Consider the following 118532-nt stretch of genomic DNA (forward strand, 5'->3'; position numbering starts at 1 on the left):
AATACAAATTCTGTGTTAACTATAACGTTGCTTGGTGGATTTGCTTAGACTTTGATTCAAAATGCCTTTCTTTGTGTTTCTCTCTGGTCTAAAGAGAATTATGTAACATTTGGGTCCAAACAGCGCCACCAAGAGGCCAAAACTAGAGGCCAGGATGGCAAACACCTCCACTGCATCGGCATATTTACCTGGAGAGTTGACATAAGCAGGGACAAAGGCCACCCACACAGCACAGAAGATCAGCATGCTGAACGTGATGAACTTGGCCTCATTGAAATTATCAGGGAGATTCCTGGCCAGAAATGCTAACATAAAACTCAACAAAGCTAAAAAGCATATGTAGCCAAGTAAAACAATAAACCAAGCTGTTGAACCGACCACACATTCATAAATGATTTTGTCATTATAATAGTCAGTGTTTTTGTGAGGAGCAGGTGATGCAGTCATCAACCAAATGATGCAGATGACAGCTTGAATGCACGTCAGAGTAAAAACAGTCCCTCTCTGTTGTAATATACCAAACCATTTGAGAATAGCGCCACCTCCTGGTTTGGAGGCCTTGAACACAGCCAGCACCACCATGGTTTTCACCAGAATACAAGAGACACACAGAACAAAGCTGATCCCAAATGCTGCATGTCGCAGCTGGCATGTCCACAGTCTGGGACGTCCGATGAACAGTAGTGAGCACAAGAAACACAGTTTGAGAGACACCAGGAGCAGGAAGCTCATTTCTGAATTATTGGCTTTGACCAGTGGTGTGCTGCGGTGATATGTGAAGATGCCAAACACAACAGCACAAATAAATGCTCCCAGCAGTGAGGCTGTGGTCAGGCAGATCCCCAGAGGCTCATGGTAGGACAGGAACTCTGTTTTCTTAGGAACACACTGGTCACGAGCAGGACTGGACCAGAAGTCCTCTGGACACACATGGCACTCCATGGAGTCTATCAAAGAAACATGAAGATGTAATCATGAATTCATCCCTTGTGTGAAAACTCATGATTCACTGATGTACGATGGAGCCCCTGTGGTCCCCTAAAATAAAAATAAAAACTTAATATGTTGTTTGCAAGATAATTTAACTATGACATGCAAACAAGAATCTATCTGTGTGAGCAAGGTAAAATTTTATGTAAACAAGGTACTATCTCGGCGAACAAGATAATTATCCTGTGGGAACACAATAGACTATTATCAGGCTGATACGTAGTACTTCCGCATTCAGTGATCTTTGTGCACGCCTACTTCCGGTGAATTGTCACTCTGGTGATTGAACTTATGATGGACGAACCGAAGTTGTTTACATAGACTACATCCCTTATAATTTTACCGAAAATATCCTTTTCCGACTTACATCATATCATTGATCAACATTCAATCACAGCCCGCTCCAAAGTGGACAACGAATACAGTTTATTTATTTTTTTTATTTCACCTACGACTATGAAGGTGAGTGGCTACTAGCTAACATAATTTTACAGTTGCCGTTCCGACATACCATCACTCTGATATTGACGCGTTATTGTCAGAGTAGCGGCATTTCCATTTTTTATCAAATGTCCCTGCACTCAGACATTTCTTTTTCGGTTGGTCGGAGTGGCGTAATCCTATTGTTGAAGGCGCACCACTGTGCGTAAAGGTCCTGGTACTGCAAGTGCAGCCGAGCAGCGTGGCTACAAGGGACAGATGCGTAAGAATTTTGAACTTTTATGAATGAAGAGGTTACGGGGCGTTACCTGACACTGCAGGTGGAAACGCGCGGTGACGCGCATTTGGCTCAAGGCGCAATGATACGGCCAAGCAGAGAAACTACGAAAAACTAAATTGTGTGACAGTTTGGACATTTTTGTAAATGGACAGGAGCAGGAGATATTCATTACCTGTTGCCAAAGACTAAGGGGCACGAGAATGCGCTGTGAAGCTCAGCGTGTGGCGAGAGAGAAGCGGTGCCTGGCTCGCAGTCGGATAGAGGCACTAAAGAGATCAATGATTTAGGAATCTGGATATTTTCATGAATAAGGGCTAAAAGATTAGAATTATACCTGGTCATAGAGGACAGAGCGCCTTACACAGGGACCCAGAAATGTGTCGGTCCCTTATAAATTCATAAAAGTTTATAAAGAGGCGGCTGCAGCGCTCATTCTCCTCGTGCGCGCACTTAAAGTCGCGGACTTTTATGCACTCGTTAACCTGGCACCTCCACCGCGCTCTCACCTGCAGGAGGTCAGGAGTATATGGCCCCCTCTCGTGCCAACAGAGCAGCGTGCGTAAAGCTCTGCGCGCTCTAATGGCACAGAGCTTTACGCCAAACACCCTCCAATATGGGATGGCGGTTCTCTCTCTCTTTCTCTCTCTCGTTCAAGATTAGTCCTGGTTTAGTCCTGGTTCATCGGTGTCGTAATGGGGGCATGTTGGGGTGGAGGGTTGTTGAAATGACGGTATGACAGAGTGGGGGTCTGTCGGAGTGACGGTATGTAGGGATGGGGTTGCCTATGCTTTAGAACAGGTAGGTTATCTTATGCTAATGTCACTGTATGGATATAAGGCGTTTACCCAACATACCCAACAAAAGCAAGAGTATTAATTTTTAAATGAGGCTAAGTAAATTCACCCATGTCATTTGCATTCTGAGAGGAAGAATGTTTGCCTCTCAATTTCAGCCAGCTAACGTCGGCATACGTCTCTTTTGCTAGCACATAAAGGAGAAAAAAGTCAGTTTCAACCAGGCTTTCAGTGGACTTCAATGGACTTCACAATGCTATGAGAAAATAAAAAAGACAGAGCGAGAACACCTGTTTGAAGCAGACTTTTTTGCTCCTTTTTGTGTCTATGTTACATTTGTCCTGCTCCCGCTGTGGGCTTTAACTGGTCCCAATAACTTCTTTTGCCCATTATAAAGCTATTACAAAGTATTTACAAAGAATATGCATTGATCGTGTTGATTAATTTATAATTTGAAAAGAGCAGTGATATCTAGCTGTTGTTTGAGCTATTGTTGTTGTTGCGCCGGAAGTGGAAGTGCACAAACTAGACAAACCCCGCCCACAAAACCTGGAAGCGTGATAATGGCCTATTTTTTTTCCTTCACTTTTTTAGGGGACACTATACTATGGGCTTTGCGTGTTTCAGAATGCTTTTCTCATAAGTTGTAAAATTTTTGCCATTGTTAAGGTTCTCTGACCTGAGGAGTTGCTGAAGGTGCCCTCAGAACAGACGATACAGTCAAAGCAGCACATAGGCTGACCTCTCTGTCTGGCCATGCGGGTTCCTGAAGGACAGCTCTCGCTGCACAATGACTGAGGAGGCTTTGTACAAATGTTGACTTAATCATGGATAAAACATTGAATGACTTTGAGAAATCAAATTTTACCTGTTTGTTTTCAAAGTTCCAAAATATTTTATTTTCATGAATTCTGTAAGCTTCCTCAGCAGATGACTTTTTTACCTCGCCAATATTCTGAATATAGATTTCACCATTGGGCAACCATTTCCAGTTCATGATGTCATAGATTGGCAAGACATTACCATTTTCATCAAAAGAGACTTGATCACCAAAAGAAGTGGAAAAGTTGACTTTTTGCAAATAATGGACCAGCTTCAAAGAGAGAGAGAGAGAGAGAGAAATCTAATACATTTGTAGTTATGCTAATGTTACTCAGTCATGATTGCCACACCTGCCATGGCTCCAGCGTGTGCAAAGTGGCACAGCTATTCCCAGGGAAAGGCCCTCTCCCTGGTTCACAGCGCAGCAGCTGATCCAAAGCATGAGCTAAAGCATACACAGCTTTATACACATTATACTCTGGTCTGAGGTTGGACACATCTAGGAACTCAGTGTCTATGTTCTGGAGATCTTCATGTCCAGTGCAAAAAGCTCCTCCAGCTTCTGTCCACTCTGCAGGAGCTGGGGCAAACCTACACTCAAATGTGTGCTCCCAAAACTGATTAACCTGAAAACAATTATTAAAATGAATATTTTGTATATTTTGTATTAAAACAAATATGGCTCACTGCTGGACAGAAATATTACATTTTACCATATTATGTCTATTTGAATATGCTTCAGGTTTAATGTTTGACAAAAAATCCTTTAGTCCTGGTATTTCTCCTCTGCGGATGGCAATGCCTATTGTTCCAGCAAGATATGGTATGAGACTAGGAGTTTGCAACACTGATGCTGTTGTCCATGTTTCACTGGCCATCCACTGTAGACCAACCACATTCTGCCTCACTACCTACAAACAATACATTATGTATTACACAGGGTGCATATATTTTTTGCTGTTTTATTTGTAATATTTTATGATATAAACTGTTTGAGCAGACCTCTTCCAAAAGGTTAATCATGTGGATCTCATGTGCAAATGCAATGACAACCCGAGCAGTTGATGTTTTTATTACATGCACAATTCTCTTCAGTTCCTCTGGATTACTGTCCCAGGGCAGAGTTTCAGTGTAAGCCAAACAGCCTCCTCCAACCTCTGGCAAGTCTGACTGAAAAGACTGGGCCACATGCAGCCCGTAGTCATCGTCACTGACCAGAAGGCCCACCCAAGTCCAGCCAAAATGTTTCAAAATCTGAATCATGCTATGCACCTAATAAACCATTACAATGCAATGAATATTATTTGTAATATGGATATATGTTAATAAAACAACAAATGTATCCAGACTTACTTGAAAAGCATCAGATGGGATTGTCCGAAAGAAAGATGGGAACTTTTGACGGTTACTGAGACAGGAGCATGTGGCAAAGTAACTCACCTGTGAATTAAAAGATACATAGTTAATGGGGGTATAATTTAGATTCATTCTTTTTTAATTCAATTATGTTTTAACTCAATATAAGGCAGTATTCACATTACAGGAGTTTACAAAACTTTCAAAATCAAATAAATCATGAACTTTAATTCTACTTATACAATATTAAGTGCACAATGTTAGTTTATTTCTGACAGGAGACAAAACCATTAACAACACTATAATATAAAAGCAAACTTACAATAGGCATTCTGTATAGGCCAAATACATCAGAGATTGCAATAGAAAATGTTGAGTAGTGATCACCGACGATTGCTATAACAGGGGGAGGTGCTGTGCAGTTTTCCTGAAGTACATACTGTTGCTTCTGGCCACCAGCTGCTGCCAGCGCACTGCTCAAACCAATCACCAGAGCCCCGCAGTTGTCAAACAGACTGTATCCCAAAGTGAGGTTAGGAAGCAGATCAGATCTTCTGTTGATTTCATCTACAGTAAAAGCCATGGTCGAAGCATGCCTAAAACCTAAAATGTCAAAACTAAAAAATAAATAAATAAAAAATCATTATCTGTCTAGTAGAGTGCGGCGATAAATAGATTAAATAGATTTTTTTTAGCAAACAGACATAAAACATGTGTGAAAATAACACACTATGAATCAATGGAATACACACACAAAAAAAAACTCCTTCTGTTTAAAATTGTAGACTTACCCGAGGCAGACAGGTGGCTGTGGTTCTGAGGTAAAGGATCTGTTAGGAAACATAGCGGTGTAGTGCACCTCAAACAGTCCACCAAGAACCACATCTCCTGCCTGGTGCAAACTATTGAGAATAAACTCTTTCCTCAGCTGACATGTAGAGAGAGATGTAACCATGTCCAAATACAGAAATGAGCACAAGATTAGGTGTAAAATAACACAAGACATTTCTATAGTTGGCTAATAGACTAATAGCATAGCATGCCCTGATGTCATTCAAATAACACTGTTGGTGTGTTGCTGCTTATCTATATACAGTATCAGGGTGTGTCATGCTTTATCCCATGGGCAAGGAAGCAAAGTCTTCTGCATAGCAATTATGTCAAGACTATTATTATTATTATTTGTTAGGACAAGAAAGAAAAAAAAAAGAAAAAAACTACAGGCAAAAAGTCCCAATAGGGTATATATAATCAGCACACATGGGCACACATGTAGTATTTAGTTATTTATTTACATGTAGTATTTTTGTATTTTATTTATGAATAAAATATATTCATCTGATATATGATATGATGATACATATATATATATATATATATATATATATATATATATATATATATATATATATATATTATGAGATAAGCAGAATTATCATAGTATTCTACATGGATGACATTTACGCTAAGAGTTCGACTCACTGATCCACACACAAGGATCTACAGTACAGACATTGGGATGTCATTCGGCTTGAGAAATGTAGCAGGATGGTGACAAAGAGAGGGAAGGTAGTCCACACAGAGGGGGTGTCACTCCCAGAGGGAACAATAGCAGACGTTGAGGACAGTTACAAGTACCTTGGTATCCCACAAGCAAGTGGCAACCTTGAAGAGGCAACAAGGAAAGCGGCTACGGCCAAATACCTGCAAAGAGTGAGGCAAGTCTGAGAAGCCAGCTCAATGGCAAGAACAAGGTGCAGGCAATCAACAGCTACGCCCTGCCAGTGATCAGATACCCTGCAGGGATTGTAAGCTGGCCAAAGGAGGAGATACAGACCACAGATGTTAAGACACGAAAGCTCCTGACCATGCATGGAGGGTTCCATCCCAAATCCAGCACCCTGAGACTGTACGCAGGCCGGAAGGAAGGGGGCCGAGGACTAGTGAGTGTGGGAACCACTGTCCAGGATGAAACATCCAAGCTCCTTGAGTACATCAAGGACAAGGCCCCGGCAATGAGGTGCAGAGAATGTCTCAGACAGTGGGGTCCAGAGGAAGAGGTGCTGGAGGGACCATCATGGCAGGACAACCCCTACATGGGGCGTACCACTGGAACATAACTGAGTGGCTGATATCAAGAAATCCTACCAATGGCTTGAGAGGGCTGGTCTGAAGGACAGCACAGAGGCACTGATCCTGCTGCTCAGGAGCAGGCCCTGGCACTCGAGCAAGAGGCCAGATCTACCACACCAGCAGACATTGTAGACTTGCAAAGAGGCTCCTGAGACAGTCCAGCACATAACTGCGGGGTGTAAGATGCTGGCAGGGAAAGCTACATGAGCGACATAACCAAGTGGCGGGCATAGTGTACAGAAACATCTGGCAGAGTACGGGCTGGAAACCCAGGATCAAGGTGGGAAACACCTCAAAGGTTGTGGAGAATGACAGCCAAGATCCTGACTTCCAGATACAGATGACAAATGGTGATGGCAACCAACCAGAATTGGTGATAAGAAACAGAGCAGAGCCGTGGTGGTGACATCGCAATACCAAGCGATGGTAATATCAGGAAAAAAGGAACACGAGAAGCTGAGAAATACCAGGGGCTCAAGGAAGAGCTGGAGAAGCCTGGAAAGTAAATCAGTGGTGCCTGTGGTGATCGGACACTGGGGCTGTAACCCCCAAACTGAAGAGTGGCACAACAGATACAAAAACAACAGACATTCAGTCCAGAAAAGTGCAGTACTGGAACAGCAAAGATACTGCGCAGAACAAGCAGAGGACCCGAGCTCAATGAGGGTGAGAGAGACCTACCACCGTGGAAGGTGAGAAACACATTTTTTTTTTTTTTTTTTATATTAGAGAAGAGCAGTATTTCATTATTCTACAAACATTTTTAATTAGTTATATGCTTTTGTATTGGACCGGTTCATTATTCCTTTCTTTGTGTTCCTCTCTGGTCTCAGTAATATTATGTAACATTTAGGTCCAAACAGCGCCACCAAGAGGCCAAAACTAGAGGCCAGGATGGCAAACACCTCCACTGCATCTGCGTATTTACCTGGAGAGTTGACATAAGCAGGGACAAAGGCCACCCACACAGCACAGAAGATCAGCATGCTGAACGTGATGAACTTGGCCTCATTGAAATTATCAGGGAGATTCCTGGCCAGAAATGCTAACATAAAACTCAACAAAGCCAATAAACCAATGTAACCCAGAAGAACAGCAAACCCCATAGTTGAGCCAACTACACATTCATAAATGATTTTGTCATTATGATATTTGATGTTTTTATGAGGTGCTGGTGAGGCAGATACAAGCCATGCAACGCAGATGACGGCTTGAACCGATGTAAGAGCAAATACAGTCCCCCTCTGCTGTAATGCACCAAACCACTTCAAGGTGGTCCCACCTCCTGGTTTGGAGGCCTTGAACACAGCCAGCACCACCATGGTTTTCACCAGAATACAAGAGACACACAGAACAAAGCTGATCCCAAATGCTGCATGTCGCAACTGGCATGTCCACAGTCTGGGACGTCCGATGAACAGCAGTGAGCACAAGAAACACAGTTTGAGAGACACCAGGAGCAGGAAGCTCATTTCTGAATTATTGGCTTTGACCAGTGGTGTGCTGCGGTGATATGTGAAGATGCCAAACACAATGGCACAAATAAATGCTCCCAGCAGTGAGGCTGTGGTCAGGCAGATCCCCAGAGGCTCATGGTAGGACAGGAACTCTGTTTTCTTAGGAACACACTGGTCACGAGCAGGACTGGACCAGAAGTCCTCTGGACACACATGGCACTCCATGGAGTCTATCAAAGAAACATGAAGATGTAATCATGAATTTATCACTTATGTCAACATGACCAACATGTTTTTTTTCTTCACCTTTTTAGGGAACACTGGGGGCTCTGTATGTTTCATTATGCTTTTCTCATAAATTGTAAAATATTTGGTTCTCTGACCTGAGAAGTTGCTGAAGGTGCCCTCAGAACAGGCGATACAATCAAAGCAGCACACAGGCTGACCTCTCTGTCTGGCCATGCGGGTTCCTGGAGGACAGCTCTCACTGCACAATGACTGAGGAGACTGAAACAATATATTTTAATCTCAGTGCATTTAAAAATGAACTCCAAATGTTTAAGAACACCAACCAACCTTTGCGAACTGCATATTCCACAAGATCTTATGCTCATAGAGTATAATCCTCTCTTCTTGGAGGGCTGATTTCTTGAATTCACCCACCTTTACAACTTTTGTTTGTCCATTTGGGAGCCATTGCCAGTTCATAATGTCATATATGGGCAAAGCATCCCCATTCTCATCAAATGATACCTCATCTCCAAATTGTGTTCTAAAGTGAACCCTTTCCAGATAATACAGGAGCTGCAGAACAGAAGTACATTTTATTAAAATTATTTTAAAATGGCAATTTGAACAAAAAAAAATTATAAATAAAAATTGTTGTAACGTGTAATTGTGTTTACTACACAGGAAAAGCATAACTTCTGATGGCACACACCTGCCATGGCTCCAGTGTGTGCAGAGTGGCACAACTGGTCCCAGGGAAAGGCCCTCTCCCTGGTTCACAGTGCAACAAGTCGTCCAGAGCATGAACCAGAGCATACACAGCTTTGTAAATATTATACTCTGGTCTGAGGTTGGATACATCCAGAAACTCAGTGTCTATGTTCTGGAGATCTTCATGTCCATTACACAAAGCTCCTCCAGCTTCAGTCCACCCTGCAGGAGCTGGGGGAAACCTACACTCAAATGTGTGCTCCCAAAACTGGTGTACCTTTAAGCAACCGATATGTATGTGGATTATTTGCTCACACATTTATAGAAATAATATAGACTTTACCATGTCCTTTTTTATATAATTTTCTTTTGGATTTATGCTTAGTAGAAAGCGTTGGAATCCTGGCATCTCGCCTCGCCGGATTGCAATGCCCAATGTTCCAGACAAATATGGCATGAATTCATGAGTTTGAAGTCCCTCAACGCATGTCCAAGCTTCACTGGAAATCCACTGCAAGCCTCTAACATGCTGCTTAACCACCTGTGCAATGCATTTAAGAACAAAGCACTATTTAACAGCAGCTACAGAAGAAAACATCTATAATTTATTTAGTCTAACCTCTGTCATGAGTTGAATCATATGCATCTGATGGGCAAAGACAATGACGACTTTGGCAGATGAGCTTTTGATCACATCAACTATTTTACTATAAATGTCCCGATCATAACCCCAGGGCAGGATCTCAGTGTAAGCCAGGCATCCTTCACCTGTCTGGGCAAAGTCTGTCTGGAAAGATCTGGCAACATGGAGGCCATAATCATCATCACTGACCAGAAGTCCTACCCATGTCCAGGAAAAATGTTTCAGTATCTGGATTACTGCATGGACCTAAATGAGAAATAATATATAAATATAAATAAATGGTGCAAAATTGACCCAATTTATTTTCCTATTCTAATATTGTACATTTGCATCAAATGTTGATGAATAAATTATGAGTTATGATTAATAGGAAAATAGTATATTTTCTGTAAAAGGTGTACACATTTTAATGCTTCCCTTTCAGTTCTATACTCATTACCTCTATGCAGTTGCAACTTAAATACCTGAAAGACATCGCTTGGAATTGTCCGGAAAAAGGAAGGAAACATTTGGCGGTCACTCAAACAAGAGCATGTGGCAAAATAACTTACCTAAAGTGAAAAAATGAATAAATGCACACAGACAATCTAGCAAACAGCACAATTTTACAATCAATACATTAGTTCCAATGACTTACGATTGGCAATTGAAATAACCCCAGAACATTTGATATTGCAATAGAAAATGTGGAGAAGGGATCACCCACAATACCAATGACAGGAGGAATCCCTGTGCAGTTTTTCTGTAGCACAAAGCTTTCTGTCTGGGCACTGGCCATTGACAGAGCTGCACTGAAGCCAATACCCAGTGTGGCACAGTTATCATACAGACTGTAGCCAAGGGTCAAGTTTGGAAGGAGCTCACTGCTGTTGTTTATCTCTTCAACAGCAAAAGCCATTGTCATAGCATGTCGAAAGCCTAAAGGGTCAAAGCTGAAAACAAACAGATTTAAAAGAAAAAAAAATTCTGACAATATGGATTTGTTTGTTGTAAAGAAATCAGGTGACAGTCTTACCCACTGCAGCCCGGCTCTTGTGGCTCTGAAGTAAATATCCACTCAGGAAATAGCGAGCTGTAGTGTACCTCAAAAAGCCCTCCTAAAATCACATCTCCAGCCTTGTGTAAGCTGTTAAGATCAAACCTCCTCCATAATTTACAAGAAGGGGAGAACTTAGTTGATTCAGATAAATATAGCACAAAGAATAATAGAATGCCTAGAATTTGTAATAACAAATACATTCTAAGAGGAGGCATCATTCTGATCCTCATCACCCCCCACACTGTAAGAGAGAATGTGCTTTTATAGACACATCTTCAAATATGTTCTGATGGTATTAAGTTTCCACCCACCAGGGCACTGGCAGCACCAAAAGGGATATGATGTACACTTTAAATGCAGTGCTCCATTATATTTTTAACTAAGTAACTTTAAATGAAAGAGTAAAATGTGACAACAGTGACTGAAAAATGTCTTATTTGAGAAGTAATCAAGTACTAGCTGTATTTTTAGAAAGTAAAAGAAAATTATTTACAACTAAATTATGCAGATGTTTAGTTCATTTATTTGACAAATAAAAAATGCATTTTGATTCAGCAAAAAATATAACCCAGTTCAGAGATTTAAATTTTTTTTTTTTATATATTTTGGGCCATTACTGCAGATTGCTTAAACAACATTTGAAAGAAACCACTAGCAGAGATGGTTTAGTTTTAATGCTGCTCTAGTATACTTATACTATTCATCCATCCATTCATCCACTTTCATCTGCTTAACCGAGGGTGGGTCATGGGGGCAACAGCACTGGAAAGGACTCTTAGTCTTCCCTCACCTCTGACTCAAGCTCTTCCAGGGGTACCCCGAGGTGTTTCCTCTGGGGTGTCCTGGGTTAAAACACCCTCTCAGGGTGGCACCCAAGAAGCATCTGGAACAGATGCCTGTGTAGCATCCCGGTTGAAATGACGGTCTCATAGACTGATGGTTCACAACTTTTATTTTTGGGCCTTGTTTGTGAACACACCGTAAGAGCTACAAAAAAGGGAAATAAAAAACAATTAGCTCTTACAGTGTACCTTTTACTCCTTTTAACCATTTATGACAACCTGACAATTACTGTTTACCAACAACAAATCTTATAAAACCTGAACCTTGCTATTAATCTATATTGAACAAAAACATACACATTAAAATTGTCAAACTGTGCGTAACATTGCTTAGGCGAAGCGCACTGGCGCCATCTAGTGGATTAAATTATAACAGAATTGTAACGGCTCAACGTATTCCTTACTAACCTTGTTCCCACATCAACCAGGTGCTAAGCTTGGATAGACCATATATTAACTTAAAATACAGTTTCAGTAACTTTTAGATTAAATAAACAAAATTTTCCGTTGTGCTCATAGTCAGTTAACCGCACAGACTGTTAGCCGGGAGGTAAACATCCGCTCTCACGTGGCCGCTTCCGGTTGTACAGCGGCCTTTCAAATAAAAGCATGGAACAAACGTATTACAATACTTACAAACAAAAGTAGCAGAAGTACAGAAAATACATGAGATCATTTACAGCCTGAGCCACCTCGGTTGACAGCTGTACCCCTCTCTTCAACAAGACATGTGGCCAAAGGTCAGATGATACCTCCAGTTGAGGGGTGTCCTGGTACCATGTGCACTGATGGACATCCTTGTGCTTGAACATGAGGTGTGCTATGGACAAACAGTGACAAACACAGAAGTTCATCAACTGAACATCAATTTCAAGGAGGCCGTTCTTCCCGATCACTCCTCTCCAGGTGTTGTTGTCATTGGCCACGTGAGAATTGAAGTCCCCCTGTAAAACAACAGAGTCCCTGGTTGGTCCAAGGGAGTCCAAGAAGAGCGGGTACTTTGTACACTGGTGTAGGTTGACACAACAGTGACAGGCCTGTCCCTGTTTCGAAGGCACAAGGACTCTCCTCTTGTTCACTGGGGTGAACTCCAACACATGGCTGCTGAGCTGTGGGGCAAGCCCACCCCAGCCAGCTCCCTCTCCCTGTGGGCAACATCAGAGAAATGGAGTGTCCAACCCCTCTCAAGAAGGTGTGTTGCTGAGCCCAAGCTGTGCATAGAGGTGAGGCCATCTACATCTAGCCTGTACCTTTCAACCTCCCACACCAGCTCAGACTCTTTCCTTCACTGCTTGGTGACATTCCATGTCCCTAGGGCCAGTTTCTGCACCAGACTTCAGATCCTCCACACAGGTGGGGGGTTCATGGGAGGATGGCCCCATGCTCCTTTGGACTCTGCTGGGCTAAGCCCCATGGAGGAAGGTCCAGCCATGAAACGCTCGCCACCCCAGCACTCATCCCAGGTGTGGCTCCAGACAGGGGCCCCAGTGACACCAGTTCATGAAGCAAACATTTTACTTTTGTTTTACAATGGAAGATAATAACATTCATGTTCACATCAAGTTGTATTAATAGAAAAAGAACAAAAAGTAATATGCACTATAGTAATATGCATCTATTTTTTACTTTTGCCCAAAAAGAAGTGTGAAGAAGAAAACCTATTTAATCCTATAAATATATACTATATATATATATATATATATATATATATATATATATATATATATATATATATATATACATACTATAAAGTATGCTGGTGTCATCTGAACTGTTTTGATCCCAAAACAGAACCTTGGGTTACGCCACAAGCAATATCATGATGTTTAGCTGGATATTGTCCAACTTGAACATATCACACTATTCCCAGCTATTTCTCTAATACTGTATTGTTTGAGATTTGTAGTGATTGATATTGATTGATTTTTGGTGATTGATATATTGATAGTTACTGATAGTATCAAAGGAAAAATACTGGCAGCACATTATTTATGATGTAATACATTTGGGATTTCCTCCAAAAAGTGGTTCTTTTTGGCCTAAAATTGTATTGACCATTGATGCTTGTGAAGAAACTTTTCTAGATGTGAGCTTTTCACCAATTTTTGCAACTGGGGCAGAAGGGAAATTGGTCTGCAATTTGAAAAACACAGTTTATTGTCACTTTATACACAGGTACGACTTTTGCAGTTTTCTTTTTATTTGGGAAGCGACCTGATTGAAAACATAAGTTGCAGTTATGGATTTAAGAACATACACAGTTTTATGTGATCATGTATTGATTCCTCGACCCATAACTGCCTTCTTTGTGTTCCTCTCTGGTCTCAGTAATATTATGTAACATTTAGGTCCAAACAGCGCCCCCAAGAGACCAAAACTAGAGGCCAGGATGGCAAACACCTCCACTGCATCTGCGTATTTACCTGGAGAGTTGACATAAGCAGGGACAAAGGCCACCCACACAGCACAGAAGATCAGCATGCTGAACGTGATGAACTTGGCCTCATTGAAATTATCAGGGAGATTCCTGGCCAGAAATGCTAACATAAAACTCAACAAAGCCAATAAACCAATGTAACCCAGAAGAACAGCAAACCCCATAGTTGAGCCAACTACACATTCATAAATGATTTTGTCATTATGATATTTGATGTTTTTATGAGGTGCTGGTGAGGCAGATACAAGCCATGCAACGCAGATGACGGCTTGAACCGATGTAAGAGCAAATACAGTCCCCCTCTGCTGTAATGCACCAAACCACTTCAAGGTGGTCCCACCTCCTGGTTTGGAGGCCTTGAACACAGCCAGCACCACCATGGTTTTCACCAGAATACAAGAGACACACAGAACAAAGCTGATCCCAAATGCTGCATGTCTCAGCTGGCATGTCCACAGTCTGGGACGTCCGATGAACAGCAGTGAGCACAAGAAACACAGTTTGAGAGACACCAGGAGCAGGAAGCTCATTTCTGAATTATTGGCTTTGACCAGTGGTGTGCTGCGGTGATATGTGAAGATGCCAAACACAACAGCACAAATAAATGCTCCCAGCAATGAGGCTGTGGTCAGGCAGATCCCCAGAGGCTCATGGTAGGACAGGAACTCTGTTTTCTTAGGAACACACTGGTCACGAGCAGGACTGGACCAGAAGTCCTCTGGACACACATGACACTCTATGGAGTCTAGGGGAATACATACTATTATTAATATTTTGCTTCCACTGAAATATTTTCTAGCTTCTGTTTAAGTGTGCGTTCTTTTTCTTCATATAAATAAAATAGACAAAAAGATCTCATAAAAATGCTGACACTGAAAACTAATAACACACATTTCATACCTGTGGTGTTGCTGATCTTTCCATCAGAGCATGGGATGCAATCAAAACAACAGACAGGTTTTCCTTTCTTTTGGGCCATGCGAGTGCCTGGAGGACAGCTCACACTGCACACAGACACTGTTGGCTATATAAAACATTTTTGTGTAAATGTTTAATGTAACGTTTGTGTAAATGTGCTCATTAAACATTTGATCACGAGTATTCCAGTTACCCCTTTGGACTGAAAGTTCCAGAAGATTTTGTCCTCATCAAGTGTCATTTCTTCTCCCTTGAAGTCATATTTTTTAAACACACCAACATTTTGAACTGTTATTTTTCCATCTGGGATCACCATCCAGTTCATAATGTCATATGCAGGTAAAGCATCTCCATTCTCATCAAAAGATACTTGATCCCCAAAGATGTGGTGAAATTTATTTTTTCCAAGTAATACATGAGCTGAAAAACACACTCACAAACACAAATTATCTAGCTTGATCAATTTTAAACTATATTTCTGTAGCAAAATCACATACTTGCCATGGCTCCAGTGTGTGCAGAGTGGCACAGCTGTTTCCAGAGAAAGGCCCTCTCCCTGGTTCACAGCGCAGCAGCTGATCTAGAGCATGAGCTAAAGCATACACAGCCTTATACACATTATACTCTGGTCTGAGGTTGGACACATCCAGGAACTCGGTGTCTATGTTCTGGAGATCTTCATGTCCAGTGCACAAAGCTCCTCCAGCTTTTGTCCACTCTGCAGGAGCTGGGGCAAATTTACATTCAAATGTGTGCTCCCAAAACTGGATCATCTACAAAACACATCAGCACGTTCATATGTATGTGTATATATATATATATATATATATATATATATATATATATATATATATATATATATATATATATATATATATATATATATATATATATAATGAGCATACCATGTTATTTCCAGTGGGATCATCAAAAAAATTTGGCTGCAGTTTTGACAAATATTCTCTTAGTCCTGGTATTTCACCTCTGCGGATAGCAATCCCCAGTGTCCCCCCCAAATATGGCATAAGTTGTGGTATTTGTAACACAGTAGCTGTTGTCCAGGCTTCACTGGCAATCCACTGCAAACCTGTCACATCCTGTACCACCACCTGGCCAGAAAATGTTTATCACAGTGAAAAATGTCTATAGGGCTTTATAAAATAAAACACAGGGAACAGTGAGGCTAGAATGTTACAAAAGCTATATTGTTTAGATAATAATAGTATGGAACTGTATTTTTATTGTAAATCTATGTAAACATTATGATAAAAATTAATATAGTTTAGCATACAAAAACTCTCAGATAGTTTATTGCCATTATCAAACCTCTTTCATGAGTTGGATCATGTGGATCTGGTGTGCAAACACAATAACCACACGTGCAGTGGATTTCTTCATAATATTCACAATCCGACTCAGCTCTGCTTGGTCTTCCCCCCACGGTAAGACTTCTGTGTAGGCTAGGCAGCCTCCATCAGCTTGAGCTAAGTCTGATGGAAATGATCTGGCCACATGTAGACCATAATCGTCATCACTGACCAGAAGTCCAGCCCATCGCCACCCAAAACGCTTTAAAATCTGAATCATTGCTCGAACCTGCACAAAACAGACCCCACTGAGAATGTTAATAGGACAATGTGGCCAAAATATCTTTTCATAATTTCTTAATTTATTAACCTGAAATGCATCACTGGGGATTGTTCTAAAAAATGATGGAAACTTTTGACGATTGCTTAAACAGGAACAGGTGGCAAAATAGCTGACCTGCAGACATCAAATATGAATTGTAATGAACATAATTACTAAATCAATTCAGATACCCAGTCAATACTCACTAGAGGCAACCTAAATAACCCTATGACATCTGATGTAGCAATAGAAAATGTAGAGAAGGAATCACCCACAATGCCAAGTACAGATTGTGTCCCGGTACAATCATCTCTGAGCAGAAACCTATCCTCCTGCCCACTGGCCATTGACAGAGCCGCACTGAATCCAATGACAAGTGTGGCACAGTTATCATACAGACTGTAGCCAAGAGTTACGTTGGGAAGCAATTCTGAATTTTGGTTGACTTCTTCAACTGCAAAAGCCATAGTCATTGCATGTCGGAACCCTGGAGGGTCAAAGCTTGAGAAAAGAACAACAACAAAGTAAAGTTAGTAATTGCTTTGAATACACCTCAAATGCAAAAAGAACAAAGCCTAAAGCAGTGATGTTCAGACAAACCTTATGTTTCATTGAAAAAAATACTGTTCAGAACTATATACAACATTGCTACAAGCACTACAAGAACATTTTAACTCACCCTTGGCACATGAATTGTTGTGGCTCAGAGGTAAATGTCAGCTCAGGGAAGACTGAAGTATAGTGGATCTCAAATAATCCGCCTAGAAGCACATCGCCAGACTTATGCACACCATTGAGGTGAAACTCCCTTCTTAACTCACATGATGGAGAACAGTGAGAAGTGACACAGAAGCAGGACAACATAATAGTCAGTTTAATATACAAACAATATGCCCTCATTACTCCTCCTCCAAGGGCTCGTAATGCCTTTAAGCATCATTTACGCTTATATTTATATTCTCCATTATGCCACCTCCAGCTGGATGTCTTTGTCACAGTTTGTGGGCAGGACATGTGGATACTGGCATCCAGGGAACTATTCATTTTCACTGTGTTTAGTTTCAATACAAGTTAGACATTATCTAAAAGAACCAACAAAAGCTTATATTTCAGGTAGCAAACAAATCTGTCATAAAACTGTGAACATCCACAGTGCTGGTAGGACGTACACTGCAATGTAACTGTAATTAGTAATAACACTGTAATTACCTAAATTTTGCTAGGATATATTAAAGCTACCATCTATACTGGTACACCCGCCAGTGTTGTATTCTTCCATATTACCATTAGATGCTAAGTACGGTAGCTCTAGTCTGATAGTGTGCCAGCTTGGCCTGATAAAAGATGACCAGAGACCACAGGTGAGCCTGAACAATGGACAGGTTAGGGGGAGGGGAGACAAGACTTCACATCAACCATCTACTGGTAGTAATAATAATAATAATAACTTTGTTAGTGGCGAGGGCCAATAATAATAAAAACTTATGGATTGTAGCTTTAAAGGACAATAATTAAACAACATTTTTCATCAAGTGGATTTGCAAAAGCATAGTATTGGTACACAATAATTAAACAGTAAAAATAATTTAATCTTAACTGTAATTATATATTAATTACAAAATTGTACTCCCAGACGTACAGTTTTAGACTATATACCCACACAATAATGAATTCATAATTAAATTATAAATACACTAAAATTAATGCTTAATTACACCACAATGCACACATAATTACACAATAATCAGACTGTAAGTGGGATACTTATACACACACACACACATATATATATATATATATATATATATATATATATATATTATATATATTATATATATATATATATATATATATATATATATATATATATATATATATAAATGTGTTTCTCACCTTCCATGGTGGTAGGTCTCACCCTCATTCAGCTCGGGTCCTCTACCAGAGGCCTGGGAGCTTGAGAGTTCTGCGCAGTATCTTTGCTGTTCCCAGTACTGCACTTTTCTGGACTGAGATGTCCATTGTTTTTCCCGGTATCTGTTGTAGCCACTCTTCCAGTTTGGGGGTTACAGCCCCGAGTGCTCCGATCACCACAGGCACCACTGATGCCTTTACTCTCCAGGCTCTCTCCAGCTCTTCCTTGAGCCCCTGGTATTTCTCTAGCTTCTCATGTTCCTTTTTCCTGATATTACCATCGCTTGGTATTGCGATGTCCACCACCACGGCTCTGCTCTGTTCTTATCCACCACCACTATGTCTGGTTGGTTCGCCATCACCATTCTGTCAGTCTGTATCTGGAAGTCCCACAGGATCTTGGCTCGGTCATTCTTCACAACCTTTGGAGGTGTTTCCCACCTTGATCCTGGGGTTTCCAGCCCGTACTCTGTACAGATGTTTCTGTACACTATGCCCGCCACTTGGTTATGTCGCTCCATGTATGCTTTCCCTGCCAGCATCTTACACCCTGCAGTTATGTGCTGGACTGTCTCAGGAGCCTCTTTGCACAGTCTACACCGTGGGTCTTGTCTGGTGTGGTAGATCTGGGCCTCTATTGCTCGAGTGCCCAGGGCCTGCTCCTGTGCTGTTCTTCAGACCAGCCCTCTCAAGCCATTGGTAGGATTTCTTGATATCAGCCACTTCAGTTATGCTCCGGTGGTACGCCCCATGTAGGGGTTTGTCCTGCCATGATGGTCCCTCCAGCACCTCTTCTTCTGGACCCCACTGTCTGAGACATTCTCTGAGCACCTCATCTGCCGGGGCCTTGTCCTTGATGTACTCAAGGAGCTTGGATGTTTCATCCTGGACAGTGGTTCCCACACTCACTAGTCCTCGGCCCCCTTCCTTCCGGCCTGCGTACAGTCTCAGGGTGCTGGATTTGGGATGGAACCCTCCATGCATGGTCAGGAGCTTTCGTGTCTTAACATCTGTGGTCTGTATCTCCTCCTTTGGCCAGCTTACAATCCCTGCAGGGTATCTGATCACTGGCAGGGCGTAGCTGTTGATTGCCTGCACCTTGTTCTTGCCATTGAGCTGGCTTCTAAGGACTTGCCTCACTCTTTTGCAGGTATTTGGCCGTAGCCGCTTTCCTTGTTGCCTCTTCGAGGTTGCCATTTGCTTGTGGGATACCAAGGTACTTGTAACTGTCCTCAACGTCTGCTATTGTTCCCTCTGGGAGTGACACCCCCTCTGTGTGGACTACCTTCCCTCTCTTTGTCACCATCCTGCTACATTTCTCAAGCCCGAATGACATCCCAATGTCTGTACTGTAGATCCTTGTGGTGTGGATCAGTGAGTCGATGTCTCGCTCACTCTTAGCGTACAGCTTGATGTCATCCATGTAGAGGAGGTGACTGATGGTGGCCCCGTTTCTGAGTCGGTATCCATAGCCAGTGCGGTCGATTATTTGGCTGAGGGGGTTCAGGCCTATGCAGAACAGTAGTGGGGACAGTGAGTCTCCTTGGTATATGCCACATTTGATGGACACATGTGCAAGTGGCTTCCCCTTGGCTTCAAGGGTGGTTTTCCACAACCGCATCGAGTTCGCAATGAACGCCCTTAGAGTCCTGTTGATATTGTACAGCTTCAAGCACTCAGTGATCCATGTGTGTGGCATTGAGTCATAGGCTTTCTTGTAATCAATCCAGGCAGTGCACAGGTTGGTCTTACGGGTTCTGCAGTCGCGGGCGACTGTTCGGTCAACCAGGAGTTGGTGTTTGGCTCCCCTGGTATTTTTGCCGATACCCTTCTGTGCTGCACTCATGTATTGATTCATGTGCCCACTTATCTTAGCCGCAATGATGCCTGACATGAGCTTCCATGTTGTGGAGAGACAGGTTATTGGCCGATAGTTGGATGGGACTGCACCCTTTGAGGGATCCTTTAGGATCAGGATCGTACGCCCTTGGGTTAACCATTCAGGGTGAGTCCCATCCCTTAGCAGCTGGTTCATTTGTGCTGCCAGGCGCTCGTGGAGGGCAGTGAGCTTCTTTAGCCAGTACGCATGGATCATGTCAGGGCCCGGTGCGGTCCAGTTTTTCATACCTGAGACTCTTCCCTGGATGTCTGCCACTGTGATGGTGACTGGATTCTGTTCAGGGAGGTTGCTGTGGTCTTCTCTCAGATCCACCAGCCACTGTGCATCGGTGTTATGTGATGCCTCCCTTTCCCATATGCCTTTCCAGTACCTCTCTCAGTCTCCAGCCTTGGTGGGTATGCTCTGGTGTTATTACCCTGCCACTGAGCGTACACTTTCGCCGGTTGTGTTGCGAACAGCCGGTTTATTCGTCTGGCCTCGTTATCTCGTGTGTACCTCTTTAGGCGGCTGGCCAAGGCTTGGAGCCTTTGTTTGGCAGTTTCGAGTGCTTCAGGTATGGGCAACTGGTTGTACCTCTTGGGCACTTGCTTTTTCATTGCACCTTTCTGGGCCTCTGACAGTTGGCTCACTTCTCTCCACACCTCCTTGATTTTAGCCTCTAACCATCTTTGCCATGGTGGGTATTGTATCGCATGGCTCCCATGGTTGCTCTTATAGCCCAACACATCTAGGATCACTGCTGCTGAAGTGTATATCAGCTCATTGGTTTCAGTGATTGTTGTGGTAGGGATCACTGTCAGTGCTGCATTCACATCGTCTAGGAGACTTTCAGATGGTACTTCACTTAGCCTCTGTAACTGGCATCGGGGTTGCCTTGTGTTCATTCGGGCCATGATCTTATCTTTCAGGTCAGTCGCTGCCTCGCTCAGCGTGATACTTATTGGGATTTCGTACCCAATCTCTGGTTGGGGAGTTGATGTCAACTCCCCTCTGACCTGGCACACTGGTTCCCCCTTGCCGTGGCATTTGTGTTGTACCTCATCAATCTCTAGTTGTGATAGCAGTTGCCGTTTTTTGGATGTTGGAACCACTGAGCTACTAGTTGTTTGGCCGTTAGCTTGGACTGTGGGTATCGTAATAACCATTTCTCCCACATCCTGTTCATGTAACCCCTCTGCCTAGGGTTACTGTAGTAGTAGCATTCCAACAGAGCCTTGTTCTCACATCTCGCCCATTTCCGCCGTGTTCCAGTAGCCCATTTTTCATCAAGGTGCCCTGGTTCCCCAGCACCTGATGCAGACCTTGTTTGGCCGGGCGACGTCTGAGCCGGCATGTCATACGTTTCTTTCTCTCTCATCATTGTATGAGGTGGGCAGTAGCACGAAGGGTCTTGCCCAAGGACCCACACTGGTTAGCTCATTGCCCCCCCTCTGACGGTGAAAGTCCAGTGACTTCCCAATTGAGCTAACCAGCTGCTATATATATATATATATATATATATATATATATATATATATATATATATATATATATATATATATATATATATATATATATATCGACTCACTGATCCACACCACAAGGATCTACAGTACAGACATTGGGATGTCATTCGGGCTTGAGAAATGTAGCAGGATGGTGACAAAGAGAGGGAAGGTAGTCCACACAGAGGGGGTGTCACTCCCAGAGGGAACAATAGCAGATGTTGAGGACAGTTACAAGTACCTTGGTATCCCACAAGCAAATGGCAACCTTGAAGAGGCAACAAGGAAAGCGGCTACAGCCAAATACCTGCAAAGAGTGAGGCAAGTCCTTAGAAGCCAGCTCAATGGCAAGAACAAGGTGCAGGCAATCAACAGCTACGCCCTGCCAGTGATCAGATACCCTGCAGGGATTGTGAAGCTGGCCAAAGGAGGAGATACAGACCACAGATGTTAAGATACGAAAGCTCCTGACCATGCATGGAGGGTTCCATCCCAAATCCAGCACCCTGAGACTGTACGCAGGCCGGAAGGAATGGGGGCCGAGGACTAGTGAGTGTGGGAACCACTGTCCAGGATGAAACATCCAAGCTCCTTGAGTACATCAAGGACAAGGCCCCGGCAGATGAGGTGCTCAGAGAATGTCTCAGACAGTGGGGTCCAGAGGAAGAGGTGCTGGAGGGACCATCATGGCAGGACAAACTCCTACATGGGGCGTACCACCGGAACATAACTGAAGTGGCTGATATCAAGAAATCCTACCAATGGGTTGAGAGGGCTGGTCTGAAGGACAGCACAGAGGCACTGATCCTGGCTGCTCAGGAGCAGGCCCTGGGCACTCGAGCAATAGAGGCCCAGATCTACCACACCAGACAAGACCCACGGTGTAGACTGTGCAAAGAGGCTCCTGAGACAGTCCAGCACATAACTGCAGGGTGTAAGATGCTGGCAGGGAAAGCATACATGGAGCGACATAACCAAGTGGCGGGCATAGTGTACAGAAACATCTGTGCAGAATACGGGCTGGAAACCCCAGGATCAAGGTGGGAAACACCTCCAAAGGTTGTGGAGAATGACCGAGCCAAGATCCTGTGGGACTTCCAGATACAGACTGACAGAATGGTGATGGCGAACCAACCAGACATAGTGGTGGGGGATAAGAAACACAGCAGAGCCGTGGTGGTGGACATCGCAATACCAAGCGATGGTAATATCAGGAAAAAGGAACACGAGAAGCTAGAGAAATACCAGGGGCTCAAGGAAGAGCTGGAGAGAGCCTGGAGAGTAAAGGCATCAGTGGTGCCTGTGGTGATCGGACACTCGGGGCTGTAACCCCCAAACTGGAAGAGTGGCTACAACAGATACCGGGAAAAACAATGGACATCTCAGTCCAGAAAAGTGCAGTACTGGGAACAGCAAAGATACTGCGCAGAACTCTCAAGCTCCCAGGCCTCTGGTAGAGGACCCGAGCTGAATGAGGGTGAGAGAGACCTACCACCGGTGGAAGGTGAGAAACACATCTATATATATATATATATATATATATATATATATATATATATATATATATATATATATATATATATATATATATATACAACAAAAAAAAGTACATTGATTTGATAATGAGTGAGTGACAAACTGTGAGATGCAGTCGGTCAGAGGGGTGTGTTTTCATATACCCTATATAAACACAGGTATTCCCATATGCAGCACATTCTGCCAATATGAGCCTCAGTGTTATTGTCCTGAGTCTGACTCTATTTCTTTTTGATGTGCCTTCACCTCTCTCTCTAAATGTTAACACCACAGATCAGGAAGCATCAGTCGTATGCCAGGCTAAGGGCTCAGCACGAGCCCCTGCATTTTCCATGGAGGGGGACTACATCATTGGAGGAGTTTTTTCTATTCACTACTACATGCAGACTTTCATTCACAACTACACAAGCAAGCCTGAGCCACTGCGGTGCACAGGAAGGTGACTTTACCCTCTGCTGCTTTTAACTGATTAGATTATGTGCAAGACAGATAGGGTGTATGATGTTTGTTGTTATCACAAAAGGATACCTCACAAAATATTCAATATTGATAATAATACAAATACATTAAAGTAGTAATTAGTAGTGGCCCACACAAGACATCAAATGAAATTAAAATATTAATGAAGAAATGTGAAAAATGTAATATAATTGCAATTTTACAAACTGTTAAAACTTGCATGTATGTTATTTATCTGACTAGACCATTCTGTGATTGTGTACAGTGTTGACTCCCGTGAGCTGCGTTTCGCCCGAGCCATGATCTTTGCCATCGAGGAAATCAACAACAGTTCTGTCCTGTTGCCTGGGGTTACTGTGGGTTACCAAATCCACGACTCCTGTGCATCTGTCCCTGTAGCTGTACAGGCGGCTTTTCAGCTTGTCAACGGACATGCCCCAGAATACCACCCAGACCAGCGATGCTCCCAGTCCGGGATGGTGATGGGCATTGTGGGGGAATCTGGCTCCACACCATCTATCAGCATGTCCCGAGTCGTAGGGCCATTCAACATACCCCAAGTATGTGTTTACAGTATCTCCCACACATAATAATATCTGAAATGTATAAGGTACTTGTAAATGTGCATAAGCAAGACTTGAGAATTTGCGCTAGCTGTATATGTGTCGCATCAACTGCATGCTGTTATGGGAATCTTCTCCCTGTGACTATGTATGACTGCATTATCCTTGTTAAATAAACACAGAAATAAAATAAATGCAGTTTTAACATCTCATGATCTATATTTCTCAGTAAAAGCATGCATGAATATTTTGATTTTCAAGAATTTCAAAGTTCTGCTTTCAATTCAAGAGGAGATATTCCTATATTTTTGCATTTTAATTGTATTTTTAGCATAAAATTGTCTATCTATATTCTATTTTTTATTTGACTGTCATGAGTGTATATCAGGATACTGAATATGTGCAGCGATGTATATAAATGCTATAAAAATAAACTTGAAGTTGACCAGTAGTCGTCATACCATAATCATGTATCAGTCACATTAGTGTGGCCTTTGTTAAATATTTACAATAGACATAAAACATAAATTAATGTAATTTCATCGTTCCATGAGTTGCTAAAACTAAAAATATGTTTTTGGCATTTTAATTATCATTTCTATTCACATTTCTATTCATGATATTTGATTTTGTGTAACAGTAAAATCCTTTAGTTCAACTCAAAGACATCAGATTTTATTAAACATGATTCTATTTTCCAGGTGAGTCACTTTGCTACATGTGCATGCCTGTCTGACAAAGAGCAGTATCCCAGCTTCTTCCGAACAATTCCCAGTGACAAGTTTCAGGCTGACGCTTTGGTGCGACTAGTCAAACAGTTTGGATGGACTTGGATTGGCACTGTCTACTCAGACTCGGACTATGGGAATAATGGCATGGCATCATTCCTGTCAGCAGCAAGCGGGGAGGGCATCTGTGTGGAATACTCTGAGGCATTCTATAGGACATACTCACTCAGCAGGATTCAGAGAGTGGCACAGGCCATACGCAGGTATCAGGCAATGACTAAAATAAATGAATTCATGAGCAATCCTATGTTAAATTTATTTTGACCTTTTAATAATCTGGGATATTTTGGAATTCAATCATAGTTTTAATCACAATTTAAATGGTGGTGGAAATGATCTTAAAAATGTAAATAAATAAAGTAACCACTGCCAAATTGACAAGTACTGCATATCATGTCAGGAAATCCCTGACATGATGAAACATTCTCTATAATGACATGTCATTTAACTCTATTCTACTCATATATTTCCTCTTTCTGTTATTTGCAACATTTTGAGGACTTTTTCTGATTCAAAAGATACAATATTTAGTTTTAAATTGGTATCCGCTGTATCAACGGCCCTAATTTCTCCACATTGTGAAACCCATGGATTACTTCTTTCAACATGTATTATTTTTACTGTTTAAAATGAAATAAGTCTACTGTTGTCCTAGGTCCACAGCGACAGTAATTGTAGCATTTGCGGCCTCTGGAGACATGCGTATTCTGTTGGAGGAGCTGTGCCAGGAGCCTGTTCCGTACCGACAGTGGGTGGGCAGTGAGGCCTGGGTAACAGACCCTGACCTGCTCCGCTTCAGCTCTTGTGTGAGGGCTCTGGGGCTGGGCATCCAACAGTCTGTGATCCCTGGGCTGAAGGAGTTCTTATCAGACCTGCCCTTCTCCACAGTGAGGGACTCTCCACTACTGAGCAAATTCTGGGAGGAGGCGTTCAAGTGCAGTATGCCCACAAGTGAGAACATTCAGCTTGTCCTTATGTAAAGAAGTTCAGAACATTTGTGTCAATGTTGATAGTGAGAAAATTACTACATTAGAACAATGGACTCATATAAAAGTATAACTCAATCTTTGTTATAAGCCATAACACAAATACTTTATATTTCATATTTTATGTTATCCCCAAAACATATTTATGTGTTTAGTCAATTAGAGGAAAAAAAAAAAAATCATTATTTATTTTAAAAAAGTTCTAGTGAAAAATATACACACTTGTACCAGTCAGTGCTTCAAGGATTTTTTTTGTTTTCAAGTTCAAGTATAAGTAATCAATCACCAACTAATCAACTAACCCTAACCCTAACTGAGTACTGGCTTGAAGTCATTTTTAAGGTGAAGGAATGGTTTGAGAGAGTTGTGAAGGACTATCTGAAATCCTAAATAGAATTTGTGGATTAAAGTACAGTGATGGGATTCAAATGCAAACTCAATACTAAACAGCATTGAGAATAAGGTCGACAGGGAACAATAAAGCAGCTAAAAAGTAGGGCTATTTAATCATCTCCTCAACTTAAAACAGTATAATTTTTTGTTCCTCATACACCAGTAGTTTAAGAATTCAGAAAAACACTGTCCAGATGACACATTTGATAGTGTAGTAAAATGTATTGTATTTTAGATGTTGGTCCAGATGATCCAGTGTGTGACGGGAGGGAAGACTTAGTGAATCTCCAGAGCCCATACTTGGACACTTCCCAGCTGCGCATCACTAACATGGTCTACAAGGCTGTGTATGCAATAGCACATGCCATTCACAACGCTCTTTGTCTAGGACAGAATACTACCAATCAGTGCAGCCACTTCATTCCACTGCAGTCTGCACAGGTCCGTCATGTACTAACTTCAATATGTATCTTAAGTTTAATTAATCTTTTTTGTTCTCATCAAGCACATTTTCTTGTCCTTTTCCAGGTACTTGCTCAGTTAAAGAAAGTAAATTTCACTCAGAATGGATACAGTGTGTCCTTTGATGCCAATGGAGACCCCGTGGCCACATATGAGCTGGTGAACTGGCAAACAACTGACCAGGGTACTTTTCAGCTCAAGACAGTGGGGCACTTTGATGCCTCTCAACCAAAGGGACAGGAGTTCAGGATACACACGGTTTTACAATGGATGCAAGGGAGCACAGAGGCAAGTAATGCAAACATCAAAGTAAAAGAGCTTGTTAGGTAGATAATTGAATACGTTTTAGGAAAGTGGAGGGAACATACTTATAAATATGGCTGAAAAGCAAAGATGAACAGCAAAATGTACTTTCAGTAACTGTGACTGAACAGGACCTGTGACACTGGGAAACTGGTGATAATGAATTTATATTGTACTCTGAATCAGTGTTTAATAAATATTTTTTCTGGGGACCCATATTTTAAAATCTTTGTGACCCAAGTCAATAGATAATATTTGTAAATCACAAAATAAAGGTTTGACCATTATTGGACATTAATGAGGATATTTTATTGTTGACTGACTGATCGTGTCTCTCTGAACAATTAGTATTACTCAAGTTTTAAACAATGAAAAACAGTCACTGAACCAGCAATAAAAGGGATCCATAAGTCGCCCATTTGGACATTAAATGTAGTCCATTTCTTTTTCTTTTCAACATTCAAATGAACCAGCAATATTGGAACAAAAATAGTCCATAAAATAATTACAAAAAGATTAGAAATTATACAAAACATGTCTTAACATTTCAACATTTCTAATGAGATAGGTGGGCCTGTCTGTTTTTTATAGCGCTTTCCAGTCCAGGGTGCAGGAGGAGAGTGCAACACGCAGATCAGGCGACCCCAAAAACACACAACCCAGTCTTTGGGAAACAATGCTCTAAATACTAAATTGTTCTTTTATAATTTTATATGTTTTCCTGCAGGTACCAATGTCAGTTTGCAGTCAGAGTTGTGTCCCAGGAACCCATAAAGTTCACCAAAAAGGCAAACCTATCTGTTGCTATGACTGCATTGCATGTCCTGAAGGTGAAATAAGCAACATTACAGGTAATAGCACTACTTTAATTCATTTGAAATAAATATTGTGGATATTATAAATCAATATTTCTGTTTTAGATTCACCTAATTGCTACAACTGTCCTGAGGAGTTCTGGCCAAATCCTAAAAGAGATTCCTGTTTACCTAAATCAGTGGAGTTTTTGTCATTTAATGAAAACCTAGGCATCATCCTGGTTGTGTTCTCAGTGGGCGGGGCTTGTTTGGCTATTCTCACAGCGGCAGTGTTCTTCAGACATAGAAACACCCCAATAGTCAAAGCCAACAACTCCGAATTAAGTTTCTGTCTGCTTCTCTCACTCACTCTATGCTTTCTATGTTCACTTACATTTATTGGGGCTCCTTCTGAGTGGTCCTGCATGCTGCGCCACACTGCATTCGGCATCACTTTCGTCCTCTGTATCTCTTGTGTTCTGGGGAAGACTATAGTGGTGCTCATGGCCTTCAGAGCCACACTTCCAGGCAGTAATGTCATGAAATGGTTTGGGCCTCTTCAGCAACGAATGACAGTTGTTTCATTCACACTGATACAAGTTTTGATTTGTATAATTTGGTTAGTTGTGAATCCGCCTTTTCCCATAAAGAATTTATCCACATTCAAAGACAGGATCATATTAGAATGTGCATTAGGTTCTCCAATTGGTTTCTGGGCAATTCTTGGATACATAGGTCTGTTAGCTTTATTGTGTTTTGTGTTGGCGTTCTTGGCTCGTAAACTTCCTGATAACTTTAATGAGGCCAAGTTCATCACCTTCAGCATGTTGATCTTCTGTGCAGTCTGGATCACTTTTATCCCAGCTTATGTCAGCTCTCCAGGAAAGTTTACTGTTGCTGTGGAAATATTTGCTATTCTCGCTTCAAGTTTTGGATTGTTTTTTTGTCTTTTTCTCCCTAGATGTTATATTATATTATTCAGGCCAGAGAAGAACACCAAGAAGCATTTAATGAGCAAATAGTTACCCATATGCACAAAATGTAAATAACTTGTCAGTAAATTCTACAATAAAGTTTTTAAGACAGAACTAATTTTGTGTAATGTGTAACAATGTGTAATATGACTGCATATTAAAACCAATAATACATTTTTAAAACTTTATTTATTTTCAGATTATTCCATTTACATCTCACAATCCGGTTAATTGTATTCAAATCTGACAAGTATTAAATACACTGAGAAATATTACGCTTATTAATAATAATTAAATCCTTGCATACTAAGAATGCACTTGATGTTGATTGGTTAATTTAGTCACGAGGAGTAATGATGAATGACATGAACATTACTAAAGCTACGCCTCAGACAGACCACATCCTCACATATAGTAGGTCTTATGGCGGCAGTAGTGTGCAGTAGGCTATTTCTGTCTTTTATTTTTTTAATGCAGTTTTCGTTGTTTTTGCAGATCCCATTGTCCGGTGATTATAAGTTTGAAGCTGTTAACAGATACTGTGAGGCAGTTTTTGACAGTGAGCTATTAGCGCTACAGTCAGAAGGACATGTCATAATCGGAGGACTGTTCCCTTTGCATTATTTGGCTCCGGAGCCAGAGGAGAGCTATAGCAGCAAACCACAACTCAGAGTATGCAGTGGGTGTGTGGACTTTAAATACTTGTATTAGTGTAGGTATAGGCTTGGTTGCTTATTAAATCTAAAATCATAATTTAAAAAGTGAAATTAGTTTATTGTATGTTTTTATATATTACTTTGTGAAACTTTAACATCATTTTAATCCGTTAATACTTTAATGTTTTACACTGTTCATTTTAGACGTTCCTCGTAGATAATTGTTTCACAGCCATCAACGTGGTAAACTTGAAATCCTTGTGTCACAACGTTAATGAACTGTCTCATAACTGAATAGCTTTGATAAATAATTACATTTGAGATATATAAATGTTTGACAAAATATTCTGTACACAGTGTTTTTTTTATTTTTTTTTATTACTTATTAACATTGTGCACTCTTGAGCATTTCTGTATGGAAGAAGTGTAGCCTATATATATTATTTTGCATCAGTTAAATCATATGCTATTTATAAACTTGCATTGTTGTCAAGTTTTGTTTTCCAACTTCTTTTTTAACAGATGATACGCATTATTCAGCTTTGATTTCAGGGCCTTCCGGTGGATGATGACCATGGTGTTTGCAGTGGAGGAAATCAACAGAGACTCTAGTTTGCTTCCTGGGGTTAAACTGGGTTATCGAGTTATGGACAGCTGTGACCAAGTCCACTCCAGCCTGCAGGCAGTTCTCTCCTTACTCTCACAAACAGATGAAAAAACTGCTGAAAATGAAAAAGTCAACCAATACGTTTCTGGTGTGGAGGAAAGGTCTCAGTCTAGCTGTTTGGCTGGTGCACCTGTCTCTGCAGTGATCGGATTGGCCTCCTCTTCTCCCACTAGAGCTGTGGCACACACTGTGGGACCCTTTAGCATCCCCCTGGTAAAAGCACAAAGACTCCACTGTGATTACATGTTTACCCTTAAGACTGGAGGCAAAAATGTAAAAGAAATTCACATCTTTTGGCTTTAACATCTCGACTGTCTTACACTGCAATCATGCTCTTGGTTTTTTGACAATAAATGCGATACGGTCACACAATATTTATCAAAAATACTGAAGTGGTCCCAAAACTTAAAGGGCCCATACTGCGCTATATTCTGACCTATGTTATGGTGTTGTTTCTTCTTCAGAAACCCAGAGTTGTGTTTTGTTTTATACACACTTTTAACACACAAATCCTGCATATTGAGTTCTTCTCTCAAATAGAAAACACAACAACATTCTAAAATGGCTCACAATGAGTTTTGCATAATAAAGGACCATTAAATATTATAACTGTTACCTTACTTTGTGTCTTAACATATTTTTATCACCTTTTGACTTTTACAGAATATGACTGATATCTCTCTGTTTTAAACATAGGTGAGTTACTTTGCCACATGCACATGTCTTACCAACAAAAAACTCTATCCATCATTTCTGCGCACAGTGCCCAGTGACCTCTTCCAAGTCAGAGGTCTGGTACAGCTTGTCACCTTCTTCGGCTGGAATTGGATCGGCACAATTGGAACCACTGTAAGGCGTTTCCTGTACCATTTTTGTATACTATGAACTAAATAATAATTTGTGTATTTCTGTAGGATGACTACAGTCATTATGGCATTCAGGCATTCTCACAGGAGTTTAGTAAGCGTGGGGGATGCATAGCTTTTCATGTCACCATCCCGAAATCTCCCTCCATAGAGGAGGTTTGGAGTATGGCAGACCAGCTACAAAGCTCCACAGCACGAGTCGTGGTGGTGTTTGCAACTGAAGGTCAGCTGGTGGCGCTATTCTCAGAGGTAAATCAAAGACTACTGCATTTATATTAGTTTATTTTTTATATTACACCAAGTTGACTCTTGTGAGCTTTAAGATATGTTATAATGTTGTTACTACCCCAAAAACATACCTGGAGATGTGTTTTGTTTCATTCATACATGTTCGAGTAATCCTTTATTATAGTCTGCATCTCTAAACCTTCCTAAACCTTGTAATGTCATGAAGTGGTAGTTTTCAAGCTAAGAGCTATCTTTTACCTTTTCTTCAGTGGAGTTTGGCAATTTTGAAATCATCCAAATGAGTGGAGTTGCATGTTGTAAGGTTAACACAACAGAGCACTTTCTGTACCACGTGACATTACAGTTGTTTCATTTGCGAAGAACTTGTGTGTTAAACATGTGTGAATGAAATAAAACACAACTCCAAGTATGTTTTTGATGAGAAAACAAATAAGATAGATTAAATGTTAAACTTTAATCGACTATTTGCAGTTGTCTCAGAGGAACGTGACAGGGATTCAGTGGGTGGCCAGTGAAGCGTGGGTAACAGCTAGTCTGCTCACATCACCAGAATTCCAGAGTCTACTGCAGGGAACTGTGGGCTTCTCTTTTCCTGGTGTGTACATCCCAAGATTAAAAGAGTTTCTACAAAGTGTGCGGCCCTCTTCACAACCTGGGATGGAGTTAGTTAATGTGTTCTGGGAAGAGCTATTTGATTGTAAGCTAAACTATGGCACTAATGATGAGAGTGTTGTTCCTGTAAAGAGGAAGTGCTCAGGTTTTGAGGATCTTAACAGCACTGTGGTTAGTGGTTACACAGATGTCTCTCAAGTCAGAATCTCTTATAACGTTTACAAAGCCACCTATGCCATCAGCCACGCGCTGCATCAGCTCTTCAAATGTGATCCACAAAAACAAACCTGTGAACTCAGAACATTTACTTCTACAGAGGTATGTCAAAGCTTGGATAAAATGAAGAATACAAAAGTCACAAGGGCAGTTAAATTTATTTATTTGTTTCATGAATAGTTACTACAACATCTTAAGGATGTGAACTTCACCGATCAGTTTGGGGAGAAAGTATATTTTGATTCCAATGGAGAGCCTGTTCCACTGTATGACATTATCAACTGGCAGAAGGGCAGAGAGGAGGAAATAAGGTAAACATGACAATGAAGTTAAACAACTGATAATTGATTAAATCATGAGTATCAAATGTATGTACTGCAAAGATTCATTAAAGTGGGAACTTATGACGGTTCCGCTCCTCTGGGACAACAGCTGCAGATGGAACAGAGGAATATAATGTGGACCACAGGACTGAGACAGGTAAGACCCTTTGATCATTTAAAATATGAAACTAAAGGTCAAAGGTACCACATAAAGCAAAGCTAAACATTTTGTTTGGTGTATTTGTACAGGTGCCCTTGTCCCAGTGCAGTGTGCCTTGCCCCCCTGGCACCAGGAAGGCAACTCGTATGGGACAACCGCCATGTTGCTTTGACTGTCTGCCCTGTGCTGATGGAGAGATCAGCAACCAGTCAGGTAAGATGTATCTGGATGTTATTTAAACATTTTGGGTTTTAAAGCACATATTTTTTAATGGGGTTTGTGTTTTTAGGATCAACTGAATGCACCAAATGTCCTCAGTACTACTGGTCTAATGAGGACAAAGTCAAATGCGTTGCTGGTGTGGAGGAGTTCCTGTCTTACACTGACACTATGGGCATCATCCTGGTCACTTTGACATTATTGGGCGTGTCCCTCACTGCTGTCATCACCACTGTCTTCCACTGTTTCCGCTCCACACCCATTGTCAAGGCCAACAACTCCGAGATCAGCTTCTTACTTCTTGCGTCACTCAAGCTGTGTTTCCTGTGTTCTCTGGTGTTCATTGGTCAGCCATCGGTGTGGACATGTCGTCTGAGACAAGCAGCATTTGGGGTCAGCTTTGTCCTCTGCCTCTCCTGCCTCCTGGTTAAGACCATTGTGGTCTTATTGGCCTTTAGAACAAGCAAACCCCACTCCAAAACTCTCAAACTGTTCGGGCCCATCCAGCAGAGGGTTCTCATTCTGTGTACCACTGTTCCACAGGTAAGAACCATCATTTGATTTTCTGCACTATTGATAAAACGCTGTCCCTCTTTCTTCTTCTTTAGGTTTGTCTGTGCACTGGGTGGCTTGTAGCAGCCCCTCCTTTTCCATTCAGAAATCCAGATTACCAAACTACAACGGGAAAGGTAAATATAGTCATTGACTACAACCCTTAGCCTGATACTTGGACTCAGAGTCAGGACCATACGTTTGACTAGCACTTGCACTACCAAAACTTGTTCAGCTAAACCATACTCCCATCCTATTACTACTATTACTTGTCATCACTACTACTGTCACACTGACTACTGGTACTTAATACTACCATCATTGTTACTACCAGTATTACCAGTACTAATAATAGACATCTGTCTCTAGTACAAGTGAGACTGACTTGGTATTTTGTTCAACTGAATGATGAGTATGTACTAAAATGTACACTGTAGGTGTGAACAGACTTTGAGTTTAGACACTTTATATGTAATTTGCTGGTTCAGTAGTATATGCTTGTCATGCTTTTTAAATCTGTTTTCCAGATTGTTTTAGAGTGCAAAGAACCCTGGCCACCTGGATTCTACTTAGTTTTGGGCTACATTGGACTTCTGGCTTTTCTATGTCTCCTGCTGGCATTCCTTGGAAGGAAATTGCCAGACACCTTTAATGAGGCTAAACTAATCTCCTTCAGTATGCTCATCTTCTGGGCTGTGTGGATCTGCTTTATCCCAGCTTACGTCAGTTCCCCAGGGAAATTTACAGTAGCAGTAGAGATTTTTGCCATTTTAGCTTCAAGTTTTGGGTTGCTGGTTTGCATATTTATGCCTAAATGTTATATAATTTTATTCCAGCCTGAAAGAAATGTCAAGAAAGCGATGACTGTAAAATATGTAAAATAAATTCTTATTTGTGTATTCAAACACTTAAGATGAGGACAGCAACAATGTAAATGATTATGGAATAAAAAGTGCCCTCTGTCTTTGGCGCATACCACCGCTATTTCTGTATTATTTCTATTTCTATTCGAATATTTCTTTATTCTAAGGAATGCTGTCACGAAGGTTTAAAACTAATGAATGGATTACTTGTAGAGGGATTGATTTAATGAATTAGATTAAGTAGGCATCTTAAACTAAGAATGCAGTTTTGGGGCATTATCCATTGAGTAACTAAGATGGTTATACCTACAATTGTAGCAATGAAAGTTAACCAACCAATGTCCAATTAATGTATTCATCTGAAGTGGTAAATTATGGAACCATGTCACTGACTTGTAGAAAATTTATTGATCAAGCAATAAAACAGACAACATTAAAACAACATGAAATATTGAAATGAGACCAAATGGAAGGATCTTTTGCTTTTTAATGTGGGTATGAGAAGGTCAGCTCTGGAGAAGTCAAGCTGAATGTGATGGTCTGCATAGTCTAGATGGTCCAGGTTCTGAGAGTTCTGAGAGTTTGGTAAATTTGAACAAAATGAAAACTAAAGCACAAACAAGAGAGAAAGTAGTCAAATGTGGGATTTGTCACTTCCTGTCTTTTCCAATCAGATGCTGTTTAGTATTCTTCTCTGGTTTCAGCAATATAATGTAACACTTTGGCACAAACAAACAGAACAATAGGCCTAAACTTGAAGCCAGGATTGCAAAAGATTCCACTGCATCAGCATAGTTCCCCGGAGAACTGATGTACGCTGGGATGAATGCTAGCCACACTGCACAGAAGATCAAGATGCTGAATGTGATGAACTTGGCTTCATTAAAATTCCCTGGTAATTTCCTAGCAAGGAAAGCCAACAGGAAGCAAAGACCGGCCTGCAGACCAATATATCCTAACACGCACCAAAAGGCCAGATTGGAACCATTGTTACATTCAAGTATTATCTTTGATTTTTCATATTCCATGTTTCTGAATGGATGAGGGGGTGCATCAATGAGCCAGGCTACACAAATCACCACCTGGACTAAAGTGGAGATAAATATAATGACTCTTTGCTGTTTGGGCCCTAACCATTTCATTAAATTATTGCCTGGTTTTGTAGCAGTAAAGGCAGCTAGCACCACCAGGGTTTTCCCAAGAATACACGAGATACATAAAGAAAATGTAATGCTAAAGGCTGTGTGGCGCAGCATGCAGGACCAGGCTGTGGGCTCACCAATGAAAATCAAGAACAGAGGAAACATAGAGTGAGGGAGAGGAGAATGAAGAAGCTCAGCTCAGAGTTGTTCATTCGGACAATTGGAGTGTTTCTGTGGTAGAAGAAGATGATGAGGACTGCGATTGTGAGACATGCGCCCACTACAGAGATGACTGTCAGCACTATGCCCACTGTGTCATAGGCCAAAAACTCCACCTCTTTAGGAATGCAGGCTGTTCTATCTGGGTTGGACCAGAAGTCATCAGGGCATTCTCTGCATTCTATTGAATCTAAAGAAAAATCATAGACAGTGATGAATAAACAAGCAGTCTGTGGATTGAAGATCTGAGTGGTAAAGAAAGTATCAGAGTTGTTCAACAGACTCTACACTTTCTCAAGTTATTTTTAATATTAGTGATATTCTATTCTATTCATTAATTTGGCTTTTGTTTTCATTTAGTTTCAATGACGATCTGAGGACTTGTAAAATGTTTTTCTCATTTCACTCCCCACCTGTCTCATTGCTAATTTTGCCGCTGTCACATGGTACACAGTCAAAGCAGCAAACAAGTTCCCCACGACGGACAGCTTTCCTGGATCCTGGAGAACAGCTGTCACTGCACACAGATACTGGCACCTACAGTGAACAACATTCACACTAGAAATGCTGCAATTATGAATTTGTTTGTCTGTCTATGGTTCAGTTTGTATGAGACAAGAGCTATTGGTAAATCAGTTTGTGCACTCAAAGCACATTAAAAATGCACAAATCATGCACACACAAACAAACACTGAATTAAATTGCACATGATCAAACCAATTTGAAGGAGCACAAATTGAACTCTTTACAAATTTCAGATACAAATTACACAAATTATGGATGACATTATGGATACTTTTTGCATCAGTATTTGGCCTATATCAGTGACTGTTTAATGCTGATATTCCTACATTTAGGCCAGCTGACCCATATCCGGATTTGACCTTTTTTTACTTGACTTACCTCCACCTGGACCTATAGAACTTCAACAGCTGACATCTGAAGAAGGTAAAAACACAGCTTGAGCTGCTGCTTGCCTTGCTCTGATGACCAGCCCACACAATCCTGTCCTCCTTGATGACCAGCTCCTGTCCTGCAGCTTTGGTCCCATCAAACAGGCCAACTTGGACAAACTCTATATTTCCACTGGTGCCTCTCTGCCAGTTGATGATGTCATAGTAGGGTACGGAGTCACCCTTTAGGTCAAAGTTCACCTTTTCTCCATTGATAGTAAATTCTACTTCCTGAAGATATTGCTGAAACTTACAGAGAAATATTAGCAACAATTTAAACTATTTTATTTTGTGACACAGTATTTATTTATTGTAGATTTGTTGTGTATTTATTTTGGGGAAGGCACACAGCAATGTATATGCACCATATGCTTACCCAATTGAGATCTAGCACTAGTAAGTGTCTTTATAAGGCAACACCTATCTTTAATCATAACATTTTTATCAAGATGATTTGTCTCAGATAAACATATGTACCTGCCAGGGATGAACATTGTTGTTCTGAACACAGGAGTTGTTTTCAAAAGGCCCTGCTCCGGGTTGACAGAGAAACAGGTTGTGTAGAGAATGGGCGACTGCATACACAGCCTTGTACACATTGTATGCCACTCGAGGACTTGATGTGTTCATGTACGCTGCATGCCTCTCCAGCAACACCTCATCTCCTGAGCAGGGAGGCAGGTTTGTGTCAGAGGAAAAGATAGGAGCACAGCTGTACAAAGCATCCCACAGCTCGTGCACCAGTGGATTACTGGGGTAAACATATGGGGTTACTTTTTGTAAAAAGTCACTGAGTCCTGGGATGTAGCCTGTTCTGATCCCAAAGCCAATGGTGCCTCCCAGGTAAGGATAGTAGATGCTCCCTGAGAAGACAGATGCTGTGACCCAGGCCTCGCTGGCCACCCACTGGATCCCAGTGATGTTCTGCTCCATGTAGTCCCTTAGGAAGGGTGTCATCTCCCCCTCTGCTGAAAATACTACCACAACTTTGGCCCGAGAAGTGCGCATCACCTTTTAACAGGAAAGATGTAAATACTGTTGCATCAATCCACTGAAAATAATACAATACACAAATATACACTGAACTATAAATACTATTTAAAAAAATAATTAAGTATTTATCATCATTTTTTCATATGAGTCAAAATTAATACACTTACATTAGGATCTTTAATTACCAACCTGCATGATTTCTAGAGCCCTTTGTTGGTTGTAGAGTAAAGGGATCATCTCTGTGTATGCCACACACACTTTAGTGCCCTGGAGCTCTCTCAATAAACCCTGAACTGCAAAGCGTCCATACTCATGATCCCCTCGGATCAGACCAATCCAAGTCCAGTTAAAACGTACAAGAAGCTGGGCTATGGCCTTCACCTAATCGTCAAATATAATTCAGTTGTGCAAATATTGTACCATTCATGTAACAGTGTCACTTCTGAATAACACAAACACAGATATAGTTTTTAGTAGAACCAAGAAAAGAAAATCAACATGCAGTCCTATTCTACATAAATGTGTATGGTTCTATTCTAAATCTATAATTTTGGTTCTAATTTAAAGGGTTTCATTATATCTGTGGAGTATAACAATTACCTGATAGTCATCATTTGGAATCACTCTGAAAAAAGTGGGGTATTTTCGTCTGTCAGTAAAACATGCACATGATGAGAAATAACTGATCTGGTAAAAACAGGAAATACATCAGCTGAACACTGTAGCTCACTGTGTGAGTTTCTGAAACATGTTTACCATTGGAATCCTAAAGGGTCTAAGTATTCTGGATACAACTATGGACTGAGCAGATCCAGACTCCCCAATGACAGCCAAGAGTGGGGAAGCACCACTGCACAAGCCATAGCCCTCCTCTGTGACCCCGTTAAGGACTGCGAGAGCTGCTCTTTGCCCTGTCAGAGGATAGGCACATGAGTCAAAGATTTTGTACCCCAGAGTGTGATTGGGCAACAGCTCTTTGTTTTGGTTGATCTCATCCACAGTCAGTATCATAGTCAGTGCCCACCGGAATGCCCTGGGATCAAAGCTGAACGAGACAAATTTATAGTAAAAGAACAAGACAATCAACAATTGTATATATAAAAACAATTCTAAGACAGAAATCTAAGATTACCCATTGCACTTGACTGGTGGTGGTCGGTATGTAACATTCATGTCTGGCATCTCTTGGTTATAATGAAGAGGAAAAATGCCTCCAAGTAAAAAGTCACCTTCAGCCATAAAAGCAGGTTCAAAATGGTTTTGAAGTCTACAAAATAATTCAGAACTGTTGACAGGAAATACGACACTGCGAACACATGTTACTGCTAACATAGTATAAAGAGAACACAGCAATATGAGAGGAGGAGTCATCCTGAACTTTGAGTGGTAGCCTACTTAGTGATGAGAGAGCAACTTGTGCTGAATTAATATACTCTCTGACATCATGCTTTTTTTTTTTTTTTTTTTTTTTTTTTAGTAATGTTGGAGTACTGCACATTTCTAAAAAAAAATCAATCAATACAAAATCAAACAAAATTATTTATTGTTGCTTAATAGGACATTACTGACAGACTAACATTCAAATATAATCAGTCAACAAATTATTAAAACACAAGTCAGAAAACATCCACTTGATAAATGACCATCAAAGTACGATGTAAACCAAATCAAACAGGCCTCTATCCAGTACCAGTTATGGGCTGGAGAAAGATCTTTTTGTCAGATTTTCTCATTATGTGTTTCTTTGTATTTTTCTCTGGTTTGATCAGTATTATATAACATTTTGGGGCAAAAATACTTATTAATAAACCAAATGCTGATGCCAAAATTGCAAAAATCTCCACAGCAACAGTGAATTTTCCTGGAGAGCTGACATAAGCTGGAATAAAAGTAATCCAAACTGCACAGAAAATCAACATGCTGAAGGTGATGAACTTGGCTTCATTGAAATTATCAGGCAGCTTTCGGGCTAAAAAGGCTAACACTAAACATGTTATTGCCAACAGCCCAATATACCCCAGAACCGCGTAGAAGGCAGCCTGGGAGCCTGTATTACATTCTAAAACTATCTTTGTATTGCTATATTTGAACACTTTATCCGGAAATGGTGGGCTTATCGTAAGCCAGGCAGCACATATTAGAATTTGAACTAAGGTACAAGAACAAACTATAATTCTTTGTTGTGCGTAACCAAATTTCACTGCTGCAGAGTTTCTAGGATAAGTTGCTTTAAATGCTGCAACTACTACAATAGTTCTGCCTAAAATACAAGACATGCAAAAGGCAAAAGTGACTCCAAATGCAGTATGGCGCAGCATACACATCCAGATAGTAGGCTTCCCAATGAATGTGAGTGGACACAGGAAACACAAGAACAGGGAGAAGAGCAAGAAACAGCTGAGCTCAGAGTTGCTGGCCTTGATGACTGGGGTGTCTCTGTAGACAATGAAGATCACCATAGTGGCCATTGACAGAACAGTCCCCATCACAGAGACAGCTGTGAGGGCTATTCCCATTGGTTCCTGGTAGGACAAATACTCCACAGTTTTAGGAATACATGCATTTTTGAGCTCGTTGGACCAATATTCTTCAGGACATGGAGTGCATTCAGCCTCCCCTGTTGAAAATAAACATGCCTTCACTTTCACACCACTCAGTAGTTACAACATGCACTCATATTGCAGTTCCATGATGCTATATATCATTTTGGATGACTTATAGTACTTGCTAATATGGTAGACAACTCATATCACAGTGGGTATTATCTCACATTTATCCAAGAATGATTTCAAAGGTATAGTAATCTAAACATTGTAGAAATCCATCCAGAAGTCATTTTCAATCTGAAGGTACTGGTCTGAGGAGCTAGAACTTATACTACCCTAAGAGTAAGAGAGAGAGGTTATACTCTGAAACTTGCACTGGAATTTGTTTACTAGATTTGAGTTGTTTGATCCTATAGTTCTCTGCCAGCCACTTCCTCACAAACTCCCGGTCAAGTCCTGAGTTGAGACTGTGTTCTGTGGACCTAACATTACCTGTTTTATTGGCTATAGTTCCTTCAGCACAAGGGATGCAGTCAAAGCAGCACACAGGTTTTCCTTTAATTTGAGCCTTCCTTGTTCCCACTGGACACACACTCGAACATACAGATTTGGGGACCTGTTTGATTAAGATTTTGATATTAATTATTTTCTAATTTACACTACAGTAAATATAATTTTCTTCCACCATTTGTCCTGTTCTCCAGATAATGTCTTCTTCATTAATTCTGAGCTTGTAGTCTCCCATTGAAGAGATGAAGTGACCCACAGTTACATGTTGAACTTTGCCCTCTGACATCTGCCAGTTTATGAGGTCATAAGATGGAGGTGGGTTTCCATTTGCATCAAAAAATATGTCATCTCCAAACATGTTCTGAAAATTCACCTTTTTCAAATTTGCTGTCACCTTATCATTGTAATAATAATTAGTACTATTTAACTAAAAATTATCTGGCAAGTGAGTGATACCTACATACCTGTTTGGGGCTGATTTCTGACACCTTCTTGCACATCTTATTTGTTTCATTGGGTGCAGCCTGACAAAAAATAATCTGATGCAGAGCATGGGCTACTGCATATACAGCATTATACACATTATAGGACACTCTCAATTGTGTGACATCAAAAAACACAGTATCCAAATCTTTTAGTGTCTCATTTCCTGTACAGTGTTTCTTTGTTGGTTCATATCCATCACCTGCTCCACTTATCTTTGGACTGCATCCCATCACATCTTCCCAGAATTCCTTCACAAATGCTGCTTTGGGATTGGCATAGGGACTGATATCTGTCAGGAATGACTTTAGTTTTGGTATTGTTCTTTTGTGCACAACAAACCCCAATGCTCCTCCAAATGACTGGTGCATTTCTGGTGTTGAGGGCCGAGCTGCTGTGATCCAAGCCTCACTAGCAATCCACTGAATACCTGTTATGTTTTGTTTTACTATTTCAAGCATCAAGGGGTAGAAATCCCCCTCTGGAACAAAACTGAGTATAACTTTAACGCTTGACATTTTGATCATGTCTACAACTCTGAGGATTCTGTCCATGGAGTATGTCCTAAGAACAGTGCCTACAAAGGCCACACAGATGCTAAGTTTTTTTACCTCTTGGATGAAAGCTGACACACCGTTTCTCCCGTAGTCATTGTCTGACTGTATAGCTCCAATCCAGTGCCATTTAAAATGTTTTACCAGAGCAGCCAAAGCTTTGGCTTGAAAATAATCACTGGGAATTGTACGAAAAAATGTTGGGAATTTGCCTCTGTCGCTGAGGCAGGCACAGGTAGAGAAATAACTCACCTACAGGAGATGAGAACAGAAGTCATTTCAATGTAATTTGTGCTGATAGAGAAGACATTAAAAACATTACACCAGTTTTTGTTTCAGTGGATAGTAAGTGATAACAGAGATTTTATGAACCAAATGAAAATATCTGCATTTTAAATTTAAAAGTAAAATTCTTCCATAGAATTGTATCATGCCAACAACTCAACAACAGCAACAACAACAACAAGTGTTGACAATTAGGAGGGACACAGACCCTCAAAATAAATTCTTTTCTAATGACTTTTTAAATGAAGATAGCATTGTCAAGCATGTACAACTTTCTCTGATACCACATATATTAGAATATGGCTTTATGTAATAATAATATTTCTGTAATTATTAATTATTATTAACTATTATATAATTTATGTGACCCTCTGCCACTCAAGCGGTCAGGTCAGAATAATTACAGAAATGTAATTTCATACATACATCATATAGAATTTATTATAACCATTTGTACTTTTGCTCTTTGTTATTATGTTTCTTGTGATGTGTGAGCTACTGTGTCCAAATAATTTCCCTTGTGGATCTAAGTCTAAGTCTATTTTACACTTTTTGATATGACATTCCTTGTATTATGTACTATACTTACAACAGGAACTTGAAATGGCCCCAGAGTCTCAGCCACGGCCAGAGACTGAGATGAACCGGATTCTGCAATGAGAGCAGATACACTTGGAGCACAGGCAGGAGACTGAGACCCCCCTACACCACCAGCCAGAGCCAGAGCCGCTCGCAATGTGGTGCTGGGAGATGCACAAGAGTTTAAAATCCTGTAACCCATCGTCACATTTGGCAAAAGAAACAAACTCCTGTTCACTTCCTCAATGGCAAATATCATCACTTGTGTCCACCGGAAAGCTCGCAGGTCAAATCTGAAAGTGTATCTAATATGAAAAAAACACACACAACATTGAAAGAATAAGATGGTAGAATACAGTATTCTTACCCAGCACACTTGGCTTCAACAGGCTGGCTAAGAAAAGCTGATGTATTGACAATCTCTTTGTTGTAAACAGGAAAAATACCTCCAATCATTATTTCTCCCTCTTGAAAAAGATTTGGCAAACTGCCCGGCCCCAGTAACTTACAACTTGACAATGCATTAACATAGTGGAGCAGAGAGAATAATATGGATTTCTGTAGCATTTTCGTGTTCCTTCTGTCCAAATACAGTCTGAGTAACAAATGCAGAAGGATCTGAGCTGCTTTATTAAAGGCTGATTGAAACCCTCAGGGGAGTTGCTTTTTTCATCTTCCTGCCCTTCCAATTGCAACATGTGAGATAATGTAAATGCATTTGTTACAGTATGTATTTTCTTAACTTGTAGCAAATATTGCTCAAACCATATAATAGCAAAGCATAACTCTTATCACAAGCCACAAAATATAGATTCAATGGCCTGTAATTACATTCAGGACAAAAGCCTGTTGTGCTTGTTTTATGTTTAAAGGTGGGTTGTAGATGAGGTTGTAATCTACTCAGTCATGTAGACAGCATGAAACTCCACACTGAAAGTCCAGACACCATTGTTCTTCTGCAATAACCACTATGCCACCCATTTAAAAAATTGTTGTTGAAAAATAGTGACAAAGTGGAAAGTGGACATCAGTGATCTTGTATTAGGTATGACTGGAGAAACTTTTATTAAACATTTCAGTTAGATTCAGATTAGGGATGGGACAATATGAAATTTCCACAGTATGATAATCATGACAAAAAAATGTGTGAGCCCACCTACTTCGCTATTAGTTACCTCTCTCTGGCACCAAGCCAGCCTCTGAGAAAGATCAAAGCAGTCACTGTGCCAATCGTGCCTACAGCCTGGCACATGCCCATGAACCCTGTGCCATATAAATACTGGGCTACTAGCCACATAATTCCCTTCTTCGAATCAGCTCATGGAGGGAGACGATCCAGCTGGGCCTGAAGGTACATTGGCTCGTACACACTCGTAGAACTATAGTTATGTTAAGTAACTGTAATTTCTATTTCATATGTGCTCTGTCCACCTATAGGCTTCGCTACTGGTTACCAACCGAGGCAAAGGCTATAGGGGTAAATGTACCTCCAGCTGGGTAGACTCGAGATTGCGGTTACACAAGTCCTGTGGACCTGATACTCCAATTACAGCCCACTTGCTCCGACTCAAGGCGCCAAGACCGACAGACCAAGGTCAAGATGAAACGTGGGGAAGCCTCACCAAGAGGGTGCACACAAATAGGATCACTTAAAGGTAGACACAGAGGACCAGGAGGAGGCCATGCAAATCTCTATCAACTATAAAGACCCTGCAGAGGGCCACAGAAGTAGAGAGACCGTATGTGGAGCATGCCCTTATGACCGCAGGAGGAGTGCAACCTCATACGCTGCCGTAATGCCTCCACGAATCCAGTGAGCAAGATGTTGGGACGACAGTGGGGCCCCATGGCCTCTTGTCCCAAAACCTACAAACAGCTGGTCCAAAGTGCTAATGGCTACTGTCCGCTCAAAGAAACAGCGAAGGGCTTTGATGGGACACAACAACCTCTGCTGTGAATCCCTCTCAAATGTATTGGCGAGGGGAATGAGTGCTCTAAGGCTGATCACCCTGGACCAAAAGCAGAGGTGATAGCTTTAGGTTAAAAGGATGGGTTGGGCCAGAGGTGACCATCCATCCTCACTGAATGACATGCAGGTGAATTGAAAGCGCACACAGATCCCCCACTCTCTTGGCAGAGGACAAGGTCAAAAGAAGTGTAGTCTTGAAGGTAAGAAACCGCATTTCAGCCTGTTCCAAGAGCTCAAAGGGGTTACCTGACAGGCCGTCCAAAACCACCTGGAGGTCCCAGGGTGGAACAACCTGTCTGGAGTGTGGCCTCACTCTGGAGGCACCTCGAAGAAATTATTTAACCAATGGATGACTGCACGCTGAGTAGCATCCAAAACCCTGATGACCTGCTTGATGACTGCCCCAATTATTGCCAGTGTTGCTGCAGCCCAACTCAGCAGAAACTCCGATATTCTGCTAACTGAACAGGTGCTGAGGTACAGCTCCCTGCTGTTGCACCAGGTAGAGAAGAGCTGCCAATGGCTGTTATATGCTCTGACGGTGGAGCCAGCCCTAGTACTCTGAATGGTGGACACCACCTCCAGAGAAAGACCAAGACCAACTAGTTTTCCCCTTTCATCTTCCATAGCAGGAGCCTCCTCACCCGCCTGTACTAGTGCATCTGGTTTGTCGGGGAGAGGTCAAGGGTCCACAGTGGTGGAAAGGCATACAATTGGCTCATGGGCCACAGCCGGCAAGTTGGCATATCTACCCCGAGTGGTGGCACATCTGATGACCTCAGTGAGAACCAGATGACCAAAACCTGTCCCGGACCTGAAGCGTTTCACCTGGGGAAAGGCCCCATTTGTCTTGCAGAGGGCCCCCTCAGGATATCCTGTCTGCCCTGACATTGAGTACTCCTGAGAACCTGAAGTCCTCCAGCACTGCTGAGGACAGAGTCACTGCTCTCTGCCTGTCCCTCATAGGGTGCAGATGGAGCCGAGTGAACCAACACTGGACTCTGCACATGTGCAGTAGATGCAGGCATACCACTGGATGGGCTGAGGCCATCATCCCCAAGACAGACTGCACTTAATGGGATGGGGCTGATGGAGTGGCCAAGGTCAGTAGTGCTCCGCGCCTCTCCCTGATGAGCCATGCATGCATTATGCGTGAATCCAGCTACAGGCCCAGGTAAGTGGCCTGCTGTGCTAGACTGAGCGTGCTGTTTTCTCAGTTCACCACAAAACCCAACCTGGAGATAATAATAATAATGCTTTGTCCTGATAAGGGGAGTGAGGAGATTGGTGTCAGCTGATCGGAAGTGGCGGGTGGGACAGTGCTGACAGAGGAGGTCAATGAGATGGGGGGGCCAGGTTATGGAGGGAGATGTGGTGCAGTATCAGGGCTGTGTTCCTCCGCCTCATGACGAGAGGACACCTGTCATGGATGTAAGTCAAGATATGCATGACCTGTCGATGTAGGGGCTCCAATGCCACATGTTTGGAGAAAGTGCGTGGGGTGAGAGAGTAGCCGAATGGGAGAGGATTGCACTGGAAGCAGAGGTCTCCGATAGCATATCTGTATATCTCTAGGATTGGGACACTGTGAGCTTTATGGACATCATCCAATCTCCTGAGAGAACGCTCCCCAGGAGTTGCTTGACTGTCTGCATGCGGAATTTCCTGGTGGCCACATAATTGTTCAGGACCCACAGGTCCACTATGGGCCTCACTCCTACACTCTTCTTTGAAACCAGGAAGTAGGGAGAGAAAAACCCTGCAGCCGTCTCCATATTGTTTGCTGGTTGGGTGAGGAGAATACCACTGAAGGGAGGAGGGTGATGGGCAAATTGGAAATAGAAGATTGCTAGAGGTTGCCACAACTGAGGGTATTCCCCTCTTGCTGAATGTCACTTCTCCTCACTGGTCTAGCACTCCTGGATGTGGGCGTGGAGTCAGAGGATCGGCACTCCCCAAGTACCGATCCTGCTTTTGTCTGGTTCACGGTGGTGAAAGCCATGCTGTTCATGCCAGGGCTGGAGAATGGGAGCTAGTTGCCGGGATCCTCTAGCAGTGGTTTCAAAATGATTGGTGATACCCTGGATATCTGGGCCAAACAGGGCAGCTGTGGAGAGGAACTGTCTGAGAATGCCTCTCTGATCCTATTCCACTACGGAGGCCGAACCACAGGTGTCTCATTCCGAGCTGTGCGGCACACATAGAACAGCTGCAGGAACATGGCTTCTGCCATGTTCTGGATCTCCCCAATGTCCCCTGGTGTGAGTTCCAAACATTCATGACAAATGCGGCCAATGGAACCAAGCAGAAAAGCCATGTTGTTAGCTAACGCAAGCACCTAGTTAACGTTAACATAACAGCAATCCAAGAGTCCTGCCACACGCCACCCTGTCTGAGCGGAGGGTGGGTCTCCCACTGAGTCAGATGAACAGATGGACGTAATGCCATTCATGTGTGCGTTACGCAGCTGTGCACATCTGAGAGGCCAAACAAAGTGGATATAGGAGCAACATCTCATCCTCTAAGTCATTTGGACAAAGCTTAAGGAAGGAAAACCTGCAGAAGAAAATAAAGGATGCTGAAGTGATGTGCCCATCTCAAACACATCTTATAACAAGACCATGTGTTTTTTATTTTCTCTTTTGCTATGTACCCATTCAGATTATCTGTAGCCCCAAAAAGCATGAAAGACATGACATGTTTCAGAGACCCTTGGTTGTTGTTATTATATGTTTAGGACCCACATGAAATTAGCCCAATTTGTCAAGCGTCTGTGTACACACCAATGAGTGAACGAGTATAGAGCAAGTCCTGGGGTCTAAACATGGCTGCCGATTCAAGTCAATGGACTGAGCTCAATGGGACATGTCTCCAGATTAGCCTAGTCAAGTTAGGTACTACTGGTGGATCTCTGCCCACTGAACAAGGAGCGTGGAGCGTGGTCCTGTGTATCACATGGTTCTTTGACCAATCAGAGCAAGAGGAGCTAGAGCAGAACAGAGCGGAGATGGAGCTAATGATTATAAAGCTGTTTATAAGCCAACTGAAGGAGCTGAGAAAAAGTTGATGAGCTAAAACTAGGTAAAAATTGCCACAGAATCTGACCTTTTAGAAAACTGTAGGTGCCCTGTCAGTCAAACACGAGCAGTTTGTGATTACATTATGCTCTATGGGAAAAATCCTTTCTGGGCAGGAGAGATTTTTTCGCTGAAGGACCAGTGAGTTAGCCAGGCTGGCACCACCTAGTGCCTCCGCTCAATTTCATTTCTCTTCAGCGACAAGGTCAGGAATTGGAGAGATGGTTCACAAAAGCCCTGGGCGAGTTCGGGCATCAGCCAATCAGCGAAAAGCATACATTCTGTATTGGCAAAGAGGGTCAAAGAGAATGTCTGGTGAATTTTATCAAGGGGAAAGACATTATTGCCCTTCTTCTTACAGGATTTGGGAAAAGTTTAATACACCAGTTAGCCCCATTAGCGGTGCATTACATACATCACGACCAAATAGCAGCGACTGGTTAAATGAAAAAAAGTACCCACCTACCTTCGAGCCAGTGAATTCTGATGCTGCGAGGTCAGACCGTTTCCACAAAGTGAAACCAGCTGATGAATCAGGCTACAAGTGAGTGGCCACTACACCAACTCAAGACAGCTATAAGCAGGCTATTCCCTATCCAGTTATTTTAATAGATCTTGTTGATGCAGTGGAAAACCGTTTGGCAGAGACAGAGCATGTGCCTCCTCTCTTTATAGATCTCTCATACCTGGACACTATAGCGACTCTGAACGTTTAGGTTATTATACTTTTAGCATGAAGGCTTGCAGGTCAGCTCTTAACTCGTGTTTACAGGGGCGTATAGGTGCTCCGTGGCGTGGTGCAAGTGAGAGACAAGTGGGGAGCGGAGGATACAGTGCAGATATAAGGACTACATAAGAGCGCGTAACAGGTCAAACTGCATTACTGTAAGGAGCGCTGCTTCTTCCACAGACCGTGTCAAATAAATGAGGTGTCAATATCATCAGAAGCCAACCCTCCCCGTATTGATACTGTGGCATTTCAATACTGTGGTATATTTTAATACAGGTTATCTTCCCATCCCTAATTCAGATAAAATAAACATTGAACTAAACAAAATTTTAATAATGTCTAAGTATTAAAAGGGTTGGACATTGCTTGTGGTGTATCCAAGAATATTGTATCTCAAATGATCTAACTTTCATATTAACAATATCACTATCAGTATCAGTATCGGTATCAGTATTAACAGTATTATCCAGAGAGGGCATAGGGTTTGCAAGTATTAAAAAAAAACACTGTTCCAATGGTGAAACGTTTCTTTTACTGTATGTGTGAAAAGTAAGTACAGACCATTTAAAATCTTTTTATTTATGGTTTTTAGCTTTCTGTTTATTGTTATGGTTAAATTTGAAGACCTTTGAAAAGATGTGATAATTTGCTTTAAATTGTTAATTTCCATGGTAATGATGCTAGATTTCTCTAACTCTTTACTTAGAACTTCAAATGAACTGTTAGAAGATTTGTGAATTCAGCTCCATATTCTATTGGTCTATTTCATGCTCTATTCAGTGTTTTTTCGATGACTGTTGTGGTGAAGCTAAAGTCGGGTTCGCAGGGCAGTGCAAGGTTAGGCCTTGGGGTTAGTACAAGTCAAGTCAGCCCAGACAGCCCCCCTTAGCAAGACCAACTTTAACCATCTAGAACTCTATGCACCTAAAAGTAACCAGTACTTTAACACTTTAAATGTGAACTATCCCATCATTCTTGTTTTGCACAGCACTAGCACTATAACTTATTCTGAATGTGGTGTTTAGCTACTATTACCAAGTTTAATTTGTTGTGTTTAATTAGTTGTGGGTTGAATGGTGTATTTATGAGGGTTAATTTGTTAGTTGTTTTGTATTGATGTACCTATAAAAATGAAATAACTTTTAACTGTCTAGAATATTAACCACCTTGGCCTTGTCCTTGTTTATGCCAGAACAAATTGTGGGAGTTAATAAAAAGAGGGACTCTATCCTTCCACTTGGTTACATAAGGATAAACAGAATGTGTAGCAACAAACAGAAAGAATGGGTTTTAAGTGTATTTATATTATATGATTATGTACACACATTGTAATCAAGTAGGCTTATCTGTAAAACTTAGTTCAGAGTTTTTAAGCAACTATACTCAAATGATTACAAAGCCCTTGCTTTTACCGTCATATGTTTTTTGGTGTTTTGCTTTGGTCTGAATATTATAATATAGCATTTAGGGATAAAAAAACATATTAATAATCCAAAACTCGAGGCCAGTATTGCAAATATCTCCACAGCAACAGTGAACTTTCCTGGAGAACTGACATAAGCTGGAATAAAAGCGATCCAGACTGCACAGAAGATCAACATGCTGAAGGTGATGAGTTTTGCTTCATTAAAACTATCAGGCAATTTTCTGGCAAGAAATGCTAGTATGAAACACAGTAGTGCAAGACATCCAATGTATCCTAGCACGGCCCAGAAGCCCACAGCTGATCCAAGCGCACACTCCAATATGATCTTCTCTTTGTAGTACTTCATATTCTTCTTTAGACTTGGCGGGTTTGTACTTAACCACAGTGTGCAAATGACCACCTGTACTGAAGTTATGATAACCACATTAAGTCTCTGTTGACAAGGACCATACTTCTTCATCATATTATTGCCTGGAAGTGTGGCTCTGAATGCAAGCAGAACTAGCATAGTCTTCCCTAGAACACAAGAGATACAGAGGACAAAAGTGATGCCGAACGCAATGTGGCGCAGCATGCAGGACCACTCAGAGGGACGACCGATGAAGGTGAGAGAGCACAGGAAACACAGGCTCAGGGAGAAGAGCAGCAGGAAGCTAAGCTCAGAGTTATTGGCTCTCACTATTGGTGTTTCCTTATGTGTGAAAAAAATGATGAAGACCAGAAAAGATAGAAATATACCAATGCAACTGAATGTGGTTAACAGAGTGCCCATGACCTCTTTGTAGGAGAGGTATTCAGTGGGTTTGGATGTACACTTGTCCTTGTTTTCATTTGGCCAGAACTCAGGTGGGCATGCAACACAGTCCACAGAATCTAAAAAACAGATTAGAATGAAATGCACCAATTAGCTCTGAAATTATGGTAAATCTAACAAATAACTAAATCAATTAATTTAAATGTTATGAATGAGTGTCGGGAGGGGGCATTATTGAGTGTCTAAAACATTGTGATAGTGATTATTTGTGCAATTAACTAATAGATGGCTGCAGGGAAATTATTCTGTCAATCAGCCTTGTATTTTATTTGTGATACGTCCTCTTTCTTCTTACCTGTTTGGTTGCTTATTGTCCCTTCAGGGCATTCCAAACAATCAAAACAGCACACAGGCCTGTTTTTGTTTATGGCTTTGCGAGTCCCAGGTGGACACGGTTCCCTGCAAACAGACCTTACAATCTAATACATAACATACTATATATTAATGAACTGATCAAAAATATCACAGCTGTCATTATTTTCATGTCAAACTGATACCTTGTTTTTTCCTCCACCCCATATTATCTTGGAATCTAACACTTGAAGACTGGCGCCCTCTGGTAAAGATCTGTCATAAACTCCAATGTTCACAACCTCAGCAGAGCCATTTTCGCTCATCTGCCAGTTCACCAAGTCATAGCGAGAAGCAGGGTCTCCATTTTGATCAAAAAACACCCTGTCACCAGTATTTGTGGTGAAGTTCACATGTTGTAGATGTTCTAGCAGCTACACAAGTAAGGATAAGCATCATTAATGAGGAATAATAACTGTTGTATCAGGATCTGTGAATGTTTATTGGTTCATCAATTAATACTGTGTTAAATAAGACCATCTGCTATACTACTACTACTACTACTACTACTACTACTACTACTACTACTACTACTACTAATAATAATAATAATAATAATAATAATAATAATAAGAAGAAGAAGAAGAAGAAGAAGAAGAAGAATTTGTTAATCTTTAAATGTTGTTTGTTTTTGTAGATCATTGAGATTTTACCACTCACATCTTTAGGCTGGACCTGGTCCTTGCTGAGACAGGCCTTCCCAGTGGTGGGGTTGAGTCCGTTGTTGCACTGGAGCAGGGAGTGGAGGGCATGGGCAAATGAGTAGACTGCATTGTATACATTACTCTCAGTCCTCAGCTCTGTGAAGGCGGCGTACTCATTTGGAATACTCAGCAGGTCCTCAGAGCCTGTGCACATCTTTGAGGTGTTGGACGGAGTAAAGGTACAGCCAAAGATATTTCCCCACACTTCTCTGACTATTTCACTCTGTGGTTCCTCTAGTGGATTTAATCTGAGCAGATAGTCTGCCAAACCGGGCACTGTAGCTTCAGGAATGGCAAAGCCCATTGCACCCTGTAAAATGCTGACTCTCTCCCTAGAACCTAGTTTTGTTTGAGTGATCCACGACTCACTGCCAATAAATTGCTTTCCAGTGATGTTATACTCATCAAAATGTGAAAGAAAGGATGTGGTATATGACAAGCCCATGAACAACAGTACCACATTGGAAGTGGATGTTCTCAGTTTTTCCACAACATAATCCATGCCTTTTTTTTTGTAGTAGATTTGGTAGTATTCAACACATATACTGTATTGTTTGGACAACTTTATAAAGTTTTCTGTGCCTTCTATAGCGTACAATTCTGAGGAATAAATAATTCCCACCCAACGCCAGTCAAAGTATTTCATGAGCTCCAGCAGACCAGCCACTTGGAAGAAGTCACTTGGCACAGTTCGGAAGAAAGTTGGGTATATCTTCTTGTTGCTTAGACAGGCACATGTCGAAAGATGGCTTACCTGAAAGAAAATAAAACTAAAAACATTACATACAGTGTGATATATTTGCAGTAAAACAGCTGTGTATTACATGGTGTAACAAAAATATTAACTGCTGTGTTATTGTCATTTCTACAAATAATTACAGAGAAAAAAAAATTATATGTATGTATTAAACTGTACACTTCATCAGATATTCAAACTAGTCACATATTCCTTCTATGTGTGGCTATAGATACATATTAATATAATATAATAATATAATAATATATAATATAATAATAATATAATTACCTATAACTACTTATTACAACTGGCCATAAAAAAACATATATATTTTTTTTATGACTCTCTTGTTACAGTATGTGGCAAAACTGAAATTATAGTATGCTGTATAAATATTCTGACAACATCTTTAAAAATCACATTCAATGATTCTATATTTGTGTACCTGTGGCACAGACAGGGAGCTAAAGATGTAATTGATGAATTGGGATACCCCCGAAGATGAATGACCAAGCAGGCCGATCATCTGACCACTGCAGCTCAATCTCTCCCCATCCAAAGACTCTATTGCTGCTCTGATCAGGTTTTGACCTCCACAGCCATTGTACAAGCGATAACCCAGTGTAAGTCCTGGAAGTAACTTTTGGTTCCTGTTAATCTCCTCAATAGTGAAGATGACAGTACGGGCAAATCGTAACTCTCTGTAATTCCACCTGCAAATACACACACATTGACAACAGATCTAGCTATTGTTTAAGACACTGACACAAATAGCATATAGAACATTACATTGAACATAAGTAAATTGGTATGGCCGTATAATCCATATTTAAGACTGTCATTGTGCTGGTGATGCTGAATACACCTGCAAGTATAAAATCACCTTCTTGTGAGAATTCTAAGAACCCACTCTTGCCTATAAATGTACATGTTTGGTTATTGCAGTTACTCCCAACAAGTACAGACAAAAAACAGATTATAGCCTGCCTCATCTCTGTGCCCTGCCTACTCTGAGCTCTCGAGGTCAACCTGTCTTATTTTTTATAGCATTTTCTTCTTTAAGAGCAGCCAATCAACAAGCTCTGACAATTCTCCATAGATTGTGCTGTTTTGAATTGTACCTGTGTCATGGGTTGTCCAGGAAGTGGAAGTATTATTTTAAGGAACCACATGGAAAAATATGAATTATTAAGCGATTGCAAATGATAAATAATAATGAGACAGCAATTATGATGCCTTTTCAGTAAATTCTATATTTTTTGTAAAAGCAATATTTAAGTCAACCTGAAATCAAACAAATTGATGCATATATCTTTTCTAAAAACCCATAATTCCTTTTCTAGGAAATTGAAGTACCATTTTTAGTAAATCCTTTAGTAAATGCATTTCAGTGAAATCAATCTATTGCATACTGTCTGCACAAAAACTGTATACCACAAAACTGTATACCACAAAACCTGGTGTCTGCTGTTTTGATAGGATAGGGGGTATGGAAAAAATCTGGAAAGTCATTTGCTGTATTCTTGTGAATTTTAGATGTCTTATTTTAGCAGGTCATTGTCCATTTCATTATAGTTTTCAAGAACACTTTTCATTTAGTGGCACACGCTTCAGTGTCTCATTGGCTTGTCTAGTTTAATTAATTAAGTCTTTTGTACTGTGAGGCCAATTGTTATTGAATGAGACATGGCCTAGAGCATGGGCAGAATAGACTTGCTAAGGGCGCTTGCTGATGAAGTGGGTGCCATCCACTGCCCTGTGTGCCGTGCACAGTGACACATTACGTACATTTGTCTTTATTTTTGGTCAATCTGTCTGTTATTCATAAATATGTCTCCAGATTTTACAGTGCAAATGACCAGAGGCAGTGCAACACATTTCAAGTTGCAGTGTATTGTGCACTCTGCTGAGATCGGCAGCAGCCTTCCATCCCTCCAGGACTCGGGGCACTTCATCTTACTCCACTAGGACTCAGTTCAACAATAATGTATTTGTTTATACTTTGATTTTTCTGTCCATATGGTATATTTTGTATTTATGTTCAAAGCCTATTTTCATTTAACATATTTTATGTCTTTAAGTCTCTATATCACTTTATGTTTCACTATTATTTGTAGTTTATGAATTTTGTTTACTGTCAATGGCAATAAAATATTTTCTTATTGTCGTCTGCATAGTTGTGTTAGGACACATTATTGCTGTGTATTAACTGGCCTTATGGCAGCATATAAAGGTTGTACAGTTAGGGTCCAAATTGACCCCTGAGGCACAACATGGCCAGTTTCAACAAAGTACTTCATCCTGTGTTCTAGACAGGACATAACCAGATGAGGACAATACCAATAAGGCCCACCCAGTCTCTGTAACAAGATACAATTATCACCAGTGTCAAAAGCAGCACTGAGATCTATCAGGATTGTGTTAGTGTTCAGCAGATGACATTATAAGGGATGTTCATTGGGAAAAGGTTAGCAAGCTGATTGTATTTAAGACAATCAAAAGAAAAGGCACATTTGAGATGGATAGATAATTTTTTAGTACTGTGTCATCAAGAGGGTTAATTATTACATTTTCCATCTAGGAATGATCCTGATAACAACTTTTCACATGAAATATGACATAAATACTGTATTTAATAATAGTACATAACATGCTACACTGTTACCTTTGTTCGTGTTATATGTACATTCTAGTAAGCTACTTTTTTCATTGCACTTTTAGTTAGATGCCTCACAGATTTCGTTGCATTGTACTTGCGAATGCAATGGCCACAAAGTGAATCTAGTACCTCACTTGGTGTCCAGTGATTTTTAAAGGTCTTTTTTTATTTATTTATTTATTTTATAGCCACTTGCCACTGAAATAAACACTTTGGTGTGGAAAAATGCATTTATTTACGCAGAAAATGATGGAAACACAATTAAATGCAATTTATTCAACTTAATAACTCAACTCAATAACAAATCAATTCTTTATCATTGCACAAATCTAGGGTATTCTTACAATCACTACACATTTTGCACAACATCTGACATTGTTTGCATACACAATCATGTGAAGCCACATTGACTTATGTGATATTTTTCTTTTTGAAAATTCCATTTGAATGAACAAGACAATGAACCCATATAAAGTAGTTTCAAAGTCCACCAGGTATTGTCTTACATAGATAGAGAGTACATAATTCAACACTGACCAACTGAAACTCACTAGTATTATCAAAAACAATGGAGAACAAGTTAATCTAGTGAGAATGTGTACATATTTTGGTACCAAGGGTACAGGGTAACTTGCACTAAAAACATAAATCCAGACTGCAACATGGATCCTTATAAGAAAGTTTATTACAGACAAAGAATAACACAAAAGTATTGTTAAAAACAGTCCTTTTGATAAAAATCCACCATAAATAATTGTGTTTGGAGGAGCTTTGAGATGTTGCATGTAGATTTCAAGCAGAACTACTGTTACTGCTGTATTCCATTTACAATAGAAGCCTATATGAAATAAAATATATATATATTATTTATGCTCTAGCAATTTCATAACAATCAAATCCTCCTTTAAACTTACCTCGCTGTATTCTACAGAAGATAGGTGAGATCTGTAGTATGACATATATACAACAATGTAAGATGGCAAACTCTAGTATTAACTAATGAGTCATAATTGTACAAGCACTTGCATATTGTGAAAAAGAAGACAATGATGGACAAACCTGGACAGTGCAGATGCACTGAAGATTTTGTGCATGAATGAGGTCCTTATAGCAGCCAGAGACTATAGAGAAGGGAACTGAACAGTTTACAATACTTGGTTGAATTTTGACCATATTGCTGCTTGATATTGATAAACTGTATAGTGAATGTTTGCCTTCAAGATCAAGAAAAATGGCACAAACACATTTGAAAATCTGTCAAAAACACACACAGTGTTAGGATCTTTAAGGCAGATCAAAAAAATAAAATTAAAAAGCATTAACTTACGTCTACTTTATCATTAGTCCAACACACAAAATACGTGATGTATATTTGTGTATTGTTACAATCACACAGGCAGATATTTGATTGTCTTTTGTGATGACTATGTGGCTTGTATCTTCCAGATGAACTGTGCTTCCAATATAACATGTATGTATCCTCAAAGACAGTCACAAAGGGAGATCTGAATGACAAAAATGTGCAAATTGCGGGGATATTTTGAATACAGTGCACAATCACATCTCATCTGATATTCACAATATCACACTTGGTAGAATGGCACAATTTAGAACAGACTCAGTTTTCTAGTCTCTATGGGGATAAGCTAATTGCTAGCTAAATCATTATGAATTGCTGTCTGAAATTAGCAGTTCCCCACAGACTAAATCATTCATTATAGGCCAATTTAACCAGATCTGCAAGGAGTCAAATTTAACTTAATAAACATAATTATAAGGAAACAACATAAGCAGATGGGAAAATCAGACAGCCATTGACAGAATACTCACATTGCTGGTGTAACATATTTGCAGTCATAAGCATTAGTGAATGTGCCAGGACTCTCGTCAGTGTGTGAGTGCTCGGATAATTTGCACCACAGACCACATGGCAGTGTCCACAGAAACAATGGAAAGGCTAAAATCAGTGCTGTCATCTCAGAGACTTGCCTTTGGCACAATCTCTGTCACAGCAAACACTGGGTTTTATAGTTTCCAGTGAGTAACGCAGGTGTGAAAGACAATGCAGTTGGCCATTGTTCCACGCATGTGCAAAAAACCATTAGCAACTTAAGGTAAATACACCTGAGACACTTTTTCCCAAAGAATGACTGACCATCCACCTTTGTTGTGATGAGCTTGGTCTATGTTCAGCCATAAGGAGACAGACATAAGTGTCAATGTTTCACATCAAAGTTGTCAAATTAAAATCAATCCAAAGTTGCAATTTGGTTATGCATTACTAAACACATTATTGAGTCATAATTAACTTAAATGGATTTGACATATTTTACACACACACACCCACATACACGCGCACACGCACACACACACACACAAACCATTGACCCCAACTAGGTATAGCCTGTTGCAGGCTAAAGAATACACATGCACAAAGAGGCAGATGACCTTTTTTTTTATCCAGTGTACATATTGTTAATATTGAATGTCCTTTTGAGTCTTTCCCATGATGTGCCTTTTAGTGTTTTTCTCAGAATCAAATAAAATAACAAAAACCTTTGGTATGAATATACATAACAGCAGACCATAACTAGAGGCCAGAATAGCAAATATCTCCACAGCAACAGTGAACTTTCCTGGGGAGCTGACATAAGCTGGGATAAAAGTGATCCAGACTGCACAGAAGATCAACATGCTGAAGGTGATGAACTTGGCCTCATTAAAGTTATCAGGAAGTTTACGAGCCAAGAACGCCAACACAAAACACAACAAAGCTAACAGACCTAATGTATCCAAGAACTGCCCAGAAACCAATGGGTGACCCAAGGTTGCACTCTAAAATAATTTTATCTTTATAATATGACATATTCCTATTTGGAAAAGGAGGGTTAATTGTTAACCACAGAACACAGATAAGGACTTGGATAAGAGTAGCTCCAAAAACACTAAGTCTTTGTTGAAGAGGCCCAAACCATTTCATGACATTACTGCCTGGAAGTGTGGCTCTGAAGGCCATGAGCACCACTATAGTCTTCCCCAGAACACAAGAGATACAGAGGACAAAGGTGATGCCAAATGCAGTGTGGCGCAGCATGCAGGACCACTCAGAGGGACGACCGATGAAGGTGAGAGAGCACAGGAAACACAGACTGAGGGAGAAGAGCAGCAGGAAGCTCAGCTCAGAGTTATTGGCTCTCACAATTGGAGTATGTCTGTGCTGAAGGAACACTGCAAAAACCAAAAGAGTCAAAAAATTCCAATAAAACAGAAACACGTCAGTACTATTCCCATGATTTCAGAAAATGACAAGAATTCAGTGTCTTTCAATGCACATTTGTCCTGATTTGCATTAGGCCAGTGTTCATTGGGGCATGTAAAGCAATCCAGAGAGTCTGTAAATAAAAATCAAAAAGCAAGATTTACATTCTCATATTGTCACTTAATCGTTCAATAATTTTCATAAATTATAATTGCTGTTATTACTATTTGTTTATTTGGAAAGGGCAGCTATGTTCTATTATCAAACCATCTGTGCTCACAAACATGCTGACATTCATTCACCAGTGCACTTAAACACTGGAGGCAAGGTCCACAACCGCATTTTATTAGAATTTTTTAAAAGTAACAACAACTTGTTTTGTTTTTGAACAGACCTGTGGCATTACTGATTTGTGCTTCTCCACAAGGGATGCAGTCAAAGCAGCATACCGGCTTGTTTTTGTAAATAACTTTTCTTTGTCCTGGGGGACAGCTCTCACTGCATACAGACACTGGCACCTGGTTCACAAAATTTAGCAATTTAATTTCTAAAAGATATTTCTAAGAATGACATGGTGACCACTAATCCACAAATATCCAAACAGGCCGATGTAAATGTGTACCGTGTATCTGCCTCCTTCCCAAACCAAGTGAGTGCTGGTCATTTGGACTTGCTGGTCATGGGGCAGGGTGGGATCGTAGAAGCCCACTGTGGTGGTGTGCATTGTGTTTGAAGTCATACTTTGGATATTAATAAGTTCGTACTGTGCAAATATATCACCATTCCCATCAAAGGTCACCCTCTCCCCTTGACTTGTCATGAAATCCACTTTTTGTAAATACTGGAGGACCTGCACAGCATGAATATAAATGCATATTAGTGTTCGAACATTTTACTCTGTTTATATCACAGAAGATGCTTAGGACAGTTTAACACCATCCTCTCACCTGCCATAGTTCAATGGGCTCATTGCTGTTGGAACTTAAGTTCGTCTTTTCACTAATTAAGGCATGGAGTGCATGTGCCACTGCATACACAGACTTGTACACATTATTTACAAATCGTAGATTGGACACATCAGTGAAATACAGGTCCACATTTTGCAGGCTCTCTCTCCCAGTACATGCTTTTCTTTCTGTATTTGTTGAATTAGCCAGAGAGCAATCAAATATGTATTCCCAGAATTCTTCCATAAATTGACTCTTAGGAAATTGTGAGGGGTGGAGTTGTCTGAGGTGATCCTCCAAACCAGGGATATTTGCTTTTCCCACAACAAATCCTAGAGAACCAATCAGAATGCTGCTGCCTTCACTGTCACTCAGAGAGGAATCTGTGATCCAAGCATCACTTCCAATCCACTGTAGTCCTGTAATATTATTCTTATACAACTCTGCAGCCAGGACCCTGACCTCCCTGTGAGACATGAAAGCCACAATAACTTTTGAGGTGGAGCGCTTAACAGTTTCCACCACGTTGACCAGTGCACTAGCTGGCCCAGTCTGCTCAAATGCTTCATAGTACTCAATGCATACTCCCTCTTCCACTGCTGCCTGTATAAAAGCATTAATGCCATTGACACCATAAGCACTGAGGTTGCTTATGGCTCCAACCCATGTCCAGCCAAAGTGCTTGACCAATTTGGCCAATGCCCGACTCTGATGTTGGTCACTGGGAATTGTCCTGAAGAAAGATGGAAACTCCTCTCTGTCACTCAGACAAGCACAGGTAGCAAAGTGGCTGATCTGTGTGAAGAAAACACAATGTGAAATCAAAGACGTTTGACACATGCTATAATACAGAAGATACGATACGATGGAGAAACGCTGTTAGAAAATGTATTTAAATAATAACGTGGTGGTAGGTCTAGAAGGCAGGGACACACTGTCAAATAGAATACACAATTGCCTACAGCTTGTATAGTTGTAATTTACATAATATAGTAATTCTAGCAGACAATAATTCATTCAAGTATCCAAGTACTTATTTATGTTTTGATTTGTTTGTATAGTGATTTTATCTTTCTTACTCTGTAAAGCATTTTGAATTACTTTGTGCACAAATTGTGCTATAGAAATAAACATGCCTTGCCCTGCCTAATAATTGATGAGTTAAAAGACTTGTGCAATAATTTAAGAGATATTTAAACATAACTATTCGTTATTTAACATATTTATTACATATTTTGATATTCTGGAAATAGGTAAGTAGTGGATTTACCACTGGGACTTGAAACCTCCCTATGACACGTGCAAACGCCATGGTGGGTGCAGAGCCAGAGTGGCCAAGAACAGCCACTGCAGAGTCAGACCCTGAGCAGGTCTCATCCAGCAGCTCCTCCTGACCATTGGCCAGAACTATAGCTGACAAAACAATATTGGAAATGCCACAGGAATTATAGATCTTGTAGCCTATGCTGTGATTTGGGAGAAGATCAGGATTCTTGTTAATTTCATCAATAGCAAAAATCATTGTCTGAGCAAATTTGAATTCTCGCTCATTGAGGCTAGAAACAGAAAGATACAGAATTAGAATATAAGATCACATCAGAAACCATAGCACACAAGCATACATACTTCATGCACGTAGGAGCAGTGGGTCTGGTGGTGAACGTAGGAACACTGCCCGTATACTCTGTCCGAAAGGTGAAGATGCCCCCCAGTATAATGTCCCCACTCTGAGACAGTTCAGGAGGCTGGATCTGACCCAATGGCTTACAGAGACTTGAGCACCTATGGACCAGCCAAAGGGAGAAGAGCACCCAGCGCCCCATCATCCCACCCACATACAATACATGCAACCCACCTGTCATTATTTGCTCTTTATATCTGATCAAGTCAACTAAGCACTTCCATTTGAATGCCCACAGGGAAAACTAATTCACTATTGAGCAAGTGTGTGTATGTTTTGTTAAGAAATGTTTAGAAATGCAGGCTGTTTACATTTTGTAATGCATAATTAAGATCTAGATAAAATGGTCAAATTAGTGTCCTAAAACAGGATTTGTTGTTTTGATAAATTAAGGCTTTGTCAAAGTGTTGATGTTTGCAACATTTCTGTACAAATCGTGTTACTGATATTTACATGATTTTATCCCATTTATTTTAATTAGGCAGCAATATAAAAAGTGTCACTTTGATGTGGCCATTAGCATTTATGCAAATTTTATCAGGTCTCACATGATTTTCTCTCATGTTTTTTAACTGGACTCTAAAGTTACTCATAAGTGGTCAAGTTGTTGTGAGTCGCTGAAATATCCCAGTTTTTTTTTGTTAGAAGCTAATACTGTCTCCTCTGCTGAAAATGCTTTTGAGCCAGTGTATTGAAAGGTGCCAGCATAACCACAATGTTCGTGTTCTATTAAAAAACACTGGAAGGGTCTACATGATAAAAGATATGTCTCATTCTAAACAGGTTTTTACCATTATTTGTGCTGGAATAGCTACAAGTTGCCAAAGCATTTTGATGAGCCTAACCGCCTTTTGTAATGTGGGAAAGAAGTAAGATCTGAGGCATACTGAGACATGATATTTTAAAATCCTTTATTTCAAGAGGGATGTCAACATGTTTCGACTACTAAGTGGATCTTCTCCAGGACATTCAAGGTTAGAGCAGTGTAACGCGTGTCACTAAACACAAGTACATTTAAATAACCCTGTTTTTTAATTTATTTATTACTTTTTCAATGACCAAAGTAATTGGACAAATGTACACAATGCTTACACTGACAAGTACAAGTGGAATAAAACTTTAAAAACAAAGTAATCAACAATTGTACTAACATCTTTGGTCCATAACTCCAGAGACTGGCCAAAACAGGGTGTTAATAGACTTGACACACAACAAGTTTGTGTTGTGTCATAGTTTGCTCTAAATGCAGTCTCTTCTTCTGCTCCAGGCCACTGCTGTTGGTGTTGTTGTGTTGAAGATGAAGTAACTGTTGCAATATTGAGTCCCAAAGCAGCCTCCCTCAGGACCAAGGACAGCTCCCACTAAACATGTTACAACTCATAGCACCTGTTTTCCTCAAACATTGTTTTGATGGGATCATGCGACCATGACCTCAACTGATTCAGTGAATGTGAAGTTGAGAATAACAATGAGTGTATGAGTTTTACTATATTATTATTATTATTATTATTATTATTATTATTATTATTATTATAGTGCTAAAGCTATCTGTAACTATTTCATAACATATTATTTTCGATAATAAGATGCATTGCAATACAAATACTATCGACATGACATTAATTTCCTATTATTGTCAAAATACAGGTCATGTACATACACACATACATGTCATTTTTATGTACATGATTATTTTACTAATTTCTAACAAACAAACAAAAAAACATTTAAATAAAAATATTTTTATTTAACAATTGTATAATATTAGTAAAATTTATTTCTATTAATTTACACATTATTTGATTTTCTTTCATTTAACAAGCAAAGAAATCATTTGATGATTATATTATTTTTATTTATTAAAACAACATTTTGTTACAAAACACTTTCTTTAAATATATAGTATTTACATGACCTTTTTTAAAATCACATTTTATTAAATGAAACAAATAGTCAATATCTAATAGAATTCTGAGTCTTTCCCATTATGTGCTTCTTTGTGTTTTTGTCTGGTTGAAACAAAATTATAAAAACTTTTGGCATGAAAATACAAAACAACATACCATAACTAGAGGCCAAAATTGCAAAAATTTCCACAGCAACAGTGAACTTTCCTGGAGAGCTGACATAAGCTGGGATAAAAGTGATCCAGACTGCACAGAAGATCAACATGCTGAAGGTGATGAACTTGGCCTCATTAAAGTTATCAGGAAGTTTACGAGCCAAAAACGCCAACACAAAACACAACAAAGCTAACAGACCTATGTATCCAAGAACTGCCCAGAAACCAATGGGTGACCCAAGGTTGCACTCTAAAATAATTTTATCTTTATAGTACAACATGTTCCTATTTGGAAAAGGAGGGTTAATTGTTAACCACAGAACACAGATAAGGACTTGGATAAGAGTAGCTCCAAAAACACTAAGTCTCTGCTGAAGAGGCCCAAACCATTTCATGACATTACTGCCTGGAAGTGTGGCTCTGAAGGCCATGAGCACCACTATAGTCTTCCCCAGAACACAAGAGATACAGAGGACAAAGGTGATGCCAAACGCAGTGTGGCGCAGCATGCAGGACCACTCAGAGGGACGACCGATGAAGGTGAGAGAGCACAGGAAACACAGACTGAGGGAGAAGAGCAGCAGGAAGCTCAGCTCAGAGTTATTGGCTCTGACCAGTGGTGTCTCTTTGTGGCAGTAGAAGACAAGTGTAACGATCATACTCAGAAACCAGCCCATTAATGCAAATAGGACCAACAGGTGACCCAGGAGCTCAGTGTAGGCTAAGAACTCCACCACTTTAGGTACGCATGTGTCTCGCTGTTTGTTGGACCAGAATTCTGAGGAACATTTTAGGCACTGTAATGCATCTGTAAATAAAAATGAATATACATAAAATACAGTGGAATTAGACATTTATCTCTGTAGTCTCATAACACAAAATTCACTTGAGGTAATGACAGAGGTTTAAAATAAAAGGTACCTGTTGTGTTTGTAATTTCTCCTGCTGAACAGCGAATACAGTCATAACAGCAGACTGGCCTCCCTTTGGTCAAAACCTTATGAGTCCCTGGGTGACAGCTTGAACTGCACACTGACACAGGTGTCAACTACAAACCAAACAAACAAAAAATACAGTTACTCTTATTTTTAACATATGCATTTTATTGTTACTACATACCATTGAATTATTGCCCCATATTAGTGATTTGTTATTCATGATAAACTGTTGGCTTTCTGGAAATGAGGCATCAAATAAACCAACTGTCACAGCCTCCAAAGCACCCTTATCTGTCGTTTGCAAATTCACCAGTTCATATCTTGCAGGTGAGTCTCCATTACTGTCAAAATATACTCTTTGTCCTTCTCTGGTGGTAAAATCGACATTATCAAGGTAGTGTAGCACCTATATTGACACAGGTACTGAGTTACAGGACTGGTAAATATCTTCTATATTTTGTGTGCCATCAGTGTCGTCCAGGTAGGATCCATAGCAAAAGAAAAAATAATTTCTGTCAACTGGACAAAAGTGTTTTAAGTGAAGATCAGCTCATCCAAACCAAACCTTTGTTCAGTTGACTTTGACTCTTTTAGTTCAGTTATTTATTTATTTTTTTGGTAAGATCTGATACTTAAGAAGATTCAGTATAATCTTATGTGTTTAAAGCTGTAAGAAAAAATTAGTTTGGTATCAACCAGTATTAAAAACAGTGCTGACCACTTTCCTCACCTGTGATGGCTCTATGTTTTTCTTATCAGCACAGCTCCCATTGGCAAACGGTCCTTTACCCTCTTCACATTTGAACAGGTCATCGAGCGCATGTGCCACTGCGTACAGAGACTTGTACACATTATTCTCAAATCTTAACTCGGATACATCAGTGAAATCTATATCCACATTTTGCAAACTTTCTGTGCCAGTGCATGGTTTCCTGCTTGCATTTGAAGAATTTGTCAGTGAACAGTCAAACACACTCTCCCAGAAGTCCTTGGCAAACTGGCTGTTGGGGAACTGTGATGGGTGGAGTCTTCTCAGATGATCCTCTAATCCAGGAATATGTGTTTTGCTTACAACAAATCCAAGAGAACCAGTGAGGAGGCTATGTCCTTTGCTGTCAGTCAGAGAGTAGTCTGTGATCCATGCCTCACTGCCAACCCACTGCAACCCTGTAATATTTTGCTTATACAATTCTTCAGCCAGCATCTTAATTTCTCGATGAGACGTGAAAGCCAAAATCACTCTAGAAGTTGCATGTTTTATCACCTGAACAATTTTTTGTAAAAGTTCAGGTGGATCTGAGGATGAAAATGCTTCTGAGTACTCAATGCATATTTCATATTCTTGTGCGGACTGAACAAAAGATGCAACACCATTAAGTCCATAGTAGTTGTTCACAGCTACCACACCTATCCAGGTCCAACCAAAGTGCTTGATGAGCTTGGCCATAGCAGTGCTTTGGTAATAGTCACTGGGAATGGTTCTGTAAAAAGTTGGGTAATTTTTGCGATTGGTGAGGCAGGCACATGTGGCAAAGTGGCTGATCTAAAAGAGAGACAAGAAAGAAATCAACTTTACAAGCAAAATAATAATAATATGCATTTACTTACCACAAAAATATGCATTTACTTACCACAGGTATACTGAACCTTCCAACAACCTCGGCAAATCCAATAGTTGGAGTAGATCCAGAATGGCCCAAAATTGCTTGCACAGTCTCGCTTTTGTTACAGTTACCAACCTGAATTTCTTGCCTTACTCCACTCACCAATGCCATTCCAGCCCCGAGTATATCCATAGTACCACAGTTGTCATATATCTTCCAACCCAGAGTAACATTGGGGAGAATATTAGGATCTTGATTGATCTCGTTAATAGCAAAAATCATTGTTTGAGCAAATTTAAATTCTCGAAAATTGAAGCTGAAATGAACACACACAAAAAATTAATGCCATAAACAATTGACAAAACCTTGTATTAAAAAAAAATAATAATAATAATAAAAGCAAGGTGCAAAACATGGCAAATTGTAACAGTAGGACTAAATCATAAAGAGGTATCAGGTATAAACATGGACTAAAAAATGATCTAAATATTTCTTTTAAACATGAACCAGACTATAGACAAATGAATGGAACCTCTACCATCTGAACTGCTGAGCTTCTGAGTACATAAAACGCTATTATACCTGTATCACAATTTAATCCAGCCTGTGAAACAATAACAATAATTTGAACATACTTGTTGCATTTTCGAAAATCTGGCACACTCTGAAATGTATTCACAACATAATCTTGCCCTGTTCTGAATGAAAAAATGCCCCCAATGTTCAAGTCCCCATCCTGAGCCAGCTCTGGCAGCTGCAGAGCGCTATGCAGCCGGCACACTGAACCTCCCCCATGTATCCACACAGCTAATAGGAAGAGTACTGACGCGTGCATAGCTTTAGCTGCACACTACAGCTGCACCCTCCAATAACTACACTTACTTACATTTATATAGGTGCAGCAGGATGTAGAGACTGTTGTCAGTTGAGGGGTCATCCCAGGAAGTCAAGAGGAGTAAACAACTCATTTGTTTTTACCTTTACCTTGTTTTATAATTAATTAAATCACAACAGACTCAGAAAGTTTATTTATTTATTTCCAGATTTGCAGCTTTTAAAAATGTTTGACCAAAGAGTTAACATTAGTTAATCTTTTCTGTTTATTACATACAAGATGTGTGTGATTAAAAGTCAAGGGTTTGTTGCCCTGGACCAGGACAAACACTGAGATAAAATAACAAAATGAATTTAAGACAGAAAGTAACAAGTGACTGCGGAATGGTAAAGGTTACAACTGCACCTTGCTGAGACTGTTTTAATTGTTTGTCCTACAGTTTGTTTTACCTTTACCCATTACATTCTTTTTGTTGTTCCTCTCAGGTTTTAATAAAACTATGTAACACTTGGGAAGAAAAATACAAAACAGTAGACCAAAACTAGAGGCCAGGATTGCAAAGATCTCCACTGCCACACTAAACTTTCCTGGAGAGCTGACATAAGCTGGGATAAAAGTGATCCAGACTGCACAGAAGATCAACATGCTGAAGGTGATGAACTTGGCCTCATTAAAATTATCAGGAAGTTTACGAGCCAAAAACGCCAACACAAAACACAACAAAGCTAACAGACCTATATATCCAAGAACTGCCCAGAAACCAATATCTGAACCCATGGCACACTCCAAAATAATTTTGTGAGTAAATTGTTTCACATTTCTGAATGGAAATGGAGGTGATATTGTTAACCAGAGGACACAGATCAACACCTGGATCAGAGTAAAACCTACAACACTGAGCCTCTGCTGAAGAGGCCCAAACCATTTCATGACATTACTGCCTGGAAGTGTGGCTCTGAAGGCCATGAGCACCACTATAGTCTTCCCCAGAACACAAGAGATAGAGAGGACAAAAGTGATGCCGAATGCAGTGTGGCGCAGCATGCAGGACCACTCAGAGGGACGACCGATGAAGGTGAGAGAGCACAGGAAACACAGACTCAGGGAGAAGAGCAGCAGGAAGCTCAGATCAGAGTTATTGGCTCTCACTATTGGAGTTTTCCTGTATTTGTAGAAAACCCAGGCCACAGCACAAGTCATGCACGTCCCAAATAAAGAGGCTGCCGTGAGCAGGGCTCCCATGATTTCTTCATAAGATAAAAACTCGGTTTCCTTCTTCACACACGTGTCTCTTTGGGCATTGGACCAAAAATCTGAAGGACATTGGACACAAGTGATGGACTCTGAAAATGGACAAATGAATGTGTTTAAATCAGTGCTATCAGACACAGTGCAGGAGTTATTGAAGTGGTGGTAAATGTGGCGAGTGCAACTTGTTTGCAAAAGCAAAACCTGCACAACCTGTGCTGTTGCTTATTTCTCCTTCTGCACAAGGCACACAGTCGTAACAGCACACTGGCTTTCCTTTCTGGAGCACCTTACGTGTTCCAGGAGAACACGCTTTGCTGCAAACTGATACTGGCACCTGGATCACACAAAGAAAGAACAGTTATTTGAACAACTTTAGTCTACTTAATACTGTGACCACTTTAAATTACTCACCTGCTTAGAATTCTGGGCCCAATTTAAAGACACATTTTGTAGCTTCAGTTGTCTGTGAGTAGGAAGAGAAGCATCATAAAGGCCCACTGTGACAAAGTCCACTGTGCCCTGTGCAGTGGGTTGCCAGTTTATGATTTCATATTTGGCAACAGGATCACCTTTCTCATTGAAATACACCTCTTCTCCTTCTTTTGTTTGGAAATGAATGTTTTTCAAATGTTGCAAAGTCTAATAATGAAAGGCACAGTTACTGAAGTACTTTCAGTGTATAATATTCATCACATGTCCTTACTCACCATGTGAGGATCCAAGGTCACATCTGTTTGACAAGTTTTGTTACATTTGAGGATTTTATGCAGTGCATGGGCCACTGCATACACTCCCTTATAAACATTGTTAAAGATTGGCATCAGAGACATGTCAGTGAAGCTGTTGTCCACTTGACTCAGGTCTTCAGTTCCTGTACATCTTTTGTGATAGCTCTCTGCATGAAATTTACAGTTGAACAGTTCTTCCCAGAACTCAGTAAATAACTGATTACCAGACATGTTGAGTGGTCTCACATCCATCATGAACTCCTTCATGCCACTGACATGCATTTTTGGGATGGACAACCCTATGGCCCCATCTAGAATGTGGTGCTTGTCTATAGTCATAGTTTTAAAATCAGTGATCCAGGCCTCTGTGCCCACCCACTGATAACCAGTCACATTTTGTTCAGTTAAGGTATTTATGAGCAACCTAATCTCAGTAGGAGCAAGAAACGTAACTATTACTTTAGAAGTAGACTGTTTAATTGTGTTAACAATATATTGTATTTTCTCCCATGGGTCAGTTCTGAAGAAGGACACAGAGTATTCCAGACAAATGCCCAGCTGTTGGGCAGTTTCAGTAAAAGTGACCATGCCATTATTGCCATAATCATCATTTGTTCTGATGGCTCCCACCCATGTCCAACCAAAGTGCCTGACTAGCTGGGCCAGCGCTCTGCTCTGATACAGGTCACTGGGTACAGTCCTGAAGAAGGAGGGATATTTTACTTTGTCACTCAGACACGCACAAGTGGCAAAATGGCTGATCTAGAAATAAAAAAGCATTTTAAAAGTAAGTATAAACTAGCATTATTTGGTTGATAAAACAGACATTGATATGTATACAAATATACATACCAGTGGCAAATGAAAGGGTCCGAGGACAGTAGCTATTCCCATGCACAGTGAGGAGGAAGTCTCTCCTAAAATGGCCTGGACTTTGGCTGATCTGGTGCATGGTGTTTCAGAAGACATAATTAATTCCTCATCATCATTTGCCAGAGCAAAAGCCCCTTTCACTGCTCTAATAATAGACCCACAAGCATCATACATCTTGTAGCCCAGGGACACGCCTGGCAGAATGACTGAACTGTTATTCATTTCTGCTATTGCAAACCGCATTGCCTGGGCATATTGGAATCCTCTTAGGTTCAGCCTATATTTCACAGAAATACATAATAAAATAGCATATCACACATTCATTTCTTTAGGACGCCTACAGTGGAAATCTAAATTTTACATAATCCTTTGAAAACAGTCTCACATCTTACCGTGTGCACCGTAGAGTCAGAGGTCTTTGAGAGTAATTTGCTTGTGTGTTTTCCCAGCTGCTATGAAAAGAGAAAATTGCTCCTAATATGACATGGCCATCCATGGACATGTGAAATGTTTCAACATCTCCTAAATGTCTACAGAAAAGCTCATCGCCCCGAGAGAAAGAGGCTACTAGCAGCAGCTGCAGAAGAGCCCAGCCTTGTTCCTGCCACCTCTGTGAGGTCGTCATACTGTCTGAGAGCTCTGACCCACAGGACACCAGTCTCATCCTGTGCACCTGTAATACACCTGCACTTATATTTATACTCTTGGAAACAGCTGAAATCTTATTGAAGGACTGGCAGGTTAAATCAATCAACTCACAAGCAAGGCAAGGACATGGCGTTTTAAATGAAACACAAATGTCTCCCTAAAAGTCTAAATTAATAAAATATCATTAAGATATTATTGTTACCGTGGACCTGTGATGCATTACTGTGGTATTTAAATAAGCTTATAAAATAGTCAAATTTTTGTATAGCGCTTTTCCACCTTCAAGGAACCACTCACCCATTCACACACCAGTATATGCAGACACTAGGGGCAAGGTGGGGTTAAGTGTCTTGCCAAAGGACACAACAACAGCATTCATGGTGGATCTGACCACTCAACCAATGATGTTTTATGTCAAGAGCAGGACATGAACTGCCAACCTTTGGAACAGTAGAAAAATGCTCCTACCAACTGAGCTACTGCCACCTACCTTTGGGCACTTTGCAATGGCAAGTCACCTTTCATAAATCACAGCTAGCACTCATGCTTTACAAGAAGGTGAGTGTGATGCCTGTGCCAGTTGAGGCCTTTCTTTGTGGAGTTTGTGTTGCTCCCACTGTCTGGGTGATTGTTGGTTTCCCCCATCAACCCAAAACATGCACAACAGGTCAAATCTTGGTGATTGTGACCAAGTCGAGCCCAAGATCTGGAGATGGATCCCCAAGCACTTTACGGCTCACTGCTCCTGATGGTTCAAATACGGTGAAAGAACTTCCTTCACAACAGTTTAATAAAGTATACTTTAACCTTCACTTTATGAGCCATGCACAACTTCATCTACATTCCATGTTCTTTTTCTGTTGTAACCGAGTGGGTAGGTTAGGGTCATCCTTTTTCTTAACTCCCACACAATTCGTTCTGGCATTTAAAAAAAGGACAAGGGCAATGTGGTATTAGAAATTACTCACAGCTTTATTTAATATTGTAGACATTTAAAAGTAATTTCATTTTTCCAAGTACACCAATAAATAACAAAGATTAACAAATTAACCTTCATAAATGTAGAATTCAACCCACAACTAACTAAACAAAACAAAAAAAAGTTAATAATGTCAAATGAAACCAAACTAGCTAAATGCTACATTCGCAATAAGTTAAAGTGCTAGTGCTGTGCAAAACATGGATCATGGGCTAGTTAACATTTAAAGTGCTAAACTGGTTACCTTTTGGTGCATAGTGTTCTAGACGGTTAAAGTGCCTCTTGCTATGGAGGCTTCTCCGGGCTAAAGTGACTTTTGCTAACCCTGAGGCCTAACCTGGCATTGCTCTGTGAACCCAACTGTATATTGTACTTAACCCCTCAGATAACGGTACGACTTTAGCTTCACCACAACAATTCATCCACAAATCACTAACACTGAATAGAGCATGAAATAGAATGATAGAATAAAGTAGAATAGAGAAACAGAATTACTAACAGCAGCGGCAATCTAGCATTCTGCAGTTTACGCCCTACATGGGGCTTGGAGCATGATTGGAGCGGCCACTGTCATCCCCGCCAACTCCATACAACACACACGCCTCATACAGATACCTGCAGAAATCCCTGAAAGCAACACTGAGGCATGCACACTTTTTTCTAAATTCCAATCAGTAACGCTGGGTTCTCCACTCACTGCGCTGCATTCAGGAATGCAACGTGGTGGGAAATTAGATTACCCATGACCACCTTGTTACACTATGTACTTCATTTAGTTGTTGTGTCCTCTGTAAGCAGAAGTGCCAGTGAGCTATTTTAGTAAAGAAAAAAGTAGTTTTTTGTCCACAACCATGAATCTAACAAAACAGCGTTGCTGATATGAACACAATGTGTGTTCAGGACCCACACTGAGAATTAACTTTGCATATTGTCTCTTTAACCTCAAGAAGTTAAAGAATTCAATGTGATTTAAGTTTTTTAATAATTAACAATGTCATTTATAAACCTTGATTTAACATTGTATTTATTATAAACCACAAACCTGATACAGACTGACTTTATGTTGGGTCAAAAGTGCAGATTCTCTTTTTTCTGGTCCTGCCCCTTAGTGGATACGTGCTTAACAGCCTCAGTTTGGATCACAGTGGTGCCATACACAGTTGTAATAGCTCAGGACTAACCCTGCATCTGATCTCCATAGTTTGACTGAACAACTTATATGTATAAAGACAAATAAAGAACTTCACTCAACTTGACTTGGCATTTGACACTAGGAATATAATTTGTTTTTACTCTGTAATATGGCTACACAACATTAGTGAAATATACCACCAACACTTTTCAAAGAATGAGATGTAAATATCTAGAGTGCTGGGTGAACTGAAATTTGCTAAGCACATACACCTCATATACATAAGAATAACGGATTGCTCAAAATGCACAAACACCTTAAAATACACCTCAGTTTAAGATGATCTACCTATCTATTAAAGCTGCCATCCAAGTGAAAAATGCATGATACAAACCTGCATTTTTGATTGAAGAATCTAAATATATACAACCAAATCTAAAATCTGTGGAGTTGCCTTTTCCCAATAATATTCACTTTTGTATTGGTTTCAGGTTTCATTAAAATCACATAGCATTTTGGGATAAAAATACAAAACAGTAGACCAAAACTAGAGGCCAGGATTGCAAAGATCTCCACTGCCACACTAAACTTCCCTGGAGAGCTGACATAAGCTGGGATAAAAGTGATCCAGACTGCACAGAAGATCAACATGCTGAAGGTGATGAACTTGGCCTCATTAAAATTATCAGGAAGTTTACGAGCCAAAAATGCCAACACAAAACACAACAAAGCTAACAGACCTATGTATCCAAGAACTGCCCAGAAACCAAATGATGACCCCAGAGAACACTCAACAATAATTTTAGCTTTGAATTCTTTAAAATTTTTGAATGGAAATGGAGGCGATATTGTTAACCAGAGGACACAGATCAACACCTGGATCAGAGTAAAACCTACAACACTGAGTCTCTGCTGAAGAGGCCCAAACCATTTCATGACATTACTGCCTGGAAGTGTGGCTCTGAAGGCCATGAGCACCACTATAGTCTTCCCCAGAACACAAGAGATACAGAGGACAAAGGTGATGCCAAATGCAGTGTGGCGCAGCATGCAGGACCACTCAGAGGGACGACCGATGAAGGTGAGAGAGCACAGGAAACACAGACTCAGGAAGAAGAGCAGCAGGAAGCTCAGCTCAGAGTTATTGGCTCTCACTATTGGAGTTTTCCTGTATTTGTAGAAAACCCAGGCCACAGCACAAGTCATGCACGTCCCAAATAAAGAGGCTGCCGTGAGCAGGGCTCCCATGATTTCTTCATAAGATAAAAACTCGGTTTCCTTCTTCACACACACGTGTCTCTTTGGGCATTGGACCAAAAATCTGAAGGACATTGGACACAAGTGATGGAATCTGAAAATGGACAAATGAATGTGTTTAAATCAGTGCTATCAGACACAGTGCAGGAGTTATTGAACTGGTGGTAAATGTGGCGAGTGCAACTTGTTTGTAAAAAGCAAAACCTGCACAACCTGTGCTGTTGCTTATTTCTCCTTCTGCACAAGGCACACAGTCGTAACAGCACACTGGCTTTCCTTTCTGGAGCACCTTACGTGTTCCAGGAGAACACGCTTTGCTGCAAACTGATACTGGCACCTGGATCACACAAAGAAAGAACAGTTATTTGAACAACTTTAGTCTACTTAATACTGTGACCACTTTAAATTACTCACCTGCTTAGAATTCTGGGCCCAATTTAAAGACACATTTTGTAGCTTCAGTTGTCTGTGAGTAGGAAGAGAAGCATCATAAAGGCCCACTGTGACAAAGTCCACTGTGCCCTGTGCAGTGGGTTGCCAGTTTATGATTTCATATTTAGCAGCAGGATCACCGTTCTCATTGAAATACACCTCTTCTCCTTCTTTTGTTTGGAAATGAATGTTTTTTCAAATGTTGCAAAGTCTAATAATGAAAGGCACAGTTACTGAAGTACTTTCAGTGTATAATATTCATCACATGTCCTTACTCACCATGTGAGGATCCAAGGTCACATCTGTTTGACAGGTTTTGTTACATTTGAGGATTTTTATGCAGTGCATGGGCCACTGCATACACTCCCTTATAGAACATTGTTAAAGATTGGCATCAGAGACATGTCAGTGAAGCTGTTGTCCACTTGACTCAGGTCTTCAGTTCCTGTACATCTTTTGTGATAGCTCTCTGCATGAAATTTACAGTTGAACAGTTCTTCCCAGAACTCAGTAAATAACTGATTACCAGACATGTTGAGTGGTCTCACATCCATCATGAACTCCTTCATGCCACTGACATGAGCCTTTGGGATGGACAACCCTATGGCCCCATCTAGAATGTGCTGCTTGTCTGCTGCAGCAGTTTGAGCATCTAAAATCCAACTCTCACTGCCACACCACTGATAACCACTCACATTGTGACCTGACAACTTGTATATAATTACATCCATATCCATGTGTGACATAAAAGCTACAATAACTTTGGAAGTTGAGTGTTTAATTATGTTGACTACATTCAATATTTTTTCTGGTGGGTCAGTTCTGAAGAAGGACACAGAGTATTCCAGACAAATGCCCAGCTGTTGAGCAGTTTCAGTAAAAGTGGCCATGCCATTATTGCCATAATCATCATCTGTTCTGATGGCTCCCACCCATGTCCAACCAAAGTGCCTGACTAGCTGGGCCAGCGCTCTGCTCTGATACAAATCACTGGGTATAGTCCTAAAGAAGGAGGGATATTTCACTTTGTCACTCAGACATGCACAAGTGGCAAAGTGGCTGATCTGGAATAGTTTGAAACAACCATTATAAACATAATGAACATGTCTACATATGGAATGTCATCAGTACATATTTAAACGTTACCATTGGCAAATGAAAAGGACCGAGGACTGTAGCTATGGCCATGCAAGGAGAAGATGACGTATCTCCTATAATGGCATGCACATGAGCTGATTTGGTGCATGGCATTTCAGAGGACACAAGTACTTCTTCATTGCCATTAGTCAGCGCTAGTGCTCCTCTCACTGCTACAGCAATAGAGCCACAGGCATCATACATCTTGTAGCCCAGAGAAAGACCAGGCAGAATGTCCAAGCTGTTGTTAATTTCCTCAATAGCAAACAGCATAGCCTGGGCAAACTGAAATTCTCTCAAGTTCAAACTAAAATAATAAAGCAACAAAATCAATTATTTAAAATGGATGAAGTTAAACCTCAGAAACTGTGTATACCACAGTTATTGTTTTCACCCAAAAGAACATTTACCTGCAGTATTTCTTACCTTGTACATTGCAGTGGATTAGGTTTTTGTGTAAAATTGTGTAGCCTGTTTATCCAGCTACTGTGAAAAGAAAGGATTGCTCCCAACATAACATCTCCATCCTTGGATATATGAGGTTTTTCGATTTCCCCTATCTGCTGACAGACTGGCTCACGAGCATGTGAAAATGATGCCACCAGCAGCAGTTGAAGGAAAGCCCAGCCCTGCTCTGGCCACCTCTGTGCAATCGTCACACTGTTTAAATCCAACATGACCACACATTAAACCTATCTGATCTGTGGAATGAATTTATAGTTATTAATTTCCCTGCAGACAGAATCCCTGTGGTGCATCAAAGTGCGTTACCAACTTTACATGATTAAAAATGTTCATAGACAAATAATTTCCAAGTCAAGTTAAAACTGTGGACATTTTTAATATTTAATATATGCATTAAAACCATGTCACATTTTGGCGTTAGTGGCAGGACCTTTCTTAAAACTTGAGAGTTGTGATCATTTCAAAGCTGTTTTGAATATGACTTTGTGGACATACCGGCTTGTAAAAGCCTGATCCCGTCAGATCTCAGAAGCTAAGCAGGGCAGGGCCTGGTTAGTACTTGGATGGGAGACTACTGGGAAAATCTGGTGCCGCAGTGGGGCTCCAGTCACAATAACTGTTGTTGTGTCCTTAGGCAAGACACTTCACCCACATTGCCTAGTATCAAGTATGAAAGTGGTGTGTGTGAGGGACTGATGGTGCTGACTGGCATGGCAGCTGGACTTCTGTCAGTCTGCCCCAGGGCAGCTGTGGCGACAATAGTAGCTTACCATAACCAGGTATAGAGTGAATGAATAATGCTGAATAATGCTCTGTAAAGCGTCTTTGTGACATATGTCTGTGAAAAGCGCTTTATAAAAAAGACTTACTTACTTACTTACTATAGCGATCAAATAGACACTGCTGTAGCTTATTGATATTTGTTTCATTATGCTTAAAGTACATAATGTATCTAGCATAAGCCAAACCCCCTGGATTACACAAACAGATGTTAAAACATAAATTAAAGGTGCAGAGGGTTGAAATACATGAAAATAAACAACAACCAAAAATCTGTCAAGAAACAGAAAGTATTTTTTGTTTACTCTAGCTGTAGTCATGGTTTCACATGCACCACAAACTTGGAATTACTAAAGGTTATTTTTGGAATCGCTGAAATCGTTCATGTGATTGAAAATTGTAATTCAGGTACAATTTATATTTTATTAAACATGAGTTATGTTTGGGTGATGTTAGTAGCTCATGTAACAGAGCCCTGCCTCTGGACCCAGAGTTTTGCCCAGAGCATGGAAACACAAGTCGACTGGAGGTGGTCCTGACAAACTGAACCAGGCTGAGATGATGCCAAGTGTACCGTGCCCATGGAAAAGAGATTTAACTGTAGCCATTACATTTTACTATTTCCCTTACCCATAATGTTTTTTTTTGTGTTCTTCTCTGGTTTTAACAAAATTATGTAACACTTGGGAAGAAAAATACAAAACAGTAGACCAAAACTAGAGGCCAGGATTGCAAAGATCTCCACTGCCACACTAAACTTTCCTGGAGAGCTGACATAAGCTGGGATAAAAGTGATCCAGACTGCACAGAAGATCAACATGCTGAAGGTGATGAACTTGGCCTCATTAAAGTTATCAGGAAGTTTACGAGCCAAGAACGCCAACACAAAACACAACAAAGCTAACAGACCTATGTATCCAAGAACTGCCCAGAAACCAAATGATGACCCCAGAGAACACTCAACAATAATCCTGGTTTTGAATTCTTTAACATTTCTAAATGGAAATGGAGGTGATATTGTTAACCAGAGGACACAGATCAACACCTGGATCAGAGTAAAACCTACAACACTGAGTCTCTGCTGAAGAGGCCCAAACCATTTCATGACATTACTGCCTGGAAGTGTGGCTCTGAAGGCCATGAGCACCACTATAGTCTTCCCCAGAACACAAGAGATACAGAGGACAAAGGTGTGATGCCAAATGCAGTGTGGCGTAGCATGCAGGACCACTCAGAGGGACGACCGATGAAGGTGAGAGAGCACAGGAAACACAGACTCAGGGAGAAGAGAGCAGCAGGAAGCTCAGCTCAGAGTTATTGGCTCTCACTACTGGAGTTTTCCTGTATTTGTAGAAAACCCAGGCCACAGCACAAGTCATGCACGTCCCAAATAAAGAGGCTGCCGTGAGCAGGGCTCCCATGATTTCTTCATAAGATAAAAACTCGGTTTCCTTCTTCACACATGTGTCTCTTTGGGCATTGGACCAAAAAATCTGAAGGACATTGGACACAAGTGATGGAATCTGAAAATGGACAAATGAATGTGTTTAAATCAGTGCTATCAGACACAGTGCAGGAGTTATTGAAGTGGTGGTAAATGTGGCGAGTGCAACTTGTTTGCAAAAGCAAAACCTGCACAACCTGTGCTGTTGCTTATTTCTCCTTCTGCACAAGGCACACAGTCGTAACAGCACACTGGCTTTCCTTTCTGGAGCACCTTACGTGTTCCAGGAGAACACGCTTTGCTGCAAACTGATACTGGCACCTGGATCACACAAAGAAAGAACAGTTATTTGAACAACTTTAGTCTACTTAATACTGTGACCACTTTAAATTACTCACCTGCTTAGAATTCTGGGCCCAATTTAAAGACACATTTTGTAGCTTCAGTTGTCTGTGAGTAGGAAGAGAAGCATCATAAAGGCCCACTGTGACAAAGTCCACTGTGCCCTGTGCAGTGGGTTGCCAGTTTATGATTTCATATTTAGCAGCAGGATCACCGTTCTCATTGAAATACACCTCTTCTCCTTCTTTTGTTTGGAAATGAATGTTTTTCAAATGTTGCAAAGTCTAATAATGAAAGACACAGTTACTGAAGTACTTTCAGTGTATAATATTCATCACATGTCCTTACTCACCATGTGAGGATCCAAGGTCACATCTGTTTGACAGGTTTTGTTACATTTGAGGATTTTATGCAGTGCATGGGCCACTGCATACACTCCCTTATAGATATTGTTAAAGATTGGCATCAGAGACATGTCAGTGAAGCTGTTGTCCACTTGACTCAGGTCTTCAGTTCCTGTACATCTTTTGTGATAGCTCTCTGCATGAAATTTACAGTTGAACAGTTCTTCCCAGAACTCAGTAAATAACTGATTACCAGACATGTTGAGTGGTCTCACATCCATCATGAACTCCTTCATGCCACTGACATGAGCCTTTGGGATGGACAACCCTATGGCCCCATCTAGAATGTGCTGCTTGTCTGCTGCAGCAGTTTGAGCATCTAAAATCCAACCCTCACTGCCCACCCACTGATAACCACTCACATTGTGATCTGACAACTTGTATATAATTACATCCATATCCATGTGTGACATAAAAGCTACAATAACTTTGGAAGTTGAGTGTTTAATTATGTTGACTACATTCAATATTTTTTCTGGTGGGTCAGTTCTGAAGAAGGACACAGAGTATTCCAGACAAATGCCCAGCTGTTGAGCAGTTTCAGTAAAAGTGGCCATGCCATTATTGCCATAATCATCATCTGTTCTGATGGCTCCACACCATGTCCAACCAAAGTGCCTGACTAGCTGGGCCAGCGCTCTGCTCTGGTACAAATCACTGGGTATAGTCCTAAAGAAGGAGGGATATTTCACTTTGTCACTCAGACATGCACAAGTGGCAAAGTGGCTGATCTGGAATAGTTTGAAACAACCATTATAAACATAATGAACATGTCTACATATGGAATGTCATCAGTACATATTTAAACGTTACCATTGGCAAATGAAAAGGACCGAGGACTGTAGCTATGGCCATGCAAGGAGAAGATGACGTATCTCCTATAATGGCATGCACATGAGCTGATTTGGTGCATGGCATTTCAGAGGACACAAGTACTTCTTCATTGCCATTAGTCAGCGCTAGTGCTCCTCTCACTGCTACAGCAATAGAGCCACAGGCATCATACATCTTGTAGCCCAGAGAAAGACCAGGCAGAATGTCCAAGCTGTTGTTAATTTCTTCAATAGCAAACAGCATAGCCTGGGCAAACTGGAAATCTCTAAAGTTCAAACTAAAGTAATAAAGCAACAAAAACAATTATTTAAAATGGATGAAGTTAAACCTCAGAAACTGTGTATACCACAGTTATTGTTTTCACCCAAAAGAACATTTACCTACAGTATTTCTTACCTTGTACATTGCAGTGGATTAGGTTTTTGTGTAAAATTGTGTAGCCTGTTTATCCAGCTACTGTGAAAAGAAAGGATTGCTCCCAACATAACATCTCCATCCTTGGATATATGAGGTTTTTCGATTTCCCCTATCTGCTGACAGACTGGCTCACGAGCATGTGAAAATGATGCCACCAGCAGCAGTTGAAGGAAAGCCCAGCCCTGCTCTGGCCACCTCTGTGCAATCGTCACACTGTTTAAATCCAACATGACCACACATTAAACCTATCTGATCTGTGGAATGAATTTATAGTTATTAATTTCCCTGCAGACAGAATCCCTGTGGTGCATCAAAGTGCGTTACCAACTTTACATGATTAAAAATGTTCATAGACAAATAATTTCCAAGTCAAGTTAAAACTGTGGACATTTTTAATATTTAATATATGCATTAAAACCATGTCACATTTTGGCGTTAGTGGCAGGACCTTTCTTAAAACTTGAGAGTTGTGATCATTTCAAAGCTGTTTTGAATATGACTATAGCTATCAGGTAGAAACTGCTGTATCTTACTGATATTTGTTTCATTATGCTTAAAGTACATAATGTATCTAGCATAAGCCAAACCCCCTGGTTTACACAAACAGATGTTAAAACATAGATTAAAGGTGCAGAGGGTTAAAATACATGACAACAAGCAACAACCAAAAATCTGTCAAGAAACAGAAAGTATTTTTTGTTTACTCTAGCTGTAGTCATGGTTTCACATGCACCACAAACTTGGAATTACTAAAGGTTATTTTTGGAATCGCTGAAATCGTTCATGTGATTGAAAATTGTAATTCAGGTACAATTTATATTTTATTAAACATGAGTTATGTTTGGGTGATGTTAGTAGCTCATGTAACAGAGCCCTGCCTCTGGACCCAGAGTTTTGCCCAGAGCATGGAAACACAAGTCGACTGGAGGTGGTCCTGACAAACTGAACCAGGCTGAGATGATGCCAAGTGTACCGTGCCCATGGAAAAGAGATTTAACTGTAGCCATTACATTTTACTATTTCCCTTACCCATAATGTTTTTTTTTGTGTTCTTCTCTGGTTTTAACAAAATTATGTAACACTTGGGAAGAAAAATACAAAACAGTAGACCAAAACTAGAGGCCAGGATTGCAAAGATCTCCACTGCCACACTAAACTTTCCTGGAGAGCTGACATAAGCTGGGATAAAAGTGATCCAGACTGCACAGAAGATCAACATGCTGAAGGTGATGAACTTGGCCTCATTAAAGTTATCAGGAAGTTTACGAGCCAAGAACGCCAACACAAAACACAATAAAGCTAACAGACCTATATATCCAAGAACTGCCCAGAAACCAATATCTGAACCCATGGCACACTCTATAATGATTTTGTCAGTAAATTGTTTCACATTTCTGAATGGAAATGGAGGCGATATTGTTAACCAGAGGACACAGATCAACACCTGGATCAGAGTAAAACCTACAACACTGAGCCTCTGCTGAAGAGGCCCAAACCATTTCATGACATTACTGCCTGGAAGTGTGGCTCTGAAGGCCATGAGCACCACTATAGTCTTCCCCAGAACACAAGAGATACAGAGGACAAAGATGATGCCAAATGCAGTGTGGCGTAGCATGCAGGACCACTCAGAGGGACGACCGATGAAGGTGAGAGAGCACAGGAAACACAGACTCAGGGAGAAGAGCAGCAGGAAGCTCAGCTCAGAGTTATTGGCTCTCACTACTGGAGTTTTCCTGTATTTGTAGAAAACCCAGGCCACAGCACAAGTCATGCACGTCCCAAATAAAGAGGCTGCCGTGAGCAGGGCTCCCATGATTTCTTCATAAGATAAAAACTCGGTTTCCTTCTTCACACATGTGTCTCTTTGGGCATTGGACCAAAAATCTGAAGGACATTGGACACAAGTGATGGAATCTGAAAATGGACAAATGAATGTGTTTAAATCAGTGCTATCAGACACAGTGCAGGAGTTATTGAAGTGGTGGTAAATGTGGCGAGTGCAACTTGTTTGCAAAAGCAAAACCTGCACAACCTGTGCTGTTGCTTATTTCTCCTTCTGCACAAGGCACACAGTCGTAACAGCACACTGGCTTTCCTTTCTGGAGCACCTTACGTGTTCCAGGAGAACACGCTTTGCTGCAAATTGATACTGGCACCTGGATCACACAAAGAAAGAACAGTTATTTGAACAACTTTATTCTACTTAATACTGTGACCACTTTAAATTACTCACCTGCTTAGAATTCTGGGCCCAATTTAAAGACACATTTTGTAGCTTCAGTTGTCTGTGAGTAGGAAGAGAAGCATCATAAAGGCCCACTGTGACAAAGTCCACTGTGCCCTGTGCAGTGGGTTGCCAGTTTATGATTTCATATTTAGCAGCAGGATCACCGTTCTCATTGAAATACACCTCTTCTCCTTCTTTTGTTTGGAAATGAATGTTTTTCAAATGTTGCAAAATCTAATAATGAAAGGCACAGTTACTGAAGTACTTTCAGTGTATAATATTCATCACATGTCCTTACTCACCATGTGAGGATCCAAAGTCACATCTGTTTGACAGGTTTTGTTACATTTGAGGATTTTATGCAGTGCATGGGCCACTGCATACACTCCCTTATAGATATTGTTAAAGATTGGCATCAGAGACATGTCAGTGAAGCTGTTGTCCACTTGACTCAGGTCTTCAGTTCCTGTACATCTTTTGTGATAGCTCTCTGCATGAAATTTACAGTTGAACAGTTCTTCCCAGAACTCAGTAAATAACTGATTACCAGACATGTTGAGTGGTCTCACATCCATCATGAACTCCTTCATGCCACTGACATGAGTTTTTGGGATGGACAACCCTATGGCCCCATCTAGAATGTGGTGCTTGTCTTTAGCCACAGTTTTAGAATCAAAGATCCAGGCCTCTGTGCCCACCCACTGATAACCAGTCACATTCTGTTCAGATAAGGCTGTGATAAGTACAGCAATCTCATTTGGTGTGAGAAAGGTTACTATCACTTTGGATGTAGACTGTCTTATTCTTTTGACAATATTCAATATTTTTTCAGGTGGGTCAGCTCTTAAAAAGGACACAGAATATTCCAGGCAGATACCGAGCTGATGAGCAGTTTCAACAAAAGTGGCCATGCCATTATTGCCATAATCATCATCTGTTCTGATGGCTCCCACCCATGTCCAACCAAAGTACCTGACTAGCTGGGCCAGCGCTCTGCTCTGGTACAGATCACTGGGTATAGTCCTAAAGAAGGAGGGATATTTCACTTTGTCACTCAGACATGCACAAGTGGCAAAGTGGCTGATCTGGAATAGTTTGAAACAACCATTATAAACATAATGATCATGTCTACATACAGAATGTCATCAGTACATATTTAAATGTTACCATTGGCAAATGAAATGGACCGAGGACTGTAGCTGTGGCCATGCAACGAGAAGATGAATTCTCCCCTATAATGGCCTGCACATGAGCTGATCTGGTGCATAGTGATTCAGAGGACACAAGTACTTCTTCATTGCCCATAGCCAGAGCTATTGCTCCCCCAACTCCATGAAGAATGGACCCACAAGAATCGTACAACTTATAGCCCAGTGAAATGCCTGGCAGTAAGTCTGACCTGTTGTTTATCTCTGTTATAGCAAATAGCATGGCTTGAGCAAACTGGAAATCCCTGAAATTCACGCTATAGGTGGAGATGGTTAGTGCTTACTTTATTCAGTAATGTTCATTCATGATAAGATTTTTGTTATCATTGTGCAAATACAGATTAATAACATGTTGTGTGGTGTGAAGGACGTACCTGATACACTCCCATGGCTTGGGTTTTTCTGTGTAATTATGCTCCCTGATGATCCAGGTTTCATGAAAAGCGAAAATTCCACCAAGAAAAAATTCACCATCTTTTAAGAAACTGAAGTTTGCTTGATCCCCTCTTTTAAAACAAATATTATCTTTGGTATGTAACATAGAAGCCTTAATTAGAAGTACTACCAAAGCATAAATACTTCTTTTCCCTGTGACCATTATTGATGTGACCTGTGGGTGTCAACTCTTTAGAAGCTGCACCCTGCACTTGTTTTTATATCACTGTTATGTCAATGCCATCGCATCACATTAGCTGTTTTGTAATCCCCCGAGAAGGGGTTATTTTTTCTTTCGTAGTAAAACAAAACCTTTCTAATTCACAGTATATTTATCATGTTAGAAATATATCAGTAATATTCTTTTTCATATAAGAGCATTGACTGCCACTCACTTATTTAGTTTAGTCATGGATGAAATAAGAAACTCAAGACAATTGACCTGTTGTATGTGTTATATTTATTTATTGTACATGCTTTAAAGGATAATGGCATATCATTTAAACTATAGCAATGTTCACAGTCCCTTGTGTGAAGCTTTACCCATCAGATGTTTCTTTGTATTGTGTTCAGGCTTGAATAATATGATAAAGTATTTGGGCAAAAATATACAAAACAGCATACCATAACTAGAAGCCAAAATAGCAAATATCTCCACGGCAACAGTAAACTTTCCTGGAGAGCTGACATAAGCTGGGATAAAAGTGATCCAGACTGCACAGAAGATCAACATGCTGAAGGTGATAAACTTGGCCTCATTAAAGTTATCAGGAAGTTTACGAGCCAAGAACGCCAACACAAAACACAACAAAGCTAACAGACCTATGTATCCAAGAACTGCCCAGAAACCAATGGGTGATCCAAGTCCACACTCAAGTATAATCTTTTCTTTATAGTGACTCATATTTTTAAAAGGGAAAGGAGGGTTGATTGTTAACCACAAAATACATATTACACCTTGTACCAGTGTGAAAGCCAGAACACTGAGTCTCTGCTGAAGAGGCCCAAACCATTTCATGACATTACTGCCTGGAAGTGTGGCTCTGAAGGCCATGAGCACCACTATAGTCTTCCCCAGAACACAAGAGATACAGAGGACAAAGGTGATGCCAAATGCAGTGTGGCGCAGCATGCAGGACCACTCAGAGGGACGACCGATGAAGGTGAGAGAGCACAGGAAACACAGACTCAGGGAGAAGAGCAGCAGGAAGCTCAGCTCAGAGTTATTGGCTCTCACTACTGGAGTTTTCCTGTATTTGTAGAAAACCCAGGCCACAGCACAAGTCATGCACGTCCCAAATAAAGAGGCTGCCGTGAGCAGGGCTCCCATGATTTCTTCATAAGATAAAAACTCGGTTTCCTTCTTCACACATGTGTCTCTTTGGGCATTGGACCAAAAATCTGAAGGACATTGGACACAAGTGATGGAATCTGAAAATGGACAAATGAATGTGTTTAAATCAGTGCTATCAGACACAGTGCAGGAGTTATTGAAGTGGTGGTAAATGTGGCGAGTGCAACTTGTTTGCAAAAGCAAAACCTGCACAACCTGTGCTGTTGCTTATTTCTCCTTCTGCTGCACAAGGCACACAGTCGTAACAGCACACTGGCTTTCCTTTCTGGAGCACCTTACGTGTTCCAGGAGAACACGCTTTGCTGCAAACTGATACTGGCACCTGGATCACACAAAGAAAAGAACAGTTATTTGAACAACTTTAGTCTACTTAATACTGTGACCACTTTAAATTACTCACCTGCTTAGAATTCTGGGCCCAATTTAAAGACACATTTTGTAGCTTCAGTTGTCTGTGAGTAGGAAGAGAAGCATCATAAAGGCCCACTGTGACAAAGTCCACTGTGCCCTGTGCAGTGGGTTGCCAGTTTATGATTTCATATTTAGCAGCAGGATCACCGTTCTCATTGAAATACACCTCTTCTCCTTCTTTTGTTTGGAAATGAATGTTTTTCAAATGTTGCAAAATCTAATAATGAAAGGCACAGTTACTGAAGTACTTTCAGTGTATAATATTCATCACATGTCCTTACTCACCATGTGAGGATCCAAGGTCACATCTGTTTGACAAGTTTTGTTACATTTGAGGATTTTATGCAGTGCATGGGCCACTGCATACACTCCCTTATAAACATTGTTAAAGATTGGCATCAGAGACATGTCAGTGAAGCTGTTGTCCACTTGACTCAGGTCTTCAGTTCCTGTACATCTTTTGTGATAGCTCTCTGCATGAAATTTACAGTTGAACAGTTCTTCCCAGAACTCAGTAAATAACTGATTACCAGACATGTTGAGTGGTCTCACATCCATCATGAACTCCTTCATGCCACTGACATGAGTTTTTGGGATGGACAACCCTATGGCCCCATCTAGAATGTGGTGCTTGTCTTTAGCCACAGTTTTAGAATCAAAGATCCAGGCCTCTGTGCCCACCCACTGATAACCAGTCACATTCTGTTCAGATAAGGCTGTGATAAGTACAGCAATCTCATTTGGTGTGAGAAAGGTTACTATCACTTTGGATGTAGACTGTCTTATTCTTTTGACAATATTCAGTATTTTTTCAGGTGGGTCAGCTCTAAAAAAGGACACAGAATATTCCAGGCAGATACCGAGCTGATGAGCAGTTTCAACAAAAGTGGCCATGCCATTATTGCCATAATCATCATCTGTTCTGATGGCTCCCACCCATGTCCAACCAAAGTACCTGACTAGCTGGGCCAGCGCTCTGCTCTGGTACAGATCACTGGGTATAGTCCTAAAGAAGGAGGGATATTTCACTTTGTCACTCAGACATGCACAAGTGGCAAAGTGGCTGATCTGGAATAGTTTGAAACAACCATTATAAACATAATGATCATGTCTACATACAGAATGTCATCAGTACATATTTAAATGTTACCATTGGCAAATGAAATGGACCGAGGACTGTAGCTGTGGCCATGCAAGGAGAAGATGAAGTCTCTCCTATAATGGCCTGCACATGAGCTGATCTGGTGCATAGTGATTCAGAGGACACAAGTACTTCTTCATTGCCCATAGCCAGAGCTATTGCTCCCCCAACTCCATGAAGAATGGACCCACAAGAATCGTACAACTTATAGCCCAGTGAAATGCCTGGCAGTAAGTCTGACCTGTTGTTTATCTCTGTTATAGCAAATAGCATGGCTTGAGCAAACTGGAAATCCCTGAAATTCACGCTATAGGTGGAGATGGTTAGTGCTTACTTTATTCAGTAATGTTCATTCATGATAAGATTTTTGTTATCATTGTGCAAATACAGATTAATAACATGTTGTGTGGTGTGAAGGACGTACCTGATACACTCCCATGGCTTGGGTTTTTCTGTGTAATTATGCTCCCTGATGATCCAGGTTTCATGAAAAGCGAAAATTCCACCAAGAAAAAATTCACCATCTTTTAAGAAACTGAAGTTTGCTTGATCCCCTCTTTTAAAACAAATATTATCTTTGGTATGTAACATAGAAGCCTTAATTAGAAGTACTACCAAAGCATAAATACTTCTTTTCCCTGTGACCATTATTGATGTGACCTGTGGGTGTCAACTCTTTAGAAGCTGCACCCTGCACTTGTTTTTATATCACTGTTATGTCAATGCCATCGCATCACATTAGCTGTTTTGTAATCCCCCGAGAAGGGGTTATTTTTTCTCTCGTAGTAAAACAAAACCTTTCTAATTCACAGTATATTTATCATGTTAGAAATATATCACCCCAGACACGTCCTCCAGCTCCTCGGGGTTCCCCCAGAGGAGCTGGAGGACGTGTCTGGGGTGAAGGAAGTCTGGGAGTCCCTGCTTAGGCTGCTGCCCCCACGACCCGGCCCCGGATAAGCGGACGAAAATGGATGGATGGATAGAAATACATCAGTAATATTCTTTTTCATATAAGAGCATTGACTGCCACTCAATTATTTAGTTTAGTCATGGATGAAATAAGAAACTCAAGACAATTGACCTGTTGTATGTGTTATATTTATTTATTGTACATGCTTTAAAGGATAATGGCATATCATTTAAACTATAGCAATGTTCACAGTCCCTTGTGTGAAGCTTTACCCATCAGATGTTTCTTTGTATTGTGTTCAGGCTTGAATAATATGATAAAGCATTTGGGCAAAAATATACAAAACAGCATACCATAACTAGAAGCCAAAATAGCAAATATCTCCACGGCAACAGTAAACTTTCCTGGAGAGCTGACATAAGCTGGGATAAAAGTGATCCAGACTGCACAGAAGATCAACATGCTGAAGGTGATAAACTTGGCCTCATTAAAGTTATCAGGAAGTTTACGAGCCAAGAACGCCAACACAAAACACAACAAAGCTAACAGACCTATGTATCCAAGAACTGCCCAGAAACCAATGGGTGATCCAAGTCCACACTCAAGTATAATCTTTTCTTTATAGTGACTCATATTTTTAAAAGGGAAAGGAGGGTTGATTGTTAACCACAAAATACATATTACAACTTGTACTAGTGTGAAAGCCAGAACACTGAGTCTCTGCTGAAGAGGCCCAAACCATTTCATAACATTACTGCCTGGAAGTGTGGCTCTGAAGGCCATGAGCACCACTATAGTCTTCCCCAGAACACAAGAGATACAGAGGACAAAGGTGATGCCAAATGCAGTGTGGCGCAGCATGCAGGACCACTCAGAGGGACGACCGATGAAGGTGAGAGAGCACAGGAAACACAGACTCAGGGAGAAGAGCAGCAGGAAGCTCATTTCTGAATTGTTGGCTCTCACTATTGGAGTCTGTCTATAGTTGAAAAATATCAGTGCTATGGTAACGGCCAAGCAAGCGCCGAAGACCGAAAAAGAGACAAGAATTATGCCCATGAGTTCCCTGTAGGTGAGGTACTCTATTGCTTTTGGATCACACTTAGTCCTCTTTGCATTGGACTTGTACTCTGGAGGGCATTTATGGCATTTCACAGCATCTGAAAGGATAAAGACTTTTAGGCTGTGCCACATCCACGCCTTGAGAAAGTGCACAAATGTAGCTGTGGTTATTTTGCCCTTGAATAAAAGAATGAGGGCCAATGTGAAGGGCAGTACTCCTGCAGAGATCTCACTTGTGCTGTTGCTGTACTCTCCGTCAGCACACGCAATACAGTCGAAACAACACACAGGTTTCCCTTTGACGAAGGCCCGGCGGGTCCCTGGCAGACAGCTTTCACTGCACACAGATCTGGGCACCTGCAAGGACATACAGGGCAGGCATATAGATACATTTTACCCATTAAAACATAATAGACTGTGAGTCAGTTTTAGAGTGAATTACTGTATTTGCAATATTATATCTGGGTTAAATCTGGATTTTTGTTGAGTGAATAGTTGTTTTCTTTAATATTTTAGTTTTTAAAGGGTTTATTAATGTGACTCTGTGGTTTTCTGTCAAGTTAAAATTTAATATGCTTGTGCCTTTTAGCTTCATTTAGTGTACCTCTGGACTGTTGCCTGCCCATATTGCCTTTTCACCGCTCTTCATGTCAAACTGTTGACCTTCAGGTTGAGAGGCATCATAATATCCAATGGTCTTAAACAGTATATAACCTGTGGCATCCATATGCCAGTTTACAAGGGCATAGCGTGCCACAGGATCACCCACTGCATCGAAAAACACATTCTCACCAATCTTTGTGGTAAAATTCACTTGTGTTAGGTAATGCAATACCTGTGGAGACAGAAAGACAAATCATGATAACATTAAAATATGTCTTAATGCATTTTACTTATATTTAAAAAAAATATATGCACAAACATTTTTTATTTTACACTACCTGCCATGGTTTAATATTGCCCTTTTCAGCACATAAGTTATTCTCAAATGGTCCCAGTCCTTTTTGACATGTAAAGAGCATATGGAGTGCATGGGCTATTGCATATGTGGCCTTGTATACATTATTCAACAAACTGGCATCTGAAACATCAGAAAAGCGAGAGTCGGTATCCCACAAGGACTCACTGCCGTTGCATGCAGGCAGTAAGGATACAATTTCTTGTGATGGATTTAGTGTACATTTGAAGACCGACTCCCATAATTCCACTAGGCCCTGATTTCCCGGCTGAGTGGAGGGCCTGCTGTTAGCTAGAAACTCTTGCAGCCCAGGGATATGAGCATTCAGAGCAGCAAAGCCCACAGCCCCTTGCACCACAGCATAATTGACAGCAGAGGCAATGTAGCGATATGTGATCCACCCCTCACTGCCCACCCACTGCAGCCCTGTCACATTTTGAGCATGCAGTTCTTTGATGAGAATATCCAAGTCTGTTCCATCTGCAAACGCCACTATGACTTTAGAGGTGGATCTTTTGATAATGTCCACAACCTCCAGGAACCACTTTTTAGGGTCTGTTCTATATATTGCCACAGAATACTCTACACACACTCCTTCTTTTGCAGCAGCTTCCATGAATGTGGCCATCCCTCCATTTCCATAGTCACTTCTGGTCCGGATAGCACCCACCCATGTCCAGCCTAGATGTTTGACCAGTTTAGCCAGTGCCTTGCTTTGGTATAAATCACTGGGTATTGTTCTGAAGAAAGAGGGGTAGTCTCTCCTGTTGCTGAGACAGGCACAAGTGGCAGAATGGCTGATCTGGAAGAGATGAGAATAGAACAGTCTGACAAGCTATAGATCTATCAAGGCAAAACAGTCCATCTTTTAACATGCTTTTTGTCTTATATTTCTGCATTATAAAACTAAAATTATGACACAGTTTGGGTTGACAGATTCTCAGTGTAACTCGTGAATCATCAGTAGTAGGGAGGATATTGTATAAAAGTGGGCATATGGTCAAAAGTATCCAACATTCAGAGTAATTCTAGTCTCTGCCAAGTTGCTCTGCCCTCAACATATGCATCTGCCATGAACAGATTCTAAAGAAAAGTGTCTATCTTCCTGTGTGTCGCATACTCACTACAGGTATATGGAAGGGTCCCATGGTACGTGCAATGCCAATAGTGGAGGTAGAGGTGGTCTCCCCTATGACTGCATGCACCGTGGAGAGCTTCTCACAGCTCCCAGCTTCCCCGCTCTCATAACGATTCATTAGATTTAGTGACGCGCGGATAGACAGGGGGATGCTAGGGCAGGAGTCAAATATCCTATAACCCAGTGTCATGTCAGGCAAAAGTTCTGTGCTATTGTTAATCTCCTCTATGGCAAACATCATGGTGTATGCATACTGAAGTTCACCAGGATCCAACCTAGAAAATGAAAACATATTTAATTTTATGTACAAGTAAAAAAAATATTATATATTATATTACATGATATTATTACAGATGTCTTACCCACTGCACTCAATTGTCCCCGGGTTGGCTTGGAAAGCACTTGGAAAGACACTGACAGGGTTCTGGTGGAAGGAGAATATGCCTCCAATGTTGATGTCCCCCTCCTTAGAAAACTGGGACATCTCTTTGGTTGCATATGTTTTACAGTATGGATGACTTCCTCTGACAGAGAAAAATGTCAGAAGAAGCATCCCTGTGATCGGTAGCATGGCTGCTCACACTAACCCTGCAGAGGCAAAGAAGACACCTCTCCTCTTGGCATTTTATAGGATGTTTGCTTTGGGCTCTGGCGGATGGCAGAGGGTCTCAGGTGCAAGTTAGGGTAAGATGCTCTCAGCCAATTGCCATTCATCAGTGGTAAATAAAAAGGTTTACGCCAATGAGGTGTCTCCTGTTATCTTTGTTTTGTCTTAACAGCCCCCAGTAATATACATACATATACCAACATATAACAATACATGTACTTCCCAGTGCATAAAATATTAATTCTAAAGTTTGTTATATTATGTTGTGTTTCAAAATATTTTGATGCAGTAATGCATTTAGCATAGAGAATGTGTTTAATGTGGTAGAAAATTATTAGCTATAATTGTGATATATTGATACTTTGGCAGTGATTATCAATACGCCATAGGGGTGTTAATAGGAGATACTACTCAATCTGAAGCTCTGTGACTCAAATTAGAGCTTTATTTTGACACAGTCTGACCTGAACAAGCTAACTTAGCTGGAACTACAACAGGTGAGATGATTTGAGCTGCTAAACAAGTCTCTCACACATAAAATTACAGTCACAAGATAATTCAAATTAAGAGCTTTTCAGTGAGTAACATTCACCTTTTTGGTGGAAAATCAAACACCCTAATTGGATCACGAACATTCGTAATCCCATACTCCTGAAAATGTGTTGTTTAAATCAATTTTGTATTTTTCTTGAGTTTCAGACAATCTTTAAACTTTTTTGTTTTGTGTGTCACTATGGTTATTACATGTAGAACACCTCCAGTATGAGGCCATTGCAAAGTATCAATAGACCTAAATCAGCTAATTAATAATAACATAATGTGGAAAATATTTTGCTATATTTGATCGTGAAATAAAAGATACTTTTTTGTGTTTTATTGTTATATTTACACGGATGGAACAATATTTATTTTATCATAATTCAAATAATCTGAACTGTCTGTGCTTTACACATAAACAATTTTTTTCCATTGAGGTTTATTCATAATATGTCACTATTCTGAACCTATCCAAATCATTTAACCATTTATTCTTCCCATCATGTGCTTTTTGGTGTTTCTTTCTGGTCTGAGGATTAACACATAGCATTTTGGAAAGAAAATGCAGAAAAGTAAACCTAAAGTAGAGGCCAGAATAGCAAATATCTCCACGGCAACAGTGAACTTTCCTGGAGAGCTGACATAAGCTGGGATAAAAGTGATCCAGACTGCACAGAAGATCAACATACTGAAGGTGATGAACTTGGCCTCATTAAAATTATCAGGAAGTTTACGAGCCAAGAACGCCAACACAAAACACATTAGTGCAAGTACACCAATATAACTCAAAACTGCCCAGAATCCAACAACAGATCCCAAGTGGCACTCAAGAATAATTTTATCCTTTGCATAAACTATATTTTTATGCGGCAAAGGTGGAGCTATGCTTAACCACAACACACATACTACGACTTGTATCAGTGTACAGACAAAAACACTTGTTCTCTGAACGGGAAGAGAGCACTGGGGAGATGTATTTGCAGGGCGTCTAAATTTAAATGCCACTACAACTGCGATAGTCTTAGCCAAGATACAAGACATGCTCAAAGCAAAGGTGATGCCGAACGCAGTGTGACGAAGCATGCAGGACCACTCAGAGGGACGACCGATGAAGGTGAGCGAGCACAGGAAGCACAGTGTTAGGGACACCAACAGGAGGAAGCTAAGTTCAGAGTTGCTGGCTTTTACAAGAGGGGTGTGACGAAACCAGAAAAACACACACATCACCATTATGGTTAAAGAGGCTCCAAACAAGGACAAAGCAGCAAGCAGGGTGCCCATGGCCTCCTCATAGGATAGGAACTCAATCACCTTAGGTACACACTGGCTGTGATTCCTGTTGGACCAGTACTCAAGTGGACATAACAGGCAATCAGAATCTGCAGAAAGAGTCCAGATGTATAGAATTGCGTATTTCTAAAAAAGAATTATTACAATATTACCATTGCTTACTGTTTTCATGGCTGATTTCTCCAGCAGCACATCTGACACAGGAGAAGCAGCAGGGAGGTTTCCCTTTAATCTGGGCCTGGCGGAAACCAGGGGGACAACTCTCACTACACACAGACTGAGGCCTCTGAAAAGAATTTCACAAATATATCTGACCTGTTTGTAGAACTGTATAACATCATAAATCATATAAGATCAATACTGCAAATACATTGATATTCCTGTACCTTCCTGTAACTTACTATAACTTTTATTTGATTATTATAGGAGATTTTTATCAAGTAATCAGATTATACAAATACAATCATAAATATTAATTGTTCAGTCAATAAATTTCAAGAATTAAATACTAGATTTTTTGCGGTACCTCTTTGAAATGAGGAGCCCATGTTATTTTTTTTCCATTAATTTTAAACTGCTTCCCATTTGAAAGTAACGCATCATAACTTCCAACAGTAACAAAAGAAATTCCCCCTTCATCACTTTTTTGCCAGTTCACAAGCTCGTATGTGGCTGAAGGGTCTCCATTTTCATCAAAATGAACCATGTCACCAGATTTCAGAGTGAAATTTACTTTCTGAAGTTGCTCCACAACCTAACAACATAAAATATATAAATAAACAGGCACTTTATGATTATTATGGTATGCATCTCTTACTTGGTTTGTATCAGTTGTATTCTGTGAAATGCACTCCTGTTCAGTGCATTTGAATATATTGTGAAAAGCATGAGCTACTGCATAGGCAGATTTGTAGACATTGTTTGATATCCGTAGCTCTGATACATCAGTGAAAGGGCTTTCACTATCACTTAGTTTCTCCAGTGACTGTCGTCATGGTACTGGCCTGAAACCTTCCAATCCCCCAGAATTCCTTGCAGCTGTTAGAGGTCCTCATTGGGTGCCTTGAAGAGAAATTCTCTCACCTGGAAATTCTTGCACAGTTGGCAACCTTTTAAAGAAGTGTAAAATCAATACAAGAGCATCTATATAATCATGTTCCTTAGTGGCATTAGAAGATTTTCAAAAGACAGCATTAAAAATTGGATCCTGGCTGATCTTCACTGTTTTCCCTTGGCAATGTCTGTGCTTTAGCCTATTATGTCAATTTATGGCTTACCATGTGCTTCTGTTTTCTTTTTTGGCAAAAGGATACACCTGAATTTTCACCTATTTTCATAATATTGATAATAATATGAATTCCAGGGATTGCTCTGGCATTTCTACTGATCTCATGGTAAAATCAAGTTGAGATTTTCTTAGTGAAGAGTGTATCTATGTAGTTGGACTTGTCTGACCAGAGCATGTCCCTCCCCTAGTTCCCCCAGAAGATATTACTGCTGCTTGGGCTGAACCACAGCTGTCAAGTACATACCCCGAAAGTTCTCCAGCAGAAGATGTGTCATGAAAATATCATTGTAGGCGGCCAATTTCCTGAAAACTCATAACACAATGTTAAGAAAATTCTACATGTTTTAGAAATCAGGAACCTTTAAAAGTTATTTTCTGATATTTCCAAAGACATCTGAATCAAGATTCAATTAACTGCCTCAGACAAAATACAAAATGCTATAAAAGAATACAAAAACATAATATTTATGAAAAATTTTCAGATATGAAAACATGGGCTTCCAATAGAGTTTAAAGATATTATTGCAGCTTTGAAAATTCAAGTAAAAGAAAAACCTGGGATTGAACAAAACAGTAGGATTAATTCTGTTTTTCCTAGATTTTGTTTCTGCCAGGAAATAATATATGATTTTGTGCCATAACATTATCATAACTTGAAGCCAGTAGCAATAATATCCACAGCGACAGTTAACTTCAGAGCCATAAGCTGGGATAAAGTGATCCAGACTGCACAGAAGATCAACATGCTGAAGGTGATGAACTTGGCCTCATTAAAGTAATTATCAGGAAGTTTACGAGCCAAGAACGCCAACACAAACACAACAAAGCTAACAGACCTATGTATCCAAGAACTGCCCAGAAACCAATGGTGACCCAAGGTTGCACTGAAAATTATTTTATCTTTATAATATGACATGTTCCTATTTGGAAAAGGAGGGTTAATTGTTAACCACAGAACACAGATAAGGACTTGGATAAGAGTAGCTCCAAAAACACTAAGTCTTTGAGGCCAAACCATTTCATGACATTACTGCCTGGAAGTGTGGCTCTGAAGGCCATGAGAACCACTAAGTCTTCCCCAGAACACAAGAGATACAGAGGACAAAGGTGATGCCAAATGCAGTGTGTGGCGCTGCAGAACCACTCAGAGGGACGACCGATGAAGGTGAGAGAGCACAGGAAACACAGACTCAGGGAGAAGAGCAGCAGGAAGCTCAGCTCAGAGTTATTGGCTTTTACTAAGGGAGTATCTTTGTGGTACAAAAACAAAATGGCTGTTGATATGGTTAGTCCTGCACCCAGCACAGTGAAAAACACAAGTATTTTGCACATGACATCACTGAAAGAGAGGAACTCAATGCTTTTGATAACACACATAGTTCTGTTTTCATTGGACCAGTATTCTTCAGGACACTTAATGCACCCATTAGAATCTGCAAAGAGAAGTAAGTTACCACACACAAAAGTAGTATTTCACAAACATTAAGAGGAGACACAAAGGTTGGAAAGCAAATCTAGTTCTTATATTCGTATATTTCAGGTCAGATGTTCTTATTGTACCTGTTGTGTTGCTAATCTCTCCTTCTGGACATGGGGTACAGTCATAGCAACAAACAGGCCTCCCTTTCTGCAAAACTTTGTGAGTTCCTGGATGACAACTTTCACTGCACTGTGACACTGGTACCTAAAGAATCGGAGTACAACAAGTAATTGGTAAGCTGAGTGAATTTAAAAGTCTGCTGAATCACTTGGTAAATTTGTTACTTTAAGTACAACAGTGTCATAAAATATTGCAGGATTACGGTAGATTGTTGACTGACTACCGGTATTTCTTTTTGTAATTAATCTGCAAAAGATATTTTAATATATAACCCAAAAATGTAAATACTGTCTTTCTGTCTAGTTCACATTTTGGGTTCTTATTTGGTAAGGATATTTTGGATCAAGTAATTTTTTTTTTCACTTTGTACCACTTGCCTGTTGCTTCCCTTCTGGCCATGTTATTTCCTCAGTTTGCAGAACAAACCTCTGATCTGGAGGCAGAGAAGCATCATAGTATCCAACAGGTTTGAACTCGATGGATCCATTTGACCCACGCTGCCAGTTTATGACATCATACCGAGCCACAGCAGCCCCAGTGCTGTCAAACCAAACTCGCTCTCCATTCTTGATCGTAAAATTGACTGTTTTCAGAGACCTAACAACCTACAAACATGAAAATAACATTAAGTATAAAATGGTTTAAAAGGGCACATATATTTCTTAACCCAGTCTTAGTTTTGCATTTGGCTAATAAATAAAATCCAGTATTACATTAAGGGGCTCAAATTTGTGTTATAATGTTCTTTCCTCATCGCAGACATACCTGGAGTTTTGTTTTGTTTCATCCACACATGTTAAACACACAAATCCTGCATATTTAGGCAGAGTTTTCCTCCCAATGTGAAAACACTACATTCAGGAATCGCTTCACTGTGTTTTTAATCTTTTATAAATACAACTTATACAATTTCACCAGATGTATTTGGGTGGTTTCCGACCTGGAATTGCCAATGTCCACTCTCTACAAAAGGTAAAATGTAAAATGTAAAATGAAAAAAATTAAAAGTACCACTTCATGACATAAGGTGGAACAGAGCATTTTGAGCTTTGGAGATGTTGACAGACTATTAATAAAGAGTTATTCAAACATGTATGAATGAAACAAAACCCAACTCTAGGTACGTTTTTGAGAAGGAAACACAGTTCTAGATTTTGTGTAATATAGGACTTTTAAAGTATTACCTTGTCTTACCTGCCCTGGTGTGATGGTGGTAGTCTTGTCACAGCCCTTCTGGTCAGTACAATTGAGTAAGATGAGCAGAGAGTGAGCCACGGCGTAGATGGCCTTGTAGATGTTTGTGGAATACCTCAGCTCTGCCACATCGTCCACATACTCTTTCAGCGTGTACAGAAAATGGTCGTCTTTACATTTCGTAATTTCCATCCCATTTCCCCTGGCGTACCTGCACAGTATGTCTGTCTCCCAGTATTCTCGGAGTAGAAAGCTATCATGACCTGTGATATTTGCTTTTGGCACAAAACCTAAAGCGCCCCCTAGCACGCTAAAACTGGTGGGTGTAATAAGGCTGTCCGCGGTCATCCAGCTCTCCACACCGATAAACTGCAGACCCGTGACATTTTGTAAACTCATCTCTTCTAAGAATGCATTCATTTCCACGTGAGAGAGAAACCCAACTATGACTTTTGCTGTGCCTTTTCGGACAACCTCAACCACTTTCTTCAGCTTTTCCAGTTCAGTTCTGTGGAATTTCTCTGAATATTCCACACACACACCTTCTTCCTGGGCAGCAGAGAGAAAAATAGCCATTCCGTTGTTACCATATTCACTGTCACTGTTAACAGCACCAACCCAGGACCAGCCGAAGTGCTTGACGAGGTAGGCCAGAGCACGGCTTTGGTGGAGGTCACTGGCAATAGTCCTGAAGAAAGACGGGTACTCCTTTCTGTTGCTAAGGCACTCACATGTAGCAGAGTGGCTGATCTGAAAACACAGGATAGGAAAATTCTCACAAAATGAACTAAAATAAAATGCATAAAATTTTTTCAGTGACAATATTACAAAAGCGCAAGGACATTTTGTGGTTTTGAGAGTATTGCAGATTTAATGTGCCTAAATATGTTTAATCCAGCGAGCGAATTATTTTGACATATTTAATTAATTGTGAAATGTTTTTCAGCAAATTTACTGAAAATATTTGTCTTTCTGTTTACTGTTTTACACAAAAGTGTTCCAGTGCACATCAAATTATTATTATGACTGACATTGACACATTATACTCCAATACAGTGGGAAATGTCAGGAATAAATTAATAACTAGAATTAGGCCTGTCATGGTAACGTATTTTGAAGTACGATATATTGCTGAAGTAACTATAGATGATAAACAATAATGCCATTAACAAAATCACCCATAAGCAGGTTCAAATCACAAAAAGTATTCTAAATTTACAGTACTTTTAAAAAACTGTGATCGCCAATAAAAAAAACAGCAGAATAAAACACTATAGTACTTAGTTTGCATCTGTAATGGGTCACAGAAGTTATTAATGTAATGTTTTACGGATTAAATCTCATATATATTAACAAAAACAACCAAAGATATCAGAGTTGAGCAAATAAAATGTACACACGATAAATAATGACCCCTAAATTTTATTACAGCTTTCATAAATTGCAGAAATGAATAAAGCCATACAGTATTTATTGTGACAACTAGAATGCCACTAAAATGGTCTATTCTATGTACATTGTCCTATGTATGAATACTTCCAAACATGCAGTACATTACAACACTGCATTCATTCACAGTCAAATGATGTCCCTCTTACTTGGTAGCTCAAACGGGCCAGTGGTGCGGGACAGGATCACTGTAGAAAGGAAAGATCTCTCCTATAACAGCATGGACGGAGGCCTGAACCAGAGCATCTCTCGCTGCCCTCCAATGCCTCCCATTCATCAGGCCCATGACGCTCCCATAGACTTCAGAGTGGAGCCACAATTATCGTAAATCCGATATCCAATGGAAATGTTTGGGAGAGAAGGCCATTTTTGTTGATTCCTCTATGGCTATCATTGTCTGTGCAAACCGGAACTCTCTGAGGTTGACACTGAACAACAGTTAAACACACAATCTATTTATTGTGGTAAAAAAATACTACACACTCATAAGGAAATACGTTCAGTTCTGTTTTTTGTTTCAATCTACATTCCACAACTATACTTTCCATAAATATTTGCCATAACAAAACAATGCATAAAATAATCTATAATAATATTAAGTAACACATGTTGGACATCTTGCCGAGCCCTTTGTAAACAACAGAAGAAGATAACAAAATCTCTAAAAATTACCTAGAACATGACAGACAGGAGGTTTTTTTAGTGAACTGAGGTGGATGCTGAACACTTGGCTGTATGGAAAAAAGCACCTCCGATAATGACATCTCCACGTTTGGACAGAAGAGGGAACTCTGGACTGCCATGATCTTACAGACATGTTCCTGTCCTGCACCCTGCCCAACACCAAGCTAAACACTAACTGCCATGCAGGTGACATGGTTTGTATGAAAAATCATTTACTCGCATGACTTTTATAATGTTTGTGACGCAAGGATTTTATGTGTCACAACTAACCAATCCAAAGTGTTTAACTTTTCAAGCAACTTTTTCTCAGTTCAGATTTGATTACAGGCCTGTTAACAGATTTTTCGGTTTCTGGACAAGAAACCTCACATCCCTACCCCACATCAGGCATCGGATAATGGGTCACAGAAGTTATTAATGTAATGTTTTACGGATTAAATCTCATATATATTAACAAAAACAACCAAAGATATCAGAGTTGAGCAAATAAAATGTACACACGATAAATAATGACCCCTAAATTTTATTACAGCTTTCATAAATTGCAGAAATGAATAAAGCCGATACAGTATTTATTGTGACAACTAGAATGCCACTAGAAATGGTCTATTCTATGTACACCATTGTCCTATGTATGAATACTTTTCCAATGACATGCAGTACATTACAACACTGCATTCATTCACAGTCAAATGATGTCCCTCTTACCACTGGTAGCTCAAACGGGCCAGTGGTGCGGGACAGGATCACTGTAGAGGAGGACTCAGACTCTCCTATAACAGCATGGACGGAGGCCTGACCAGAGCATCTCTCGCTGCCCTCCAATGCCTCCCCATTCATCAGGCCCATGACGCTCCCCATAGACTTCAGAGTGGAGCCACAATTATCGTAAATCCGATATCCAATGGAAATGTTTGGGAGAAGGCCATTTTTGTTGATTTCCTCTATGGCAAATATCATTGTCTGTGCAAACCGGAACTCTCTGAGGTTGACACTGAAACAACAGTTAAACACACAATCTATATTGTGGTAAAAAAATACTACACACTCATAAGGAAATACGTTCAGTTCTGTTTTTTGTTTCAATCTACATTCCACAACTATACTTTCCATAAATATTTGCCATAACAAAACAATGCATAAAATAATCTATAATAATATTAAGTAACACATGTTGGACATCTTGCCGAGCCCTTTGTAAACAACAGAAGAAGATAAACAAAATCTGTCTAAAATTACCTAGAACATGACAGATGAGGAGGTTTTTTAGTGAACTGAGGTGGATGCTGAGACACTTGGCTGTGTATGGAAAAAGCACCTCCGATAATGACATCTCCACGTTTGGACAGAAGAGGGAACTCTGGACTGCCCATGATCTTACAGACATGTTCCTGTCCCTGCACCCTGCCCAACACCAAGCTAAACACTAACACTGCCAATGCAGGTGACATGGTTTGTATGAAATCATTTACTCGTCATGACTTTTATAATGTTTTGTGACGCAGGATTTTATGTGTCACAACAACTAACCAATCCAAAGTGTTTTAACTTTTCAAGCAAACTTTTTCTCAGTTCAGATTTTGATTACAGGCCTGTTAACAGATATTTCGGTTTCTGGGACAAGAAGCCTCACATTAGCCCTACTGTAATACAAATGATTTTTAAATTTTTTTTCTGAATACATATAATGATTTTTAAAAAATATGAATTTGTGGCATATTTTATAGTTCCTTTTTTTTTTTTTTTTTTTTTTTTTTTTACATTGTATTGTTCATTCACACCACTCCTAGTCGTGGTGTAGTTATAGCCACAGCTGAACACTGACAGAAGCAAGGCTGCTAATCTGCAGTATGGGCCTTTCCAACCACCTCACTGTCTCGCTTAAAGACACAATGGCATTGGTCTATGTGGAAATCGATCCTCTGACCTCTGGTATGATGGACGTGTGCTCTAACCAGTCCTATAAGATTCCAGGTTCACATGACAGAAAGTTAATATTCTTTATCCATTGTTTACTTATTTGTCTTATAGAGGTGATCACAGCATTGTGCATATTCCAATTTTATGTGATAACACAATTAATCAAAGCAAATGACATCACTGTCAAATTAAAGCCTATTACTTTTCCATTTTGACTAATGGGCATCAACTTTCACTTGTGATTGACTGCATCTTGAATGCCAGTAATCTAAGAATTAAAACTCAACTTTTGACAGCTCATCTAAACAAAGTGCTGCAATACCCAAACAACTGATTAGTGTGTGCAGTGAACTGTGAGACTTTTAATTTGATGTTTTTGTTATTTGTAGCTAAAGGGCTGTTTATGAACCGCTGAAGGCCCTCTGAAGGCCTTCTGAAAGCACACTGTAATTATGAAGAATCACTGTTTGTGTTACTGGGGCAGGATGTGGTTGGTTTATGAAGCAGTTGTCTTTTCTCATGGGCTTGTGGGTTGAGCAGGAGCATGTTTGCTGTGCCTCAGGACTCGAAAATAGCACCTCCAACTGTCTCCAACCAACTCACTCCAACTCCCTCTAGTGTGTGTCCCTCATCCATACACAGTGTTTACCACTCACACATCTTGCATCATTTTTGATCAGAAAGAAACTAAGAAACTTTTCACGTAGCGTCAACACCAACATTAACACTGTATTAAAATTCAGTTTAATTTGTTATAATTTATAGTGCTAAGGATTACAGTAGAATATGTGGAATTAAAATGTGTAAATAAACAGAATATAATTTATCTAATAACTAAATATTCATGGACTGAAATATCAAATGTTCAAAAGTGTGTGGGTATACATATAAGTGTTTAAAGTTATAATTATTTGTTAAAAACAGATAATTTACTTATTTATTGATTATTGTTTTTGTGCATTTATTTAAGGATTGCCCCCACAGACAACCTGTCTCTTTTCCATGTAGGGTCCTTTACCTAAATAGTCAAATGAAATGAAAATGCATCATGCCTTTACTAACCTATGATGTATTTAACTAATGTGCAGCACTGGAGCATAAGTATCCACAAACATAATAAAAGATCTCTACAATCAAACAATGGATTTAAGCCTAACCTGTGGACATGAGAATACCAGTGTTTTATTGTAAATCTTCTGTGTGTGGTCTCCCACTTGGACCAAGTTCGGTAATTGTGTCTTTAGGCAAGACACTTCACCCACATTGCCTATTATGAAACTGTGTGTGGCACAGATTAGCAGCTTCACTTCTGTCAGTCTGTCCCAGGAGTGTGAATGAATAATGACAATGGTTTAGCACTTTGAGGCCTGTAAAGTGCATTTCAAGTGTAAGGCATTCTTATTATTGTTGTTTGTCACATCTTTTCTGTTGTGGGGGCCTAGCTCTGCAAATAACTCTGAGATAGATGGTCTATTGACACGGCACCAGTTGCACTTTAAACTGTAACATAGCTTTTTGTTCTGTCTGACTTACTTTTTTCATTGAATATTTGTCCCCAAAAGAACTGTTAGGAAAAAATACATCAGGAGAAAGAGGGTCATTGATTTAAAATAACTGACTGCTCCAACCCAGGTTTAAGGTGAAGTCTGAAACTGTGAGCATTAATGTACTTCCTTTTTTACACAGATGGTGGCAGCACAAATTCAAATACTGTATCTCTTTTTCTTGTCTTTCTGTTCTCATAAAAGTTAAGATTTGGGCCTCCATGCATTTTAATTACAGATCATATTTCACACATATTCACAATCATGTCTGGTTCACTCTAAAATCTGTACTAGTGATGAAAATTAAATCCTCAGATTTTTGACTTCAGTTCATATATGGAATCAGTTTTTTCATTATTATTATTATTATTATTATTATTATTATTATTATTATTATTATTATTATTATTATTATTATTATTACAGTTGCATTAACACAAACATGTGCTTGTGGTATAGTAAATCTTTTTACTGCCAGCTAAGGTAAAATGAAAATATATTTTTTTTTATAACCTACTATTCTTTTCATCTACAATGGTGAGACAGAAAATACTTCCTGAGTTCAAAACTTTATTCAGTCAAGTAATGTTATTGAATAGAAAAGTTCAAACTTTGTATTGTATTGCAACAGTTGTCATGTTGTTAATTAATACGACCAAAGTGATTTCCAGCCACAGCTGGTGCAGGGCTGAGCTGCTGATCCCAGGTGTCAGGTGTCTAGTTGGAGACTCTTGTTGTTGCTTGCCCGCTCAGGCCTCTGCTCCTGTCACACACACCTGGGACGTCTCTGTCAACAGGGTTAAGGAAAGACAATGTTGCAACTTCTCTTTGGGGATAAACAAACAGCCCCTTCCTCCCAAGTGAGCAGCACAACTCTTTCCATGAGTAATAACTCTCTCAGTAAAAACAGTTCAGAAAACAAAAGTGACTGACTTTATGACTATTGACTATATTCGCAACTCTCAGTGGACATCCATAATAATTTTATTAATGAATTGATAATAATAATAATAATAATAATTATTATTATTATTAGTAGTAGTAGTAGTAGTAGTAGTAGTAGTAGTAGTAGTAGTAGTAGTAGTAGTAGTATTATAAAATTCAAGTGGGCTCAATGTGTGGATCATTTAGAAAGAACACAGGTTAAAAAAAAAAAAAAAGTTTAATATTAAAGTTGCTAGAACTGTAGCATAACACACATATTACCTGACAGGTCCTGGGTCTAAACAATGAGAATGAGATTATGGTGTTTTTATTTTCTTTCATGAAAGCTGCAGTTTTATAGACTGCATGGCTTGTTGTTTGTGGCTTCAGTACGGGGTGCTCTAACCTGCTCTGCTTTGGACCTCTATTACCTCAGGATGCTGGTCACTTCTGAACTGCTCTTGATTATGTTCAAAACTATGACCTGAGAATAAGTGATTGCACTCCTGTAGCCTCTGTAAACCTGGACCCTGTTACCCCCCTCTATAGTATAAGACATAGTATGAGTCTTAGAAAATATGCAAAAACATATAAAAATTAAACAAAACTGTTTTTGGTCTTCATCAGCTTCAAATTACCCAATATATAGCTGAAGAGACATTGGCTTTCAAAGTCATATTAAATCATAGTCAGTAGGAGTTTTGCCAAGTCTTGATGAAAATGTCTCTCCTGATCTAAAAGAATGATTGTTGTTACTGTCCTTCAAAAATGTTTATTCTATCATCCTTGTTTTGTCAGCCTTCCATCCATCCATCCATTTTCTTCCGCTTATCTGGGGCCGGGTCGCGGGGGCAGCAGTCTAAGCAGGGACTCCCAGACTTCCCTCACCCCAGACACGTCCTCCAGCTCTTCCGGGGGGACCCCAAGGCGTTCCCAGGCCAGCCGAGAGACATAGTCCCTCCAGCGTGTCTTGGGTCTTCCCCGGGGCCTCCTCCCGGTGGGACATGCCCGAAACACCTCCAGAGGAAGGCGTCCAGGAGGCATCCGGAACAGATGCCCGAGCCACCTCAACTGGCTCCTCTCGACGTGGAGGAGCAGCGGCTCTACTCCGAGCTCCTCCCGTGTGACTGAGCTCCTCACCCTATCTCTAAGGGAGCGCCCACCCTGCGGAGGAAACTCATTTCGAGCGCTTGTATCCGCGATCTCATCCTTTCAGTCATTACCCAGAGCTCATGACCATAGTATACTATAGCATACTATGACTATGGTCATAGTATGCCTTCATTCAATTAAAACTGGTCTTTCTAAAGTCTTACACTTATTACTAAAACCAGTCTTACTGAAGTTGGTGTAGCATAAAAATGTGAAATGCAGCAGAGCACATCAAATACACTTGGCAGTTTGTGCTGAAGATTGTAGATGGCTTCTGTCTGCTCACATGACTTAATAATCCATCAGGCCAAGTCATGCATGGTGCAGAGAAACAACCTCATCTCTGCTTTTTCCTATTTAGATCATGTGTTCATTCCACTCATCCATGTTATTGTTGTAACAAGTGTGATACAGGCAGCATTTTCCACTGATCAAGTCAAGGGGAACAAGTTCAAAGTGACAGCTCCAACATGTTCGAGTGTATATAAGATACTCCTGAGCACCTCACATACTCCACATTACACAGTGTGGACACGGGCTGTTGCTGCTGACCAGTTTTAGATGAATTTCAAATGGCCTCTGAAAACATATCAACAGCTACAAAGCTTGTGGCCTTTGTTGTGGGTGTTCTCCTTCACAGTTCCCTCCAGCAAGAATCAGGTGTTTGTAAAATAATCCCTGGTTCTATGTTACTGCCAGTGTTGTCCAGAGAAGGGGACATAGTTCTGGGAGGACTGTTCTCTTTACACGATATGGTTCTGGAGCCAAACCTCTCATTTCAGTCTGCCCCAGTGCCAACACAATGCACAAGGTAAGTTATTTTGGACTATTTTACACTTCTGCTTTAATCAAGGTTTGTAATAAAATATGTCATCCTTTTTCAGGTTTAATTTCCGAACATTTCGTTGGATGCAGACAATGATTTTTGCCATTGAGGAGATTAACCGACATGGAACCCTCCTCCCAAACATTACATTGGGATACAAGATTTATGATTCGTGCAGCACCCCTCACCAAGCACTGAAAGCTGCCCTGGAGCTAATGGGCAGTAAAGAAGAGGCCCATGGTTCAGCGGAGGTCAAAGGTTGTCAGGGGACTGTGCCTGTGGTGATTGGAGATGGAGGATCCACCCAGTCTCTGGTCGTGGCCCGCTTCCTGGGTGTTTTCTCTGTGCCACAGGTAAAGAATTTCACAGTAATTCCAGGTAATTTCTGAATAGCAGCTGTATAAATTATATAAGGTATATTTTTCATCCCTGGTAAGTAATAATTAAAGCACATTAGTGGTCAAAGCAAAAGAGGTGTATGGTAATTTAATACAGAGCTAATTAGTGTAATGATGTCTATTTCAGGTGAGCTATTTTTCAAGCTGTGCCTGCCTCAGTGACAAAAAGGAATTTCCGGGTTTTTTGAGAACAATGCCCAGTGATTTTTTCCAGGTAATGTGCCAAAAATCTTAATAACTAATGATTGGTGGTTCAAGTTTGGCATTGGTCCCCTTGACTATACACTACACCTGTCTTGTCTCCATTGTTTGCATTTGTTATTTGTGTTATTTGAGTTAATGGTTTCTTGATATGAAGCACTTTGCAATGTAATAATAATAATAATGTATTTCTCTCAAGGTCGATGCATTGGCACAGTTGGTGAAGTATTTTGGCTGGACCTGGGTGGGTCTTATAGCGGGTGATGACGCCTATGGTCGTGGTGGGGCTAACATTTTTGCCGAAGAGGTATTTGACAAACTGTAGTATTATTGTAGTAAGATCATTTAGCCGCTACTCTTATATTGCTAAATCCAGCTGTGCTTATAGGTTCATAAGTTAGGAGCATGTATTGCCCTACATGAGATCATTCCTAAAATCCACACAGATGAGAAAATTTCTGATATAATTTCGAATATTCGCTCATCAAGGGCCAAAGTAATTCTGGTATTTGCTGTTGAACAAGATGCAGCAGCTTTATTTGATGGCGCACTCAGGTAGGTACTAAATTTTGCCTCCCGTTTTGGAATTTCACACTTTAAATTTAAAACATGGTGTTCTTCACAATACAGGGAAGGCCTTACTGGAATACAATGGCTGGCTAGTGAAGCATGGAGCACAGCCGCTGTCTTGTCCACTCCTAAAAAATATCACCAAATCCTTCAAGGTTCAATGGGATTTGCGATAAGAAGAGCAGAGATACCAGAACTGCAAAACTTTCTACTTCAGCTCGACCCATCCAAATCTGACTCCAGCACAAATCCATTTCTTAATCCATTTTGGGAAGAGGTATTTCAGTGTCATTTTGGAGATAAAGGCCAAGAAAATATAACAGAAAGAAAACCTCCTTGTACTGGAACCGAGGATTTAAAAAGTGTTAAAAATATTTACTCAGATGTGTCGCAATTGAGAATTTCTTACAATGTTTACAAAGCTGTCTATGCAATTGCTAATGCACTAAAGGCTTTGCGAGACTGTGAGAAGGGTAATGGACCATTTGATCAAAACACATGTCCAGATATTAACAAGATTGAAAAATGGCAGGTAACTATGAGTTAACTATCCATGTTTTGGTGTATTTTTAAATGAACATTTTTATTGTTTTCTTATAGCTTCTTCATTACTTAAAACAAACAAACTACATTACAAGATTTGGAGATGAAATCAAGTTTGATGAAAATGGGGACCCTGCAGCAATGTACGACTTGGTGAACTGGCAGCTCAATTCCGATGAAGAAATGGATTATGTCACTATAGGAAAGTTTGATGAGACCACAATCACTGGACAACTTCAGATTAAGCATGGCAGTATTGTTTGGAATGGAAACCAAACCCATGTGAGGATCCATGTTTTACTTAAATGCTCATATTACACCATTTTGTGATCTATGGTAGAATGTTGTTTCCTCATCACAAACATACCCAGAGTTGTGTTTTATTTCATTCACACATGTTTAACACACATATCCTGCATATTTAGACTGAGTTCTTCTCTCAAACAGAAGGCACTCTTTTCTACCTTATGATGTCAGGAAGTGCATCACTGTGTTTTTAAACTCCATACATCTTCATTAGTACATTTGGGTGATTTCAGCCCTCGAATCTCTACTGAACTAAAGGTGAAAGAGTAGCTATCAATCTGAAAACTATTACCACATAACATCAGAAGGTGGCACTTGATGTAGACACTTTAATACTGCAGGGTTACTCAAACATGCATGAATGAAACAAAACACAACTCCTGATATGTTTTAACATGTCTTAAAGCTCACACTTATGCATAATATAGGACATTTAAGTACAAAATTGAATTATTTCCGATGTATGACCAGAGTAGAGCTCCATCTTTTCCTTTTTCCTGAGGTGCCCTTGTCAGTATGCAGCAGCATTTGTCCTCCCGGCACCCGCAAGGCAATCAAACTCAACTTCCCTATCTGCTGCCATGATTGTGTGGTTTGTACAGCTGGGGAGATTAGCAATCAGACTGGTGAGAACAGCCAGCGCAGCCATTATACAATATGATCTCAGTACGCTCTTTCTGTGCCCTTTACGTCACAACCACTTTCACCTCCTCTGCTCCCCAGATGCCATAGAGTGCGTCCGTTGCCTGCCCGAATTCTGGTCCAATGATGAGAGAACAGACTGCATTCCTAAACAAGTGGAGTTTCTATCCTTTAGTGACACCATGGGCATCACATTAACAGCCATTTCGCTCTTTGGTTCACTGTGCACCTGCATTGTGGTCTTAATATTCTCCTGGAACAGAAACACGCCGATAGTTAAAGCCAATAACTCTGATTTGAGCTTCTTGCTGCTGCTCTCCCTGACCCTGTGCTTCCTGTGCTCTCTCACCTTCATTGGAAAGCCGACTCAGTGGTCCTGTATGCTGCGCCACACTGCGTTCGGCATCACCTTTGTCCTTTGTATCTCCTGCATCTTGGGCAAGACCATAGTAGTGCTGATGGCATTCAAGGCCACACTTCCGGGCAGCAACGTGATCAAATGGTTTGGTCAGGCAAAACAGAAGGCAATCATTGCTTCTTGTACTCTGGCCCAAGTAAGAAAAAAAACATTATTATTTTCTATTGATTGTGTCACTTTTTGGTGGAGGGTCTGCCATCTGCTTGTTTCCATGGAGAAATAAGTTCAACATCTGGTCAATAACATCTCCTTGGAGGCAAACTCCAAGGAAAGAAAACTATTGAGTACATTCAAAATTGTTACATTGTTGCTTTTTATTTGTTTGTCTTTTTCTGCTAAATTTGGTTCTACTTCAGTTCAGGTCTATTAGGTTATCTGCATCTAATTACCTTATTGTTTTTATATGTAACTGTATTTAATAACCTCTTACTGTATTATTATTATTATTATTATTATTATTATATATTAGTAGTAGTAGTATTATTATTATTATTATTATTATTATTACAGGTGATCATTTGTACTGTGTGGCTGGTGGTGGCTCCCCCAAGCCCCCGCAGACTGATGCCACGTGAGAGTGCCATTGTGATCCTCCTGTGTGAAGAGGGCTCTGCTGTGGGCTTCTCTCTGGTCCTGGGGTACATCGGCCTATTAGCCTGCATCTGCCTGCTCTTAGCTTTTCTGGCACGAAAACTCCCTGGAAACTTCAATGAGGCCCGTCTCATCACTTTCAGTATGCTCATCTTCTGTGCTGTGTGGGTGGCCTTTGTGCCCGCCTACATCAGCTCTCCTGGAAAGTATGCCACAGTCACAGAGGTATTTGCAATACTGGCCTCTAGCTATGGACTGCTGGGGTGTATCTTTGCCCCCAAATGTTACATCATTTTACTGAGACCAGAGAAGAACACCAAGAAGTATTTAATGTCCAAAGCCTCTGACAAATTTTAAAAAGACATGTAGCTTCTGTTTTTAACCACCAGATGGTAGCATTGCACAGCAACCTCTGTGGTAACAGGCGTCTAGAGTAGGTAGAGCTAAATCAAATGTATGTAGACAGTTGCACAGTACTGTACCAAAGTTTTTTTTTTTTTATTGCTGGAGGTTCTGTATTGCCTCAGGCAGAGAGGACAAAGCACTCTCTCAGCTCCCAAACTGTGGAAAGTCTGTTTCTCCATAGTCAAGCTCCTCACTAAAGATGCACTTTTATTACAGTTTGAGGAGATACCACATATGTTTGAACATTAATGCATGGCTTTGTTGTATTTTTATTTTTATTTATTTTATTTTATTAGTACAGTTTACACTAAACTAAACTTGTGAAGATGTTTGGTCAGCCATGATTGTTTTTAAAATGTGCTATATAAATGTGATTGATTTTCTCTCTGATGTTTGTGTTAAATGGATATTTGTTGGAGTTTGCACAGTTTGTAATCATACTTTTTTCATGTGATATTCTTCAATTACAGTGTGATACGCTCATCCGGGGTTTTAGGTAGAACAGACTGCATATACATAGCTGTAATATAATACGGTCTGGCAATACTTGTGTCTTTGATATCTGGGATAATGATGTTGAAAAGACACTATGGTGGATTTATGACACATTTCCAGGTGCGTTTGTCTATGATGATGTTGTGGTGCTTTAAAATGTGAGTCCCTGCCAAATGCTGCTTTAGATTATTCATGAAAATGCAATAATACCCCACCCCTCTCGAGATATATATTACCATGCTGTCAAGATGCTGTTTATACGACAGAGCAAATGGTGGTCATTTTCATATAAGACACGATATTAAGGCAGTGGAATATTCTGCAGAAACATCAGCTCCCATGGCTTCATTAAATCCTCATTCTCAACACAGGCCTCAACTTAAAAATGTCACAACAGGGAGTTCTGCGAAAGCATCACACAAGACAATTTCAAGTCTCTCTGCGTCTGTCTACAAGAGGGCTGATATGAGGGGCAGCAGAGAAGGCATTGTTCAGTATCACTTGTGGATCAAAAAAACAATAATTTTAGTCAAAATTACAAAATTACTATTCATCTATTTCATCTGAAACTCAATGTTATATTTCTAGTTTCAGATAAAGTGTTTTTTGTCCATGATTGCTTTTTTAAATTACAAAAAAGATTCAAAAGATTCACTCATCACTCATCACTCATGGTAGTGAGGCTGCCATGAGTGATTTTAGGCACTCTTTCAATGGATCTAGAAAACAGTGAAAGTTAAAAGACAGAAAGTAAGTAGTTCTGTATGTGACATGGACTTTTCTAATCTCTTCTATGGTTGCAATCAGTAAATGTAATTATACATTAAACAGTTGTTTCTTTTCCCCAATCCTGTATTGTATGATGAAGAGAAATAAGCAACATAATGGTTGTCCATTTGAAGATCAAGAATATCTGGGTAGTTCTCTGAACATCCCAAGAGGATGAAGCACTTGTAGATAGGAATGCAGTGAGAGTTGAGCATTGATTAGTCGGTCTATGAAAAGCATGGCACATAACATGCTCAGTGAATACTTAAGCATGGATTAAAAGGAGCACTCAAGCACAAGATAAGCCTCTGCACAGGGACTTTAACCTTAACAGACAAGATTCTGAACAGTCTAGTATATAAGGACAGCATTTACCTACCAGGATTAAAATTAGCGATGACACACAAAATCATAAAGGCATGTCACATCAACAAATCAGAACATCAATAAAAGAAGTACATTTGTTGAAATTTAAACAAACCATGTTACAGTATTTTCTGATCTATGTTATAGTTTTTCACTCAAACTGAAAAAAACACCCTGTTCCACATTGTGATTTCATGTGGCAACACAAGAAGTGCTCCATTTTGTTTTTAACCTCCACACACCTTCACTAGAATCCTTTGGATAAATTCAACCCTGAAACTGCCAGTCTCTGCTGAACTAAAGGTAAAAGGTATCTGCTAACATGAAAACTACTGCTTCATGACATCACTAGATAAAACAGAGGATTTTGAGCTTTGGAGATGTAGATAGACTAATAAGGGTTAATTTGGGTGTGTCTTTGATTATTTATAACATGATAACATGGCTTATCAGGATAAATGTTTCATAATATGTGGCCATTAAATCTATATGACTCAGTACACAAACAACTGACATATGTGCTTATGTGTTGTTGTATTATTTTGCTTTACTGTATGTAACAAATATTTAAACATATTTCATTTCCGAATTTGTTTGCATTGACAAACACACACAACTGCAAGAGAAACATCTATGTTATTGCTAGTCCAGGACAAATAAGTCTAATTTAGTGTAATTATTAAAATAATGTGAGTCTTCACCCTCAGAGTGAACTGTACTATTCCTGGAAGTGCGAGGCTGCTTGTAAGGACGCACAATTATCAGGGTGAACAACATTAAGACCTATTCATGATGAGAGGTGCTGAAGCGGAGGGTGGGTGAGCTGTCATCTCCAGACCAGGCCTGTCTCTAACAAGGGCTCATCCAATTACTCTACAAGTGCACTCTCTCCTCTCCTCCTTCACTCGGCTCTGAGTCCACTTTTCAGACCACCTGATATCTCTTTCCTCCGCTCTTCTTCCAACAAAGCATTCTTTTCTATTTTCCTCTCAACTGTGTTTTTTTGGCCAAAAGAATAAGTTAACCATCATCATTTTGTGCACTGGTATAACTGTGTGTATCCTTTCAAGCTGACATTTTTACTCATGCATTCTGACAGGTTTGTTATGCTGCTAAAAAAAACAAGTACATCATTCTGTACCTCCCCCTCTCAACTGGACATGGGCAAAAGCATGAGGATTTTCTCTGGTCATTTTACCAGCCCCTTCTTCTACTGAAAACCAAAATTGATGGAAGTGGTTTTACACCTGTTGAAAACACCAACTTGTTCAATGTTTTTTCCCCTTATTTTTTTTTTGCTACTTTCTATATTTTAGATACATTCAGAGACATCAAATATATTATTTAAGAGATCAGGAATTATGGAGCAAAGGAAATAAAGTAAATATCTATACTTTTTTTTAGTCATAACATTTTTATTGAGCCAAAAACTGTTTACAACTCAAATGGTACGGGATCAATAGTGCTCAGTGATTTTTGGTGTATAAAAGTTAAAATAAATAAATAAAAAATAAGTCACACAAAACTGAGAACAAACATAACAGCCTGCGGAGGTATATACATCTGAAGTGAATCTGGAGATGTTTCTCACATAACTTTACTATTTTTCATATATTTTTTTTTACATTCAAACCCTTAAAGCAGTCACCCTTTGCTTTGTAAAAAAAATATTTAGTTATTTAACTTTTTTTTGCAACATAATTCCATATATCTTGCTACGTACATTTGATATCTTCCATAAGTATCTAAAATATAGAAAGTAGTAAAAATAAAGAAAAGAAAACATTAAATGAAATGGTGTGTCCCAACTTTTGACTGATACTGTATGTGTGAGAGTCTGGTTCTGTACAGGGCACACCACTGTCTCCTGTCTTGTTTCTCCTGTATACCTCACACTCACAGTACAACTGTGTCATATGAAGATCATAACAAAACAGCTGATATGGATATCCTGTTTCACATTTTAGTAAATTGTCCTAGATGTTGCAGAAATGTGCATATACATTTTAAAAGCAGGTGTAGGATTAAATATGAACAAATCCTTTAACTCAACATCTGTAAAATGAAAGAACTAATGGTGGACAATGGACATTAAAAGGTGAAAGCTACAACTGCAGCCTGTAACCATAGTGAGTACAGGGCCAGAGAAGAAAGCCCTCAGTATCCCTCATCCCCCCACCTCCCCACCCCCAGCACATCACCTTCACTAGAGAGAGGAGCTGCTGTCTCTGCCCTGATGCACGGACCCATTCAAAACTTTTGTTAGACATACAGCCACATAATTCATCTTTATCACTTTCTCACAACAGACTTAAATCAGTGAAAGAGCAGTAGTAACATCAAGAGCTTTCTGCTTAAAGATGCATGTAACTTTTCTGCAGGGGGGTATGCCAGTATGCTTGTTTCCATGACAATGATATTACGTTGCCTAGAATGCTCCACAATATTGCATTGAACGTACCTGTTATTCAATTACATGTGTTTTATTGTTCTGTGAAAAAATCTTACTATGAGTTGGGTGTCCTCTCCACAGCTCTGACCTGTATGTTTGCCTGGTGATGACACTATCACTGTTTCCATGGAGACAGATATGTTTAATCCAGGACTACCTTGCAAACAGACATCTTTGAATCTCCATGGGACTTTCTTGATCAAAAAATGAATGCCATACTATGGATAATTCAAGGCAAAGCAATAACGTCTCCATGGAAACAAGCTGTTAGCATACCCTCCTCCAGAAAAGTTACATAAGCACAATACATATTTGAAGTATGATATGTAATGGATAAACATGTACCATATTATGACCCTATATTCCATCCTTTTAAATCCTATATATATGTACAGTATATGAGTTTGACCGTCCTTCTCCTGGGACACTTCTGGCGGTCTCAGCTGTAGAGGCAGTCCCACTGAGACCAAGGCCAGGCTGCTCAGGGTGCTGCACAGCTGCCACCAAGGATCCACAGAGAACAGACTTTGAGCCAACCATCCAAAATGATCCAACATATCCACTTCCAGTTAGTCATATGCCCATGTTTGTTTGCATTTCATGATTACAAGATGGATTTACATTGTTCTCCACCAGTGTTTTTCCAGCCTGCCTACCCAGATGCCAAATCCTCACAGCACCGGCAGCATCATGGCAAGAGGACTCAGGGAAATAGAAAGGCAGTGTGCAATAGAGGTAAGCTAATGAAACCTGCAGACATAGATAATAGTTCTTTTCATCGTTCCTCCTCATTGTTTGTCTCTTTCTCTAGACACGGGACCACCAGATCCAAACCAGAAACTGTTCCCTGCTCTCTTGATAGTGGGCTGGGTGGTGTGCTGTACGGCAGTGGTCTATTTCGTCTACATATTTGCATGGGTAAACTTTTTTCTCTTTGTTAACTCACGTACATTTGAATTAAATGAATCTGAAGTTTATTGTATTTGTTTCACAGAAGAGAGGTTTTGGAGGAAGGATCTGAAATCTTCTACCACTGCATAGAGAATAAAGTGTTTAGTTTGTGGTCTTTTCATAGCTAGATGTTCACTGGAAGTGAACTGGAAGTTATTTGCAAATGGGGTCGAAAAAAATTATTTTCTGTTTCTGTTTACTTAAAAATGGAAATTATGATTTATATATATTTGTACTATATCTCCATATGTTTGAATGTTGTATTAAGTTTGAATTAAGGTATTACTCCCAGATTCATGCAAATAAAGCAGCATTCTCTCACAACCAAAAATATATCACTTTTTTAATTCTCTTGTGGTTGTAAATTATTTATCAATATTCTAAAACTACTCAATATTGTGCTTTAAATAACTGGCTTAATTGCAATATGCAGTGACAAATGAGCCTGACTGACAGACCTCCAATATTCTAGTCACACATCTCAAATATGGGGTGTTAGGGCAGCCAATGTCGTTACCATGGAGACCACCCCTTTTTGGTGATTTTTGTCACTCTGGAACGATGTGGAAAGAAAAATAATGACTAAATAAATTAACTGGAGGGACATGAATATGCCAAGACAAGCAATGATATTTCCACTCAACCTGATGACAAAGCACTAGAGCTAATGATTTTCTTTGGCCGAACACTCTTATAATGAAGATCAAATAATGCAGGTTTTAATTACTGACTCTTTTAACAAATGGGGGTGTTAGGATGTTACGGACCTGAAAAATGTATAATAATGAAAATTTAATATGCAAGTCAACAGTATGCTCTCAAAGGAAAAGCGCCAGAATGCAGATCTAGATTTCTTGTTAATGGTGCACTGTTAACTTTGTGGTTCTTTGTTTCTACGGATATGCCATTGCTCTGCCTGAAATGTTCCACAGAATGACATTAAACATCTCTACCTTACATTTATTAAATTATAGGTAGTTTTATAGCTCAAAAATACCTAGAAAAACTAGAATTTTTGACCAAAGATCTGACCTGTAACTTGGTCTCCATGAAGATAGAGAGGTCTAATACCATACTGTGAAACATTTCAAACAAAGCAATAACATATCCATGAAGAAAAACATTTAACAAGCCCTCCACCAGAAAAGTTACACAATGCAGCTTTAATAAAATCAAACAAAACTATAATAAGACAATTTGTATCACAAAATGAGAATCTGACTTGTCGTGCCCATAGCAACAGTCTCCAAATTTCATGAATAAAATGTTTCTGAGGTGAACACATTTTTATTTATTAATTTTTTTCTACATTATTTTTATATGAGGCATATTTCTATTGCAATACAAGCCATAAATATATTCCTGACTAAGCTGGAGTTGCAAAATAAGGATGCACCTTGTATCTTCAAACTGCGCTCCAGAATGTCTGCTATGGGCCCATGTGATAATGAGGTGAAAGAAGCCCCAGACACACAGGTACATGCCACCCACACAAAGCGCCTGCTAACCTCTTCTGTTTACCTAAATAACAGCCAAACACTGATGCGAGGTTTGTGCATGGAATTAGATGGCTCTTTAGTCATCCTAGCATCTGCTCAAATAGATTGTTATGCAAGAACGCCACAAGCTGCAAACTAACTCATGGTTTCAAGGTGGCGTGGGTTACAAGTGTTTATGGCACGCAGCTGGGATAGTGGAATGCTTTTTTTGTCTCCCAAATATTGCCAAAAGGTATTCAGGTTCTAATTATTCCAGTGTGTGTGATTAAACATGAAAGCAAACCCAACTTGGTGAAGGAGGAGGTACTTTCTTTCAAGTCACCATGTGCCGAGAGTGCTGTGGAGTATGGTATAATTCAAGAGATAGCTCAGAAAAGATCTAAAACAGGGAAGTTAAAAGTGAAGTAAAATAAGTTGAATCAGCATCTCACATCTTCACCAAAAAAAACAAAAACATCCCTGTACACTAATTCTTTGTTGGTCCCAAGAATGCAGATGGCAGTATATGTGGTTAAAGATACAAACAAATAACTGCACACTGGATTTGCACGTTGTAGTAGAATTTGTTATTTTATATTCAATTTAATGGTTTCTGTTTTTTTAAATTGATGCTTATGTTTTCTATGCCACTGTGCTTTATGACAACAAGCCACAAAACTGCATATTTTGATTGCTGCATTGGAATGTTTGTTTTTCATAAAATATTTGTTTTGTCTAATGCTTACGGGTAAGCTTTAAAAAGAAATAAACTTGTTGTCTTGTAAAACTTTATGACATAGGCCTATTTTTGTTCACATTTTGTAAATAATATGAAGAATGAAATGAGCCAGCTGTTTTACGCAAGTTCCACAGACTGATAATTGGAGAATTTTGCTTCGGGAAGGGCATCTGACATAAATAATATTAAAAATAAATATGCAAACAATAATACGAAACTTTTTAGCTGTAGTGATAATACAAGGGAAATACCACACAGCAGAAAATATAGAACATATACAAACTGAAGGATTACATGACATCTATAGCACCATAAGATGCCGTATATAAATGCTGAATGACCACAAGATGTCACTGTTTAATATGATGAGTACGTTGCATCAGTGTAACATAAGCATTCACAAAATTTAGGGTGAGTTTTAACCATATAAATATGTGTAAAGCCTGGTCACAATTCTCTGAACCCACGTGACTTCATAACAAACAGTGGCATTTGCTGTGGCCATTACTTTGAAACTGAAGAAGCTTGTAATTTCTCTGTAGTGCCTCATAGGTAGCACCCTGTGGTGGGTTTATTAAAGCCATGCACTTAAATGGGGTCAGTAAGGTCGCTGTAAAATGTAGCTGTTTTTTGTTTTAGTTCTAGTCACTTATTGCAATGAAAAGCGTGAACATTTGAGAGTGTTTTACAAAGGGCCCAGCTGCCTACTAGTGACCTTTAACTATGAGAGCACACTGAGAGCGCACCGAGAGCTCCATTCAAATCAAAAGGCAATACAGCCCACAGTAATGATGCTTTCAGCGCGTATGACAGTATGGATTTACATGCTTCAGCGCACATTTAAAAGATATACTGTTGTAATTCTTTACTCAACTTCCCCTCACATGAAGCATTCCTGAGGCAGCATGCCCACTGCCCCCACACATACCAGCAGCCCACTGTTAGAGTCACACAGAGGGCCCACAAAAGAAAACGGAGACACTTTATGGACATGGGGCAAATAACTAACAATGTAGCACCAGGGACTTGGAGATGACTACGTCTTTAAAGCATTATGTTACTGATTACTAAAATGTTAGGATGTTAAGACGTTATTACTGAAGGGCCCCTATTACGCAAAACAAAAACATGGTGGAACAGAGTATTCTGAGCTTTGTAGATACTGACAGATTAATAATAAATGGTTACTTAAACATGTGTGAATGTATGTTTTTGATGAGGTAACAGCCTTCTAACAAGGCTTGCACAATATAAGACTATTAAACATTTCAGAGACATTAGACATAAGTAATAAGTTGTATAAGTCTTGTTTTGGATTTTAGACTTACTTAGATTTTATTGATCCACAAGGGAAATTATTTGGACACACTAAATCACAATAAATATAATATTAAGCAAAAAAATATATAAATGGTAAGTGGTTCTTAAGTCTATTATATAAATAATACAAAATGTGTCACTTTGTGTTGCCAGAAAAAAAACTAATCAACCCATAAGGGCTCTCTA

At 40.0% G+C, this 118532-nt stretch overlaps 12 protein-coding genes and 5 pseudogenes across 12 annotated transcripts; 3 read left to right on the forward strand and 14 right to left on the reverse strand.

The window, feature by feature from the left end:
• Positions 1 to 15: 15 nt before the first annotated feature.
• On the reverse strand, positions 16 to 10753 carry LOC110163714 (extracellular calcium-sensing receptor-like). The gene is made up of 17 exons (XM_020928726.2): positions 10493 to 10753; positions 10320 to 10406; positions 9832 to 10101; positions 9556 to 9753; positions 9214 to 9489; positions 8850 to 9077; positions 8657 to 8780; positions 7596 to 8503; positions 5475 to 5701; positions 5006 to 5300; positions 4681 to 4767; positions 4330 to 4599; positions 4041 to 4238; positions 3678 to 3953; positions 3374 to 3598; positions 3185 to 3308; positions 16 to 947 (listed from the first exon to the last, which is right to left on the reverse strand). Exons 1-17 carry the CDS (start codon positions 10751 to 10753, stop codon positions 16 to 18), a joined length of 4986 nt encoding a protein of 1661 aa, XP_020784385.2.
• Positions 10754 to 14007: 3254 nt separating this feature from the next.
• On the reverse strand, positions 14008 to 17539 carry LOC110163713 (extracellular calcium-sensing receptor-like). The gene is given in 10 exon segments (XM_020928725.2): positions 14008 to 14891; positions 15074 to 15197; positions 15285 to 15475; positions 15478 to 15511; positions 15589 to 15864; positions 15997 to 16200; positions 16418 to 16687; positions 16769 to 16855; positions 16927 to 17221; positions 17400 to 17539. Coding segments are annotated over 10 exon segments (2376 nt in total). The 5' UTR covers positions 17411 to 17539.
• Positions 17540 to 24309: 6770 nt separating this feature from the next.
• On the forward strand, positions 24310 to 34677 carry LOC110163712 (extracellular calcium-sensing receptor-like). The gene is made up of 17 exons (XM_020928724.2): positions 24310 to 24570; positions 25275 to 25564; positions 26017 to 26312; positions 26976 to 27181; positions 27269 to 27490; positions 28233 to 28356; positions 28426 to 29320; positions 30470 to 30809; positions 31293 to 31445; positions 31511 to 31711; positions 32183 to 32677; positions 32720 to 32850; positions 32923 to 33019; positions 33112 to 33235; positions 33312 to 33784; positions 33850 to 33930; positions 34321 to 34677. Exons 1-17 carry the CDS (start codon positions 24310 to 24312, stop codon positions 34675 to 34677), a joined length of 4746 nt encoding a protein of 1581 aa, XP_020784383.1.
• A 629-nt stretch (positions 34678 to 35306) lies between these two features.
• LOC110163711 (extracellular calcium-sensing receptor-like) lies at positions 35307 to 39229 on the reverse strand. The gene is given in 9 exon segments (XM_055148041.1): positions 35307 to 35950; positions 35953 to 36207; positions 36431 to 36554; positions 36995 to 37201; positions 37448 to 37981; positions 38153 to 38344; positions 38564 to 38650; positions 38720 to 39008; positions 39096 to 39229. Coding segments are annotated over 9 exon segments (2439 nt in total). The 5' UTR covers positions 39203 to 39229.
• A 413-nt stretch (positions 39230 to 39642) lies between these two features.
• Positions 39643 to 43430, reverse strand: LOC129407273 (extracellular calcium-sensing receptor-like). The gene is made up of 6 exons (XM_055147889.1): positions 43288 to 43430; positions 42931 to 43213; positions 41484 to 42308; positions 41195 to 41413; positions 41002 to 41125; positions 39643 to 40580 (listed from the first exon to the last, which is right to left on the reverse strand). The coding sequence occupies exons 1-6, from the start codon at positions 43374 to 43376 to the stop codon at positions 39643 to 39645; spliced, it is 2478 nt and encodes an 825-aa protein (XP_055003864.1). The 5' UTR covers positions 43377 to 43430.
• Positions 43431 to 50087: 6657 nt separating this feature from the next.
• Positions 50088 to 53660, reverse strand: LOC110163710 (extracellular calcium-sensing receptor-like). The gene is made up of 6 exons (XM_020928722.2): positions 53641 to 53660; positions 53176 to 53443; positions 51948 to 52745; positions 51434 to 51661; positions 51232 to 51355; positions 50088 to 50995 (listed from the first exon to the last, which is right to left on the reverse strand). Exons 1-6 carry the CDS (start codon positions 53658 to 53660, stop codon positions 50088 to 50090), a joined length of 2346 nt encoding a protein of 781 aa, XP_020784381.2.
• A 4204-nt stretch (positions 53661 to 57864) lies between these two features.
• On the reverse strand, positions 57865 to 61367 carry LOC110163522 (extracellular calcium-sensing receptor-like; annotated as a pseudogene).
• A 1862-nt stretch (positions 61368 to 63229) lies between these two features.
• LOC110163578 (extracellular calcium-sensing receptor-like) lies at positions 63230 to 66189 on the reverse strand. Its single transcript, XM_020928564.2, has 5 exons — positions 65908 to 66189; positions 65007 to 65819; positions 64458 to 64682; positions 64260 to 64386; positions 63230 to 64146 (listed from the first exon to the last, which is right to left on the reverse strand). Exons 1-5 carry the CDS (start codon positions 66160 to 66162, stop codon positions 63230 to 63232), a joined length of 2337 nt encoding a protein of 778 aa, XP_020784223.2. The 5' UTR covers positions 66163 to 66189.
• A 946-nt stretch (positions 66190 to 67135) lies between these two features.
• LOC110163709 (extracellular calcium-sensing receptor-like) lies at positions 67136 to 70069 on the reverse strand. Its single transcript, XM_020928721.2, has 6 exons — positions 69960 to 70069; positions 69547 to 69844; positions 68674 to 69456; positions 68378 to 68605; positions 68177 to 68300; positions 67136 to 68058 (listed from the first exon to the last, which is right to left on the reverse strand). Exons 1-6 carry the CDS (start codon positions 70067 to 70069, stop codon positions 67136 to 67138), a joined length of 2466 nt encoding a protein of 821 aa, XP_020784380.2.
• Positions 70070 to 72761: 2692 nt separating this feature from the next.
• On the reverse strand, positions 72762 to 75739 carry LOC110156226 (extracellular calcium-sensing receptor-like; annotated as a pseudogene).
• A 359-nt stretch (positions 75740 to 76098) lies between these two features.
• Positions 76099 to 76216, forward strand: LOC129407321 (5S ribosomal RNA; annotated as a pseudogene).
• Positions 76217 to 77004: 788 nt separating this feature from the next.
• LOC129407294 (extracellular calcium-sensing receptor-like) lies at positions 77005 to 79978 on the reverse strand (annotated as a pseudogene).
• Positions 79979 to 80844: 866 nt separating this feature from the next.
• Positions 80845 to 83757, reverse strand: LOC110163708 (extracellular calcium-sensing receptor-like). The gene is made up of 6 exons (XM_055147995.1): positions 83651 to 83757; positions 83236 to 83533; positions 82371 to 83153; positions 82075 to 82302; positions 81874 to 81997; positions 80845 to 81755 (listed from the first exon to the last, which is right to left on the reverse strand). The coding sequence occupies exons 2-6, from the start codon at positions 83497 to 83499 to the stop codon at positions 80845 to 80847; spliced, it is 2310 nt and encodes a 769-aa protein (XP_055003970.1). The 5' UTR covers positions 83500 to 83533; positions 83651 to 83757.
• Positions 83758 to 84228: 471 nt separating this feature from the next.
• On the reverse strand, positions 84229 to 87148 carry LOC129407295 (extracellular calcium-sensing receptor-like). The gene is made up of 6 exons (XM_055147994.1): positions 87042 to 87148; positions 86627 to 86924; positions 85762 to 86544; positions 85466 to 85693; positions 85261 to 85387; positions 84229 to 85142 (listed from the first exon to the last, which is right to left on the reverse strand). The coding sequence occupies exons 2-6, from the start codon at positions 86888 to 86890 to the stop codon at positions 84229 to 84231; spliced, it is 2316 nt and encodes a 771-aa protein (XP_055003969.1). The 5' UTR covers positions 86891 to 86924; positions 87042 to 87148.
• A 628-nt stretch (positions 87149 to 87776) lies between these two features.
• LOC110163707 (extracellular calcium-sensing receptor-like) lies at positions 87777 to 91190 on the reverse strand. The gene is made up of 6 exons (XM_055147992.1): positions 91051 to 91190; positions 90675 to 90963; positions 89534 to 90352; positions 89197 to 89427; positions 88826 to 88949; positions 87777 to 88690 (listed from the first exon to the last, which is right to left on the reverse strand). Exons 1-6 carry the CDS (start codon positions 91170 to 91172, stop codon positions 87777 to 87779), a joined length of 2499 nt encoding a protein of 832 aa, XP_055003967.1. The 5' UTR covers positions 91173 to 91190.
• A 1122-nt stretch (positions 91191 to 92312) lies between these two features.
• LOC110163559 (extracellular calcium-sensing receptor-like) lies at positions 92313 to 100725 on the reverse strand (annotated as a pseudogene).
• Positions 100726 to 105614: 4889 nt separating this feature from the next.
• On the forward strand, positions 105615 to 109729 carry LOC110163560 (extracellular calcium-sensing receptor-like). Its single transcript, XM_055147993.1, has 10 exons — positions 105615 to 105688; positions 105762 to 106056; positions 106229 to 106315; positions 106502 to 106609; positions 106691 to 106857; positions 106933 to 107404; positions 107473 to 107697; positions 108224 to 108347; positions 108445 to 108917; positions 109292 to 109729. The coding sequence occupies exons 1-10, from the start codon at positions 105630 to 105632 to the stop codon at positions 109727 to 109729; spliced, it is 2448 nt and encodes an 815-aa protein (XP_055003968.1). The 5' UTR covers positions 105615 to 105629.
• The last annotated feature ends 8803 nt before the right edge of the window (positions 109730 to 118532 follow it).

Source organism: Boleophthalmus pectinirostris, unplaced genomic scaffold (genome assembly GCF_026225935.1).
Source record: "Boleophthalmus pectinirostris isolate CB_2022bp ecotype Guang Dong unplaced genomic scaffold, ASM2622593v1 HiC_scaffold_9, whole genome shotgun sequence".
NCBI classification, from domain to species: Eukaryota; Metazoa; Chordata; class Actinopteri; order Gobiiformes; family Gobiidae; genus Boleophthalmus; species Boleophthalmus pectinirostris.

Coding starts and splice junctions, on each gene's coding strand:
- LOC110163714 (XM_020928726.2), bottom strand. CDS start 10,753: ATGGCTTTTGCTGTTGAAGAGATAAACAACAGCAGTGAGCTCCTTCCA. Junction 9,754..9,831: donor TGATTCAACTCATGACAGAG/GTTAGACTAAAT, acceptor TGCATTGCACAG/GTGGTTAAGCAGCATGTTAG. Junction 4,239..4,329: donor TGATTAACCTTTTGGAAGAG/GTCTGCTCAAAC, acceptor TATTGTTTGTAG/GTAGTGAGGCAGAATGTGGT.
- LOC110163712 (XM_020928724.2), top strand. CDS start 24,310: ATGATCTTTGCCATCGAGGAAATCAACAACAGTTCTGTCCTGTTGCCT. Junction 27,491..28,232: donor GGATGCAAGGGAGCACAGAG/GCAAGTAATGCA, acceptor GTTTTCCTGCAG/GTACCAATGTCAGTTTGCAG. Junction 32,851..32,922: donor GGCAGAGAGGAGGAAATAAG/GTAAACATGACA, acceptor TGTACTGCAAAG/ATTCATTAAAGTGGGAACTT.
- LOC129407273 (XM_055147889.1), bottom strand. CDS start 43,376: ATGATTGGAGGTATTTTTCCTGTTTACAACAAAGAGATTGTCAATACA. Junction 41,414..41,483: donor CAGAAATCAGCCCCAAACAG/GTATGTAGGTAT, acceptor TACAATGATAAG/GTGACAGCAAATTTGAAAAA. Junction 41,126..41,194: donor TCTGGAGAACAGGACAAATG/GTGGAAGAAAAT, acceptor TTAATCAAACAG/GTCCCCAAATCTGTATGTTC.
- LOC110163710 (XM_020928722.2), bottom strand. CDS start 53,660: ATGTACATTTATAGGCAAGA. Junction 51,356..51,433: donor GGGGTGGAGGAAAAAACAAG/GTATCAGTTTGA, acceptor GTTATGTATTAG/ATTGTAAGGTCTGTTTGCAG. Junction 50,996..51,231: donor GACAATAAGCAACCAAACAG/GTAAGAAGAAAG, acceptor TCTGTTTTTTAG/ATTCTGTGGACTGTGTTGCA.
- LOC110163578 (XM_020928564.2), bottom strand. CDS start 66,162: ATGATTTTTGCTATTAACGAGATCAATCAAGATCCTAATATTCTCCCC. Junction 64,683..65,006: donor AAAACATAGAGCCATCACAG/GTGAGGAAAGTG, acceptor GTGTCAATATAG/GTGCTACACTACCTTGATAA. Junction 64,387..64,457: donor TATGGGGCAATAATTCAATG/GTATGTAGTAAC, acceptor TTTGGTTTGTAG/TTGACACCTGTGTCAGTGTG.
- LOC110163709 (XM_020928721.2), bottom strand. CDS start 70,069: ATGTCCATGGATGGCCATGTCATATTAGGAGCAATTTTCTCTTTTCAT. Junction 68,606..68,673: donor TGACCTTGGATCCTCACATG/GTGAGTAAGGAC, acceptor TTTCATTATTAG/ACTTTGCAACATTTGAAAAA. Junction 68,059..68,176: donor AGAAATAAGCAACAGCACAG/GTTGTGCAGGTT, acceptor GTCCATTTTCAG/AGTCCATCACTTGTGTCCAA.
- LOC110163708 (XM_055147995.1), bottom strand. CDS start 83,499: ATGCTATTTGCTATAACAGAGATAAACAACAGGTCAGACTTACTGCCA. Junction 83,154..83,235: donor GTCCATTTCATTTGCCAATG/GTAACATTTAAA, acceptor AAACTATTCCAG/ATCAGCCACTTTGCCACTTG. Junction 81,756..81,873: donor AGAAATAAGCAACAGCACAG/GTTGTGCAGGTT, acceptor GTCCATTTTCAG/ATTCCATCACTTGTGTCCAA.
- LOC129407295 (XM_055147994.1), bottom strand. CDS start 86,890: ATGCTATTTGCTATAACAGAGATAAACAACAGGTCAGACTTACTGCCA. Junction 85,388..85,465: donor GGGCCCAGAATTCTAAGCAG/GTGAGTAATTTA, acceptor TGTGTGATCCAG/GTGCCAGTATCAGTTTGCAG. Junction 85,143..85,260: donor AGAAATAAGCAACAGCACAG/GTTGTGCAGGTT, acceptor GTCCATTTTCAG/ATTCCATCACTTGTGTCCAA.
- LOC110163707 (XM_055147992.1), bottom strand. CDS start 91,172: ATGTCCCAGTTTTCTAAGGAGGGGGACATCAACATTGGAGGCATATTC. Junction 90,964..91,050: donor GGGACAATTGAGTGCAGTGG/GTAAGACATCTG, acceptor TTCATTTTCTAG/GTTGGATCCTGGTGAACTTC. Junction 88,950..89,196: donor GGGCAGGCAACAGTCCAGAG/GTACACTAAATG, acceptor ATGTCCTTGCAG/GTGCCCAGATCTGTGTGCAG.
- LOC110163560 (XM_055147993.1), top strand. CDS start 105,630: ATGGTTCTGGAGCCAAACCTCTCATTTCAGTCTGCCCCAGTGCCAACA. Junction 106,316..106,501: donor TGCCCAGTGATTTTTTCCAG/GTAATGTGCCAA, acceptor ATTTCTCTCAAG/GTCGATGCATTGGCACAGTT. Junction 107,698..108,223: donor GGAATGGAAACCAAACCCAT/GTGAGGATCCAT, acceptor CTTTTTCCTGAG/GTGCCCTTGTCAGTATGCAG.